Source organism: Delphinapterus leucas, chromosome 10 (genome assembly GCF_059928025.1).
Source record: "Delphinapterus leucas isolate spDelLeu-1000000601 "Yukka" chromosome 10, BTC_Dleu_Yukka2, whole genome shotgun sequence".
Taxonomy (NCBI): domain Eukaryota; kingdom Metazoa; phylum Chordata; class Mammalia; order Artiodactyla; family Monodontidae; genus Delphinapterus; species Delphinapterus leucas.
The window spans coordinates 71,912,054-72,056,232 of NC_143138.1; positions in this window are offsets into that span (position 1 = coordinate 71,912,054).

Here is a 144,179-nt window from a genome sequence, read left to right on the forward strand (position 1 = left end):
AAAACTCCCACATAGTTCTTGGAGCAGTTTGAACATATTAGACCTTACCTCCTGGGATATTACATGTTTTTTCAATCCAAAAACAAAAAAACAAATTCAAAATCCATGCATCCCTGAAAGCTTTCCTGAATTAAGAATGAGTAGCTAAGAAAAACGAGAAGCTGAAGTTCAGACTCTGTGATGGAGGCTGATCATCAGCATTCTCCAACCATCCCTTCAAATACTGTCCTACTTAGGACACCAGCGATTAGAAAAGAAAAGCTGGGTTTTGAATGGCACTGCTTAGGGTTTGGGCCAATTACATCAGTGCAGAGTAAGGTGATAAAAATGACCATCTTGTCTCTGTACACGTGAACATCAAGAGATACATACACAGTGTTCAAACTCCTTTGCAGGAATGCTATGGTTCTCAAATGTATTTCTATCATTGGAAGTGTTTCTTCTAGTAACAGCGTACTTGAAAGTTAAGAAGGGAAGGAAAAATTACTCTGCCAGAGGTAGGATAGAGGTAAGGAGTAGGGGGGCCTAGGAACAGGTGATCAGCACCTCACCTACTACACAATCTCTCTCAGGTGGCCCTCAGGGAAGCCACAAGTTTGCCTTGAAGCACAGGTCAGAAACAGCAATTTACAGAGTAGGAGGAGAGACAGGGAGGCAGATAGAGAAGTCAGGAAATTTTTAAATGTGCGATACCTTGGAGAAGAGTAAATGCACCCACAGAAGCTCACTAGAAGGAATGACCATAGTGAGTTTTGCTACTAATAAACTTGACATTTCCAAGAATAAAATCTGTAAGTGACTTAACAGTCCTCTTACCACCTGCAAGAGTAAATTCACACTGCATAAATCCTGCTAAACTCAGTACAGATCTCAATTGTCTCTAATTTAAGAAGGCAGAGCTCCTGGGGGTACAGACTGCAAAGCCCTCTGGCAATACTGCCTCAGGGGAAGGTGTCATTGACACCCACTTCCCAAACTCCCACCCACTAGGCAACTCAGGCATTCCAAGGCTATGCCAGAGACTGACCTACTCCATGTTTGGGAAAAGAAGGTTTTTTTGGAGTGAACTATTTCTGAAAGGAAACACCATTAAAAATATATCCAAGACACAGTTTTTCTTTTAAAAAGCAGTTACGGGATCGGGGGGTGGATAGAGGTTAGTTGGAGAGCACAGTGATAGGGTCAGTTTTCAATGTTTGCCTTAAATTGACCAGTTTCATAAAGCAAGTCATGTCACTTTTCAAAATTCAGCCATCATTAAGAAATTTGGACTAAATTTAAAAATTCCAACAGGTGTCAAGATCAACAATGGCTACCATATTAAGAATGAATGCCTGACGTTTCTCCAAAGAAGACATACAGATGGCTAACAGGCACGTGAGAAGATGCTCAACATCACTAATTATTAGAGAAATGCAAATCAAAACTACAATGAGGTACCATCTCACACCAGTCAGAATGGTCATCATTAAAAAGTCTACAGGGGCTTCCCTGGTGGCGCAGTGGTTGAGAGTCCCCCTGCCGATGCAGGGGACACGGGTTCGTGCCCCGGTCCGGGAGGATTCCACATGCCGTGGAGCGGCTAGGCCCGTGAGCCATGGCCGCTGAGCCTGCGCATCCGGAGCCTGTGCTCCGCAACGGGAGAGGCCACAACAGTGAGAGGCCCGCGTACCGCAAAAAAAAAAAAAAAAGTCTACAAGTAACAAATGCTGGAGAGGGTGTGGAGAAAAGGGAACCCTCCTACACTGATGGTGGGAATGCAAATTGGTGCAGCCACTATGGACAACAATACGGAGGTTCCTCAAAAAAATAAAAATAGAGTTGCCATATGATCCTACAATCCCACTCCTGGGCATATATCTGGAGAAAACCATAATTCCAAAACATACATGCACCCCAATGTTCACTACAGCACTGTTTACAATAGCCAAGATATGGAAGCTACCAAAATGTCCATTGACAGATGAATGGATAAAGAAGATGTGGTTGGTGTGTGTGTGTGTGTGTGTGTGTGTGTGTGTGTGTGTGTAATGGAATAGTACTCAGCCATAAACAAGAATGAAATTATGCCTTTTGTGGCAACATGGGTGGACCTAGAGATTATCATACTAAGTGAAGTCAGAAAGAGAAAGACAAATACCATATGATATCACTTAGAAGTGGAATCTAAAATATGACACAAATGAACTTATCTATGAAACAGAAACAGACTCATAAACATGGAGAACAGACTTGTGGTTGCCAAGGGGGAGGGAGGGTGGAGAGGAATGGATTTGGAGTTTGGGATTAGCAGATGCAAACTATTATATAGAGAATGGATAAACAACAAGGCCCTTCTGTACAGCACAGGGAACAATATTCAGTATCCTGTAATAAAGTCTAATGGAAAAGAATACAAAAAAAAAGTATATATATGTATAGCTGAGTAACTTTGATATATGGCAGAAATTAACATAACATTGTAAATTATACCTCAAATAAAATAAATTTTAAAAACGGAATAAATAAGCAGAATTTTGCTATTTTCACTAAAATAATCCATCAAATTAAAATTAGAAAGTATTCTCTAACTTGCTGTTGAGAGAGCATCAGGCCCTCAAAAATATTTGAATGAATGAATGCTTGCACCTATGTCACTGTCATCTCTCTATGTTAATATCTAATAGATACTATAATATTGTTTGAACTTAGAAACCATATCAAATACTTTCAAAAATCCTACACCTTCTATGAAACTCAGAATAAATACTACTTTCACCAGGTTTGAGATCTCTTTCATTTATTTAAACCTTTATGATTTTTAGTTCTCCTGCCTTTAATACCATACTTTCTCCCACTTATCATACTGTGTTTGAGGGCTTAGTACCTCTCTTTTTCTTTCTTCCCAAAGGAAAGAGAACTGTTCTCTAGAATTACATAGCCTGGAGCATAGGACAGGAGATGCATATGTTTCTCTATGGGCATGTGTACATTTGCATATAAACTAGAAGATCAAAACTTCCCTTTTAAAATCTCGGCAGAAACAAGGTGTCATTTTTTACCCATCTGCTCTCAAAATCTTTAAAGACTGATAACATCCATTGTTGGAGAGAATGCAGGAATCCAGCTCTCTCACATGTGGTCAGGAATGTCATGGACAAAAGCATTTTTGGAAACCAATTTGTAAGTATCCACCACAGTGTACATACCTTTTGCCTAAGCAAACCCACTTCTAGGAAAGTAGCCTACAAAAATGCTTGCACATGTGCACAAATATATGTGTACAACAATTTTCATAGTAGCACCGTAAAAGTAAAAATGTGAAAAATGCCTAGTCATCCATCAGAAGGAAACTGGCTGAAGAAATCAAGTACATTCCTACTACAGAATCCTAAGTTAGCTAAGGACATTAAGGCAAAACTGAAGTATGGACATGGAAAACCTTCAAGACGTACTGTTAAACAAAAAAGAAAGCAGGCAGCAGAATAATACATATAGTCTGACCTTTTTTATGTTAAAATATAAAAGCCCACTGGGATGTGTATGTGCACACAAATGGAAATGTCAAGTATATATACTCCTGGAAACTCCACACCAGTCTATAAACAATGGTTATCGCTGAGAAAGGTAATTGGATTGGAGAAGGGGGAGCTTTCACAGTTTACTGTATGTATTCATATGTGTTTAAGTGATGTATAAATACAGACAAGGAAAGGCACAGATACTAAGTGCATAAGCCAATGATTTTTGACTAATCAAAATATAGAGCCTAGCCATCACCCAGCCTCATGTCCCTTCCCCCTGCCCTAAAGTAATCTCTGTTCTAACTTTTATCTACATGTATTTGTTTTGTCTATTCTTGAACTTCAAAGAATCATGCAGTACATGCTCTTTTGTATCTGACTTCTTTGACTCAAGGTAAGGTTTTGGTATCACTCATATTGTTGTATGTAAGCTCTACCTTACTGCTGAATAGTATCCCATTGCTACGAATATAGCACAGTTTGATTAGCTATTCACTTGTTAAGTGGATATTTGGGCTGTTTCCAATTTTTACTGCTAAGAATAAGCTTGCAATGAACATTCTTGTACCAGTTTTTCTTTTCCCCTGTGGACATGTTTTCATTTCTCTTGGATAAATAACTAGATGTAGGTTTAACTCAGAGTGTAAAATGGTACAACCACTGTGGAAGATAATTTCTGAGTTATATGAATCTTCCAGGAGCAGCTGCAGTGCAGGGGCTAGTAGCATAAACTCTGGAGCCAGACTGCCTGGGTTTCCATCAGAAGTCCACTACTTTATAGCTGTGTGACCACAGGCAAATTTCTTAACCTCTCTGTACCTCACATATAAAATGGAAATAATTGTGTGTAACTCACAGAGCTACTGTGAAGAGTTGATAAATTAGTACAGGTAAAATGCTTAGAGCAGACTACAGTATGTTCCCTCCCTCTCACACTTAGCTTACAATATGAATGTAATCATGTCTTGTGCAATATTGTGAACACATACTTAGTGTCTTGCTCCCCACACCAGAATAGCAGGTATTCCAAATACCTCAGGCAATGGATTTTGGAATGCATTACTAAACCCTTTTTGTCATACATTTAGTTTCTACTTGTGATCTCCTTAATAATAAGATAAGTTACATTCTTGGAAGGTTATCCTAAAGAAAGTGTTGCAGGAAGGTCATGACAAGCATGGGTAAGTGAGCTGGGATCCTGAAGTGACTGCACAAGTAGACGGGCCACACACGCACAATGGAAGCTGACAATGAGTACTGCATGCAGAATTTCCCATAATAAAAGCTTTTACTTTTAACCACTGAGATGATCCCACTTTTTTTTAAAGCTTGTAAATACCATTCAGTACTTCAGCATAGCTATACATTTTAGAAAGCTATCATAAATAGTCTAAAGCTATTTTTACAGCATGCACAAATGTGCTGAATATCATGAGCATGATATTCCTTCCTGAAAGAGAAAGTATCTGGGCAGCTTGGCTACTTGAATCTAGCTCTCCCCCCGCCCCGCAAAAGAGCAACAAGTAGGGTCAAGGTCTTAGGACTTAGTTCCAGAACGAGCCAGATCTCTTGGACGTTGTATTTTGCAGCATCCCCTCAAGAGCAGCCTACCAGTTTGGCCACTAGCTTTGACGACTGCCTAGGTCCTTGCCAAAACCCTTCAGCAGGATGCCCACTACCTCCGCATGCTTTCCTTCTTGACTTCCCTCCTCAGTAGATTCCCCCTCCCCTCCCTACTTATAGTCCTTTCTCCCTTCATTCCCTGGAGGTAAGTACCCTCCCATCTCCCTCGTTTCTGTTCCCACCTCCTCTGTGGTGTTTGGGGCTGCACAAGGATCCAGAGACAAGGCCACCTTCAGTTAAATCACATGATGTCAACACACCTTAAAGTGACATCATTTATCATTTACCAGGGCGGTTGGATATACCCAGAACCTGATAATATAGCTAAAGAAAGAAGGTGTTAAAGGGCAGGGAGCATTCAGATTTGAAAACTTGAGAAGTGGATCTTCCCAGAGACAAAGAGAGTCCTAGCTTTTCACCGTAGAGTATTGGGTCCCACCAGCAAAACTCTCCTTGGAGGAGATGATTCAATAAGGCTATTCTTCATTCAGTCTGATGAGAATCATTTGAGACAAATCAGGTCAAGAAACAAGACAGTACGATGCCCAAGACCAAGGACTTTGCTGCCAGACTGGCTGCATTCTCATCACAGAGGCATCCCTTACTAAGCGTGTGACCCTGGGCAAGTTATCTCACTGGGGGGTGGGGGTATTCAATGATTTCATAAGCCTAGCGCTCTTACAACAGTCCCTCGCACACAGTAACTTATAAATGTCAGCCTGATCCCCCTGACCCAAATAACCCTCTTCTAAAGTGTATATCTACTCCCCTCATTGCTGATTTCCCCACATGAGCCAGGAAAACCTAGAGAACAGATTACACAGCAGAAGATGGTCACAATCAGGAAGAGAAGGGTTTGTTTTCTAATAGATATTTCACTTTGGGGGAGGTTTCAAAGGGCTGACTGCTTTCAACTGTTCTCCCTTACCCTAGCCCTGAAGAATCTCCTCCGCCCAAATATCAATGGAGCACTACCCTAAGTATGAACGGAACCCAATGACTGATAGCCGAAGCTAAAGAGAGTAGATGATGGGGGTCTGTTAGAGAAGACCCCAGGGATAGAGTGCAGAGAGAGCCAACCCTCTCTGATGCCCCCTTGCCCTCTTCTAGATGCACCTGGTAGGACTGGTATCCACAGGAAATTCAAATGGAAAAGGCAAGGCCTATTCTTCATCTGTCTCAGAACTCAATGTTCAGTCCATGGGCATTTAATAAGGCACTCTTTTGTCAAGTAGACCATACACAGCTGTAAGGATCACATGATTACCTAAGAAGCTTGGCTCCAATTTACTATTTACCAAGTAAATTTTACTATTTTACCAAGTAAATTCTCCCAAATGGGTCTGGTGACCCAGAGGGCACAGCCTGTTCATGTAGGCCTGAGAACAAGAATTCTTCTACAGCGAAGAATTCAATCTCATAAAATGAATATCAGTTTATTGTCAATGAAATGGTACCCAGTCAAAGGAGAAAGAAATAAAATGAAACTGGACTGACAAATATAACAGGGCAGTATTACCCAGTAAAAACACAATAACAAACCTAGAGTTGTCATTCCTATAAAGTCATTCTTCAAAGTAAATTGAAAATCTAAAAGGTTGAGTCCAAAAGAAATGAGCTATGTTTCTCTTTCCTAATTTAATTTATATTCAATAGACAGTTTTTAAAAATCTACACAGTTCACAGCAGGCTGATGGCTTGTTCTCATTTATGCTGCTGAGAAAAGCTTTCTAAAGTCTAAAAACAAGGATCACGGCAGTGTGGGAAGACACAGAGTTAGCGTCTCCCCACACCTAGGGCGCCTGCCGGCTGCTGGTGGGGGACTCTGACGCCCAAGGAGATGGGAGGAACCCCAAAGTGAACCGGTAGGACATAGGGGTACTGAGGGGGGAGAAGTGGAGGCCAGACAGGATTGGCGCCTCTGAGGCCTGGGAGATCAGGATAGGCAGGTGGGAGGAGCCACCCGGGAGGAGCCATCCAGGAGGAGCTGTAGAGGAGCAGAGGGCGTTTGCCCCGCCCACTCAGGCCCGGGGAGACTGCTGAGCTCCCAGGCTGGTCCCTAGCCCTCCAAAGACCCCTCCTGACTGTGTGGGTCCCTGGGGGCATAGGAAGGAGGCCCTGGAGACCAGAAGAAGCAGGTGGGAGGGGACCTCCCAGCCCGGAGGAGCAGGAGAGGAGAGGAGGGCGTTTGCCCTGCTCACTCTAGCCCAGGAAGCCCAGGAGCCCCTGCTGGGCTCCCAGGTGAGGTCCCCTACCCTCTGACACCACGGGTGGGGGGCATGCCTGGGTCCCTTCTGTTCCTTGAGCCTAAGCCCCACCCCCACAGACCCCAGGGCCTTTTCCAGCCCTGTGGGTACTAAGCATAGGCCCCACCCACCACCCAAACCTCACCCTTGCTTAGGCCCCACCCTTCACAGCCAAGGCCTTCACCCCCCTTTCTTTTTCCTTTTCCCTCCTCCTCTTTTTCACTATTGTGGTCCTGATGTACCTTCCAGTTTTTTATTCATCTATATTTTTATTTTTATATTCTTTCTAAGATATCTGTTAGTTTCCTAGTCTAATTTTATTTTTCACTTTGTTCTTTTTCTCTCCTTCTCTTTTTTTTTCTCTTTGCCACCCCACACGGCTTGTGGGATCTTGGTTCATGAGCCGGGGGTCGGGCTGAAGCTCCTGTGGTGGGAGTTCCAAGTCAGAACCACTGGACTAACAGAGAACCTCAGACCCCAGGGAATAATCACCGGAGTGAGGTCTCACGGAGTTCCTCATATCAGCACCAAGACCCAGCTCTACCCAACAGCCTACAAACCCCAGTGTTGGAAGCCTCAGGCCAAACAACCAGTAAGACAAGAACACAATACCATGCATTAAAAAAAAAAAAAATGAGACAGCAAAAAAATATGTCACAGATGAAGGAGCAAGGTAAAAACCTACAAGACCAAATAAATGAAGAGGAAATAGGCAGTCTACCTGAAAAAGAATTCAGAGTAATGATAGTAAAGATGATCCAGAATCTCAGAAATAGTATGGAGGCACGGATTGAGAAAATACAAGAAATGATTATCAAAGATCTAGAAGAACTAAAGAACAAACAAACAGAGATGAACAACACAATAACTGAAATGAAAAATACATTAGAAGGAATCAATAACAGAATAACTGAGGCAGAAGAACAAATAAGTGAGCTGGAAGACAAAATGGTGGAAATAACTGCCGAGGAGCAGAATAAAGAAAACAGAATGAAAAGACTTGAAGACAATCTCAGAGACCTGTGGGACAACACTAAATGCACCAACATTCAAATTATACGGGTCCCAGAAGAAGAAGGGAAAAAGAAAGGGTCTGAGAAAATATGTGAAGAGATTATAGTTGAAAACTTCCCTAACACGGGGAAGGAAATAGTCTCCCAAGTCCAGGAAGCACAGAGAGTCCCATACAGGATAAACCCAAGGGAAAACACACCAAGACACATACTAATCAAACCACAAAAATTAATTCAAAGAAAAAATATTAAAAGCAGCAAGGGAAAAACAAAAAATACACATAAAGGAATCCCCATAAGGTCATCAGCTGATTTTTCAGCGGAAACTCGGCAGGCCAGAAGGGAGTGGCAAGATATACTTAAAGTGATGAAAGAGAAAAACCTACAACCAAGATTACTCTACCCAGCAAGAATCTCTTTCAGATTTGACGGAGGAGTCAAAAGCTTTTCAGACAGGCAAAAGCTAAGAGTATTCAGCACCATCAAACCAGCTTTATAACAAATGCTAAAGAAAATTCTCTAGGTGGGAAATACAAGAGAAGAAAAAGACCCACAAAAACAAACCCAAAATAATTAAGATAATAGTAATAGGGGCTTCCCTGGTGGCACAGTGGTTGAGAGTCTGCCTGCCGATACAGGGGACACAGGTTCGTGCCCCGGTCTGGGAAGATCCCACATGGCGCGGAGCGGCTGGGCCCATGAGCCATGGCCACTGAGCCTGCGTGTCCGGAGCCTGTGCTCTGCAACGGGAGAGGCCACAACAGTGAGAGGTCCGCGTACCGCAAAAAAAAAAAGAAAAAATAGCAGAGGGAGAAACACTCCCAAATGCATTGTACGAAGCCACCATCACCCTGATACCAAAACCAGAAAAAGAAAATTATAGACCAATATCACTGATGAACATAGATGCAAAAATCCTCAACAAAATACTAGCAAACAGGATCCAACAGATAAAAGGATCATACACCATGATCAAGTGGGATTTATCCCAGGGATGCAAGGATTCTTCAATATATGCAAATCAATCAATATAATACACCACTTTAACAAATTAAGGAATAAAAACCATATGATCATCTCAATAGATGCAGAAAGGTCTTCTGACAAAATTCAACACCCAATTATGATAAAAACTCTCCAGAAAATGGTCATAGTGGGAACCCACCTCAACATAATAAAGGCCATATATGACAAACCCACAGCAAGCATCATACTCAATGGTGAAAAACTGAAAGCATTTCCACTAAGATCAGGAACAAAACAAGGATGTCCACTCTTGCCACTCTTATTCAACATAGTTTTGGAAGTCCTAGCCACAGCAATCAGAGAAGAAAAAGAAATAAAAGGAATACAAATTGGAAAAGAAGAAGTAAAACTGTCACTGTTGATGACATGATACTATACACAGAAAATACTAAAGATGTCACCAGAAAGCTACTAGAACTAATCAGTGAATTTGGTAAGGTTGCAAGATACAAAATTAATGCACAGAAATCTCAGGAATTCCTATACACTAACAACGAAAAATCAGAAAGAGAAATTAATGAAATATTCCCATTTACCACTGCAACAGAAAGAATAAAATACCTAGGAATAAACCTGCCTAAGGAGATGAAAGACTTGTACTCAGAAAGCTATAAAACACTGATGAAAGAAATCAAAGATGACATAAACAGATGGAGACATATACCATGTTCTTGGATTGGAAGTATCAACACTGTGAAAATGACTATACTACCCAAAGCAATCTACACATTCAATGCAATCCCTATCTAACTACCAATGGCATTCTTCACAGAATTAGAACAAAAAATTGTACAATTCATATGGAAACAAAAAAGACCCCGAATAGCCAAAGCAATCTTGAGAAAGAAAAACAGAGCTGGAGCAATCAGACTCCCCAACTTCAAACTATACCACAAAGCTACAGTAATCAAGACAATATGGTACTGGCACAAAAACAGAAATATAAATCAATGGTACAGGATAGAATGCCCAGAGATAAACCCATGCACCTATGGGTACCTAATTTACAACAAAGGAGGCAAGAACATACAATGGAGAAAAGACAGCCTCTTCAATAAGTGGTGCTGGGAAAACTAGACAGCTACATGTAAAAGAATGAAATTAGAACACTACCTAACACCATACACATAAATAAACTCCAAATGGATTACAGACCTAGATGTAAGGCCAGACACTATCAAACTCTTAGAGGAAAGCATACGCAGAACAGTCTATGACATAAATCACAGCAAGATCCTTTTTGACCCACCTCCTAGAGAAATGTAAATAAAAACCAAAAAAAAATGGGACCTAATGAAACTTAAAAGCTTTTGAACAGCAAAGGAAACCATAAACAAGATGAAAAGACAAACCTCAGAATGGGAGAAAATATTTGCAAATGAAGCAACTGACAAAGGGTTAACCTCCAAAATATACAAGCAGCTCATGCAGATCAAAAAAACAAAGAACCCAATCCAAAAATGGGCAGAAGACCTAAATACACATTTCTCCAAAGAAGATATACACATTGCCAACAAACACATGAAAGGATGCTCAACATCACTAATCATTAGAGAAATGCAAATCAAAACTACAATGAGGTATCACCTCACACCAGTCAGAATGGCCATTATCAAAAAATCTAGAAACAATAAATGCTGGAGAGGGTGTGGGGAAAAGGGAGCCCTCCTGCACTGCTGGTGGGAATGTAAATTGATACAGCCACTATGGAGAACAGTATGGACATTCCTTAAAAAGCTAAAAATAGAACTACCATATGACCCAGCAATCCCACTACTGGGCATAGACCCTGATAAGCCATAATTCAAAAAGAGACATGTACCACAATGTTCATTGTAGCACTGTTTACAATAGCCAGGACATGGAACCAACCTAAACGTCCATCGACAGATGAATGGATAAAGAAGATGTGGCACATATATACAATGGAATATTACTCAGCCATAAAAAGAAACTAAACTGAGTTCTTTGTAGTGAGGTGGATGGACCTAGAGTCTGTCACACAGAGTGCAGTAAGTGAGAAAGAGAAAAAAGGAATACCATATGCTAACGCATATATATGGAATCTAAAACAATTTTTTAAATGGTACTGATGAACCTAGTTGCAGGGCAGGAGTAAAGAGGTAGAGATAGAAAATGGACTTGAGGACATGGGGTGGGAGGGGGAAGATGGGGTGAAGTGAGAGTAGCATCGACATACATACACTACCGAATGTAAAATAGTTGGCTGGTGGGAAGCAGCCGCATAGCATGGGGAGACTGGCTCGGTGCTTAGCCATAACCGAGAGGGGTGGCATAGGGAGGACTGGAGGGAAACTCAAGAGGGAGGGGATATGGGGACATGTGTATGCATATGGCTGGTTCACTTTGCTGTGCCACAGAAACTAACAGAGTATTGTGAAGCAATTATACTCCAATAAAAATCTATTAAAAAATAAAAAAACAAATAAAAGTGAAAACGAGGATCAGCAAACTTTTTCTGTAAAAGGCTATCCAGTAAATATCTTAGGCTTTGGGGACTATATAACCTTTGTAAACAATACTCAACTTTGCCTCAATTTTGTCATTGTAGCATGAAAGCGGCCACAGATTAACATGTACACAAATGGGTGTTGCTGTACTCGAATAAAACTTGATTTATAAGAACAGATGGCAGGGCTGGATTTGGTCCATGAGCCAGAGTTTGCTGAACCCAGCACAGCAGCAAATAATCACAGCAGCAAATGCTCACATCACATGATGTGTTCTAAGCACCTTACATATATTAGCTCACTTCATCCTCACAACCCTATCAAGTGGGTCCTTTGATTATTCTTCGTACAGGTGAAAGTTACAGAGTAACTGAGCAGCAGAGGCAGAATTCTTAGTCATTCTGGCTCCAGAGGCCACCCGCAGCCCTTTAATTACTGTGCTGTGCCAACCGGCTGTGGAGGGTGTTGCAGAGTTCCTACACACCACCGTCCCACCACCTCTTCTCCCAAGCAGACCCAGAAAGCTCTAGTGAGTAGCAACAGACATTCTCAGGATACAATCCCTGTTCTGCAGTCCATCTACTTTAAGGCACACCACACCAAACTTCACTGCATGCCCTGGGCAGCAACTTGGTTGACTTGTAGAGGGAGAGATACATATGAGATAATTACCCAAGAATATTAGCTTTCCGCCAGGGGAGATTTGGAGTGCAAGGTGGGAGTTTAACAGCTTCAAACTTCATGGTGGCAGCAACATTTACTGAAATGAAGACCCAGCTATGAGGCAGAACACAAAACCCACAAGGACGCCGCCATGCAATTTCCCTATTAATTTCCGGTCTCTGGACTTGTTAACCTCAATGTGACCACTTTTTGAACAAATTATTAGGTTTTATGGATGAGTCTACCTCCACAAGTAGAAATGTTTAGTGCATTTCATATCCTGGGACTTCACTGCCTCATAATGAGCTTGGTTCTTCTTCCTGTATAAACATTTAATCGGAGACTAAGAGTTTGGAGACGATAAAGTAAGTGAAGATGAAAGTAGAAGCTCAACAAAAATGGAAAGTAAGAGAAAAAACAAAGAGGCAAGGACAGTTGCACGATAGTAACAGATCTTAGGACAGAACTTCTGGGACCATGGGGGCAAACCCAAGACAGAGCCCAGACCTAAGATTAAAACTCCTGCCCTGTTCCCCCCTCAAATTTTCTCCTTGCATATCATTCACTTCTTTTCAAATTAAAAATATGCAATCTGAACATTTTAAAAACAAAACATTTGTATAACTGCCACAATTCCATGGAGTACTGTATTCTTATAAAAGTCTCTGATTCCGCCGTTGGACATAGGCACATTACGGCCAGTTTGGTGGGGTGCCAGCTGTATTTACAGTTTGGGGTACTATAAAAAACATATGGAAACTGTGAAAATTGAACACCGGGGGGCTAATGTTGGCGGAAACCAACATTCCACAGTCTGGCCAGAGGTTGGAGGTGATTTGCCCAGACAATATACAGCGAAAGCAACCTGTGAGCACAGAGGCACTTCATGCATGCAAGATCTGTTTTTATTGCATTCAACCCGGAATAGGGCTGTAGCAGCCCAGACATAAAATAAAGCAAAGGCGTAAGAAGATAAAAATCTTACATACTGATTTTCCAAACTAGAGTACAGAAATAATGTGTCAGGATTTATATTATTTCCTGTCAGAAAGCCATGTTAAAATATTGCTGAACAATAAAAGCACCCTCTGTTTCTCGATGTCATATGTCAGGCACTGTGCTAAGAACTGTAAAAATATAATCTCAGTTAAACAAAACAACATCCCTATATCAAAAGTATTTTTATCCCTCTTTTATAGATGAAGAAAATGAGGCTTAGCGAGGTTAAGTAATTGGCCCAACATAATACAGTTAACAAGCAGGGGATCTGTAACTTGAACTATCATTTCTATGATGCCTAAGCTTAAGGTCTTATCTATTATGCTATATAAAAATCATAAAATATTACTCTACATTACTAGGAAGTGTTTGCCACAAAAGTACATGGGGCATTCTGGCCAGACCAAGATATTCCTTGTTTTTTTGAGAGCTACGATCTTTTTTTTCTAAGAGGGAGCAAAGCACTAGCCTCAATAAGTAAGTTATACTCTCTTTAGGATCTGGACCATCTGAGGCATGGCTTATCAGACCTTCCCAAAGATAGACTAACACCAAATCAGTTGATGCCTAACAAAGTACCACAGAGTTAGCAGCCTAAAACAACACATTTATTATCTTACAGCTTCTGTAAGTCAGAAGTCCAGGCACAGCTTGGCTGGTCCCTCTGCTCCTGGTCTTGCCAGGCTAAAATCAAGATGTTAGCCAGACTGCGTTTCTCATCTGTAGGCTTAAAGGGAGAAGAATGTGGTTCCAGGCTCATTCAGGTTGTTGGAAAAATTCCTTTCTTTGCAGCTGTATGAATGAGATTCCTAACTCTTTACTGGCTTTGGCTGTAGGCTGTCCTCAGGTCCTAGAGGCTGCTCGTAGTTCCCTGCCATATGGCCCTCACCACAGGCAGTTCACATGGCTGTTTGATTCTTGGAGGCCAGCAGGAGAATCTGTCTCTCCAATCTGCCAAGGGAGAGTCTTATCATGGGGGTGCTACCCCATCACTTCTGCCATATAACATACCCTAGCGTAGGGAGTGGCATCTATCAGTTTACCATATCCTATTAGCTAGATGTAGGTCACAGGTCCTGCCCACACTCAAGTGGAGGGGATTATTCAAGAGTGTGAAAACCAGGGGGCAGAGATCATGGGGACCATGTTAGAATTCTGTCTACCATATGTCCTATCCAATAGAATTTTTCACAATTATGGAACTGTTCTACTTCTATGCTGTCCAATATAGTAGCCACTTGCCACGTGTGGCTACTGAATATCTAAAACGCAGCTAGTAGAACTGCGCAACTATAGAACTGACTTTTCAAGATTATCTAATCTTAGTTAATTTAAATGTAAATAGTCACATGAGGCTTGTGGCTACCATGTTGGACAGCACAGATCTGCATTAACCAATGTCCCAATTATATGCTAATTATTTTTTAAAACTTTATTTTATTTTGTTTGTGCTAATCTTTCAAAAGATTTCCCAGTTTTTTACTGCCAATTTCAAACATTTCTTGGGGACTATTTACTTCAGTATGTACCCAACAGACTTCATTTTTCCATTTTCCAAACCATTTTCACCAATGTAACCTAAGGCATCTGGAAGGCCTAACTTATGGCCAATGAGGGGTTATGGAAATTTATGCATCTTTATACTTTCCCAAGTATTTATCCCCATGACAACACACTGCAAAAATAAACGCCTGTTCTTTCCACTCTTCTTCTCGTAACTCAAACCTCTTGTAACTCTTAGTCTAATGTCTTTACTCTAATGAGTAAAACAGAATCAGTGGTGGGTGGTGGATGAAGTGAAAATCAATGAAGGATAACCAAGTGGCAGAATTATCAACAAAGAGGGCGTAAGCCACTTTCCCCCAGTTGTATGAGAAGACAGAACGAACCACTTCCCCACACAATTGCCTCAACACAATTAACCACTTCCAAAATCCAACACTGTAATGCCACCTATTTCAGTTTCACTTGATGATGTTTTTCTTAACTCAGTGATTTACAAACAGTGTTATGTCAGCACTAACCCTGCAGGATGTTAATAATTGTTACCAGAACAAAAACAGAAAACAAGAAAATAAGGGTTAGGATTAAATAAGTCTTGAGAGCACAAAAATAAATGTGAACTAGTTTCTTATGCTGCAGGACTTTTCAGAGCCTTTACTATTATAAAGTGCACTGTGAATCTCCAGAAAGGGATATGGTAGGATGTTTATTAGACTTATTTGATCCAAACCCTTTTCCCCCCAGGATCTTCCCACTGAATTATTGCTCTGAGGTACAAAGTCTGAGGAATAATAGTGTTAATCAGGGTTTCCCAAACTTCAGTCATTAGCGTATCATCTCAATGATTTTTGCTATACCATGCACTACCTGCGTTACTTACTTAATATTTCTCTTTAAATATTTTTACCTTACATACCTTTTAGCCTTAGATTCTTTCTAAGCAAGAATTAGTGTAACCATATGTTTGGTTTGATAAGCCATGCCTCATGCAAGTTATGATGTTCTAGTACAAAGAGGCATAGCTAATAAAATATACAAATATTCACCTGTACTACCTAAAAGCATCCTAATTTTTAAACACATAACTAAAAACAATAAAGGTTCCTGGGTACCACTAAAGCCACAGCTAAAAATGATAGATACAGCGTTTAAGAACAAGCGGAACAAGAACCATGTCTCTGTCTTCCCTGTATGGCTGATGAGATTATTGCTCAGAGCAGTTAAGTGACTTGCACACACTCACTCATGTCTAAGATCCTCAGCATCAATGGGAATTGTCAGATGAGCTATGAGGTAAAAGCAGTTATGTCTGGTTGCCACTAAGCTGGTCCCCAGGTTTCATCAATTACAGCTTCTTGAAATGTGTCCTTCTTCAGTACTAAGGTAAGACACCCTCTGCTGTAGTTTAGCATCTTCATATTCCCAGGGACGTGCAGATGGTTGACCTTCACTTTCACCTTAAGAAATTGCAGCCCTGACCAACCTGGGGATTCTGCTTGAAAGCAGAATAATGCCTCTCCTTTGCTCTTCAAAAGCAGCACCAAAAGGCCATCCAGGTGGAATCTGGAGGGCCCTGGGTCAGCTCTAGTAGCTTCAGCTAGCAACAAAGCCAAAGTGACAGTGGGACAGAGTGAGCTTAAGAGCCATGCCTTGGCACCTGATTGCATGGGTTCAAATCTCAGATCAACCATTTCTTCACTGAAGGACCTGGGACCTGTGAATTATTTTTCTTGTATCACTTTCCTTATCTGCAGAATAGTATATGAACAGTAAAACAGTACTTACTCAAAGGAGAACTAAGATAGAGATAAGGCATGGAGAATGCCTGGCACATAGTAAGGGATCTATAAATGCCACCTTATAGTAATTTTAATGATAAGGAAAAGAATAATAACAGTAAGAGTGGCTTAGGTTCTCCATACATCCAGGCTGGCTTACTGTAGGGGACAGACACCTTTACTCAGTGACACCTGTTAAAGGATACTGTGTGCTGGACAAAGCTATTGGAAAGAAGGCCCCCATCCCCCTCAACCCCATGCCCCAGGACTCACAAAGCACCAAGAAGATGGCACCTATCTGAAGTCCTGGGTTATCTCAGCTTCACAGTTAAAAGTTCAGACCTTAGGAGGCAGTGTGACGGGACTACTGAAGGCTTCAGGAGGTGGCATTTGGGCCACACATCTGCCTCTGCCCCATTAGTCATGTGCGTCAAGTCTGGGGTCTGATCTAAATTGCTTTAAAAGTAATAAAGATATAAAGATGTGGCATTTCTTGACCCCCTGCGTTTATGGAGCAGGACTTAGCTCTGCTATATAAGTTAGAACAACTCCCAGCCACTTCACAATCACAGAATACATTTGGGCAGCTTTTATTCCATCTGTCCTTCTTTGTGAATCAATGCACTCCTGTTCTCTCAATTGCCCCTGTGAAAAGGTCTTCTACTTGATAACAATTACTCAAACCAAAACAATCAGAGAATACCAAGATCCAGCCTAGACTTCTGTCATTTCAGGAAGATTCTGAAAGAGAGTGACCTCTCAGACCTCCTCCAGAACCTATCTGCAGATTCCTGACCACAGGATCATCAACCTTCCTTCTCATGCTTCCCTTTTTCTGACCCAGTCTATTTCCTCAAGGGACACATCTTCCATACTAGAGTTGTGATAGGATCTTTACTAGGAGGGATACAGGAAAATCCTGAGCATCCAGTTTTTCATCTCCTTTCTAGTTTCCATCTGGATGGCAATGCTTCTGGAGCTCCCAGAGGCAGGGTGGCCCAACTTTTAGGAATGTTCTCCCATCTAAAAAAACCCACAGAGCAGCCACAAACACTCAGGGTCATAAGCATGCATGCTACAGAAGGTAGCATTTCATCAGCATATCTCTGGACTAGACAATGTGCACGTTTAATCCTCAAGACCACTTTGCGATGTAGGTACTGTTATCCCTATAATAGACCAGAAATATGAGGATGAGCAGGTAACCAACGTGCTTAGAGGACTCTTCCATTTAGAAGGAGGCAGAGCTAAGTTCCATCCCAATCTGTTATACTCCAAAACTCATGTTATTTTCCTAGCCTATCATTGCTATTCTTGCAATTACCTCACTTGCTAATTTCATATCACAGCTAACAAGGATAATCCTTCTACTAAAAACAAACAAAAACACCACTCCCCAGCTGTAAGACTGTTTTCCCAAAGCCATGTCACCACCACTCCCCATCAGCAGTTCCAAGCATCTTCTCTTCTCACCACAAAAAACTCAGCAAATATGTGTTTCCCACATCAGAAGATACACACGTACATATATACACACACATATATACCTACATATATATGTACACACATACTTAGTTCATACACATACTACTTATATTTATTTCACATAAACATACACACCAATATACATACATATTTATTTATTTCACACACACAGTCCTGCGAAGTGCCTGTGAAGGCATCTCTCCTTTAGGCAAAGGCTCTGCTATATAAAAAGACACTACAAGAGACTAAAAACCATCTAAGACTGTGAAGACAGATGAACAGACTAGAGGAAGCCTGCTCTAACATTCCTCATATAGCATCCAAGGAAACCATTTACCCAGTGAATGGCTAAGGTTTGGGGAATAACTGAAGTTTTATAGTTTTATAAAATTCCTACAGGATAGTGACGAATGACTCTATTTAATATAGCTATAGTGTAATTTAGAAAGGATAACTAAAGTTACACTGTATAAACTGATCTTTCTACACAAGTAGGTAATATCCTATTAATTTTTTTTACTTTTATGAGAAAAACACCTTCAATATTAATTAGATGAATGTAAAAATACTTAAGATTCAAGATAAAGCATTAAAAAAAATAAATTCACCTGCAAAAAGTAGGTGTTTTGCTCTGCTAAGTGGTCTCAAGCTTGGATTTTACACCCCATGCAGTGATTCTTATTACTAAGTCCATTCGCTGGTATAAATCCTAAATTCTTTCTTGTTGCACCTTATAAAATCAGAATTCTTCTTTATCCAAAGAGATCAGAAGCAAAAAAGATTTACCTCTTTCCTAATGGAAGAAACTGAAAGCCCTTATAAATTCAACATATCCAAAGTTCACTCCATGAGGAAAGCAACATCCTATTAGAAAATAATATGTTAAATTCTTACTAAATTTTTGTACCATAGTGAATTCAAGTCCTATGTTGTTTGCATTTTTAATTAATTGATTTTCTTTCCATTTGATCTTTCTTTTCTTTTTTTTTTTTAATACTACGTTTTAATTTGGATCTTCTAGAAAGCCAGGCTATTTGTTTCCGTCCTGAATGTGGAAGTGAAATAATTCCTGGCTGTTGGCACTTAATTTGTATATTGTTGTTTGGTAGAAATTGATTAAAGTTCTGGCAACACCTGAACACACGCTGGTTAAAAAAAAAATCACAAGTTTCTCACTGACTGAACTGTTGGGAATGGAATATTTTATGATACAGATTTACAAATCTCTACGAACTGGAAGCACTTCCTGGGCAATTAATCAAGGGGAACTTTTATGTAAAAACACATCTCGACTGAGCTATTTACAAAAGATCCCACAAGCTGCAGTGACTAATTATAAGTCTCAGACCTGGGCAGTTTGCTGAAATGCTTTTCTTCAGGTCATTAAAAATACCAATGACAACATACAAATTCAGCAAGAAGAATAAACTAACTACGGGAAGTTACAATTACAGAAAGGAATTATTCAAAGTATGTGACCTTTGCACAAAAATGATGTACATTTATTTGATACAACAGACGCTCCTCTATTTTGCCCCTTTGATAGGTCTGCTGTAATTCCCACTAACATTAATGAGAGATATGTGCTAAAAATGAATCGCTGCTAACTCCAGCCATCTGTGCATTCCTGGTACAAATAAAACTGAATGTCATCACTACCCTATTGGATTTCTCGGTAATGCTCTTTGCTGATAAGAACTTTGAAAAAATACCAATGGCTTTTTTTCCTTTTTCTTACTCATACAAAGCATGCCCATTCCCCTTGCTACATAAAGGAGTCCATTCTACTCTGAATCCAGGCAGCCACTGAGAGGTGGGGTGAGATAAATCCCTGCTTATCAAGATAACTATTTCCCCCCTCGGTATAAATGGAGACAAAGTATACCCAGACTCTAATGATTAAAATGGCCAAATTCTTAGCAGGTTAACTCATTACTTTTCATCCTTCTCTTGCCAGCCCTGAAAGCTAAGTAGCTGTCTTAACAGCCTGCAGCAGTCACTTCCAAACAACCCTCTTGCCCTACAGCTATGCTAAAATGGAGTTAATTCATTTTTCCTTTATGAATTACTGGCTGTCAAGAATTTTAGAAAGGTCCCAGGCTTTAATGGAGACCTTTGAAAAGAGAGGCCATGTACTGGAGGACCCAAGGAGGGATGCTGGGGAGCCAGAAAAGCAGGAAGATTGGAAAGCCACTGGTCAGGAATTGGAAAAATAAATACATATATATGGTGGAAGAGAGGCTCATGTGACTATCTCTAATCACAGCCAAGTGTTTCCTCAGTAAGAACTGGGGACATACAGCACCCCAGGGCCATGCAGTTATAACTTCACTTCTCTGAGCAGCCAGCCACCCAGCCGATCCTCAGCAAGCCAAACGTTTTCAAGGGCCCCTTCATACACCTTCTTGGAGTGGGTGGAGGGTGTGTTAAGCCTTGCTTCTGAAAATCCAAGTGTCTGATGGATCAGGTGGATCACTTCTTCCTCTCAAGCTGCACAGAAGGCTGTGGTGCTTGGGATCCTCTCTTAGATTTGATCATTAGATCTAGTTTTATATGACATGTGATGACAGAACTGCTAAGAATATTTATTAGCTTGGCTAACAACTAAAGAAGAAATGGTAATCACAGCTCTCTGGAGAGGCTTTTTAAATTTCATTTTATGGCACTATAAAATGAGGCCATACCCTGAGCATTTAAAATGGGCAAATTATTTCGTTGGAAGGAGCTCAAATTTTGAAGTTTAGTCATATCAATAGACAAAAGCTAAGTGAATATTCAAGATAAAGTCCATTTCAAATGTAGCTACTGAGACTTCACCAAAAGAGAGTAAGCATTTATTTGATATGAGTGGTCACATGTGTGTTTGTAGGAGTATGAATATCTGGGGTCTAGATTACACTTTGAATAAGTTCTTAATATTTGGTAAAGCATTCCTAATCCTACCTCATGGAACCCTTGAAAAAGCAGTGCCAATGTAAAACTGTCAACTGGTAATTTATTTGTAAGCAACATATTTAATTATAATAGTACAAATTCACTTACTTTCCCTGAGAGCCTAATTTTTAAAGCTATTACTTTATTATTTAAATTATCATTTTATTATTTAAAATATCAATTAATTACTTGAAAATGTCAACTATTGTGTATTGGACAATTTTTTAAATAGAACACAGCAAATATAAATGTAAAATTACCAGTACACAAAAGAATATAAGAAATCATATATCTAATAAGGGTCTAGTATCCAGAATATGTAAATAACTCTTACAACTCAACAATACAAAGATGAATAGAATTAAAAATGCGCAGGATCTTAATAGACATTTCTCCAAAGAAGATACACAAATGGCCAATAAGTACATGAAAAGATATTCAATATCTCTAGTCATTAGGGAAACGCAAATCAAAACCATAATGAGATACCACTTCATAATACTAGGATGGCTATGATCAAAAAGGCAGACAATAACAAGTGTTGGTGAGAATGTGAAGAAATTAGAACAATTATATGTTGCTGGTGGGAATGTAAAAATAGCACAGCCAGTGTGAAAAATAACTTGGCAGTTCCTCAAGAAGTTAAGCACAGAGTTACTCTATGACACAGCAATTCCACTCCTAGGTATATACTCAAAAGAAATGAAAACATATATTCAAACAACTTGCACATGGATGTTCATAGCAGCATTATTCATAACAGCTAAAAACTACAAACAGCCCAAAAGTCGATCAGCTGATGAACAAACAAAATGTGGTATACCTACAATGGAATATTATTTAGCAATAAAAAGGAATGAAGTACTGAAACATATTACAACATGAATGAACTCCAAACACATTATGCTAAGTGCAAGTAGCCAGTCACAAAAGACCACATATTATATGATCCCATTTATATGAAATGTTTCAAATATGCAAATCCATAGAGAGAGAAAGTAGATTAGGGGCTGAGGGAAGGGAGGAAATAACTGGGGAAATGAGTGTGACTGCTAATGAATATGGGTTTCTTCCTGGGGTGACAAAAATTTAATTCTGGAATAAGATAAGAGTGATCATTGAGCAACCTTGTGAATACACAAACAACCACTGAATTTATACACTTTAAAAGAGTAAATTTTGGGCTTCCCTGGTGGCGCAGTGGTTGGGGGTCCGCCTGCCGGTGCGGGCGACGCGGGTTCGTGCCCCGGTCTGGGAGGGTCCCGCATGCCGCGGAGTGGCTGGGCCCGTGGGCCATGGCCGCTGGGCCTGTGCGTCCACGGCCTGTGCTCCACAACGGGAGAGGCCACAGCGGTGAGAGGCCCGCGTACCAAAAAAACAAACAAAAAAAAAGAGTAAATTTTATGGTATATGAATTATATTTTAATTTAAAAATTATACATGCTAGTAATTAAAAAATTAAATAGTACAAAAGAATTTATAAAAAGAAAAGTTATATTCCCTCTCCACCTGCCCCAATGACCACTCCCACTATTAGGGGGGTTTTGCCAATCTTCCCAGAAATTTGTTATGCATAACGCACAAATAGACACATATCCCCCTTTGAAAATACAACAGACAATGTTATATATTTTACAATAGATCTTGGACATCTTTCCATGTAAGGAACATATAGACTGGGGTGTGGATAAAAAGACTGGAGTGAGATGGTGGAGCTGAAAGAGGGAATGCCAGGCAACAACCTGCAATCCCACCCTCTGGAAGAGCAAGAATCTGTCAGTTTCTCAAATTTTCAAATGTTCACTGAACAACGCTGCCAGGATATCCCACACAGAATCTCAATATATTCAAAACTAAATTCTCAACTGTCCCATCTCCAGAGTCCAAAATCACCCTACTTCTTTTGCAGTTTCTTCTCCATCAAAGTCATCCAAGATTGGGAGTAAAGGAGGAGTAAGTCCCCCGTCTTCCTAACACTTCACATGCAATGGATCACCACAATCAGCCATTTTCATTTAATTTAAAAGTCTATCAAAGCAGTTACCTCCTCTCTATTCTTACTGCTGTCATCTTAGCTCATGCCTTTGATTTCTTTATCCAGACACTGAAATAGCTCCTATCTGGCTTCTCTGCTGCCAATCTATCTATCTGTCCTCCCACCCATCCTTCCAACCATTTATCCATCTATTCATCCAACAAATATTTATGGAGCAATAACTATGTGCCAGGAAAAGAAGACACAAAGATGAAAAGGAAATTCTTTACCATTAGACAGTTCAAAGTCTAGTAGAAGGGAGAAACATGTAGCTGGAAAATAACAAACTGCTTTTGCAACATTAAATAAGTGCTGTCAGAACACAAGGTGGAACTACTGATTTTTAAGAGAAATCAGAGGGTGACATGTGAATTGGGACTTCAAAGATGAGTAGGAGTTTTGCACAAAATGAGGAAGAAACGGGGGGGCATTTAAGCAATGGGAAGAGTATGCGCAAATGTAGAGGGATGGGAAAGGTCTAGCAAGTGTAGGGAATAAGAAAAAATTCAGTAATGCAAGCAGGTGGAAAATGAGGAGGTGGAGGGGCTGTGTGTGTATGTTGGGCTTTAAGATAAGACTTGAAAGCAATCCAGGGCTAGAGTGTGGAGGACTTTATAAGCCAGGCATAGAGTTTGCTATTTTGCCCAGTGTGTGAGGAGGCAGCAAGGGCTGTTAGGCAGGGGGTGTGGCCTCACTGATTTTCTCTGGAGTAGAGGGTGGGGGCAGACTGTGACTGTGGAGGCTACTGTATAGTCCAAGTGACCCACGAGGATAACAGCGCCGAGAAGGAAGAGAGGAAATGAGAGAAATGAAATGGGATGGATTAGACACAATGAGGGATGAGGCACGATGAGGCATGAGGCAAGGTTTCTATCTTAACACAGCCGAACGTTGTACCAGTTCCAAGAGTAAATGCTAAGTAGATGGAGTAGTGGGAGGATGGGTGAAGGAAAGGGTGATGAGTCCAATTGTGGTTATATTGGAAACACAAGGTAAGCATCCTTCTAAAACACAATCCTGTTCCCCATTGCCTTCACAATGAAAACATTTTAATTGTTTTTATTATGTCACGCAAGGGAGCATCCATGTGTGCTTGTATCCACATGTCCTTTGTTCTTGAGGAACAAGAACTCTGGGTTCAAATCCAGAGTGACCTTGAGAAGGTTACCAATAAACTCACTAAGCCACAGTTTACTCATTTGCCTATTGTAAATTATTACTATCCTTCTTACAGCATCGTTGTGGAGATTAAAATAAATATTTCACATCAGTGTTTTGTACAGAACCTGGCCCCACGGAAAGTACTGAATGAATGGCAGCAAAGTTTTCAAAAAAGGGCAGTTAGAATTATCTTTCTTCCAAATTACATTAAAAATATAGGGTCTTTTAAAGGTCTAGTGTGCTTTTAAAACTTAGTTGATCGTATGATAACAATCTGCCAATAACACTTAAAATTTAGAGAAGTTGAAGAAAGCTATGTTATTCACTCTATCCAAAACTTCTTAATTTTAGAGCACTGGACAAAAGTAAAAAGGCTACGAGAGATGAGAAGGTAAACCAAATAAACTGACAAACAAGCAGAGAAGAAATTCCCCTCACCCCAGCAGCTGTAAGAACTGAGAAGCCAACACAGATCCTATCAGATGAAGTCATTAAAGCTTAAAAGTTTAAGGCTTAAAAGTTAAAAAAAAAAAAAAATCTGAGCTCTGTAGGAGGAAGACCTTGCATTTTGATGGCATGATATCTACCCTGACCTAACATTATGATGAGGAAGAAATGATTCCACAGTATGTTTACTGCCTGGACAAGGGCACTAGTACATGAGTTTGAATTCTCAGCTTCTGTTAAGTGCTGCCAACCTTCCCACTTGTCTGAGACAAGATCAAGGGAGATGCAAATACTGTGCTGCAGAGAAGACCGTCTCTCTACCAGGGAGTTGTTCTGTTTTCCAAAAGGAACATCTTCATATATCACAGAAAAGGCCTTCATTTCTTTTCAGCTTTTATGCTGCTGGGATTCTCTGATTATACTGTGTGGGGCCATGAAAAACCCTCCCAAGAATGATTCCTGGAAGAAGCAGAAAACCCCTCTTGGAAATATATCTTTTCTCTTGGCTGCTTCCCCAGAATTCCCCACCAGGAACTGCCTTAAGCAGGCAGGAGGATGGATGGCCTGAGGTCTTCCCCATCTCTGCTGTCCACATTTCTTGAAACCTGTCCAGAGCTGATGACTGTCTCCAACATACAAAGCTGCTGTTGCCTCTGTGGAGGCGAAGTCACCAGGCCCCCTCAAACTCACTTCAAAAAGGAATTCCACATTCCTGCTCAAGAGAGGGTGAAGACTCAGACCAGCAGCTCAAAAAAGGCTGCTAGAACTGCCAACACAAACAGCTTCTCAACTTCCATTGTAAGACGTTTTCATCAGTGTTTGGAATCCTTTGTATTATAGAAATAGCTTTCCATCCCAAAAGAAGCACATTAAAGAGAGGTCCCTATGGTATCAGGAGTTCTTGGGCCAAACCAATTTATCCTAGCACAAAAAGTCTCACTGCAGAACAGGACACAGTGATTGTGTCCAGTGATTTCTGGGTTCTGGAATCACAACAGCTGAGTTTAAATCCTGGCTCCACCAATAGCTGTGTGACAGCAGGCAAGTTACTTAACTTTTCTGAGCCTTACTGTCTTCATTTCACAAATGAGACCAATAATTTCACAAATGGCACCTACTGTCTTGGAGTTGGTATAAAGAAAATGTGAGATAAACCTTGAAGGATGCACAGCACCATGCCTAGCACCAAATAAGGAGCCAATTACATCTTTTCTTATTTCTGTTGCTGTAACAGCAACAGTTACAACTACAGACTGCTTGAGCAAAATATCTGCCACCACACCTTGATTTCCTTCCTGCTATCATAGTAGCTAGGTTTTATCTGCTGGTTTTTCCTGTCCTGCTGGCTCTTGTTAAACTATGCAGGCTGCTGATTTTTGTGTTTTGTCTGTTTCCTTGTTTTATTAATTATCCTGTTGCCTCCTCCTAACCTCTAGCGCCCACCTTATTTCAGTGCTGTTGTTCCTTCTAGCTTGGTCTACTGCCTACCCTTCCAGAACAGAGATGTTACAGAATTAATCATTCTTTAAGATACTCCTGACCATGCTCTTCCCAGGCTCAAAAAATTCAAAATCTTTAGCTAAGTACTCAAGGTTTTCCCTGTCCAAGCAAACCCTTATTGTTCACTCTTCCCCCTACTCCAGAGCCTAAGCTATAGAACCCCATTCTCTCTTCTGAGCATGGCTTGTACCTTCCCACCTCTGCTATCTTTGATCATGCTCCCCACCTAGTTCTACATCTGATAAAATATTTTCCATTTTTCTGTTCCAGTACAAATATCATCATGTTCATAGAAATTTCCCCGACCCCTCCCTCTTGTGAATGCCCATGACATTCGTATAGAATTTGCCACACTCTTCCATGGGTAATGCCTCAACTATCCAGTTCCAGATTTTTCATTCCACTCTGCCTACTGGACAGGCCTACCTAGCTATCCTAAAGCATCTAAAACACAGCCTGGACAAAACCTTTCTGTTCTTAGCTCCTGACATATTTTCCACACCTGTTCCTACATCCTGCAACTGTTAGGCAGGAGTCTCAATCATGTAGGTAAGTCTCACTGAACCCAGGGAACGCTGAGAAGTTAGGCTTCCTATGAAGAAAAAAAAAAAAATGATATCCCGGCTGGGTCTCACAAAGCAGGATAAGGGAAAGCCATCTGATGTCCAAGGTGACTCTTGACACAGGGTTGTTTTGTTGTCCTGTATAGCAAGGGCTGGCTAATCTTCCACCACCCTGTTGACTCGGTTCCCCTCTATGTGAGCCTCCATGGCTCACATTCCACTCTGCACGTCTTTTCCATAGCTTCTGGTTAGTCATAATTTCTACCTCCTCATAACTTCAGATCTTTACGACTCGTGTTATTAATTCATTTCATAAATATTTATTAAGTGTCTACTATTTTACAGACACTGGATGAATTAAAGACAGGTCCTTTCCAGATGGAAGTTCCACCCTAGCCTAAAAGACAAACGTTGAACAAGAATTAAGGCTGTGCTTCATATTCTAGTGGGAAGTTACATGAATTTGTAAGAGACAAACCTAACCTGGGCTGGGCTAGCTCCAGTTAAAGGCAAATGGAGGAAGTGATATTTAAACTTCACTTGACCTAGAAAAAAATTAAGTTATATCCATTCTTCATATCTTGGAGTAAGATAAATTCCAGATGGTCTAAAGACTAAATATAGAAAATCAAACCATAAAAATACCAAAAGAAATCACAGGACAATTGTTCTTATACTCTTTTGTGTGGAAGAGGTTTTCAACTATGACACAAATTTCAGAAGACATTGAAGAAAAGACTGAATACATTTGACTACATAGAAATATTTTTAACATTTCTGTGTAACAAAAACCACTATTAGCAAAAAAAAGACAAACTAGCAGGGGGGAGCAATTAAAACTCAAATCAAAGACAAATGGGTCATTTTTGTAATATATAAAGTGCTTCTACAAATAAGTAAGAAAAAGACCAACAAAAGAATACGACAAATTATAAACATACTTAAAGATGCACAACTTCACAAGGCACTTAAATGCCATGGTTCACCTTCCATACTGACAAAGATCAAAAAGCTTGCAAACCACACTGCACTGACAGAGTTAATGTGAGCAAAGGCACTCTTACATACTGCTGCTAGGACTGTAATGGTTTAGTCTCTGTAGAAGGCAACTAGCAAAATCTAGCAAAACTAGAAATGTATTGTCCTAGTAATTCCACATCTAGAAAGTTATCCTACAGATATATTCATATATATACATACATGTATGAAATTAAGTCTATTCACTTATTAATTATAGCAGTCTGTATGAGAGGAAAAGATTTGAAACAATCTGTAAGTCCTTTAGGAGGTACAATGGAACAGTACATAGAGGTAAAAAAAGAATAGAAAACTTTTATGTATGAATATGGGAAGATCTGTAAAGATATTTTGATTAAAATAAAGAAAATTGAGGTGCAGAACAGTGTGTATTACATTACGACACATGCATAAATACACTACAAATCCTATCAATTTGCTTCCATCTCTCTAGATGCTCCTTCCGCGAATAGTTTGTTACACCACAGTACCTGGAACAGAGCAGATATACAATTAATATTTGATGAAAGTGAATAAATCAATGAATAAAGAAAATAAATGGATGAAGGAACACACCTGGCTACTTGGCCTGTCCTCTAAACTCCATATCAGGTACTTTTATACATGGATACAAAAAGGTTGTGGCCGAATCCTGGCTACCTAGTTCCCTAGTTCCAGAAAAACCTAAAATACATCCTTATATAAGACAAACATATTAAATAAATTAATTTGTATGTATGTATATAGAGAGATAAATTACTTTTCAATAAGCATGACATGAATTTTCTAGTTCACGTGTTCATATCTCTCAGGAATAAAGCATTCAGCATTCAGAAGGACGATATTGTTTTCAACCTTTCCCTCAAAATCCCTCAGTGGCTTAGGGGAAAAAAGAAGTCTACAGTCTTTATTCCGGCAACTGAGTTACCTATGACTAGGAAAGCAAAGGAAGCCTTGACAGGATCATCTCCCACTTCTCTCTTGCACGAATCCCCTGCTACTCTCACCAGGAAAACCTTCAACACAACCATAAGCATGAAAACCACAACCATCACCACTTAATGAACATCTACTATGTGCCAGATTGTGCTCCACACTCAACCTGTATCTTGACCATAAGCTCATGAGAGGTGAGCTATAACATGATTGTCTCCATTTTACAGACACAGGGATAGGCTTAAAGACATGTGGACTTGTGTCCGGCATGCCACAGAAATGCTGATGTTGTTTCTTAGGATGGAGTTTATTTAATTTTCTACGTGTAATATTCTGACAACAAATAGCAGTTTGAAAAACCTGGATTATAAGTGAAATGCTAACAAAAGTAATAACAGGTCTTGGATAGATGACACACACAAAATCCAAGAATAGTGCTTTTTTATCTGTTCAGGAATCCCTAAAAAGCCCCTGCATGTTGCATGTTTAGGTAGCAGAAGAGCACCCACACTCACCAAAGTGATAGGACACCTATGTGCCAATTGCCCAGTGAGTGTTTCTCACCAAGGCCCACTCATCGCAGGTTATCAGAAGATTCTTCAGCTATTCGTTATTATAACCAACTCATTCTCTCCACGGTAATTATCTGTGAGCAACATATCATGCTGTCCTTGGAACCATCAAACTGACATATGATTAAATAGCAGAGGGTTCTGAAGTTAAATTTAAAACCACTCTCTTACACTTCAACTCACACATCACATTGAGATCTGTCCAGCCATGGGAATATTCCAGTTAACCAATACCAAAGACCAGGGAGAGACTATTCCCTTACTTCACGTTCCCATCTGAGAAAGGTGGTGATGACATTCTCAAAACTTTCTAAAGAGATTTTCCTAGGACGTGAAGTAAAATTTGGCAAAGCAGTTCTCTGTAGGAAGTTCTGCCCCCGCCCCACATTAAAATGTCTCAAGAGTTGCTTATATTCACCATTATATCATCACAGTTATGTGTGGGGTCTTACCAGAAACAGTACAGTTCTTCAACACACCGTGAGAATCACACACTTTCAGTTTTCCTTGAAAAAGTTACTGTAAATCTTAAGTTATTGTACACTCAGCTGTATATACCAATAATGTTAATACTTATATTAACAATGTTACCAATTAGAAAAAAAAAACTGGAAGAAAAGATCAATGGGCAAGCTGGAGTTAATATATAAGTCTCACTCTCCTTGGAATGAAAAAGGAGCAAAAAGAGGTTCTTCAAGGGGAAATCTGTTTCCATTTCCCGACCTACTCTATAGTTTCTAGAATTAAAGTTTTTCTACAAAAATGGTTCTACACAACCCACTTTATGTTTGCAGGAGCTGTGATTTAGGAAAAACAATTTTTTTTCCATCTCTACTAAATAGTTGCACCCAAAGCAAAATCAGCCAATTTCTGCCTTACTATTCTACTCTAGTTTTCATACTTATTTAGTTTACTATTATAAATAATTTTCATGTATTTAGTATTCATTAAACTTACAGTAAAATAAAAGAGTGGCAAATACTGAAATCATCAGAATTCCCTAAAAAGAAAATTTCCAAAGCCTTTATGAGATACACCAACAACAAAGTAGTTTCTTCAGAGAAACACACACAGTATCCACTCATTTTTAAACAGGTACTCCCAAAACGTAGGCTTCACAAAAATGTGACATTATGCAGTGTGAAAAGTCCAAGCACCTTTACCCAATATGGAAGAAAGTCCCAGTCACTAGTTGGATAGGTTTCCCTACAACTCAAGCTGGTATTGTGGGTAATGAAGTGACAGAATTCACATTTCATAAGAAAAGCCATATAAAGGAAACAAGGTATTATTTTTCTAGAAAATGATTTATAATAATACTGAGAAACTTTTTTTTTTTAATTCCTTCCCCTTCTCAACATTTACAGAAAAGGCTAACATATCTTGAGAGATTTACTAGTTGCTGATATTCATCCATATGGTAGCACCAAGCAAAAGCCAGGAGCAGGGGAGGAAAAGAGAAAAGGAAAGATTTTGAAAAAAATACAAATGTATCGTTACCTCTACCAATGTGACATCTCTTATTCAGAGGCCTGGACTTAATAGGCTTACCTGGCACTCTCTCTTGATTTTCCTGTTGTTTTATTGTTGTCATTGTTTTAACAGATTTGCAAGTTGAGAATGGTTTTACTCATTTCAAGGAACCTCAGAAACACACTGCACTACAAAAATATTTCAACTACAATGCAAATTGTATTCCTTCAATCTTTTTCACTATTCTGGAAGGTACGGATAGAGTGCCAGAGCAGCAACTTAAGCAGAAGCTAAAAAGTAAAAATAATACAGAGCTTAAAGCCTTAGTTCTACAAATTGGAACTGGCTCAGCAAAACATTAGCCATGGCAAGTCCCACCAAGGCCAGGTTGGAAAGGTGCAAGAACCAACCCCTGGCTACATCTCAAAGGTTCAAAACCATTTCTAAATACAGAACCCACTTTATATTTGCAGGAGCTGTAAATCAGAGAAAACAACTTTTTTCCATCCCCAATAAAATATTTGCACCCAAAGCAAAATCTATTGATTTCTGGCTTTCTACCAGTTCTGCTTGGGCATAAAATTTTCTGACACTTCACCAGAAATGTCAGCATTAGTATAAGGCAGTTTTAAAGAGGGAAATGATTTTCTGACCTGTGGATAACCCCTTCAAAGGCAACAGGAAAACGAATTTTTAAAAACACCTGAAACCCAGTTTTTCCAGTTATTAGTACAAATGGCACAAACTATTTTTCATAAGTGGCCAAATCCTTCCTTATAGGAAGTACTGGTCTTTGAATTCAATGAGGGGAGGGGTCATTCTATATCCTCAACACCCAGCACAGACCCTTGCATGGAGAAGGAGTTTAATGAATAGTCAAGAAAGGAGGGGAAGGGGAGGGAGAGAGGGAGGGAGAGGGAAGACGAAAGGAAGATGGAGGGAGGGAAGAGGGAACAAAGGAAGGAGGAAGAGAAGGAGAAAATGAGGTAAGTTCAGAAAGAGATCTTTTCCCTTTTATTTGTCTTAATTGTTCTTGAACTTTCAAGCATCCAGCTTGATAGAAAACCAATCATATCTTTTCTTAGAGCTTCCTGTCTGAAGCTAGATATGATATCCAGGGCAGTCAACTCAACCTCCAGAAGGAGCCCACCAGCAAATAGCAAATCTCTGTGGGGACCAAGTAAAAGGTAGAAGGGGGGAGACGAAGCTAACAGAAGTTCCTTTCTTCAACAGTCATGCATTCAACAACCTTCAGGAGTATGACTGCCACCTCCAGTGTGTGACACAACACCGCATGCAGCTAGAGACCCATGCAGCGCTAGAGGAGGCTGCTGTCTACCGGGAGACACAGTGCGTTGATTAACTGCCCTAATTCAAGGTAGGATATGACACAAGCCAAGGAAAAGGGTTAGAAAAAGCTCTGAGGACATCAAGACAGGGAGAAAGGGCTTCTGTCTAAGGCACTCAGGGAAGAGAAGATAGCTGAGGTGGCCCTGCCAGAGCAGGATTTGTGCACAAGGAACCAGCTCAGGGTAAAGGAGGTGGGGTGGAGGGGGAAGGAGGGCACAAATCTCAGGGTGAAGGAAGAGGCTGGCTGCACAGCAGACAGCAGTCCCCCAAAATGCTTCATGGAATATAATCTACAAGTATTATATGTGGGAAATCATAGATTAAACACAATTGCACACTAAGTTGCACACTAAGTTTCCCTCCTAAAGGCCTCTCAGAGTTTTTATTATGCAACTGGAGCAGAAGTAGCAAAAAAGGTTTTTTAAAGTATATCGGAAAGAACTGGCTTTTGGGGGAGAAACCCCAATACCTTCACTTACTAGCTATATTAACTGGAGCAAAATATGTAACTTTTATGAACTCCAGTTTCCTCTTCCCTAACATGGAAGAAATGACAGTCCTGACCTCATACAGCTGTTATGAGAAGTAAATACTACCAAAAAAAAAAAAAAAGATTAAATCAGTGCTGCCATTTAGTTAATGTTCAACGTTATCACTGCCGCTGCTACTTCTCTTATTCCGATTATTACTAGGATCAATGTGCATCATGAATATAAAAATGAAGAATGTAATACATAGCATTTCTTAAACACTTTGGTCAGTTTTTCACCAGCTATTTTTTAGAAATGCCAGGCCAGCCTGTAGTGCCCAGCCTAGCACACAGGAGGTGCTTATTCTGTCTTTGTGGAGGGAATGGAGCCAAGAACTGACCCTAGCAAAGAGCAAAACACTGCAGGATGCTCTGGGCAAGGTGTTTTTCATTATTTCTTTGGGCAACAGGCCTCTGAGGTCTGGGAGCAGTGACTTCATCTTTTGCTAGAAGAATGAGGGACTGAGAGTGCAGTGTTCAGCTTTGGGGAAACATCACAAAGAGTTGATTTTGGTAGAAGTGTTTGAAGTGACACTGTAACAATGAGCTCACGCCTGCTGCCAGGCGCAAACCATCAGCTCGAGCCTGCTTGCCAGGGAGATGCACACAGCCCCTCACCAACAGCCCCTCACCAGACATGTGCAGGGAGGATCCCAAAACACCCACTCTGAAGACAGCTACTTCCTCTCCAAGAGGGTATACTGAAGCACAAACAAGAAACCCAGAATCCAAAGCGAATCGGAGGCACAAACAAGAAACCCAGAATGCAAAGCGAATCGGAGGCTGGGAGAGCCCAGGAGAGGCCTGCGCCTTCTGGTTTTACTTGGTTGATTCTCTGGCAGGATTTTGGACTGAATCCCAAAGGATACTATTCCTTTTTTTGGTCAACTGCTGCATACATTTATCTAGATAACCTCATCTCTCATAAGTCACATACTAACCTCACAAATAGTTCCTAGAAATGAGCAAATTTCACATAAACCCTCCCCGAGTGCAATGCAGGGATCTTGCTATACCTCTCCAGCTTCCCACTGGTTTGTGTGTAGAGACAAAAGTGGAGTTTTCTGGAGTGAGACCCTAAACAGGTTTAGCATATGACATTTGCATTTTATCAAACCCAATACTTAACATCTGTCTACCTGAATTTAAAGCAGGAGAGTCTACATAGAGTTTGAAAAAGAAATGAGGTCACTTTAAAAAGTAGTTGGAGGAGAGAATTTCTCATGGAGACCACAGCACATAGAAAAGACCCAAGAGTTAGTGAAATTTTCCAATTTCAGATTGGGAGATAAAGAGGTGCATGGCAGACTACAGACTTTTACGGTAAGAATGATCAGACATTAAAAAATATATATATGATAAAAGTATACACATATTATATATGTATGTATGCATACACAAATATATGTAACTCAGTTGTGAGCTATGTAAAGAAAGCACAATGGCCAAAGATCGTGTATTCAATTCAATTGTTACATTTCATTTTATTTTAGCTGGTAAACCTGCAAGTGGCTGGACAAAAAGCATAGTTAACTCTGAAAACTTGTCAAAGCTCAGAAAGCTTCAAGGACTCCATAGACTTGTTTCTAGAAGAGCAGGGCTGCCCAATTCTTCCTACACTGAAAATATAACTAGAGACAGTTTGCAATGATTGTACATTTTCTCCACCGTGTTCATCTGAGGCAAGAGGTTAAATGATATTGAAATGGTCTGAATCTTCTTTTGACCACTATAGTTCTCCCCATTAGACTTGGCCTGAACATTTTATCAAACGCAATCAGCACACCCTTGTCCAGAGAACCCCTTATTACCCACAAACTCTCCAAACCCTAACCCTACAGCCCATCTTCTGACAGTCTAAGTTCACATTCATTCACTACACAATAGGAAAAAACCAAATACTGAACAACACAGTTCCTGGCACATAAAAGACACAGTAGAATAACTGTGGACGGCATCTGAAGGCTGGGAGCCTGAGGTGTGAGAATGAACGGGGTCCCTGGTCTCAAGGGCTTAAATATCAACAGGTACAGATTAGGGGTAGCAAAGGGAAGGCAAAAGGAGAAAGAAAACAAAAAAAGACAGGCAAGGAGAAAAGCTTAGAGCTTCTTAAATGAGCGAATCCAAAACTTGGAGGAAGGGTTTGGATGCCATGTGGCCAAGGCTGTCCTCCCCACCCTCATTATGATGTCTGTTCCTGCACATAAGGGCACCAGAAAGTGAATTAACAGTCATTAGGTTTTTGGTGAGAGCAGTTCTGTAGGGCCGTAATTTTAATCTCTGTTTAGATCTCTGTTTGGGGAACGATTGAGAATGGGCTTCCTTCAGTGTGATGAAGTTCAAGGCAGTTCCTGTGGGACACCCTGTGTGGTATGTGGGAACAGCAGAGAAGTGGTTTCAATTTGAAGGACTATGAGCCCCACCACCGGGTTGGGAGCAGGCAGTGGGTGGTTGGAGGGGGCAAAATTGATGTGTGGGAAGGATGCCTTGTTTTAAAATTATTCACTGCTGGCTTAGATGATAGCAGTGGACAGAATAAAGGGGTGCACACCCTGAATAAAGAGAAGAAAATAATATAGCCTGCCTCTGAAAAGAGCAACTATATTGGCTACCAATTTAATTTGAATCTTTTTTGAAGTCTGGGTAAGCCCAGATCACACAATGAGCATCTTGTAGTAAACTCACTGACTGAATTATAAAGAAATCACTAGATATTATTATGTTGTTATTGGAAAGAGAAGTCTAGCTTGACTTAAAGGAGAACCAATTATTGACTTGGGCCCCCTGCCTTAGAGGAATCAAACCTGGGATGCATTTTCAAACAAAATGTCCATTTCACTTCTTAATACTGGGGTGCACACAGTCAACGATGAATCTAGTTTTACATTTTGTTCCATATGCTACGCCCTAGGTAATTAAAGTATGTCTTATGGCTAATAAAAATGAAGTTAAAAAGGTTAAAACCAAAACAATGACAGGAAATAACATGTGTGTACAATATGTTACTAACACACTGATAATTTTCAAAAGTGACTTTAAAAAATGTATTATAAATCTTTCAAAACACAGTGATTTATTAAGCGAAAAGTCTAAACGATTTGCACTATTAAATTTAGCTTTTAAGTTGCTGTGTCACGAGCAAATCTTTTGTTCTCCTAGGTTAAATTTAGCATCCTGCAATTTTGTTTTTTCCACTGCTCCATGTTTTATCATCATGCAGCTAATTTTCTGAGCTGCTCAGGAGAAATGCACTCAGGAGTTTTCACAATGATTTCTCTTACTGATTTTATAATCCAGGAAGAGAATGTATCAAATAATCCAACAATGATTTATTTTCATCTTCTTCTGTTCCTTTTCCCACCTATACAGGCTTCTCATAAAATAAACCTTCCCTAGGCATGGGATGAAACGGAAAAAAAAATGTGGTAGCCAGAGAAAAACCATTTCAGAAATGTATTTGTTACACAAGTGCAAGCAATAAATTGAGCTTAGGAGGGAAGGGAGGTTAGAAGAAAAACTGAAAGTACTGACCTGAGAGTCAAGCTGATTGGAGCAAGGGTGAAAGCAGCAATTTGGAGGATAAGCAGAAAGGAAAAGGGATAGCAAAAGAGAATAAAAGGAAGTAAATGCATTAGTTTTAAACATACAGCCAACAGATGTTATATTAGCAGGTTTTATAACCAAATGAAGGACAATAAAGCAACTTCTGTCTGATATTACCCCCCAAAAGCCTGGGCATACACTCTAAGCTGTTATATTAATCATTACATATAAGAAACCAGTATCTGCTCTCATGCACATAATTACAAGCACTGATGTGAAACAGAGGTGTGTTCCAGCAACACAATGGCACAATTTGCTCTTTTCTGGAGGAATATTTATAGAGAAAGCTCCTATCTGTGTGCATGTAAAATTTTATTCTTTAATAAACTGAAATGAAAATTACTAAGATATTAGAACTGGTGGTAAGCACTTATGTCAGAAAGATTTTATTAGAACCAGTAAGTTGGAAGATTATATCCTATGAGATATTTTTTCTTCATTCCTAAAAACCAAAAGGATCTGAGCAATTTAGCTTTCTGTTCAAAGATTTCCATTTTACATGCTCACAGAGCACTGTACCTAGCAATGATCAAAGACTATGAGGACAGCTTCAGGTGAGGTGCCATCTGCCTATCAGCCCCCCAGGAAAAGACAGATTAACTTCCAAAGCTGAGAGTAATTTTTTTTGGTTGTGAAAATGAGGATCAAACTTCATCACTGAAAATATCCAAACACTTGATAACTAATTTGTAGAAAAATATGTAGCATGTCTTTCTAATTTGTCAAAAGAATAAAGTCTCTAATGTGAAGCAAAGATTAAAAGTCATATCCTCTTCAGGCTACCACAGAAATCATAGTGGACATTCATTTTGTTAACCTATAAAATGCCCTTTGCAAAAAACCAGGTGGATTAACACATACTGTATCAGCCATCTGCTCAGTGGGACCCCACCATCCCATACTATTAAGAAGTAGTTTTAAGCATTTCACAAAGAAAGAAAAAGCACAACAAATCCTCAGAAGAAAGCTTAAACAAAAACATTTCAGATGAAAACAGCATTGACTATAATGATACAAATCAAGTAGAAAATTCAGGATTAAACACTTGGTGAAAGCACTGATCCAATAATCCCTCGTGTCTGAAATTCCCCTGCAGAGTATTTCGTGATAACGAATGCACAACTGCTCAAAAATAAGAGTTAAGTCAGGCCATGGCCTTTGTGGGGACTCTAGTGATGCTGCTGCTGTTTGAAATCTGTCTGGAGCAGAGGTAAGCCAAACTGAGGTCCATGGTCAAACTTTAGGGAATCCTAAACTGAAACAGCAAGCAAACATTTAAGGTTTAGTTGCCTTTTCCAAGGGTCCCTAGCTTCTCTTGCCAACTCAAAGGCATCTATGATATCCATGAACTTCCCCAAAAAGCTTCTAGGGATGGTATAAAACCATCTGTCACTTGTTTTAAAGAAATTCCTTCAAATGCATTTACAAACATAAATGGGAATTACTTAGCAACAAGAGTTTATATCAAAACAAACAGAACTGGTACCAAGTTTCCTCCATGTACCATCAGATTTCTAGATCATATTATAATTTTTTAAAAACGAAAGCTTAAGTTTACATTTTCTGAAAGGAATTCTGAAAAGCAGCAAAGAAATTATGTCAGCACGTTATTGAGCAAATTCAGAGGGAAAAATAATAGTCTATTTCTCAACCTTAGATAAGGTGCTTTTAGGCATCTAAAATGATTTCTCATTGTCCAATTGTCTGGTAGCATTAGTCCCGATCCAGATATTTAAATGCTACCTTGTTTTCCTTTCTTTCTTTTTTTTTTTTAACATCTTTATTGGAGTATAATTGCTTTATAGTGGTGTGTTAGTTTCTGCTGTATAACAAAGTGAATCACCTATATGTACACAAAAATCCCATATCTCCTCTCTCTTGCGTCTCCCTCCCACCCTCCTTATCCCACCGCTCTAGGTGGTCACAAAGCACTGAGCTGATCTCCCTGTGCTATGTGGCTGCTTCCCACTTGCTATCTATTTTACATTTGGTAGTGTATATATGTCCATGCCACTCTCTCAGTTCGTCCCAGCTTCCCTTTCCCACTCCCCATGTCATCGAGTCCATTTTCTACTTCTGCGTTTTTATTCCTGTCCAGCCCCTACGTTCTTCAGAACCATTTTTTTGTTTTTTGATTTTTTTAGATTCCATATATATGTGCTAGCATACAGTATTTGTTTTTCTCCTCCTGACTTACTTCACTCTGTATGACAGTCTCTAGGTCCATCCACCTCACTACAAATAACTCAGTTTTGTGCCTTTTTATGGCTAATATTCCATTGTATATATGTGCCATATCTTCTTTATCCATTCGTCTGTTGATGGACACTTAGGTCGCTTCCATGTCCTGGCTATTGTAAATAGAGCTGCAATGAACATTGTGGTACATGACTCTTTTTGAATTATGGTTTTCTCAGGGTATATGCCCAGTAGTGGGACGGCTGCATCATATGGTAGTTCTATTTTTCGTTTTTTAAGGAACCTCCACACTGTTCTCCATTGTGGCTGTATCAATTTACATTCCTCCCAACAGTGCAGGAGGGTTTCCTTTTCTCCACACCCTCTGTAGCATTTGTTGTTTGTAGATTTTCTTATGATGCCCATTCTAACTTGTGTGAGGGGATACCTCATTGTAGTTCTGATTTGCATTTCTCTAATAATTAGTGATGTTGAGCATCCTTTCATGTGTTTGTTGGCAGTCTGTATATCTTCTTTGGAGAAATGTCTATTTCAGTCTTCTGCCCATTTTTGGATTGGGTTGTTTGTTTGTTTTTTAACATTGAATTGCATGAGCTGTTTATATATTTTGGAGATTAATCCTTTGTCTATTGATTCGTTTGCAAATATTTTCTCCCATTCTGAGGGTTGCCTTTTCGTCTTGTTTGTAGCTTCCTTTGTTTTGCAAAAGCTTTTAAGTTTCATTAGGTCCCATTTGTTTATTTTTGTTTTTACTTCCATTTTTCTAGGAGGTGGGTCAAAAAGGATTTTGCTGTGATTTATGTCATAGAGTGTTCTGCCTATGTTTCACTCTAAGAGTTTTATAGTGTCTGTTCTTACATTTAGGTCTTTAATCCATTTTGAGTTTATTTTTGTGCATGGTGTTAGGGAGTGTTCTCATTTCATTCTTTTACATGTAGCTGTCCAGTTTTCCCAGCACCACGTATTGAAGAGGCTGTCTTTTCTCCATTGTATATTCTAGCCTCCTTTATCAAAAATAAGGTGACCATAGCTGCATGGGTTTATCTCTGGGCTTCCTATCCTTTCCCATTTTGTGCCAGTACCACACTGTCTTGATTACTTTGTAGTATAGTCTGAAGTCGGGGAGCCTGATTCCTCCAGCTCCATTTTTCTTTCTCAAGATTGCTTTGGGTATTCAGGGTCTTTTGTGTTTCCATACACCATGTGAAATTTTTTGTTCTATTTCTGTGGAAAATGCCACTGGTAGTTTGATAGGGATTGCATTGAATCTGTAGATTGCTTTGGATAGTACAGTCATTTTCACAATGTTGATTCTTCCAATCCAAGAACATGGTATATCTGTCCATCTGTTTGTATCATCTTTAATTTATTTCATCAGTGTCTTATAGTTTTCTGCATACAGGTCTTTCGCCTCCTTAGGTAGGTTTATTCCTAGGTATTTTATTCCTTTTGTTGCAGTGGTAAATGGGAGTGTTTCCTTAATTTCTTTCAGGTTTTTCATCATTAGTGTATAGGAATGCAAGAGATTTCTGTGCATTAATTTTATATCCTGCTACTTTACCAAATTCATTGGTTAGCTCTAGTAGTTTTCTGGTAGCATCTTTAGGATTCTCTATGTATAGTATCATTTCATCTGCAAACAGTGACAGCTTTGCTTCTTCTTTTCCAATTGGGATTCCTTTTATTTCTTTTTCTTCTCTGATTGCTGTGGCTAAAACTTCCAAAACTATGTTGAATAATAGTGGTGAGAGTGAGCAACCTTGTCTTGTTCCTGATCTTAGAGGAAATGGTTTCAGTTTTTCACCATGGAGAACGATGTTGGCTTTGGGTTTGTCATATATGGCCTTCATTATGTTGAGGTAAGTTCCTTCTACGCCTACTTTCTGGAGAGTTTTTATCATAAATGGGTGTTGAATTTTGTCGAAAGCTTTTTCTGCATCTATTGAGATGATCATATGGTTTTTCTCCTTCAGTTTGTTAATGTGGTGTATCACACTGATTGATTTACATATATTGAAGAATCCTTGCATTCCTGGGATAAACCCCACTTGATCATGGTGTATGATCCTTTTAATGTGTTGTTGGATTCTGTTTGCTAGTATTTTGTTGAGGATTTTTGCATCTATGTTCATCAGTGATATTGGCCTGTAGTTTCCTTTCTTTGTGACATCTTTGTCTGGTTTTGGTATCAGGGTGATGGTGGCCTCGTAGAATCAGTTTGGGAGGGTTCCTCCCTCTGCTATATTTTGGAAGCGATTGAGAAGGATAGGTGTTAGCTCTTCTCTAAATGTTTGACAGAATTCGCCTGTGAAGCCATCTGGTCCTGGGCTTTTGTTTGTTGGAAGATTTTTAATCACAGTCCCAATTTCAGTGCTTGTAACTTGTCTGTTGATATTTTCTATTTATTCCTGGTTCAGTCTCGGAAGGTTGTGCTTTTCTAAGAATTTGTCCATTTCTTCCAGGTTATCCATTTTATTGGCATAGAGCTGCTTGTAGTAATCTCTCATGATCTTTTGTATTTCTGCAGTGTCAGTTGTTACTTCTCCTTTTTCATTTCTAATTCTATTTATTTGAGTCTTCTCCCTTTTTTCTTGATGAGTCTAGCTAATACTTTATCAGTTTTGTTTATCTTCTCAAAGAACAAGCTTTTAGTTTTTTATCTTTGCTATTGTTGCCTTCATTTCTTTTTCATTTATTCCTGATCTGATCTTTACAATTTCTTTCCTTCTGCTAACTTTGGGGGTTTTTTGTTCTTCTTTCTCTAACTGCTTTGGGTGGTTAGGTTGTTTATGTGAGATGTTTCTTGAGGTAGGATTGTATTGCTATAAACTTAGCACTGCTTTTGCTGTATCCCATAGGTTTGGGGCCATCATGTTTTCATTGTCATTTGTTTCTAGGTATTTTTTGATTTCCTCTTTGATTTCTTCAGTGATCTCTTGGTTATTTAGTAGCATACTGTTTAGCCTCCATGTGTTGGTATATTTTACAGTTTTTTTCCTGTAATTGATGTCTAGTCTCAGAGCGTTGTGGTCGGAAAAGATACTTGATACGATTTCAATTTTCTTAAACTTACCAAGGCTTGATTTGTGACCCAAGATATGATCTATCCAGGAGAATGTTCCATGAGCCCTTGAGAAGAAAGTGTATTCTGTTGTTTTTGGAGGGAATGTCCTATAAATATCAATTAAGTCCATCTTGTTTAACATATCATTTAAAGCTTGTGTTTCCTTATTTATTTTCATTTTGGATGATCTGTCCATTGGTGAAAGTGCAGTGTTAAAGTAACCTACTATGATTGTGTTACTGTCGATTTCCCCTTTTATGGCTGTTAGCATTTGCATTAAGTTTTGAGGTGCTCCCATGTTGGATGCATAAATATTTACACTTGTTATATCTTCTTCTTGGATTGATCCCTTGATCATTATGTAGTGTCCTTCTTTGTCTCTTGTAATAGTCTTTATTTTAAAGTCTATTTTGTCTGATATGAGATTTGCTACTCCAGCTTTCTTTTGATTTCCATTCGCATGGAATATCTTTTTCCATCCCCTCACTTTCCGTCTCTATGTGTCCCTAGGTCTAAAGTGGGTCTCTTGTAGACAGCATATATACGGGTCTTGTTTTTGTATCTGTTCAGCCAGTCTATATCTTTTGGTTGGAGCATTTAATCCATTTACATTTAAGGTAGTTATCGATATGTGAGAGTTCCTATTACCATTTTCTTAATTGTTTTGGGTTTGTTATTGTAGATCCTTTCCTTCTCTTGTGTTTCCTGCCTAGAGCAGTGCCTTTAGGATTTCTTCTAAAGCTGGTTTGGTGGTGCTGTATTCTCTTAGCTTTTGTTTGTCTGTAAAGGTTTTAATTTCTCCATCGAATCTGAATGAGATCCTTGCTGGGTAGAGTATCTTGGTTGTAGGTTTTTCTCTTTCATCACTTTAAATATGTCCTGCCACTCCCTTCTGGCTTGCAGAGTTTCTGCTGAAATACCAGCTGTTAACCTTATGGGGATTCCCTTGTATGTTATTTGTTGCTTTTCCCTTGCTGCTTTTAATATTTTTTTTTGTATTTAATTTTTGTTAGTTTGATTAATGTGTGTCTTGGTGTGTTTTTCCTTGGATTTATCCTGTTTGGGACTCTATGCGCTTCCTGAACTTGATTGACTATTTCCTTTCCCATATTAGGGAAGTTTTCAACTATAATCTCTTCAAGTATTTTCTCAGTCCCTCTCTTTTTCTCTTCTTCATCTGGGACCCCTATAATTCGAATGTTGGTGCATTTAATGTGTCCCAGAAGTCTTTGAGGCTGTCCTCAATTCTTTTCATTCTTTTTTCTTTATTGTGCTCTGCAGTAGTTATTTCCACTATTCTATCTTCCAGGTCACTTATGTGTTCTTCTGCCTCAGTTATTCTGCTACCGATTCCTTCTAGAGAATTTTTCATTTCATTTATTGTGTTGTTCATCATTGTTTGTTTGCTCTTTAGTTCTTCTAGGTCCTTGTTAAACATTTCTTGTATTTTCTCCATTCTATTTCCAAGATTTTGGATCATCTTTACTATCATTACTCTGAATTCTTTTTCAGGTAGACTGCCTATTTCCTCTTCATTTGTTTGGTCTGTTGGGTTTTTACCTTGCGCCTGCATCTGCTGTGTATTTCTCTGTCTTCTCATTTTGCTTAACTTACTGTGTTTGGGGTCTCCTTTCTACAGGCTGCAGGTTCATATTTCCCGTTGTTTTTGGTGTCTGGCCCCAGTGGGTAAGGTTGGTTCAGTGGGTTGCATAGGCTTCCTGGTGGAGGGGACTGGTGCCTGTGCTCTGGTGGGTGAGGCTGGATCTTGTCTTTCTGGTGGGCAGGGCCGCATCCGGTGGTGTGTTTTGGGGTGTCTGTGAACTTATTATGATTTTAGGCAGCCTCTCCGCTAATGGGTGGGGTTGTGTTCCTGTCTTGCTAGTTGTTTGGCATAGGGTGTCGAGCACTGCAGCTTGCGGGTCATTGAGTGGAGCTGGGTGTTAGCGTTGAGATGGAGATCTCTGAGGAGCTTTTGCCGTTTGATATTACCTGGCACCGGGAGGTCTCTGGTGGACCAATGTCCTGAACTCAGCTCTCCTACCTTAGAGGCTCAGGCCTGACACCCAGCTGGAGCACCAAGACTCTGTCAGCCACACGGTGAGTGCCAACTGTGTGCCCAGGTCTTTTTGGACACATTTCACAAAGGTTCTTCAGGCGCTCCTCATTTCCTCTGGTTCTGCTTGCAATCTCCAGTATTAGACATGAGCCCAAATGGTGAACACACCTCCTTCAGACCCCAGTTTAGTGCTGTAGAGAACACTTCATTTCGATTCATTCAGTCTTGTCTGTAGGTACTTTGGTAGAACTGGAGAGATTCTGACACATACATTTGCTTTTTTATCCAAAGTATTTCATTCAAAGCCAAAGATGTGAACTGTCACAGCATCCACCTGATGGAGTTTGACACCTCGCTCCCCACCACATAGGGTCAGGGCTGCCTCTCAGCCTTGAGCTCCAGCACTGCCCGGATTATCCCAGGGCACACTGCTACCCTGTTTTCTATTCTGATTTATGTTTTAGGAGTAAACCCCCCTGAGGGACCCACTCTCTTCTTCACAGTGGGGAGGGATCTGATTGAGGGCTCAATTTGGGCATTCCCTGACCTCCAGACAAACGGTGACAAAGCCCCTAATATATTTAAGATAATTTACATGAAAGGTCATCTGACTGATTCCTTCCCATGGGTGAGATGCCAGAAATCCAGTCGCAGCAAGCCTTGTTTGACAGACTCTGTTAACCTCTCTCCTTCCCCTAAGGCACTAAAGGATTAAGCCTGAAACTCTAAATAAAACTCAGAGACCTTGATGAGCACTGACATAGAAGGACTACATATTTCATTGCCTCTAATGTTGCCTCTAGCTACTTGATTGTGCACATACAAGATATCTAGCATTGGTGATCTCATAATGACTTCAGCCTGATTTGGACCAGCTCTCAGGGGCTTGCTGAAGGTCCCCTGACCACATTGTGTCAAATTCCCCCAGAGCAGCCTGCAGTCCAAGGCAGAAGCTCCCTGCTGAGCCATCAGCATCAAGCACAAGGGTTTATAGGCAGAACTGCACATAGGGACCACACTGGAGCAACATGCACTTTGAAAAGCAGAATCTTTAATGGCTGATGAAAAACATCATTCACGAAGAATTTAAGAGGTAAATGCATCCATGTAAGTGCCAGGCATGTGCTATTTAGAATGTATATATTGTGGAGAAAATAAAAAATGGGAATATTAACGGAATAGAAAGCAAATACAAACTGCCCTCTGAGAGAGAAGTAGGCATGTGTCACTGTCGTTTGAGTTATCCCTAACCCCATACCTTTTCTCGCACGTGACGGAAGTTCTGAAATATCTTAGAACATTAGCTGCTTTTAAAAAAAGGTCTACTGACTCTGGTAGGTCACATTACAGACCAGAGACCACAAATTTATTACGAGTTCAATTTTTTGGTTTTCAAAATCACAAACTTAATTGCAAACACTCCTCCATGATTCCAAAATGGAGCTATATGTCACATTGCTAAGAAATCTTTAGTTCCCAACATTATGAGGTATGAATTTTGTAGTTTAAGCCAGCAAATGGAGATACTGCCCAATTTGAAAAGGGTTGCCTGACAACTTGAGGAAGATGCTTTGGTCAGAATACACATGTAGCCCAGCAGATAATGCTTCAGAAAGACAGGCCAAGGCTGAGCTCTCCTGTTCCCAAGAAACTTCCCCTCTTGATCTCCACTCCCACCCCTTTCTGGATCTGGGCTGGGACTGGGGCTCAGACATTTCCCAGACTATGCTCTGCTGTTGGACGCAAGACACAGGCCAGCAGAGAACTGGGACAGAGTCAAGTCCCACCACACGTTTTATGAATTACAGTGCCTGGGAGGCATCAGCTTTAAGGGGAGGCAAAGGCAGAGATAAAGAAAATGTGCAGAAAGTACATAAAGATAAATGCCTGTAAAATCACTGTTGTTTTAATGCATTCCATATTGCGGAAATAAAAACGTGAATATTCTTGATGATTTAATGGCAATAGCGTTCAGCTAAGACCTGTTTGTCCAACTAGACAATTATGCTATTTTATGCAAATATTTATAGTAGCTGATCCTGACTTTCTATTACTGTTCTGAAGGGCTGGTTTAGTGCAGAAAAATGCCTTCTAAATGAGCTTTCTCTCATGAAAGCCAATAAAGATGAGGCAGATCTCCTGTGGCCCAGCAGCGATGCCTCTCTGCCAGCTACGAGACTGTTGAGTGCTACTGGACTAGCTTCTTCTTTCTGGCCCATTGTTGGATGGGATTGCTCTCAGTCACTCATCTGTCAGACCTGGGTTCAAATCCTAACTTTAATTCTTATAAACTCTGCAATCTTGAGGAAGTTACTTAATCTGTATAAGTCATAGTTTTCTCACCTATAAAATGATGATAATGAGACTTTCTGTGTTGTGGGTAGAATTAAAATGGTATACAGTACTTGCAGGTCAAGTGCTTAGCAGAGTACCTGTTATACTGTGAGCATAAAATATATATAATCTATTTTGAATCATAATTACTATTAGTAATATTATCTAGGGCATCCTCGCTATGGCTCCCTTCTTCTCAGCGAAGTGGACTAGGAGTCAAGAAACCTACACTACAGTTTTGTCTCTTTCTGACCACAGGACTAATCTTCAGAAGGTCGTTCAACCCTTCAGGGTCTCAATTTTCTCAGCAATAAGAAAAATATGGGACTTCCCTGGTGGCGCAGTGGTTGAGAGTCTGCCTGCTGATGCAGGGGACGTGGGTTCGTGCCCTGGTCCGGGAAGATCCCATATGCCGCAGAGCGGCTGGGCCCGTGAGTCATGGCCGGTGAGCCTGCGCATCCGGAGCCTGTGCTCCGCAACGGGAGAGGGCACAACATTGAGAGGCCCACGTACCGCAAAAAAAAAAAAAAAAAAAGAAAAAGAAAAAGAAGAAAGAAAAATATGATAACTTCACTGTGATTTCACACTATCTTTTTAAGAAAAATTTTGGTCCTAAAATATCATTCCAAAATAACCATGTAGATACATCTAAAATTAACAGTATTTTTAAAAACCAGTAGGCTGGCAGAATATTTCCACACTTTAAAATTAAAATGAAGCCCTTAAGGATTTTAACTTGCCTATCAGAAAAAAAAAAAAAAACTTGACATAATTTCCAAAATGGGTCACACTGAACAAAAACCAGATTACCATCAAACTAATACAAAGACTTTTTAAGTGGTTTTCTTTTCAGGTAGTCAAAGCTTCAGTCTCTTACACACTTTGCTGGCACAAATGCTAGATCATGGATATCACTCAAGGAAGTTGCCCATTATTTTCTCAAACACTGAAGAAGTACATAAGCCCTCAAAAGATAAGCCAACTGACTTCCGAGTATCCCACAGAAACACAACATCATCCCTACAGGCCATATTCCTCATGCATAACTTGTTTCCTCCGTGAAATATGAATGTGCATTCCAAATTTACTGCAACCTGAGATGGGCAACTAAGCAATCAATGTTCATTCACTGTTGACAATTCACAACATGAATGCAAAGTTTACCTCTCAAGTTCTGCAATTTTCTTGTCCTTGTCATTCTTTTCATTCTCCACCTCCTTGAGGATCTCCAGCAACCGGTCGACTTCTGCTTGGGCCTTGCCACACTCATCACGGTAATAAGATGCCTCTTTATCAAGCTGTTTTATTCGGTCTGCAAATTCTGGGTTCATCCTGGAGTCATCTTCAATATTATGAGCCTTCAACATTATATTTTTAAAGAATGTAGTTAAGATAACAATTTAGAGCAACAATAGATAGTGCAGTCACCAATGGCCCAGAAATTAACTTTGGAGAAAAAAATAACAACTATCAAGAATTATGGGTATACTGTCAGTTAAAAGGCAAAATAGAAAAAATCACAAATTTCAGCTACCTTAGAACTATCTTGATTTTTAAGGCTAGTTTCTTCTATTGTTAATATTTTATTTCATTAAATGATGCTGCTTTTTGCTTTTTTTTCCCCACAAGAAATGGGGGCTTGGTGGAGGTAGAAACAGTGATGTGTTTATTTCTGGTGTTTTGGTAAACAGAACTAAGACAATTCAACTCCTCACAGTTAAGTAAATGACTCATACCAACAGCTTCCTTTTCCAATACAGAGAAACTGAGAAAAAACAATGTTAAATTATTTCCCCAGGAACCATCAAGGGTATATGTAAAGCTAGGTAACATATAAGAGACTGGCTGACTGATCATTGAACACTTCATCCCACTGAGAAATTTCAGCAGAAGATGTAGAATGAAACAAAGCCTTGAAAAAGCAGAAGGGCTTTCCAGCTAACAGTCATACCCATAAATTCTTGTTCTTTTGATTAAATAAACCTGAACCGGGAGGAGGATGAGCTAATTCATGAGCAAGCACACAGACGAGAATCTTCAAACACATGCATGGGGGGTGGGGGGCAGCTTTACACAGGAGAACAGACACAGGCAACAACACAGCAACAACACTGCAGAATAATTTGCAGCCAAAGTATTTGTGGTTTTTTGTGTGTGACAGTGCGTTATGGCTTTTTTTTTCCCAAAATAAACTTTTGGCTGAAATATTCCCAGACAGATGGAAATAACACTGCACTGCAATGTTTTGCCTACCCCTTGTTTCCCATTATTCCTAATTGACTTCTTCAAAGAGCAGGCAGGGAAAAAACAAGTAGTTTAACAACAGTGCACATTCAACATAGAAAGTTCAGAGAGGTCATATATGTATATATCTCCAAAATCCATGTGTGAACTAATAAAATGTTAACAATTTATTAGGACTTAAATTATCCTGCTGTCTTCTATGTAGAGCAGATGTCCGTTGTGTTTTTATACACTTTTTAAAAAAAATTTCAGGGAAAAAACAAGGCAAGCAAGCTGCAACTACTGTGGGGTCAAATGAATCATGCATGGTTAGAAAAATTAACACTAATACTACTGTTAGAAGATTGACAGTCTTTGCAATAATTTAGTAGAAAAAATTCAAAAATAAGTAGAAATAAAAATAAATTTCTTATTTATGACAAACTAATTATTTTTAGGATATTTTTGCATGTAACATATTATTTAAGCATGAGGATAGATGGGGAATAATTTGCTTTCACATTCTTTAATCTAAGATTTCCTTATTCAAGAAATAAACTCAACTACGCAAAAGAACTTGGAAAAAATGTATCAATTCAACACAGTATCAGGCAGCCTGTCATCACATTTCTCAGAAAATATTTAGTTTTATTTATTTAGTGCGTACACTGAGTTTCATTATAATAGAATAGAATAGAATTAGTGAGCTTTTTCAGTATAATTAAAATAATCTGAAAGTGAATCTTGAGCTAATATTCCTTTAGGAGTTTATTCATCTAATAATTTTATTTTAAATTGAAGTAATGAATATTAATTTGTTAATCTCCCATCAAAAAATGTAGAGCAGGTATTCTATTTTAAAACAAAATACTCCATATAACTACTTCTATTTGTGATAATAATAATCAACTCATTTCTCTTATAACAGAAAAGCATTTAAAATATACAGCTTTTCGATTACTATGAGAAAGAAAACAAAAATTTCATTTTAATTCTCTTCTACTTTTATACTATATTACCATTATTTTATGGCAGCTAAAAACCTGTCCATGGCAGTTTTCTCAAACTAACCAACCAGTGACATTGAGATGTTTAAGAAAAAGAATTAAAGAACTAAGTAATGACCAGCTAGAAAGGCTCAAAATAAATGAATGTTTTGTAGCTTATTTCTGATGAGTGAAAATTCCTTTTTTGACTCAGATTTGAAGATTCACAAAGAGCTAGCCGTTAGCTGCTGTGGTTTATTTTGGTTGTTTTTATTCTTAAGATTATTATTATCACAATTTTTAATAAATGGGTACAGGATTACTAAATGTAAGATCTAGATTCTAAATATGGCCTTGTGTCTTACGACTATGGGCAAATGAATAAGCCTAAGGACAGTGAAAACTATAAAATGACAAACATGGGGAAGGTATTACTCATTTGTGTTTTTATTGTGATTATTATTTTATAATATGCATCCCATAAGTGGGGCTTGTCATACAGCTAAATTGATATGCTTATTTAATTTTCATTGACAAGCTACTACATACACCTTAGAGAAGCCTCCCTGCTAGGTTTTCAGAGAAAGCAGTCTGCTGGTGATAGGTATGTAAACACATTCCTTATTTTAGCTACTTGAAGAGAAGAAGATGAACCAAGGCAAGTTTTCGGCACAGGGTGAAATTCAATGGGTTGGCAATCTTTTAAACCTACCAAGTGAATACGGTTAAAGGACTCATGGGATGTTTAGAGGTACAGAAAGCCTAGGAAAAAACAATCCTGAATCTAGACCATGTTGACCACTGTGTGTGATGCTACGGTTAGATCATGTTATTAAAATAAAGACCATAGCCAAGTTTACAGCTGGCCTGGTGTCTGTTAGATAATTTGTAGGTGCTAATGATTCTTCCTTTTAAAAGGAACAGACAACCTGAAGAACACCTTTGAGTTAAATATACCTATTTATCTCTATATCAATGTCTACTGATTTCTGGGCAAAAGAGTTTATGTCAAATCACCTTCAATATTGGTGTCAGAATTCTTGGAAAGGTTATTAAATAAAGGTGTAGATACATATCATTAAAAAATTTTTCAAGTCAATAGAAAGCTGCAAGAAAGAGTCATATAGAGATGGAAGAGTAACAGCTGCGTTTGGATAATCACTAGGGTCCATGGGAGGACCCAAGGGAAGAGAGAGTTTCACATGACTGTAGCCTGGTGAGTCCCTGATCCAACCTAAGCAGTGGAAGCAAAAGTCTTCCACAGAATTTAGCCAGCTCTACTCAGCATGAATCACAACTTTTCAGAGGATCGGCTGAAACTGTTAACTAGTGTAGCGTGAGTGTGTTATACTGTGATCTATAGACATGGGGGAGATACTATACCAAAGAAAAACAGGAGGAAATTGAGCTTACAAAGCCAATGCTTCCTTCAAAATTGTAAGGCCAGAGCCTCCTCTAAAACTAGAGAGAAGGAAGCACTTTCTTTGCATTTAGGCAATACTCTTGCCTTTTCAAATTAAAACATGGGTTCTTTAATCTGGACTGGGAGTTCCTGATAGGGATCAAAAGTAGACAACAGATTTGGGCCTAATGTACTTTAGGCACTGCAAAAACATAAAAATACATTTGAATAAATCATTACCTGACAAATTCCTACCATGGCGTTGTGACCTATTCAAGGTTTAGACTGAAAATATACAATAAGTACTTCCCCTTATGAATCTGTTGATTTTAAATTAGTACCCCCAAAAGGTCAGGAAGCAATTGCCCATTCCATTCATCTAAGACACATCAACTTCATTCACTACTCAGGAATCTAGCTCTTGAAAAATGCAGATTGGTGTGGATTTTCTTTTAATTATTTCAGAACTTATGTATCATAAATATAGTTAAGCACATTGTCACTTTCAAAGACGTACACCAGTCATTAAAACCAAAGGAATACCGATGAGCATTTTTTTCCTAATGTAGAGATTTAATTTTTCTGATTAAACAGGTCAGTTTAAAAACAAATCCAGGTATCTGGTTCTGCTTCAAAATATTTCTGGTAACTTTTAGAGCAAATTTCAAGCATCTTACAGAAACACAGAAAATTGAGAAAAGAACATTTCAAAAATGTCTGTATTACATATTAGATCAGTAAATTTTGAGGGTCCCCCAATTATGTTTCTTGCATTTCCATATGTAAGGAAATTTCCCAGCAAATGGGAACAATCAAAACAAAGTTTGGAGCCTCACAGATGTGGGCAAGCTTGCCATTTTGATGTGAACTGGTTCTGAAAGCCTGAATCAAGCACAGAAGAGAAATCTGGTCATGACTTAGGACAAGGAGTACACAACAATACCTAGTGGTTATTTTAATGAAACAATTTAGAACTATTTCAGGAAATAAGGCAAAATTACAGATTAATACTATATCTAAATCAAAGTTAAGAGCAAACGTGATTAAAACCATACCAGGATTGATAGTATCAATATGACAAATCACAAGTTTATTTACACTCCTTGTGTGAAAGTTAGCCATTGATTATTTTTAATAAAATGTTAGTTCATCATTCCAAGTGCCTAGAAAGGAAAGTATTAACTTTGGTCCAGAAACCTGATGTGAAACTAGGCAGGGAATATTCAATTATAATGTTAAATAACATTCTCTCTTTGAAATGGGCCTTAACAATTTTAATAAAAAATCATTTCTCTCAAAATAAACAAATGATTAGTCATGACCATAAAGTGCAAGCAGAACGCTAACTAATGAATCTGAGGACTTTTCTTTCATGCTGCTTATGGTTTTAGCAATAATTTATTAAATTTATGCACTGTAAAAATATGATTCTCCATTGCAGCACTTTGGGGGTTTAGTGTCTGTTAACAACACTTTAACGGTCCTTTCACATCTTAACAGCAGAACAGGGTATATAAACTACTCTAAACATTATTTCAATCTGCTACAGTAAGTTCCAATCTTCACGTAATTCTGAGTTATAAACAAAATATTACTTTTTAAAATAGAGTTTTTAGAGTGATTTTAGAACTCTAACATGTTATAAAATTTAAATTTTATTTTAAATCCAATTAATTAATACCAAATATAATAGGTGAGTCTAAAAAATATGTCTGGAAACTAAAAACGATGTACCTTTCAGTCTTACATTAATTAATGCTCAAGGAAATTATTCTTTCACAATTCCAGCTAACTACATCCAGAATATTCACAATTTGCATATTATAACAACCATTCCAAAAAGAAATTTCTTGTCATAGATGAGACAGATAGGATATGTGTAATAAACATAAGAAAAATTATTTTGAACATTTGTTTAAGTTCCACATATACAAAATAAAAGGAACCAACTGTATGCTTAACACTTCTTAAGACCCTTCACACAAAAATATAATTATTAATGTAATACCTTTTAACTATGGAATTTCCTAAAATTAGCAATGTAGAGAACTGAGTAATTATCTGGATGGTCTGATACAAAACATGTGACTTCCAATCTTAAGTGTTATTTCAAATATAACTTGAATTCTTTAAGTACTGAAAGCCTAGATTCAGTGTGAGGTATGCTTTTTTGTGTGTATATGTGTGTTTGTACATGCTACATGTATGCTACAACTACCTCTTAAATAGTTGTAATTTTCCACTGTGTCAAGGGAGCTAGTTAGTCTATGAGTGAATCAAATAATTTTCAGACACTGGCTAAAAAAAAATCGTAAAAAGAAACCACTGTACCTAGATAAGGACTGTGAAAGTATTTATAATTCAGCCTATCATGTCCCTGGGATTGCACTCTTATAATGACATATAAATCAGGAAGAGTCCACTGAACATGAACAAATTTTTTTTTCCCTTTGGACTGGAAAAATGCTTCGTCTTTTTCTTGTAAAACCTTACATAAAATAAGAGTCCCACAAAAGGTGAATTTGTAGAAGAGATGGGATTTCAAAAGATAGTGACCAGGCAGGGTGGACTCATATGTGTGGGAACAACAGAGGGGTCTCAAGTGTGCCTTAGCCAGTAGCAAAGTTGCCCCCAGTACCTCCAAATCAAACATTTGCCCTGCAGCAACGATGGTATTAAATGAAGCACTAAATTTAGGACCCAGAAAGTCTAAAGATTTATGAAAAATTTATAAGAGGCTTCTGGATACGATCTCTGGGCACAATAACCATTAGGGCTACAGCAAAGAAGGTATTGGAGACTGATGAAAAAATGATATTACTTGTCTAGAAGTAAGAACTAAAGGAAGAAAAGAACTCGCCTGAAGATAACCTGCACAGTGTTTATAATGACAAGACAAAACTCCTTCAGGAGTAGAGACTGGTAGTTAAGCTGAAGAAAGGTTATTACTATAAGAAGTAATAAGGATACACAGACAACATTTTAGACTCCTAAGACATGGCATTAGAGTATCACTTAGTAAAATAGAGTGACTAATGTAAAAGGTTTTTCAAAGTGGAAGGTTTATTTCTACTCTAGGGTAAAAATACTCCCAGCAGGACTTCAAAGCTTAATTTTTATTTATTCTGATTTAGTTTAGACAGATGTACATAGGACTGACTGTAAAATTATCTTATTTAACAAAAACAAGTTATAATTCACCAAATTTTGTAGGGTGGCCATATTCAAAATAAATAAACAAGAATAAAATAAATTTCCTAGGTACCAATAACTGGTTAGAAAATAAAAGGAGAAATATAGCATTCACAACAGTAACTAAAAACTATATACATAGAAATGCTCAGGGCTATCCTTAAAAAGAAAGATCACAGGCTTATAATAGGAAAATGTCAAAACTTTACTGTAAAAGATAACTGAAATAGATAAAAGTTGTATCAAGTTCACGAAATGGGAAAAAAATATTGGAAAGATAGCAATCATTCTAAAATTATTTTATAGGTTGAATATAATTCAAATTAAACAACTGTGCTTTTTAATTGACAAGGTGATCCTAAAGTTTACTTGGAATGATAGAAAATTAAAGGCTAAGAACATTAAAACAAACTGAGACTTTTAAAAAGCAGAGAAAAGTAGGGTGGAATTTGTTGCACTAGATGTTTAAAAATATTATAAAGCCACAATAAATAAAATTCCGACTCAACAAGCAATGGAAATTGATAAAACTAAACAGAAGCTCAGAAATTAAAATATTCATCCATATAAGAATTTAGTATAAAACAGTAGCAAGATCAGTGGATACAGAAAGAATTACTTGATAAATGGTGTTGGGATAACTAGTTGATCATTTAGAAAAATATAGTTAGAACCCCACCACTCAACATGAATCAAAGTAATCTAAAGATAGATAAGGTGGATAAATTGATATAAAAAGTAACATTAAAAAAATTTAATATAGGTGAGTGTCTATGCTTGAAATCAGAGGATGACTTTTAAGCATGAAGGCAATGAGGAAATCCTAAAGGGAAACACAGGTCAGGAATGTAAAAATAGTTCTCTATAGAAAAAAATTAAATAAAACTTTGCCACAAATCTGACGAAGTTTCCATATAAAGCACAGAATAACCCATACAGAATAATCCAATGAACAAAACAGAAAACTCAAAAACAAGTGCTTACATGACTTAAAGAAACAATTTATAGAAGAAAATTACAAACAGCTAATAAATGAATTGAAAGCCTCAACCACACTAGTAATTAATGAAAGGAAAGTTAAAATGAGAAAAAATATGCCACCTGTGCATTTGTCAAAGTTATGTAAAATGAAAGTTCTTGGTGTTGGTCTGGATGTGACAGAAAAAATGCCTTTATTCAGTGCTGGAAGAACCATGCCTTAGTAGAACTTCTCTAAAATGCAACATAGTGGGAACTACCGGGAGCTTTTAAAAGTTACTGGCCCAGGATTTTATTCTATTAAAAAAATAGAAATGTAGGAAAATTAATATGGAAAGATGTTCTTCAGTGTATTATTTATACTGCCAAAAATAAAGGGGTAAGAAATGATTAACGTTTGGGGAATGAGAACATAGAGTGGAATATCATACAACCATTAAAAAGGTGTTTTAGAAGAACAGTTAATTATATGAGAAAATTCTGATGATATGTCATAAAAATAGGATATAAAACTCAACAAACACTGACACAATTTCATGAAAAGAAATAGATATTAGATAAGAAAAAAGAAAAAGAAAAAAGAAGAAAGAATAGAGGGAAGGAGAGAAGGAAGGAAAAGGGAGGGAAGGGGGAGAAAGGAAAGAAAGAAGGAAAAGGGTAGAAAAGGAAACAGGAGATGAAAGAACACTAACAATCAATCAAAAGATATCTGGGTGTGGAACAACCTAGATGTTCCTAGTTATCATCTCTGTTCACTAAGGTGTCTTGTTACTTTTATTTTCTCCTATATCCATCTATACTTTGGCAAACTTTCTGCTGAGACCATACCTTATTTCTATAACCAGAAAAAGTCATTTTTTAAACACTCTAAAGTATAGAAAATTCATCATGCTGCTTCTCTATCAATCTAAAAAAGAATTGAGGGCTTCCCTGGTGGCACAGTGGTTAAGAATCCACCTGCCAATGCAGGGGACACGGGTTCGAGCCTGGTCTGGGAAGATTCCACATGCCGTGGAACAACTAAGCCCGCACGCCACAACTACGGAGCCTGCACTCTAGAGCCCATGAGCCACAACTATGAACCTGCGTGCCACAACTACTGAAGCCCGCACGCCTAGAGCCTGTGCTCCGCAACAAGAGAAGCCACCACAATGAGAAGCCTGCGCACCTCAACGAAAAGTAGCCCCCACTCACCCCAACTAGAGACGCCCACGAGCAGCAACAAAGACCCAACACAGCCAAAAGTAAATGAATAAATTTTTTAAAAATTCAAAAATAAATAAATAAAAAAGAATTGAACCCTGAGAATATCTGCAGACAGGGGAGTTAAAATAATGAGCTATACACTATGGAAAACAGTATGGAGGTTCCTCAGAAAACTAAAAAGAGAGTTGCCATATGATCCAGCAATCCCACTCCTGGGCAAATATCTGGGCAAAACTATAATTCAAAAAGATACATGCACCCCTATGTTCACAGCACCACTATTCACAATAGCCAACACATGGAAACAACCTAAATGTCCATCAAGAGATGAATGGATAAAGAAAATGTGGTACATATATACAATGGAACACTACTAAGCCATAAAAAAGAATGAAATAATGCCATTTGCAGCAACATGGATGCAACTAGAGGTTACCATACTAAGTGAAGTAAGTCAGAAAGAGAAATACAAACACCATGTGATAACACTTATATGGGGAATCTAAGATATGACACAAATGAACTTATTTACGAAACAGAAACAGACTCACAGATATAGAGAATAGGCTTGTGCTTGCCAAGGGACAGAGGGGTGGGGAAGGATGGATTGGGAGTTGGGAATTAGCAGATGCAAACTATTATATATAGAATGGATAAACAACAAGGTCCTACTGTATAGCAGAGGGAACTATATTCAATATCTTGTAATAAACCATAAAGGAAAAGAAAATGGCAAAGAATATATACATGTATAACTGAATCACTTCAGTGTACAGCAGAAATTAACACATTGTAAATCAACTATACTTCAATAAAATAATAATGAGCTATATTAATTGGCTATATTAATAATTGGCTATATTCCCAGGATGCCAAAACAATGGGTTAGCTTAATTAACTCAGGGAGAAAAATCAGTCAACGACTTTTGAATTAGTCACCTAAAGGACTGAAAAGTTTGCTTTTGCATCCTAGAGACCCATCACTGGGTTAAAATGAAGGCAAAATCCAATACCTGCCATGTTATCAATATTTCTGGAAATGGTCTAAAAGTTAACAGAACTATTTCTTTGGCCCTACCTATCCTAACAGGGATGGTGAACTCCTATCGTGGTCCTGATAAATCATAGCTGCTGCAGAAACAAAGCCCTCCCCATTTGCCCTGCACACCTAAAATATGACATACTTAGGTTTTTTTTCCTGTCCTTAAGTAGTAAGTGTGAGACAATTTCAGTGGGATTACTTTACACCTCTTTAAAATGATCTACAGAAAACACTTATTTTTCTCGCGGTCAATTTTCAAGCTTGAAGATATCCCAATCTTAATTTGCCTTTCTTCATATCTCCACTGTCCTAAGCCTGCTTATTAACCATTCAAATGTTAAGGAAAAGGAAATTTGGATTATTTTTGTTGCTCTGCTAAAAATCACACATGGGGAAAGAGGTTAATAAAGATGCTCCAACGAGGCTTGAGGAATTCTGTTTGCAAAAGTAAAATTTGTTTTAAAGAATGAAGGGTGGAGACTGAATCTAATGAAATACACCCAAGCATCTTGTGTATCATGCTGTATGTATCCTGGAGCAGCGGCTTAACAAAAAGTTGTAGGCTGAATTGTTTCCTTTATCCCTGCTATTCCTTTTTCCCATGATGGGAATTTATAAATAAGAGATAATTAGAATGCATGATAGCACAGATCACATCTGCCACATAACAAATCCCAGTCACCTTATGTATTATTTCTCCCATTAAGTCACCTAAGTTGGAAAAACAAAAAAGCCCTTCTTCTTTAATAAGTTAAAGAAACAAACTGCTTCATATAAACACACACTTGTCATGAGGATAAAAAAATTAGTGGTGGCATCTGGGCTGTTTTACACATACTTTTACTAGTTACCTGTTTTTTTGTACCATTAAGCTACAATCAGAATTGTTACTACCTGTTATTAGGAGACTATATTTTAGTTTGTTCTCAAATGATATGTTTTTAACTCTTACAAAACCCACAGTAATGTTAGGCATTTACTAGTCTCAAAGAGCATAGCCCTACTTTAAAATAAAAACCTATTTTAACTTCTATCCCTTGAATATAACATACATTGAGTTGTTTGCTATTTTACAAATGCTATCCCTTTTGGCATAGATAACTCTATGTTTGAAGGATCTGGGAAAGAATTCTATGAGCCTAGATCTGCAGATGACCTCTGTTTTTCTATCGCCTTAGGGTTGAAGTTCAGACAGAGGTAATATCAGAGCTGGCAATAGTTCCCTGAGTTCTTAATTTTTTAATTTCACTTTCAAAAGAAATGGCAGTGGCCTCTGCACAGGTCATTTCTTTTGACAGAACGGAAATGGGAAGAGACGTATATTTTCGAAACACCCCCAATATGGCACACTGTGACGTGATCAATGGATCCTCATGCTTTGATATGTTACAGCGGGAACTTTCAGAAATGACTTACTGGGTTGTACATCTGATTGAACAACTGCTCAGCTTGCTACATTGCAAAGGTGGGGAGGCATTGAAGCACAGACAGGGAAAGAAGGAAAGATCCAGAAACACAGCATTAGCTCAACAAATCTAGTGCATTTGCACAGACAAACTCATGGTTAAAAGGAAGAAATTTCAGTTTCTAAACATTCCACAGTGAAAGTGAGAGGCTCTAGGGAAACAGAAATGTTGACTTTGGCTCCTAAAAAAGAATAGCTGGAATAAGAAATTGAAGGTTTGTGTTACTTTCCCTTTCTCAAGTTAAATAACCCATGAAATAAAGAAAGCTGTCCACTTTTGATGATACATGGAGTGCTGGCCTCCAGCAATGAATCAGAGGAAGTGCTTTTGGCCAAGCCTGCAATTTGTTACCTGAACTTCAAAGATGGTAATAATAAAAGATTAATTAAATCTTATCATTGAATTTATAGCTCTTCTTTTATATTAACACCAGCCTGAATTTTCTATTCAGTCTAACTTTAGAAAAATATAGACCAGCAAACAGCAGGTTAGCAATAGCAAAATATCAGTAAGCAAGACATTACAGGATTAACAGCAAATGGGAAAAGAAAAAATTTAAGTCAGTAGGAAGATTAAAGGGAACCAAAATACAGTATTATCCATTGTCTACTACCAATTTCCACTGGTAGTTCATAACAACAAAAAATACCATTTTTTGTGTCTATCCTACTATGTTCCAAGTCCTTTAGAATCTGTAATGCTCTTCTATTTTGTGTAGAAGATTTAAATGTTTGCAGATTTAAATGTACTAAATATTTTAAATAGCATCCTCAAGTTATATTTATTAAATACTTGCATCATTAATTTGGGGCTCAATGTCAAGGTGTAGAAGGTGAAATATTGTAGGATCTTTTCATTTGCTTTAAGCCAAGACATGTCTTTGAAGAACATGAATTTTTTCTTCAACTTTGATAAAGTAAATGATAGTTTTACTGTGGTTTTAAAAAACACCCTCCTCAAAATGATATTAATTGGAAAATTACCAAATAAGACAAATCAAAACATCTTGAATTGCTGTTGCTTCTCAAATGATTTCTAGTCATTTAAAGTAAATTTACTTCTACATATTGAACACTGAATACTCTTTTGAAAGACAAAATGATCCACATGTCACTAGGCTCTTCTCAACCCCTAGGTGTCTAATTAAGATTAATGAATGCACTAAGTTATAAAGCACACTCATAGCCAGTACTTAATATTTGGTTAATATCATTTTATCAGCCTCACTAATATCAGTAAAGATTTCCTTACAAGTGAATCTTGGATTGTTTGTTTTTAAGAGGTGGGATGGAATGTGTAAGGAATAGCTCCTTTTCTGCCTATAGTAACCATTTTTGACACAAAGTATTTGGAACTGTCTTAAACTGACATAGTATAGTAAAGGGTTCAAAGCAACTATGTGTATGAATGTTCTCCACAAACTTTTCTGTTAAAAACTCACCAATTTCAAGCATTGTTTATAAGACAAAAGCAAATTTAAATCGCCATTTGGATTCCATTGTCACTAGCAAACAAGGTTTCTGTTCAGCTAAACACATCTACAATGCTGTATGGATTTTATGATAAAAATACCTGGACGCTCACAAATCTTAAGCAAAATTCCATGGGGAACTCATGGTTTATTTATGATATAATAAAACTATTATGTTTTCAGCTTTCATTTAGTAGCCCTTTATATTTTATTCACAAGTCACATACCCTTTTATTTAAAAGGAGGCCCAGACACTCCTTAAGCTTTTATAGCTGCTTATTTTTCCATGAGTAAATGATGTGTTTTATGTATATTCACATACGGTTGGCTTATATTTTCAAATATTTCATGCAGATCTCAATTCTTTTTAAGGTGATGGGTACTTGAGGTTTTTACAGAACTATTTATTAGCAGAAATTAAAGAGTACTAGAAAAAGTATTTTGAACTTTCGAATTTAGTTGATGTAGAGGGCCAAAAATAACAAAATAACATCTGCAGGTTAGGTATAAAAATATTTAAATTATAATTACCTTATTTAATCTCACTGTACTATGCATTTAGGAGACAGTATAAGTAAAGATTATTTATATACTTAGAAATAAATTATCTTTTCATAAATTAAATAGGTCCTTTACAGCAAGGCAACCATATTTGTTACTTTAATCCTGGTGATGTAGCAGAATGTTAAAATGTCATCAGGAATAATGCTAAAATATTTATAGGATTTGATCTATGAATTTCAGAACATGGTGTCTATCTGAGAGTCTAAGGAAATCACATGTTCTAATTGACTTTTGGGGGTTAACCATACCTATGTTGAAAGAAACTAAATTCAATTGCATAGACATTCATTTATTAAACTAGTTAAGTCATATACATGGAAACTACAAGCATCAATACATGAACCTCTTTCTTTTAATTTTTGGAGGATTTCAAATTCCATAGATGACTTACACTAAAAGGGAGGGTGTCAAGTATGTATCTGCAGAAATAATATATGGGATGCCCTCAACTCCGTAATGGCTCCTCAGAGTTGATGAAGGGCATCTTTCATGCCCAGGTCTATTTGGGGCCCTCCTTCAGGACTTAGCACATTGCAAGTGAGGTAAGATAACTCAAAGACCACCACAGGAAGCCAAAGAAGTTCTCTCACAGAGTTACCTGAGAGTCTGCCTTATGATCACAAAACTGTTCATTAAATAAAAAGTACCTTTCTTAGGTTCATTTCTTGATATGCATATACATGTATAACATATTGCAGAAAACATTCATATATGCGTCAAGAATATGTATCATACACCCAATGCATAAACAGCCAAGTCAATCTCCACGTAAACACCCTCAAAGAGGCAGTTTAAATTCTTCTATTTATTGCTCAAGATTTCTGTTTAACTAGATGTTGCTTGAAAAAAGTGAGATGTTGAGTGGATTAGGAAATAGACTTTGTAATATAGAGATTTTCTGGCTGTTTTTTTGTGAAGAGATTTGACCTGTATATTTATCTTTTTCTGTATTAGTAAGGAGACTTTATTAGTGTGAAATCTCACGACAATTCCCTAAAATTCTGTGGTAAAGTGTACACAGTATAATCACATTTCAGTTATATATTGCATCATACGTACAAAATAGTATATTAAATTTTAAAATATCCAGAATTTCTCCACAGATATGATGCTTTCACATCCCTATCATCCATATCATATATTTTCATAGCTCTAGCGAATAAATCCCCATTCCAATATGCTATGAATTATACAGTCAAATTTTATTATATGCTTCGTTTGATTGTTTAGATTCTTATCATCTCTTTTGAATAAGTTTATAAGTTGTCAAAGGGAAACAAAATGCTTAAACTCATAATGTTATGAGTTTTACGTGAACAATGAATGCAGACGTACCAAACAACACAGGGAAAAAGTCAAAGGAACAATGCATGACTGGAAATGTACTCCACAAAAATGTCCAGTTCAGAGAAAACATGTTAATGCTGCAATGCAAAGATCCTGCTTTCTTTTCTGAAGCCTTCTACATACAAACTTGCTTAGACATTCAGGCCATTTCTGGTCAAGTATAAACAGTCAGTCCGTACATCTTCCAAGGACTCGACTATTTTGGTGAACTTCTAGAAATTTAACATTGTCGGGTAAAGTTTTGCAAAGTTCCAATTAAAAAAACTGACCTACTTCTGAAAGTAGTAAAAGTTTATTAATGTATAATGGGACCCCTGGATTCTTTGGTTTATGCAAACACTTCCATTTATCTTTTTTTGATAGTTGAGATTTGCCCAGAGAGTAATGGCTGGTTTTTGGTTTTTAAAATATTTTTCACTTCTACTACAATTTTCATCTATTTGTCAAGGTTTTGTTTTGTTTTGTTTTGTGTTTCCCCAGACAGGAAACCTAAGATAACTTTTCAGGTTCACAGACAGACTTGATGCAGACTTCTTAGGAATAAAGATTGCTCAATTAATCCTTTTATCACCAGATGACAAAAGATAAGGGGTTTTTATTTTTTGAAAAATGTCTCTTCCTTTCCTATTTTATAAATTCAGAAAATGAGCATGTTTTTTCTTAGACTTCACTTACCTTTTTTAACTGTGCTTCCAATTTGTTACATTCTTCTTTCTTTTGTTCAATGGCTATTTCTAGAGATTTTAATTTGGAGTCCCTTTTCAGCCCCGCTGAGGCTAATGAAGATGCATGTTCCTTGAGGTCAATTAAACTAGACTGAAAGGAAAAGAACACTAGTTAAGTAGAACACTATAATTTCTACTAGTAATGTCTTCAATTTGAATACATTGATTCTATACATAGTAATAAAGTGTGCATTAGACAGAGAGGGAAAATATAGTCTTACTAAGGTAACAATAGTCGGTCCTGGCCAGGAAATTAAAGTTGGCCAGTTTACAGAACCAAGCAGGATCTAATTGCAGTAAAAATCAAATGTGACCAAATGGTGCAGTCAGTAAATGCATGTTTCATGTCTCAAAGTTATGCTAATGAACTAAGTCCCAAGGTGGTCTTTACATGTCATGGCAAAACAGACACCCTGAACCTTCCATTTATGTTTATTGCTGTCAGGTGGCACAGACTCTAAGAAAAATATGAAAGAAAATACAAACTTTAATTCTTTTCTCCCCGAAAAGGGCAGATCAAGTATAGAAGAAGAATCCTGTTGTTTTTATCAAATTCCATTTCTTTAATGAAAAATGGCCAATGGGGCTTCCCTGGTGGCCCAGTGGTTGAGAGTCCGCCTGCCGATGCAGGGGACACGGGTTCGTGCCCCGGACCGGGAAGATCCCACATGCCGCGGAGCGGCTAGGCCTGTGAGCCATGGCCAATGAGCCTGCGCGTCCAGAGCCTGTGGTCCGCGATGGGAGAAGCCACAACAGTGAGAGGCCCGTGTACCGCAAAGAAAAAAAAAAAAAAAAAAAATGGCCAATGGTTTCTCAAACATCTTCTACAGAATCAAAGATAAAATTACTTAAAAATTCAGAGTAGACTTTACGGCCTAGTGCTCTGTAAATTCAGATTCAGCAATATAATGAATCTCCCCAACTCTGACATGGGGTTACCCAAGTTGTTCCATTCATTCATCACGCCCAGAAACCAAGAGCTTCCCTGTATAGTATGAATCCCAGAAGGTAAAGAAATAAACACTAGCATATACCACAGAACACAAGGTTGCTAGCTAGGAGAGCAACGTCCACCAGCAAACACAAAATGGTTAGCAACGTCTATCTACGTGACTAAATTGTTCAGGTTCCACCCAAAATCAGACAGGGTGTATTTCCTTTATATCCCTTTGCAGTGCCTAGGAAAACACTAAGCACACAGCAGTTTCTCAGTAAATGATGTGGTCTAATACTTTATTGCTTCATGGGCACTGGAACAACCTTATTGATGAAGATACTGCCACAATCACCCAGCAAACCACCCAGGTCCTAACAACCCTCTGAGGGACAGGTTAGCCATTCTCATTTTTCAGGTAAGGAAACTGAGGCTCACATGAGGCCCTGTCTTCTCCAAGGTTCTCAAGCTATTAATGGGAGACATAGGTCTGAACCCAGGTCTCCGACTCCAATTTCAATGGTCTTTATCATGTAACTACCACAGAAATAATAAAGAAACTTATAATCCAGGCACTCTGTCATGCTGAAGATTATTACCACTCCAACTAAATTATAAGCTCCATGCTAACAACAATTATACATTGTTTTCCTTTATAAATTTAAAATTGCCAGGGGTGATAGCTTTATGTGTCAACTTGGCTAGGCCATAGTCTCCAGTTATTCAATCAAATACTAACCTTAAGTGTTGCTGTGGAGGTATTTTGTAGATGTGACTAACATCTGCAATCAGTTGACTTTAAGTAAAGGATATTATTCTTCATAATCTGGGTGGACCTGATCCTATCAGTTGAAAGGTCTTAGGAGCAGACTAAGGTTTCCCTCAGGAAGAAGAAATTCCTCCTGTGGACTGCAGCATCAGCTCCTGCCTGAGAGTTTCCAGCCCGCCCTTCCCGATGGCCTTCCCTGTGAATTTTGGACTTGCTTAGCCAGCCTCCATAACTATGTAAGCCAATTTCTTGTAATAAATTTCTTAATATGGTTAAATTCCTTGGTACAGTTCTGTTTTTCTGGTGGAACCTTGACTGACACATCTAGCCCAGTGGCAGGCACATTATTACACAGGAACAATAAATGTTTGCAGAAATGCCTATCTGAAGTTCATAAAATGTAAGCATTGTTTACAAAATTATTTTCATTTAAAGCTTATGCTCCACCATGTCATCAAGATCTCTTTTCAATTAGAAGCATATCTATCAATCTATCTATATCTATCTATATATATATATTTTTTAAGGTGCAAACCCATGAATAACACTTGCGATCTGTGAAGAATGCTGCAAACGAGATAGAAGCTTCTGTGCCTTCTGTTACATACTAACTACAGTAATTACAGATCCCCCAGGATTTACATTCTTTATTTTCATATCAAAGAAATAATCTCTTCTCTAAAAACTAGTGAGCTTAAGTTTTAGAGAATACAAATTTTGTTTCTAAGTTTCCTCAAAATTCCTATTACTCATCAATTGTTCCCTTCTTGGACTCCTAATTTAGACAGTGCTTTAATTTGTATAGAATTATCAAAATCCAAGGGCTGAGGTGATACTTTGGAGCTGGGACATATACAACTATGCTGTGATACAACCCAACAGAGCAAAAGGATTGACGTATCATAAAGGAGATAGACATTTTCCACAGACAAAAATAAGTGTGAGGGGACCAAGTGTGGACAATGGCACATATCTCAGAGCTTTGGAGACTGAATAAAAGAATGGGCATTGCTGCTTCTCAAACTTCTCCACCGAAGTATCCCTAAGTAAACTAAAGGGGTTATAGCCATCCCTCAGAATAGGGATACTCTCCATAACCACCAAAAAAATATTTCTTTAAAGCATATTGTTTTATATTAAAAAAATGCAGGTAAGATTTGTTTTTTGTATCCATGTTTGCGCTAGCATTAAAATACTCTTTCAAATTATTTACCATAATGTAAAAATGATGTCCCAGAAGAGCAGCCACAACCTATACCTATATGTCCAGCATGGTACCATATCTCCTAACCTGGGGGTATTGAGTGATCCATTTGAGAAGCACAGATGAATGTACAGCACCCAACACAAGGATTAGTACATAACAGGCCCTCAGTAAAGTGGAGCTATTGTTATTATCATCAATGCTGTTGTTGTTACTGTTATCTCAAACAAGGGATCATGAGACATTGAAAAAAAATACAGAATCCTCCAAGCCGTATGAATATGGTAAGACATCAAGAAAACTTTCAAGGAGCTAAATGGTATGTGGTCAGTAGAGTACAGAAGATATGCACAGAGCATCACCAGATGTAGGGAATTACAGTAAATGCTGTTCTTTGAATTCAGATAGCTTTACAAAGCAAAGGTAACTAGGTGCACCAAGCCTTCACACTGTCCCTCAAACTAAGTCTCTAGTCTCTCAAGGCTACATGGATATGGGTTTATGAGTACTATCAGTGTGGTTGTTTTCCCAGACTCACCTCTTTTTCAGTCAGTTCAGCTTGTAAAGCGTTGACCTTCTCTTTCAGGTCTTTATTCTCTTTTCGGAATGATTCTATCTCTTCAAGTCTTTCCCGATCATCTCTCTCCCGTTGTTCTTTCAAACGCTCAATTATTCTTTCCTGTGAGGCAATTGCCCAAAAAAAGAGTTGAGAACCGATCAGTGTGCATGCCAAGGCATGCTACAAAAGGAAATAAGAAGAAATACACATAAGAAATGTTCTAGAGGAATCAACAAACACAAGATATTCAAAACTGGGTTTGTGAAGAGAAGCTGTGTGTAACAGTATTTGGAAAAGACAGTCAATAAAGCTTTCAGCTTGTTAATCAAAGTCAATATCATAGGGTTGCAAGGGATCTCAATGTTCAAGTTCATGGTGGTACCAGGAAAATTCCAAGAGCAATTCCAGAAGAGGGAGGTTCAGGCACCAAGACCTAAAGTCTTGTATGGGTAAGGGGAAGAGGTAGAACTAACCTCTTGGATCAACCCTCTTTGCTTGGCTTTCCCATTTGATGTCAAAGAACTTTCCTTGATTTCTGAAGACTCTTCTCGCTAGAAAGGGGATCAAAGTGGGGCAGGACCTAGACCCCTCCGGGACTTAGAGCTGGACTCACAGTGAAAGCTTGAGACAAAAGAAAGAATAAGCTCCTTATATAAGTGATTTTTCAATGTGTCTGGAGCTGTTTATTTACTTCCATATTTTTTCAGTGGTTTCTTGGCAATCAGTAGAGACTCAAAAACATTGCTAGAATTTGAGCAAAGTTCAAACAGCAGCTTCTTTTACTGAAAAGCTGCTACATGCTAGGCACTGTGACACACCCTTCTCATCTAGTCCTTATCACATCTGTGAGATCTGAACCAGTACCACTGGTAACAGAGTAGTGCAGAGGAAACCCATTCTCAGAGAGGCCGACTGACTCGTCCAAAGTGATCCAGCTCATAAACAGAAGGCCCACCCTGCCATCCAGGGCTGTCTGAGTCTTAGCCACGCCCAAAAGAACACACTGCCACAAACATACACCTGGAGCCATTCAAGGAGATCTGAGGGTCTGTCTGCCCTTGACTTTTACATTGAAATAAAAACATTACTGTAGTAGACATGTCTTCCAAAAGTGTGAAATCTTACTGATATCAAAATAAGAACCTTTTGTTTTTTTCCTAAGGATTTTTTTTTAAATTTATTTATTTTTGGTTGCGTTGGGTCCTCGTCGCTGTGCGCGGGCCCTCTCCAATTGCGACGAGCAGGGGCCCCTCCTCATTGTGATGCTCAGGCTTCTCATTGCAGTGGCTTCTCTTGTTGTGGAGCACGGGCTCTAGGCGCGGGGGCTTCAGTAGTTGTGGCGCACGGGCTTAGTTGCTCCGCGGCATGTGGAATCTTCCCCAAGGGGCTCGAACCCACGTCCCCTGCACTGGCAGGTGGATTGTTAACCACTGCGCCACCAGGAAAGTCCCAGGACCTTCTTTTTTTAAGGAAAATTCTGCTTGGGTAAAATTTAAGTTAGATTTCTGAAACTTGTTTCAAATTACCTAACACATATTTGAATTTCCTTTTGGATGGTCATGTTAAAAAATGTTGGTGCAACGATTCTTAAGAATATTGTCTTTTATATTCTTACAAGTATATAGTACAAGACGATGCCTGATATATAAGACAACTGTAAAATGGTGTTTAATGTAGAGGGAAGTTAGTTTGAACACTTAGCCTGTGATTTAAGTTCCCTCAGGGGAGCAACTGTTCTACCCCAATGACAATAATTTATGTCTAATGCTTTCAAGGGCAAAAAAAGTACCATTGTTGTTTTGTAATTACTCAAAAACACTTTAAAATGAAGTATATTATTACTATAACAGTGGGGGTAGAAATAGAACAAATGAGTCTATTACATTCCCTATTTTGTTTCTTCTTGATTTCAGTTACTGTCCTATTTTACTCTCTCTGTGCCACTGTAGAGTAGATGATTATGTGATTGACAGAAGAAGGAAATGGCCTCAGTGCACAGTAAGTCTCTCAAGGACTTTTAACAATTTCAGCAACTGAACCCACACCTTTTGCCTGCACTTATTGCAAAAGCCTCACAACTGGTCACCCCGTGAGCAGGCCATCTCCATCCCATCACTTCCACCCCGTGGCTGTTGGAGTGATATTTTTAAAGCCCCAAACTGATCATGTCACATCACTATTTAGAAACCTTCCCAGGAATCACTCTGGCCAGAACATAAACATGCATTTATTCTCACTAGGCACCCTTTGCTTGGTTTTATTGCATGTCCACTCTCTCAGCCTAGCTTTCCAAAAGGCAACAGTCAAATCTTATGAATCTCTTAACCCAGGGCTGGGCAAACTGTCTGGCATACAACAGGCAATTAAAAAGGCTGATGGAAGGAACAAAATTCAAATTAGGGATCATCCTGTCTTCAAAGGAAGGGAAATTAAGTATGCATGTTAACATCCAGAAGGTGTCAGAGTCACTTGGAAATTAGGTTGATTTGCTCTAAGCACTTGTACTATTGACTGGGCATCGATGACAAAGAAAATCAGCAAGCAGTATAATGTTTTTAAGTGTTATTGATGATTCAATACTACAAAATTTTTCTCCGTCAATCACAAAACTAATTTAACTGTCAGCCGCGCAGGGCCAGATGTCAAAAACATGTGTTAAAAGGTCCTAATATGGCATGATCTGCTTGATTAACAACCAACTTGCAGAAATTCCAACAATGTGTTCTTGTTTTAGTCTTATTTGCATTGGCAAGTGTTCCTTGTGCACCCATCTGGCTCTGCACAGGTCTAATCTATTTGTGCTTTATCACTGGGTGGGAACTGCACTGCAGTGGTCTCCAGCTCTGCTATCTGGCTTTCTCAACTGCTTATCTGCTACGTGGCCACAGCAAGGCTTGGCGAGACCAGCTTTATAAATACTGCGGGTTCCTTGAGCTTCTCTGTGTCATTCCTAGAGCTAAGTCATACTCAATCTTAACTCACCAAGCAGCATTATTTATTTATTTATTTTTACACACTCTGGATATTTGAATAAGTTCCCGGACATTAAAAGGAATAACACACTCCCTGGGATGTAATAATCCAAGTGAAATGGTGAACAGTGCCTAATGGGTTCTATTCATCAGCCAAAGGACAGCAAATAATTAAATGCTCTTATAAGTACACGATTTTTAATTAATCATTTTCTTTTTTGTCCCATGTCTTGTTGCAGAGGATCTGTCCACTTACATGTGGATAAAAATGGAACTGGTGAGGGGAAGGCTATTAAAAGAGATTGCATTGTCAAACACACAAAGAACAGAACGTTTAAATTTTAGTCCCATTCCATCACCCATGAGCTGAGTGGCCTTGGGGAGGCAATAAAGTCCCAGCTAACGGCTAACTCAGACAGAGCAGAAGTGGCTTCCCAGAGTGCTGGGGTGAGAAGTTAACTGGTGCCACGGGTGATTAATGATGTCCACCCAGGGCCCAGAGATGAGGAACAGTGCTGCACATGTCCCAGATTTTCATTTCTGGGCATGTCATTTTGAGCCCACTGAGCCCACTTCCCATGTTTAAAACGAAGGAGCATGGATTTACTGTTCCTCAAAGTGTGGTCTTCCAAACACTTGCATCAGAATCACTGGGCATGCTTGTTAAAAATCAAAGATTCCCCACAGCAGAGCCCACAGCAGAGCACTGAATCAGAATCACTAGGAAATGGGATCCAGGAAACCGTATTTTAAGACACTCTCTAGATGATAAGATTATTTTTAGATACATACAGAAGTCTGATACCCACTGGAATAAATACTTAAAATAAATCTACTATTCTTTGTCCCATGATAGAAAACTTTGCCAGTTCCTATCCAATGTTTTTGTCTGTGTTTTTCAAGTACACTAATGCTCTGATTTTTGGCACCTTTTGAAAATTCTCTCTGTTTGCTTTTATTCTTCATCAGGTGAAAGGCTAAAAATCAGATGCAAACAGGGTTTAGAAACTAACAGCTCATGGGCCACAGCTGGTCCAAAGAGCTATTTTGTTTGGCTTGAGCATCATATTATAAAATCTGAACTTGAATATTTTGAGGTAAGTCAAAGACTGCTCCATCACCAGCAGTCCCTACTACTTAACACCAAACCCACTTCCCTCATTTCTGCTCCCTGCATGGCCCTTCATGGCATCCAAGTTCTCAACTGCCCATCTATGGTCCAGTACAGACTTCACATGCCTGAGATTGTGGATCAGCAAACTAAATAATTATTGTCAAGGTAATTCCAAAAGATAATGGAATTTAGAGGTCAGCTAGTTTAAATGCACATTTTGAAGATAAGTTACTGAGATTCCCTGAGAGGAGAAGAGGCTTGCCCCACGTGATGCAGTTATCAAGTAATGGGGACAGTTTGATGGGGCCAGACTCCCACAGATCTCAGCTTTCCTTCCTGAACATCTCCTGAGTCTCAAAGGAAGTACTTAAGTAAAGGGAGTAGTTTCAGGTATGAGAATTGTTTTGGGATTTAAACTAGAATAAATCAAATCTTAGCAGGGGGGAAAAGGATAAAATGCTGCCAAGAATACGTGATATGGCGCTTCCCTGGTGGCGCAGTGGTTGAGAGTCCACCTGCCGATGCAGGGGACACGTGTTCGTGCCCCGGTCTGGGAGGATCCCACATGCCGCGGAGCAGCTGGGCCCATGAGCCATGGCTGCTGGGCCTGCGCATCCGGAGTCTGTGCTCCGCAGCGGGAGAGGCCACAGCAGTGAGAGGCCTGCATACCACAAAAAAAAAAAAAAAAAAAAAGAATACATGATATGGAAAAGTATATGGTATAAGTTTATTTCTGTACATTTGGAGAAAGAAATCAAGGGTACAAGTGGACTGACATCGTATCACTCAAAAACTGCAAAAGGGATACATGATTATTAATAGTTTTTGAAACAACATTCCTTTATTCAAATTTTACAAACAAAATTACTACAAGAAAGTTTTGAGGGACTTCCCTGATGGCGCAGTGGATAAGAATCCACCTGCCAATGCAGGGGACACAGGTTTGAGCCCTGGTTCAAGAAGATCCCACATGCTGTGGAGCAACTAAGCCCATGCTCCACAACTATTGAACCTGTGCTCTAGAGCCCGCAAGTCACAACTACAGAGCCCGCATGCCACAACTACTGAGCCCGCACACCACAACTACTGAAGCCCGCATGCCTAGAGCCCATGCTCTGCAACAAGAGAAGCCACCACAGGGAGAAGCCCGCGCACTGCAACAAAGAGTAGCGCCTGCTCGCCACAACTAGAAAAAGCCCATGCGCAACAATGAAGACCCAACACAGCCAAAAAAAACCCAAACATTTGATACTAAATTCTTGAAAATTGTAAAAAGAATATTTTTCCTGAAAAACCATCTTATTTATTCTTATGTTTCCACATAAAACCTTGTCTCTTATAATTTAATGTTAAAGTTATAATCTTGTAATTTTAATAGGAAAATTAAGACTATCTAGGCATAGAATTATGGCTCCTTTTTTTACCTTCTATATTTTTAGCATAGAGAAGTGGTTCTTAGACTAGCGTATGTATCACAATGACCTAGGGAGCTTGCCAAAGTGCAGACTTCTAGGCACTACTCAAGGTTCTGATTCAGTAGATATACATGGGGCCTAATAATTATATTTTCAACAGACTCCTCCTGGTGATTCTGAAGTAGAGGTCAGAGAAGCCTTCTTTAAGATTCACTGACTTGTGGAAGCAGTGGGCTATTTAATCTAATTCTCCCATCCTACAAATGGGAAACTTGAGGCCCTGGGAGAGGGAGTTATTTGTCGAGGTCACCCAGTTAGTGGCAGAGCTAAGACGGAGCACACTACACACACTCTGCACAGTACGGGTCCTACAGAAGTGCCGAGAGAAGGAACGAACTAACTTAACTAGGATGAAATGCGCTAGAAATCAATCGGTAAACATCAGGATGACCTATTTGCCTAATAGATTTTGTTCATTCTTTTAATCAAAGTAATCCTTTTAAATGTCAGTCTGAACAAAACCCTCCAAATGGCTTCCTATCCCCTTTGGAGTGAAAGTCAAAATTTTTCATCCTTTCTCACAGGGGCTTCAAGGGATACTCTTCCCCCCCTTCCCCTCCCACTCTGCACTTGCTCTCCCCTCTAGTACATTCTCCCTCCAGAAGTGCTCATGGCTCATCCCTCACTTTCCCTTCTCAGTAAGACCCTCTACCTGGCCATTTCACCCCAGCACTCCTTGTACCGTCTTCTTGCTTTCTTCTATGAAAATGATTACCCTCTGAAGTCCCATGTGTTTTACTTACTTAATTATTGCCTGTGTCTCCTCAGTCCCATTAGAATCTAACCTCCACGAGAGCTAGGATTTTCACCCGGTCTCTTCTCTACTGGAGCCCCAGTCCCCACAGCAGTGCCTGTCATATGGTGGCGATTCACTCAATCAACACCCACTGAGCACTCCCCCATGCAGGTACTGTGCTAGGCACTGGGGGAAGGTAAGCTAACACACACAAATAACACATATATACGGGTATGTTGCTCAGGCTTGGAGTCCAGCAGAGAAGACCAATTAATCACATTAAAACAGATAAATGAACAATTAAGATTGTGACAAGAGCTCTGGGAAATTCACAGTGTTCATGAGAACATAAGAGAGGATTTTACCTAGGAGGCTTCCCTGAGAAAATGACTGATAATAACAGCTATAACTTATTATACCTGTTATTCTCAATACTTTCCATATATTAGTGCATCTTCTTCTCAACATATTCCACTAAAGTAGGTACTATTCCTCTTTTACAAATGATAAAACTGAGAAAGCGAGGGGTTAAGTAACTTGCCCAAAGTAGTAAGTGTCAGACCTAGGATTTGAACCCAAGCAGTCTGACTCCCATGTCCACATTCTTGACTACTGTGCAATACAGCTTCTCAGGAAGCTGAGCTCTCTGAAGAAGAGAAATTAAGTCTGCAGAGAGTAAAGAACATTCTAGGCTCAGTAATAGCATGTGCAAAGTGTCTGAGGCAGGAGGGAACAATGGTGCACTTAAAAACCTAGAAGGCCGGGGCTTCCCTGGTGACACAGTGGTTGAGAATCCGCCTGCCAATGCAAGGGGCATGGGTTCAAGCCCTAGTCCGGGAAGATCCCACATGCTGTGGAGCAACTAAGCCCGTGCGCCACAGCTACTGAGCCTGCGCTCTAGAGCCTGCAAGCCACAACTACTGAGCCCACATGCCCCAACTACTGAAGCCCACACACCTAGAACCCATGCTCTGCAACAAGAAAAGCCACCGCAATGAGAAGCCTGAGCACCACAGCAGAGATTAGCCCCAGCTCGCCGCAACTAGAGAAAGCCCGCGTGCAGCAACGAAGACCCAATACAGCCAAAAATAAAAATAAATAAATTAAAAAAGAAATCTAGAAGGCCAGTATGCCTAGAGCACAAAGAATGAGGGAAGAGAGATGGGGGATGAGGCTGGAAAAGGAGGAAGGAAGGAAAGATGGGAGGGAGGAAGGGAGGGAGAGGGGGGAGGGAAGAAGAGGGGAGAGGAGGGGAGGGGAGGGGAGGGGAGAGGAGGGGAGGGGAGGGGAGGGGAGGGGAGGGGAGGGGAGGGGAGGGGAGGGGAGGGGAGGGGAGGGGAGGGGAGGGGAGGGGAGGGGAGGGGAGGGAAGTAAGGCAGGCAGAGAAGTGGCTGGTCAGGTAAGAGCCAAAGCAGATGAAGGGTCGGACCCTATGGGTGAGGTTAAAGATTTCAGTCTTTATCATCCTAAAAACAATGACAAGGTAGTGAAGGTTTTTAATCAGGGCCAAGGGTGATGTGACCAGGTATGCATTTCAAAAAGACACCCTTGGCTTCAGCATGCCAAGTCTACTGCGAAGGGCGAGCACGGGAGTGGGAGGCCCAGCTGGGACTAGGCTTAGTGCGGGTGCATGAAGAAAAACAAGCTCACTGAAATGCATTTGGATCGTTTCCTCCCAACCATGTTTCCCTAAATCCTGACACCCCCGCTAATTTTTAGTCCAAGCTTACCTTCTCTGACAAAGCCTCCTCAAGCGTCGCCAGTGCAGTATCCGTATTACTGGAATCAGTCTGCAAGGACTTCACTCTGTCTTTCAGATTGGTCAGTTGCTTGTCTTTATCCTTAAGTTGTTCTTGCAAGTTTTCAATCTGAAAGTAAAGATCACCATATTTAATGCACATTTTATTACATATTCAGTGCCAAGGTCCCTGAAGTGGACCTATCTAAAAAGAAAAATTAAAAAAGATCCAAGATTATGGAAATTGTCAGTATTATGAAGTTACACTTTGACTCAGAATCAAGGCCATTTTGAAGAGACCTTCTTTCTTCCATGTAATTCAACTTCGTGTTTAAATGGCAATACAGACGAGCAGAATATCTCCCTCCATGCAAATGCAAGCCCTTCAGACATGTAAGCACTATTATTTCTATCTATTTCTACCTCTTTCACCAGCCCTTTAAGTCTCAAGTCCATAAACCTAATCTTGGTGCAGTGAATCAGAGAAACACATATTCAGGATTACTTTATTCAATGAACAGACACGTACTGGGTGCTCATTCTGCACTGAGCACCGTATCAGTATAAGGCAGAACCTATGTAGTCATTCACTCACTCCTTTATTCAGTATTAAACTTTGTGATATGCCAAATGTTGTCAAGTGGCTGTTTCAAGTAACCACATGAAAAGCCAAGTAGGTTATCACCAGTAGACTGTTAATGGGAAGAACCTGTGATATAAATCAAATGTAACAAGTACTAAACACGCCATCTGGCAAATAAGTCATGTGCTGGCAACCCACCAGCCACTTTTATCTACTATCTTCAGCCTGAAATAAACACACCAAATAGCCGATTATAACGCCTGCCCAGGAGCAACAGCAAGGACCTTCTCTTGGGCATTGCGTACATTATCATTCATGTTTTTATTCTCTGCTTTCAAACCATGTATTTCTTATCTAAGGATTAAAAAAAAGTCCCACTGTACAAACAATTTATTCATATTAAGGGTTTTAAATTGACAAGGAAAAAAAGCAGTACAACTCTAAGATAAGTCCATTCAAAATATTTGTATTCTGCACCCAGGCTTTCTCAGGAAATCATTCCAAATGCATGTTTCACAATGTGTGACTCAAACAAATTTGGAGATTACTTGATTCACGTAGCATGAATCTGGAATGGCAATACAAATAACGACAGGAGCAGAAGCAATAATGAGAAGGAGGAGGGTTGACAGTGGAGGTGGCAGCAGTAGCAGCATCAAAATAGCTCTGAATGTAAAGACGCTGACCCTTAATCTGAGGACAGAGGACGTGGCTAATTTTTCCAATGATTAAAATAGATGTGGCCTAATGCAGATGGACATTTCCTCCTTCCATTCTTCCCACCATCCTTTGCGCCTTCCTTCCTTCTTTTATTTTTCCCTTTCTCCGCCCCCTTCCTTCTTCTCCTTCCTTTTTTTTTTTGCCAATGTATTTCTTAATAAGACATGTTTTCTGCCTTGAGACAGACATCCTGGTTTGGGGAAATAATTAATCTTCTCCTTCATCAAAATGCATCGTACTCCTATTCAGCTGCCCCTGTAAGAATTCAGTGTCCGTCCACGCAAGACACAGGCACTCAAAAGGTGTAACATCTGCACTCAGAACAAAGGCTCCTCCGTTCCGGACAAGTGTTCATGGGGCTACACAATACAATAAGCAAATATATGAGTGAGCAAACATATGGATGGTTACACATTAGAATGCAGTCATCATACAGAAGACGCCAGCAGCTGAGAGGACTGACTCTTGAGAGAGTGTGTGTTATTATTTTGAGTACACTCACACCCACATTTGTGTACACACGTGTGCAAATCCACGGTGGCTCCAAGCAAACTGATTAAGTTCCCTGTGTTCACCCTGGGAGACAGTGCCCTGGACAGAAGAAAGGGGACTTTCTCTCAGGGCATCAGCCCTGGTGTAGTGGCATCACTGAGTTCAAGGGACTTCGGGCGCTGCAAATAGAGGCTAAAGAAGACTGCTGTGAGACTCCCTGGGGCCTCCTCAGTTACTGGGGAGATTAAGGATGTTGAGGGTCAGTGGTCCAAGGAATACTTAGGTAGGCGATAAGAGCTGGAGAAATGTGGGCTGGTGAGACACAGGAGTGGCACAGCTATTATCTCACATCTAAGAACTCAGCAGAAGAGCCAATTATACCACAGACAAGATTGAAAAACAGAGCTGGAACTGGAGACATTTATAGAGGTAGGGATACACCACTTTAAAAACGTTGCACAAAGATCACCAAGAATGATTCTTAATAAAGACAAGGTACAGACCAGGGTGGGGAATATATAGCCTCTTGTGTAAATAAAAAATAAGCCTATAAATAGATACATATACACAGCTATTAATATAAAATTTTTTTCTGGAGAAAAAATTCACAAGAAATTTTAATAGTGTTTAACTTTGGGGGAAAGGGTCTAGGGTACAAAACTGTGGAAGAGGCCTTCTGTTTCTCCTTTTTGAACATTTCTGTAGTTCTCTGCTTGAATTTTCTAACGATGTGGGTTTTATTCATTTTTAATGCCAACCAAGATTATCTGGTTGGTAAAATTATGGGTAATTTTTAGTTTATATTTGTATATAAAAATTTAAACCATTATGCAAGTATTTAAAATCATGTTTGCATACAATTGATAACTAAGTAGAAATCGGAGAATGAGAAGGAAAAAGAGTAGAATGTAAAATCATATGATATTTCTTTGTAAAAAGAGAAAATTCTACCATAGAACAACAACAAAAATACATATATATGGAATTCACTAAAGTATTATTTGGCAGTGGTATGAATGATGATTTTACTTTTCTTCTTTATACTTTACTGCATCTGCCAGCTTGTTCTCCTTGAACATAACAGACAGAATAAAAGATATTTAAGACCAACTACAAAATATAAGAATGGTTCTTTAAATGTGTTTTGAACAGTAAGTTTGTGCTTTTTAAAAGGACTCATTGTAAGAGGAAATATTCCTTTCTTACTCCAAGGAGGACTCAATTCTTAAAATTTTAAATTTAGGAGACTGGGGCAAATGTAAAATTCTGTATCTTTTTAAAAATTATTTTGCAGCTTTCTAATGTTTGTAAATTATTAACAACATTTACAAGAAAAAAAGTAGAAACTTTTCTTCAAAGGGTGAGGTTGTACTAGGTTGAAATAGCAGGCAATGAAAAATAAGCAAATTGAAAACCAGGGTTTAGGACTGGGGATGGAAAATGAGGATTTTGTGAGAAATTCCACATGCTGCAAAAAACTGAATCCACCTAAGCAACATAGTCAACTCACTGGTCACTGGGACTTGATAAAATAAGAGATGGGCCTGAGCAGAAGAGGGCTAGAGATGGACCTGAGCACAGGGTTGTCCTTGCCTTTGAACTAAGCTGCCTTTTCATCACAGCTAAGGAGACTCAGAAGGAGCCAGTTTTGCTGAAGTGGTACCTGCACCTCTCAGAGCAGACCACTGGAGAGGGGGCAGGGGCAGGGAGAGCTCAGGCCCTGGAGGTCACCAGGCTGCCCTAATCCTAATGGCTTCAGACTGATTTCTGAAGCTCCAGGCCTGCCAAGCCTGAGAAGGGGCAATGCCCAGAGGGAGTTGTTTAGTGAGTTTTCACACAAATGCAGCCCTCAGTGGGAGAGTTGTCACTGACTAAACAGCAGCAGCCTCCTTTACTCCACATTTGCTCACCTCCCATCTGGTCTCCAAAACTGCAGCACAAGTATCCTTCCTATAATGCAGATCTGACTGAATGACTTCCTTTCTTAGAACTCCTCAACTGCTCCCCCACTGCCTCCAGATAAAGCCCAAACTCCCTGACATCATACATGAGACCCTTCACAGGAAGGCTCACCTGGTCCTCCACTATCCCCAGCCTTGCCAAACCACTCCTGCTATCTCCCAGGACCAGGCTTTCTCATAGCCTCTCCATCTTTGCCTATTCGTTTCTTCTGCTTGGGAGATTCTTCTCATCCCAATTTTTTACCCTAGTCCTACTCACATATTTAGATATCAACATATTCCTCACCTCCTCCGGGAAGCCTTCTCTGTCCACAACACCCACTCTGGCCCAGGCTAACTCTCCTACTTTTCACACACTTTTAAAATCACCTCTTTACTTGTCTCTTTACAATGTGGCTGTGAGTTCCGTCAAGACAAGAATTCTGTCATACTCACTGTTGTATTTCTGGCCATAGCACCCAACTGTGTTGGCAATATCACATATTCACTTATTAAATGAATGAAAGAACAATGGAAGGAACCCTAAAGAGAGTGTCTTGTATGAAAGGAAGAGACCAGAGCATGTGATAGCTGAGTCCCTTCAGTTCTTAGATCCTACAAAGAAGAAAAAGCATGGAGAAGCTCCATATTTAGCCAGAGTACCTAAAACATGCTGAAGCATCTTTATGCTTTCAAATATTACCCAAAGGTATCTTTTTGTCTGTTTTCTTTATAGAGTTCTGAAATTTAGTTACTTAAAAAAAAAATTTTTCTTTTCTCCATATCACATTTCTCTGTAGTTTCTGTTATCCAAATCTAGGGTATCAGTCAAACTTTTCAGCTGAATCAACATAAACAACGCAGTCTGGTTTAAGCAGAAGAGGAGGAGGATTCACAAACCACCAGCAACACTGGAGAACCAGGGTTGGGGAAAATAACCCAGAACAATGCCCACAGTTTTGATGCGACTGGTCTAGTGCAGACACTGTTGCCCCAGCTGCAGAATACCAGAAACTGAGATTTACAGCACAAACCCAGCTGCCATGGACCACTGAACACCACCACTAGCCCTGTAGCTGTGCAGCGCCATGGCCTCGACCTTACAGTCTCTGCAGCAGAGCGCACATCACATTCTCAAAATTCCAGCAACTCTGGGGCAGCTACATCTAATGAGCAGAGCCAGGGTCGGGTACACAGCACAGCTGCAAAGGAGGCTGAGAAACCAAGTGTTGACATTTTCACCTTCCATCAGGAAAGGTCCTTCATAAGATCAGAAGAGAGTTCAAAATATGGGTAGCCAAAAAAAAAAAAGAAAGAAAAAGAACCCATATCTACACACCTAGGGAGAGCATGGTTGTTAGCTCCCAAACCTGGAAACTGAACCATCCTGAAACAATTTCTCCCAACTGTCTCTCTCTCTCAAGTTCCTAACGCCTATAAAGCTAAGATTTGACTTAGACACTTGTCCAAATGTGGTCCATGCAACTCTTTGTTGCCAGTCTATAAGATAACTACAAAAATCGAGAGTGCCTATGTATCACACCAAGAACAAGACTGATGGACTTGTCACCGTGAGCAGTGTATAGACAAATTGAGATATTTCTGAACACATGAGTCACATGTGGCCAGAACTTCACAATGATCATGCACAGCAGGACCACATATTGTTCCATGACAAATTAGATATTTTATAAAAGAAACAGGTAGTTTGGGAAACATGAATTTACAGGCCTGCAAATCTCTCATAATGCTTCAGAAATACCTTTTCTTTTTTTTATTGTGGTAAAACACATAAAGAATTTGCCATCTAACCCATTTTTAAGTGTATACTTCAGTAGCAGTGTAGTATTTAACACCTTCATAATGTCGTACAACCAACACCATCAACCACCTCTAAAACTCCATCTTATAAAACTGAAAATACCCATTAAATGATAACTTTCCATTCCCCCTACCCCCAGCCTCTGGCAACCACCATTCTACTTTCTGCATCTACAATTCTGAGTACTCTGAGTACCTGATATAAGTAGAATCATACAGTGGTTTTTGTGTAATTGGCTTATTTCACGTAGAATAATGTCCTCAAGGTTCATCCAGAGCATACATCAGGATTTCCTTCCTTTTGTAATACTGAATAACATTCCACTGTATGTATATATCACATTTTGCTTATCCATTCATCTGCTGATGGATACATAGGTTGATTACACATTTTAGCTATTGTGAAAAATGCTGCTATGAACATGAGTGTACAAATACCTCTTTGAGACCCCGTTTTCAATTCTTTTGGTTATATGCCCAGAATCAGAGTTGCTGGATCATATGGTTGTTCTACTTTTAATTTTTTGAGGAACCACCATACTGTTTTCCACAGTATGAGAATGTACCACTTTACATTCTCACCTACAGTATATAAGGGTTTCAATTTTCCCACATCCTGCCCACCATTTACTATTTTCTGGTTTGTTTTTGATTGTCGCCATCCTAACAGGTGTGAGAGAGTATCTAATTGTAGTTTTGATTTGTATATATAATTGTAGTTTTGATTTGTATTTCCCCAGTGATTAATGATGTTGTGTGATCTTTTAATTGGCCATCTGTATTTCTTTAAAATGTCTCTCCAAGTCCTTTGCTAATTTTTAAATCAAGTTGTTTGATTTTTGTTGTTGAGTTTCAGACTTTCTCTCTATATTCTGCATATTATTTCCTTATCAGATACATAATTTACAAGTATTTTCTCCCATTCTATGGGTTGCCTTTTCACTCCGCTGATATTGTCTTTGGATGCACAATTTTTAAATTTTTTCATGAAATCCAATTTGCTTATTTTTTTCTTTCATTGCCTGTGCCTTTGGTGTTATAATCAAGACATCACTGCCAATCCAATGTTGTGATGCTTTTGGTCCATATTTCCTTCTAAGAGTTTTAGGTCTTACATGTAGGTCTTTGATCCATTTTGAGTTAATTTTTTGTATATGGTGTCAGGTAAAAGTCCAACTTCATTCTTTTGCATATGGATATCCAGTTTTTTCCCAGTACCATTTGTTGAAAAGACTCCTTTCCCCACTGAATGATCCTGGCACCCCTGTCAAAAATCATTGGACCATATACGTGAGGGTTCACTTCTGGACTCTCCATTCATGGTTTGTGTTTATGCCAGTACTACACTGTTTTGCATATAATAACTTTGCAGTAAGTTTTGAAATCAGAAAGTGTGATTTCTTCCAGCTTCATTCTTCATTTTCAAGACTGTTTTGGCTATTCAGGGTCCTTTGAGATTCCATATGAATTTTTTTCTTTTTTTTTTTAACATCTTTATTGGAGTATAACTTCTTTACAAATGGTGTGTTAGTTTCTGCTTTATAACAAAGTGAATCAGCTATACATATACATATATCCCCATATCTCCTCCTTCTTGCATCTCCCGCCCACCCCCCCATCCCACCCCTCTAGGTGGTCACAAAGCACCAAGCTGATCTCCCTGTGCTATGTGGCTGCTTCCCACTAGCTATCTATTTTACATTTGGGAGTGTATATATGTCCATGCCACTCTCTCACTTCATCCCAGCTTACCCTTCCCCCTCCCAGTGTCCTCAAGTCCATTCTCTATGTCTGCGTCTTTATTCCTGTCCTGCCCTTAGGTTCTTCAGAACCTTTTTTGTTTTTTAGATTCCATATATATGTGCTAGCATACAGTATTCGTTTCTCTCTTTCTGACCTACTTCACTCTGTATGACAATCTCTAGGTCCATCCACCTCACTACAAATAACTAAATTTCATTTCTTTTCATGGCTGAGTAATATTCCATTGTATATATGTGCCACATCTTCTTTATCCATTCATCTGTCGAAGGACACTTAGGTTGCTTCCATGTCCTGGCTATTGTAAATAGAGCTGCAATTAATATTGTGGTACATGACTCTTTTTGAATTATGGTTTGCTCAGGGTATATGCCCAGTAGTGGGATTGCTGGGTCGTATGGTAGTTCTATTTGTAGTTTTTTAAGGAACCTCCATACTGTTCTCCACAGTGGCTGTATCAATTTATATTCCTACCAACAGTACAAGAGGGTTCCCTTTTCTCCACACCCTCTCCAGCATTTATTGTTTGTAGATTTTTGGATGATGGCCATTCTGACCAGTGTGAGGTGATACCTCATTGTTTTGATTTGCATTTCTCTAATGATTAGTGATGTTGAGCATCCCTTCATGTGTTTATTGGCAATCTGTATATCTTCTTTGGAGAAATGTCTATTTAGGTCTTCTGCCCATTTTTGGATTGGGTTTTTTTTGGATATTGAGCTCCATGAGCTACGTATAAATTTTGTAGATTAATCCTTTGTCAGTTGCTTCATTTGCAAATATCTTCTCCCATTCTGAGGGCTATCTTTTCATCTTGTTTATGGTTTCCTTTGCTGTGTAAAAGCTTCTAAGTTTCATTAGGTCCCATTTGTTTATTTTTGTTTTTATTTCCATTTCTCTAGGAGGTGGGTCAAAAAGGATCTTGCTGTGGTTTATGTCATATAATGTTCTGCCTATGTTTTCCTCTAAGAGTTTTATAGTGTCTGGCCTTACATTTAAGTCTTTAATCCATTTGAAGTTTATTTTTGTGTATGGTGTTAGGGAGTGTTCTAATTTCATTCTTTTACATGTAGCTGTCCAGTTTTCCCAGCACCACTTACTGAAGAGGCTGTCTTTTCTCCATTGTATATTCTTGCCTCCTTTATCAAAGATAAGGTGACCATATACTATAGAAATTATCCCTGAAAGTATGGTCTTTTGGCATTGGCTTTTTTTCACGCAGTATGATTCTTTGGAGATCCAGCCAAGTTGTAATGTTTACCAATAATCTATTCTTTTTATTGCTAACTAGTATTCCATGGTATGGATACATCAGCTTGGTTAACCATTCACCTATCTAAGGATGTTGGATTTTTTTCCAGTTTTTAGCTACTACAAATAGGCAACTATAAACATTCATGCACTAGTTTTTTCCATCAACATAAGTTTTCTTTTCACTGGGATAAATGCTGCCCGAGTACAAATGCTGGGTCTTATGAGAGTTGTAATTTAGCTGTACAAGAAACTGCCAAACTGTTTTCCAGAGTGGCGGCACCACTTATGCTTGCTTTCACAGAACAGAAAGGCCAATTTATTACCCTTTCTTTCTATAGTTCATGCCTTTAATATCAATTCTATGAACTTGCTACCTAGCCCTACATTCTGAAGATTTTATCCTATAGTTTTTCTCACAAATTTATAGTTTTATGTTTCACATTTAAGTCCACGATCTACTTTGAGTTAATTTTGCATAATGTGTGAGATTTAGGTTAATGTTCATTTTTATTGTCTATGGATGTTCAGTTGATCCGGCAAATTTGTTTAAAAAAAGGCTATCCTTCCTTCGCTGAAATGTTTTTGCATCTTTGCAAAATATCAGTTAAGCGTATTTGTGTGGGTGTATTTCTGGGTTCTCTGTTCTGTTCCACTGATTTATGTCTCTGTCTCTCCAATAATACAACACTCTCTTGATTACTGTACTTACATTGTAAGAGTTAATGCCAGTAAAGTGGTATCTCCTACCTTATTCTTTTTTTCAAAGAATGCTTTAGTTAATCTAGGGCTTGTGTCTTTCCGAAAATTTTTTTATAATAAGCTTGTCTACTTCAATAAAAACCCTTGATGGAAATTTGATAGAAATTTCATTAAACCTACAGCTCAGTTTTGGGAGAATTGACACCTTTACTATGTTGAGTCTTTCAAACCATGAATACAGTGCATATCTCCTTTGTTTAGGTCTTCTTTGATTTTTTTCATTAACATTTTGTTAATTTCAGCATGCAGAACCTGTACATGTTTTGGTAAGTTCATATCTAAGTATTTCAGTTTCTTTGGAGTTATTATAAATGGTATTATGTTTCTAATTTTAGCTTCCACATATTCATTGTTAGCTTATACAAATGTAGTTAATATCTGTGTGTTCAGTTAAGTCTCAGGATACAGGACAACACACATGAGAGACAGTGGTCTGTAGTTTTGTCCTGGAGGGTTTTTCTTTGCTTTCGCTTTTTTTTTTTAATATTATTTTTCTGTTTTTGGGTGTCAAGGTAATACTGGCCTTATAAGTTAGTTGGAAAATATTCCCACATCCCTTTTTCAGCAAGAGATTAAGTAATATTAGTGTTAATTCTTTAACTATTTGGTAAAAATCTCCAGTGAAACTATCTGGGTCTGGAAATTTCTTTTTCAAGAGCTTTTAAGTTACAAATTCAACTTATTTAATTGTTATAAGATTATTCATGTTATCCATTTCATCTTGGTTGAGTCTGCTAGTTTGCAGTTTTTGAGGAATTGGACCATTTCCTCTAAGCTATCAAATTTATGAGTATGAAGTTGTAATATTCCTCTCTCAACTTTTTAATGACTACAGAATCTATAATGGTGTCTTGTTTCATTTCTGATATTGTTGATTGGTACCTTCTCTGTTTTATCTTTTTATCAATTTTATTGATTTTTTTCCAAAGAAGCAGCTTTTAATTTTATTGATTTTCTCTATTCTTTCTGTGTTTTCAATTTTATTTATTTCTGCTCTGTATTTATTATTTCCTTACTTATACTTGTTTTTGGTTTATTTTGTTCTTCTTTTACTGGTTTATTGAGGTAGGAACTTGGAATATTCATTTGCTACCCTTCCTCTTTTCTGATATAAGTATTTAACGCTATAAATTTCCCTCTCAGCACTGCTTTAGCTGCATTCCACAAATTCTGATATGTTGTAGTTTCATTTCCATTCAGTTATATGTATATTTTTTCTTTGAGACTTCACTTTTGAAGCATGGATTATTATCTATTTAGCATCTGTGAACCATAAATTATTTGTAGATTCTCTTCTCTATTACTGAATTCTAGTTTGATTCCAGTATTGTCATAGAGCATACTCTATGAATTAAATTCTTTTAACTATGTTGAGATTTGTTTTACCACTCTGCATATGGTCTATCTTGGTGAATATTACATGCATACTTGAAAGTAATGTATAATCTGCAGTTGTTGGGTGGAGTGTACTATATATGTCAAATAGCTCTTGTTAGTTGATAGCTGTTCAGTTCTTCTATATCTTTGCTAATTCCTGTATTTAATTCTATCAATTGTTGATAGTGGGGTGCTGAAGTCCCCAACTATTATTGTGAATTTGTCTACTTCTCCTTTCACTTCTATCTGGTTTTAGTTCATATATTTTGAAGCTCTTTTAGCTGGTGCATACACATTTAGATTTGCTGCCTTCTTGGTGGATTACGTCTTTTATTATTATATGTCACCTATTGTCCCTGGTGATTTTCTTTGCTGTTAAATCTACTTTTTCTGATATTTATATAGCCATTCCTCCTTCTAAAAATTTTGTCTTAACATGATATCTTTTTCAATTCTTTTACTTTCAACTTACCTATGACATTGTGTTTGAAGTGAATTTCTTATAGACAGTATATAGTTGTGTCACACTTTTGTTGCTGTTATTGCTGTTGTTAATTGCTGTTGTTAATTGTTATTGCTGATCTGGCAATCTCTGTATTTTAACTGGTATATTTTGACCATTTATATAAAGTAATTATTGATATGTTAGGGCTTACTTCTGCTATTTTATCATTTGTTTTCTGTTTATTTCCTTGGTTCCTCATTCCTCTGTTTCTCTTTCCTGGCTTTCCTGAGAGCTACCTGAAGTATTTTTAGGATTTCATCTTCAATTATTTATACAATTTTTGAGTATAGAGTTTTGCATATTTTCTTAGAAATTGCCATATGTGGTGCAATTTACATATGCAACACGTCACAACCTACTGATATAAATGTTTTACCATTTCAAATGGAGTACTGAAATTGTACTTCCTTTAAGGTCCTTTTACCTTACCCATTTTTAATATATAGTTATCTCATTATTTCCTTTGTATACATTGAGCACAACAGATACTGTTATGATTTTTGCTTCAACCGTCAAATATGATTCTAAAAACTTAAAAGAGAAAGACAGTCTATTATATCCAGTTCTATTTCCTTCCATTCCACTGTTCTTCCTTCTTTTCTGAAGTGCTAGTCCTTCTGTTATCATTTCCTTTCTTTTTAGAGAGCTTTCTTTAGTCTTTCTTTAAGGATACATGTGCTAGTCTGTTGGTGGGAATGTAAGTTGGTGCAGCCACTGTGGGAAACAGTATAGAGGTTCCTCAGAAAACTAAAAATGGAATTACTCTATGATCCAGCAATCCCACTCCTGGGACTATATCCAGACAAAACTATAATTCAGAAAGATATATGTACCCCTATGTTCACAGCAGCACTATTCACAATAGCCTAAATGTCCACTGACAGATGAATGGATAAAGAAGATATAGTATATATATATACAATGGAATACTACTCAGCCATAAAAGAGAACCAAATATTGCCATTTGCAGCAACATGGATGCAACTAGAGATTATCATACTAAGTAAGTCAGAAAGAGAAAGACAAATACATATGATATCACTTATATGTGGAATCTAAAATATGACACAAATGAACCTATCTATGAAACAGAAAAAGAACCATGGACATAGAGAAAAGACTGGTGGTTGCCAAGGGGGAGGGGGTTGGAGAAGAAATGGAGTGAGAGGTTGGGGTTAGTAGATGTAAGCTTTTGTATACAGAATGGATAAACAACAAGGTCCTACTGTACAGCACCGAGAACTATATTCAATATCCTATGATGAACCATAATGGAAAAGAATATGTTAGCACTGCTGGTGGGAATGTGAATTGGTTCAGCCACTATGGAGAACAGTATGGAGGTTCCTTAAAAAACTACAAATAGAATTACCATATGACCCAGCAATCCCACTACTGGGCATATACCCTGAGAAAACCAAAATTCAAAAAGAGTCATGTACCAAAATGTTCATTGCAGCTCTATTTACAATAGCCCGGAGATGGAAACAACCTAAGCGCCCATCATCGGATGAATGGATAAAGAAGATGTGGCACATATATACAATGGAATATTACTCAGCCATAAAAAGAAACGAAATTGAGCTATTTGTAATGAGGTGGATAGACCTAGAGTCTGTCATACAGAGTGAAGTAAGTCAGAAAGAAAAAGACAAATACCGTATGCTAACGCATATATATGGAATTTAAGGGGAAAAAAAATGTCATGAAGAACCTAGGGGTAAGACAGGAATAAAGACGCAGACCTACTGGAGAACGGACTTGAGGATATGGGGAGGGGGAAGGGTGAGCTTTGACAGGGTGAGAGAGAGTCATGGACATATACACACTAACAAACGTAGTAAGGTAGATAGCTAGGGGGAAGCAGCCGCAAGGCACAGGGATATTAGCTCGGTGCTTTGTGACAGCCTGGAGGGGTGGGATAGGGAGAGTGGGAGGGAGGGAGACGCAAGAGGGAAGACATATGGGAACATATGTATATGTATAACTGATTCACTTTGTTATAAAGCAGAAACTAACACACAATTGTAAAGCAATTATACCCCAATAAAGATGTTTAAAAAAAAAAAAAAAAAAAAAAGAGTATGTTAGAAAAGAATGTATATATATGTATAATTGAATCACTTTGCTGTACAGCAGTAATAAACACATTATAAATCAACTTACTTCAATTTAAAAAAAAAAAAAGGATATATGTGCTAGTGACAAATACTCTTGGTTTCCCATTATCTGAAAATGTCTTTAGTTCCCTATTCACTCCTGAAGGATAGTTTCACCAGATAGAGAACCTGTGGCTGAAAGATTTTTCTTTCTGCACTTGAAAAATGTGTCAAATCTCTCTGGATTCCATAGTTTCAGACGAGAAATCTACCATCATTTTATTTGGTATTTATTTCCCTATAAATATTGAGAGGTTTCTCTCTGATTGCTTTAAGATTTTTTTTATCTTTAGTTTTTAGAGGTTTAATTATGAAGTGTCTTGGTATAGATTTCTTTGGGTTTGGGTTTATCCTATTTTGGGTTCACTCATCTTTTTGAATCTGTAGGTTTATACCTTCTGCCAAATTTGGGAAATTTCAGCTATTGCTACTTTGAATACTTTTTCAGCTCCATATTCTTTCTCCTCTTTTTCTAGTACTCCAGCAATATGTTAGATATTTGTTATTGCACAGGTCCCTGAGCTGTGTTAATTTATTTTCCAGTCTACAGTGTCTCTGTTATTCAGACTAAGTTCTATTGATCTGTCCTCAATTTTACTTGATTCTATCATCTGTTGTCTCCACTCTACTACTGAATCCTTCCAGTGAGGTTTTCAAGAAGTAGGAAACCTCACTGGAAGGATTCAGTACTTGTTCAATCAGTTTTATGATAATTGTTTTAAAATTTTTATCAGATAATTCCAATATTTGATTCATCTTGGTGTTGGCATTAGTTCTTTCCTCACTCAAACTGTGATTTTTTTTTCTGGTTCTTGGTATGATGAGAGATTTTCAATTGTATCCTGGACATTTTGAATATACCTTAAAAGGTTTGTTTTGTTTTGTTTTCCTATTTATATCTTCGATTTTAGCAGGCAGTCACCCTATTTCAGTTTAGTATGTGGGATCTGGTTGGCTTCCTTGACTTGCTGACATCACTGCTAGGGGCAGAGTAGCTTGTTGCTAGGGGTTTTGGGTCTGGGGATGGGTTAGGCTGCCCTAGCTCTACTGATAAAGCTGCTGTGGGCAACTTGAGCCCACCACTGCTGGCAGGTGTGAGACGGAGGATGGATCAGCTCATTGGAGCTCTGCTAGCAATGCTGCTGTGGGCAGACTGGGCCACTGCTAAGTCCCAGCTGGGCTTCCCCTTTCCCAAAGGGAAAGCAGGCATTCCCTTCTTCTCTTCCTCCCACCCTCATTCTTCTGTCTCTCTGTATCTCTCACTGTGCCTGCCTCTCTCTCTTTTCCTTCTTCCCTTCCTTCTTTTCATCTATTTCTGTTGGCAGTTCAGAATTGCAGGGCTCTCCAGCTCCAGTCAGGGATGTATAAGGAAGAACAAGATAACCCAGGGAACTCAATGAGGCATCCTTCAATTCCCGAGGCCCACAGCCAGTCCTCCTTCTTCTTTTCCCCCTTTCAGGGTCCTTTTATGATGGTCTGTTGAATTATTTCCAGACAATCTAAATTAACTTGTATTTAGAGAGAAGGAGCAGGAACAAGTGAGTTTATGCCATCTTATCCCAGAACTGGAAGCCACTAAATGTTTTTTGAGAAATGGATTGTTTAACTTGCTCTTCAAAATCCCATCACTGATTTAAAATGAAAAGAAGCAAAGTAACTTGTTTAAGGTAATCCAAACAACTAGTGGTGAAAGGAGGGTTCACACTCAGACTGTCTGACTCTAGAGACTCCTGCCCTGCCTCAGGTTCCCCAGGGTTATTCAGGAGCATTTCAGAGCAGAGACTCTCAGCCCCCTTCCTATATCAGCACACCTAGGGACCAATTCCCACCAGATGATAGATGGAAAGGATGGAAAGGAACAAGAGTCTAACTGGAGGGTTGAGTAGTTTCCAAATCAGACTCCATTTGAGTTTCACTCCCAAGTGGCATGAAGTTACATGGTAAATAAGTTCAAAGAAACTCAAACAAATTCACTGCGTTGGTAAATATTCCCTCAGTGAAAATGCTTAACACAAAGTGAAGAAAAGGACTTGCATGATACCACTAAGATCTACGTTTCCTATCATGGGGCTGGCACATAGTAGGCCCTCGGTAAATATTCCTTGACTGTAACCAAAATAAACCAGTCCTTTAAAATTCTAGATGAGCCTTGGCTCAAATTACCTCCCACAACAGTGTTCCTGAGAACAAATAACCACATCATGACACCCTGTGGAATACTTGAGACACTGCACTCAGCAAGTTCTACCAACACCCAAATTCAAATGGACAGGGGGAAAGCAGAAGAGAACACAGCTCTGCAAAGCACATAATCAGTATCTAAAGGTCTAGAATGTTCTTTTATCATCAGCAATGAGCTTATCCCAATGGATAAGCTCTCTAAAATAAAAGTGCCCGCTTCCCATGCTTGGTGCTTATCTGAATTCCAGAGCATTTATATGATTTCCTTTCTTTTAAAACTAATTTTAAAATGTGATCCAAACCCTAACCAAGACAGCATGTTCCCAAATAGTATGGAATTTTGTATAATTTTCCTTTAGACATAAAATGAATAGGCAGCAAATTTAAAACATCCCTAAATTGTTCTAAGATGGAACATCCCGAAACTGTCCAATGAGAAAATGACAGGCAAGGTCCGAAAGAGCTCCTAGAAATTCTCATGATGTAAAAATATTAATAAATAATTGTTGTAACCTATACTTTCATGGTTTGCTAACCATGGCTAAACTTATTGGGAGGATGGCAGGGTGGTTAAGAGGTCTGGAGCCTCCTAAACAGAAAAGTTTCCTAACGTCCTGCAAACTGATTTCTGCTGAACGTCATGATAAAAAGATTCTACTTTTGTTTTCCGCATAAAAAAACTGAAAACCCATCAAAGTTAGAATGTAAAATATTGCATTTTTTTTTTCATATTTTGTACTCCCCAAAAGAAAAGAAAAAGAAAAATGTATACAGGGGAATTACTATACACAGCAAAAGTACATTTGCACACGCACTGAACAGGAAATAGTTTTAAAATTTATGTAACACTGATTTTACCTGAAAGTCATAGCTTTACACATTATATAGCTTTTGTATCAAGTTTCAACGATGCATATACCTTTAATTTTTATGGACTTCTTTATTCTAATAGTATCTGACATCACAAAAAATAATTTGCTTATTGGAACACACAAAACTCACATGGAAGAAGGAGGGATTAAAAAAGAAATAATGGGACAAATAGAAAAATCTTGTAAAATCTTTAAAATCTCATAATCTTATATATGATTCTGAGAAAGATATCACTGTAACTGATCTTGTGCAGATTTTCATTTATGTATTTTCTTTTAATATTTACACATTCATTTTTCACTTTCTATTCTAAACTTGAAATTTAGTTAACAGGATACTTACTACCTGCCTTTCATGCTTGTTTTGTTGCTATTTAATTCCTAGGCTGCAATTCAACTGCAACTAGCTTTAACTTTTAAGTGCCCCATCTAATCTTTGACTATTTAAATAATGAATATTTTAGTAATTAAAAATTGCCATTAAGATCACTCAAAAAAATCATTAAACTCTTCAGGATAAAAGTCTTTTCTCCTCCACACACTGTCAATAAACAAAGTGCTAATCTTGTCACTTTTTTGGCCACTGTCTCAGGAATGCTTCTTAAGTACTCAAAGGATTAAATTAAATCTCACCTGCAGACAGGCTTTACAATTTAGCCGAAAACCTGGTTCTCAAAGGAAAATTACTTTCATTATCTTAAGTTAAAACCAAAGATTCTGTCCTCTGGAATTTGCAGGAAAACAGCAGCATCAAAGAAAACAATTCACTTCAAGAGAGTTTGTTCTTCAAGACCCTGTCTAAAAGAATTATTTAAGAGAGAATTCATTTCGGGAAATATTTTCTCAAGGTCATTCTAAGACAGCCATAAAACTGTGTCATTTAAATTACTTCAAGTTGATGTCTTTTCACAATTCTGACTGTCTTCTTGGGGTTTTAAGAGGCTTTTTATTTTTAAAAAATCATTTTATTTATAGTCCTTGTTTTGAACTCTAAATTTGGCTTAGGGTCTTTTGCTTTTCTAAGAGGTTATATAATTTTATGAGCTAAACATTTGAAACCCATGGAGGGGATAAGAATAAAATTTATATCTTTTGAGTTCAAAAATGAAATAATAGAAGAAACTGAATTTGAAATTAAAACATGTACGCATTTGGGGGCGAAATGACAACACTCTAGTACCCAAGAAACTATTTTCCAACTTAAAGTAGTCTATCTATGTTCTTTAATTTAAGAAATACTTAATAGGATAAAATACTCACATTGCAGAAAATTTCCACCTAAGAAGAGATAGCATTTCAAAACTTTCCCCCACCATGTTGTTAAGAGCCACTGTGGGGAGGATTAGGACATGGTTCATTTTTGGACTCCTGAATCTACCTCCTAAATAAACAAATCCTGGCTCTTTCTCCCCAAATCAAATACAAACCCAAAGGAAGGACAGGGAGATGAACTACCAGACTGAAAAATAGAAACATTATGTCAAAGCACCCTACATCATTATTTGCAGACAATTTATTTTGTTACTGGTTAGTATCCTTCATGTTAAATGTTCTGTCCCCTACAGCAAATGTTCCATTTCAAAAACATAGTAACATGTGCTGGAAACAGAAACCACCAAAGAAATATGTCTGGTGGCTATAGAATGTATTTGTGGTAGATTAGAAAAATGCACATTATTACTGAAGCTCACTATGTATGAATTTCACTATCAATATAATATGTAAAATAACCCAACAGTATATCAAAATTCTTTGTCACTTGGAATAAAAGTTTTATGAGATAGAAATTAAAGTATATTTCACCATCACCAGGCTATCTGTAAAAGAGAGTTCTGTTATATACAAGTATTAAAGACAAAATTTGCAAATTCACTCTTTATTTTCATCTTAGAAACAACAGGAAGTATAAAAAGTAACAGTTCCTCAAATAGATACATGAGCTGACCTGTAAAAAGATCACTCTGTATCTTAGTGGGGTTTTTTTTCCTTTGGTTTTTCCATTTGACTCTTTAAACAATGTGTTTTATCTATACTTGGCGAGACTTGCCCCAGCCTAAACCTTCTAGAGCCCAGTCATAAATGGCTCTGGCAGGACCTCAAAGAGAGATCCTACCTGTGCCCCAGCTTCCCTTCACTTAAGATGAATTTCTTCAGGGACACATAATCTTACATGTCATTCTTACTAAAGCCACGGTGTTGCGTCTGAGCCTCACAAATGTTATACAGTAATTCTGAGCATCTTTAACATTTATCTCAAATATTTTGGAAACTAAGCATGAAAGAATCTCTGGAAATGAAGAGTTTTCATGAGGTTAAGGCCAAAACCCTCCCTGAGAATTTTTTATGACATAATGAATTATGTTCTTCATTGGAACAAAGGAGCGGGTAGACAAAAAGCCCATAAGCATGTAATTCAGCAACCTCTGAGACACTAGCATCCAAATGATTTAAACAACTAAATACTGTCAGGGGTCCCAACGGAATAATCTATTCCTATCACTCACTGTGTTGTGATGAGTCACACATCTGCAAAAACTATAATCAATTATTAAAATATAAAAATTATCCATGGGGCTTCCCTGGTGGCACAGTGGTTGAGAGTCCGCCTGCCAATGCAGGGGACACAGGTTCGTGCTCCAGTCCGGGAAGATCCCACATGCCGTGGAGAGGCTGGGCCCGTGAGCCATGGCCGCTGAGCCTGCGTGTCTGGAGCCTGTGCTCCGCAACAGTAGAGGCCACAACAGTGAGAGGCCTGCGTACCGCAAAAAAAAAAAAAAAAATCCAAAACAAGTGTGGCTTCCAAATTGACCACATACAAGAATCGTCTAGGTACCTGCTAATGCAGATTCTTGGGTCCCAGGATCGGAGGTGCTGACTCATTGGGTCCATGGAGAGATCTGGTAATCGGCATATTTAAAAAAGTGCCACAGGTGATTTTGATCTAACGGTTGATGGACCAAAGTTTTAGAAACACTGAAAGGGAAACCTTTTTATATCAAACTGAGTCCAAAATGAATAGTAACTACCCGTTTCTCCCTCAGTCATCATCTCCTTCAAGAAAAATGGACAATATTCTCCCTTTTTCAGAGGTCTGAGAATTCAAAAAGCATTTCCAGAATCTGGATCCAGGTAGAGGCCGGGGGAGAAGGTTCCTTTTCCCTTGTACCTTCCTTATCATGAATCGATATACCTAAGTGGTTTTTGCATTTGATAGGAGCATCTTCTATGAGAAAGCAAGGTCCTGTGAAGATCCAGTCTCCCTAAAAGACTCTGAACACGTGAAATCACCAGTTACATGGCAAACCTTATCCACAACCTATCTTCACTTAGTACCCACTGGAGGCCAAAGGCATAACTAAGGAACTGAAGATATAACAAGCACTCATAAAAATAACAGGACCTGGCAAATTCTAGCAGACAGAGCTTCAGCGTAAGTGAAACAGATTCTGTATATTCTCTGCCTCTCAAGTTCCTGGTAAAAGAATTTCACGGAATCTTAAATGTATTGGGAGAAAAGAAGCACAAAAAGATTATGAACAGCAAACCTGCAGGCCTGTGATTTAAACCCTGGGGTTGGATAGACGAGCTGAAATGGGTAAGCAGCCCTTTCATTTTCTTCCCTTCAAAGTTTAACATCATTCCTTCCAGCAGGAACCATCTGTGCTTGAGAGGTCTGATTACAGCAGATGCAGAATTTACAGAATAAAATAATGACCCAGGCTCCAGATTTATTCAGCTAATGGAAAGGGGTCTGTCTTCTGCAAAGTGTCAAAAATTCAATCTCGTCTGCTAGTCTGACACTAAAGAAAACGTAAACCCCTTCTTTTCCCAATTACATTCAGGGTTCCTTAAACTTTCCTAGGAGGCTAGTCTTGTTCTGAAATTGGATATTTAAAGAAGTAGTCTGCTTTTGTTTATACACTTTTGTTTCCTATTAAGATCTAGAATGCATTTTGTTCTTTTATTGTACAAGGCATCTTCCCCACGTAATTTCTGAACCTCATGGATTGATGTTTCTAGATGGCCATCAACAACTTCTAACCTTTATTAACAAACTCTTCTGGTGCCCTAATACCACGGGGTGCTGTCCTTAATCAGAGAAAACAGTAAGGTTTAGTGATTCAAATCCAGATGTATTCAAAGGTGCAACACTACAGATCACTGCAAAATTCTCCACAAAAGTATAGTAAAATGTAAGGGGATGCCGCAAAGCAGCAGGGATCGTTCCAAAGGAAAATGGATCAGAGCTCACGAGCCAGATATTTTACCAATAATTAGTTAATGTGTAGTGTGAACCAACTGCGAAACCAAATGTAGCAATCAAAGCACACGGTATATGTAAATAATCCCTTAGAATAAAATTAAGGGGGAGGGAAATGGGAGCTATTTGAAGCATTTCACTCTGGGAAAGGTACATTGAGTTACTGACAGGTCCATTCTAAGGTGGCTTTTACATACTTACAAGTGCTTTTTTAAAAGAAAAAGATAGCTGTAACTTAAAAAAAAAAGAAATTTGCCCTCATACTTAAATTTCCACAGGCTCTCTCCCCTAAGGCTTCCTCTTTTCCATGATTCAGTAATTGCTGGCAAGAGGGGCCACTTGCACCTCAAAATAAGGGGCAAGTGGCTAATTATTTCTGTACAGGCCCATCTGCAAACTCAATCAGTTGCAGATGTAGAACTGTACCCACAAAAAAAGCAACAGCTTCTATACCATAGAGGCCTAAATGCAGTGGAACTCCAACAGAGGCAACACAATGACCCAGCAGTAGATAGACATGAGGTACAGCTCTATTTAGTCCCCAAAAATGTGCTACCTTGGTGATTTTCTTTAAAACAATAAGAACCACCAAAAAAACTAGAATTATATTCAGATAAGCAAGTTAAATTTGCTCACGATACTTATCTTGGTCTAAATATTAAGCCTTAATCTCCTTCAGTGTTTGGCCTAACTCTACCTCAGTCTTTTTTTTTAATTCAAGAAGGAAGGGAACAAGAAGGAAACCATATGTTCAGAGGGAGGCCTCCCACACCAGGTGCTATGTTTGTTGACTGAATCCTCATGATGACCCTATGATTTGGTGACAATAATCCCTATTCTACAGACAAGGAAACCATTACACACCTACTAGATGGAAAAGTAATACTTGAACTCAAGTCTGTCAGATTCTAAACACTGCTTTTCTTTCTTTTTTTTCTTTAACCATAGTCAGCTAGCCACCACTTTAATTTTTAATATTTAATGTGAATCGGACACAGCATGCTTAAGAACAGCTCTTCTCTAAACATTTATTCCAGACTGGCCTGACTACATACTATTAGCACTTTCCTTTGCCCCCACCCCACCCCCCAGATACAGTCTCGGTAAAGGTCAGTGATAAGACAATGTGCAGTAAACTGTTCATTAATAAGAAATCAATGCATCTTATTTACCGATATGTCTGATTTTATATATTTTTAAAAATTTATTCAGTATTGAGCTAATATTTGTTTGCCAGGTACCTTTGCAGACCTGGTGAAGAAGCCAGACAAGCTCCCTGGCCCCATGGAGCTTATGCACATTAGGGGACAAAATGAATAAACATGTCAACAAATGCTCATAAAACATAGTAACTTCAGATAGTGATAAGCATGAAGTCCTATGGGGAAAAAATAAATAAATCAGACCAGGGAATAGAGAATGATGGGAGTTGGAACAGAGTTATGTCAGACAGGGTGCTTAGGAAGACTTCTTAGAGAAGATAACATCTCAGCAGAGACATAAATGCTGTGAAGAACCAGCTGGGGAGAACAGCAGTGCAGGCTCTGAGGTGAAAAGGAGACAGGGGAGTTCAGGAACAGCAAGCAGCCTTCACAAACACTGGCCAACAGAAAGCATCATATCACCTGGTAACAAAGCTTTTACTCTCCAAAGAGATGTGACTGAAATCTCTGCAAAAACTGAGGCAGTCATCTATTCTTTTGTTATGAGTGTCTACTACATGAGGGCTATCTAGTTAGATGATTTATAGAGATACGTAAACTACTGTGGGACTCCTAGCCTGGGGGTCAATTCACCAACAGCCTATCAGAGAAGACACCAGAGAGAGAGAAGAGAAGCAAAAACCTGATGCCTGGAGACCCAAACAGAACCTTCCCCCCAAATCCAGACAGTGCCAAGGGGAACTCAGTATTAGACCGGGCAATCCTCTGAGCTCAAGCTGGTCAAGCGGTATTCAGTCTCGCACACACTGGGTGGGATGCTGGAACATGTTCTTGAACTTCAGAGAACCTGGGATTCTATTTCTAGGGGCACTACAAGGTTTCAATCAAGGCTGAAAGGGGAAGAAACGTATCTGCAGCAACAAGATATTTTGTGATACAGAAATCTGGAGCGGCTTCCTACACTCAGGAGTCACATCACATATGACACCATATGCAGGCCTGTGAGAAGCTGGAATTCTCCCAATTAGCTGAGCAACATAAAGCAACTCATGTGGACATCCCAAGCTTCAGCATTCTTATTTCCCTAACTGGAATGATAATGTTTCCCCAGCTATCCTCATTTATGCAACAAATACTAGGTGAGCACTGGACACCCATGAGGTATTGGAACACAGTAGTGAACAAACAGCTCCTATCTTCACGGTTCACATCTAAGGGGAGAAGACCCTGAAATAAACAGGGAATTACAATATAGTGTGTTGTTACAAGTAAACTATAGAGCCACTGTGGCACCGAGAGAGTATCTACCTCATTCTGTGGGGTCGACGAAGATGTCCTGTAGAAAGTAACAACTAAGCTGATACTCAAGGGACAAGTAAAAATTAGCAAGCTGGGAAATGAGATGAGAGGAGAGGAGAATGTTCCAGACTGAGGGAGGAAACCTTGCAAGGAGCAGAGGAAAGAGAGAGCAATGATTTGTTCTGGGACCTGAACGTAGTTCCAAATGGCAGGAGAAAAGAGTGAAAAGAAGGGTGGTGGGACAGAGGAGGCCCATATTTTATAGGGTGCTGTGAGAATTCTAGGGAACTTTATCCCAAGGGCAATGGGAGTATTTAAAGTTGGGAGCACGGGGACAGCATGACTCGACTTGTGTTTGATAAAGATAATGCTGGCTGCTGTGGGTCAATGTATGGGAGGGGCTGAGCGCAAGCAGGATGGGCAAGAAGCTCCCACAGCCATGCAGGCAAGATACTGTGAAGGGGTATCCAACGTGACAGTGACTGGACAACTTCAACAGGTCAATGGACAAACAACTGCAGTTCATCCATGCAATGGAACGCTACTGATATTCCGCAGACTGATACCCACCAAAGCATGGATGAACTTCAAATGCATTATCCAAGCGAAAGAAGCCAGGCCCAAAAAGGCTACATAGGTATGGGTCCATTTATATGATATTCTGCAAAAGGCAAACATAGAAGGACAAAACAACAGATCAGTGGTTGACAGCAGCTGAGGCTAACTGCAAAGGGGCAAAAAAGAATTTTGCAGGATGATAAAACTGTTACATATCTTGATTGTAGTGATGGTCACATGACTATATGCATTTTTTAAAGAATTAAAAAAAATTTAAGACTGTTTTTTAAAGCAATTTTAGGTTCACACAAAATTGAGAGGAAGACGTAGAGATTTCCCATATACTCTCTGCCCCCACACGTGCAGAGCTTCCCTCATTATCAATATCACTCATCACAGTGGTACATCTGTTACAACTGATGAACCTACAATGATACATCATAATCACCCAAAGTCCATACTTTATATTATGGTTCACTCTTGGAGTTATATATTCTATGGGTTTGGACAAATATATAATGACAAGTATCTACCATTATAGTATCATACAGAGTATTTTCACTGTCCTAAAAATTCTCTGTGCTCCCGTCAGAATGGCCGCCATCAAAAAATCTAGAAACAATAAATGCTGGAGAGGGTGTGGAGAAAAGGGAACACTCTTGCACTGTTGGTAGGAATGTAAATTGATACAGCCACTATGGAGAACAGTATGGAGGTTCCTTCAAAAACTACAAATAGAACTACCATACGACCCAGCAATCCCACTACTGGGCATATACCCTGAGAACACCGTAATTCAAAAAGAGTCATGTACCAAGATGTTCACTGCAGCTCTATTTACAATAGCCAGGACATGGAAGCAACCTAAGTGTCCATCAACGGATGAATGGATAAAGATGTGGCACATATATACACTGGAATATTACTCAGCCATAAAAAGAAACGAAATTGAGTTATTTGTAGTGAGGTGGATGGACCCAGAGTCTGTCATACAGAGTGAAGTAAGTCAGAAAGAGAAAGACAAATACCGTATGCTAACACATATATATGGAATTTAAGAAAAAAAAATGTCATGAAGAACCTAGGGGTAAGACAGAAATAAAGACACAGACCTACTAGAGAATGGACTTGAGGATACAGGGAGGGGGCAGGGTAAGCTGGGACAAAGTGAGAGAGTGTCATGGACATATATACACTACCAAACATAAGGTAGATAGCTAGTGGGAAGCAGCTGCATAGCACAGGGCGATCAGCTCCGTGCTTTGTGACCACCTGGAGGGGTGGGATAGGGAGGGTGGGAGGGAGGGAGACGCAAGAGGGAAGAGATATGGGCACGTATGTATATGTATAACTGATTCCCTTTATTATAAAGCAGAAACTAACACACCATTGTAAAGCAATATACTCCAATAAAGACGTTAAAAAAAAAGATAAAAAAAAAAATTCTCTGTGCTCCACATATTCATCCCTCTCTCCACCCAGAACCCTTGGCAACCACTGTCTTTTTACTGTCTCCAAAGTGCTGCTGTATGCATTTTTTTAAATGCATAGTTATACACCAAAGAGGGTATACTTTACTGTATAAAAATTATATATCATATATTTTAAGTCACTGGACCCCTAAAAAGTGCTTATAGGTCTAAAGGTTGTACCACTAAGACTCAAGGGAGAGGCAGAGCCCATGGCCTCCAGGAGCTGTTTCTGTACAACTTCCTCACTCTGAAACACCCCATATTTGGGTGTGGGATCTGCAGGGGACTAAGGTAGAAGCCGGCTGGTGGATTGTTGAGACTCCCTTGTCTCTGCTTCACTTGCAAAAAGGGGTGGGAAAGTGTTGGGGTCAAGGGTGAAATACATGCATGCCTACAAGACACCCCCCCACACACAGGCACACACACCCTCGCAAACTGGCCCTGCCTAACTCCCAGCCTGCTCTCAACCCTTCCTCTTTTTTTTTTTTTACATCTTTATTGGAGTATAATTGCTTTACAATGGTGTGTTAGTTTCTGCTTTATAACAAAGGGAATCAGTTATACATATACATACGTGCCCATATCTCTTCCCTCTTGCGTCTCCCTCCCTCCCACCCTCCCTATCCCACCCCTCCAGGTGGTCACAAAGCACCGAGCTGATCTCCCTGTGCTATGCAGCTGCTTCCCACTAGCCATCTACCTTACGTTTGGTAGTGTATATATGTCCATGCCTCTCTCGGTTTGTCACAGCTTACCCTTCCTCTTTACTAAAGTCATACTGTATCCTCAAACTGCTAAGCTCCCCCAGCTCCGCCCTCTCTGGCTTAGCAAATACCTTATCTTCTTTCCCTCTTCCCCTGGTCTCCCTGAGACCTTCCTGCCCCTGACAGACGAGTGCCCTCCCTCCCTCCCCACCCCAACTCCTGCTCTCTTATGCTCTCAGCACCTGCAGTTCTTCATGAAACCGTCTGCAACTACATCAGGTCATTAACTCCATATTCATAATTGTAGCTTGACTTTTGTTTATTGACTACCATTTTCCACTGAAGCTCCATGGGGCAGGGAATCCATCTCTCCCTCTCTCATCTCCTGCTGTATTCCCAGCCCCTAGCACATAGTAGGCCCTCAATACATATGTGTTCAGTGAATTTCAATAAGCTGCTCGTTAGAAATACTAGATCTGCTGAAGATGCTCTGGAACATCTTCCTGACTCTTCCAAATTAATAGTTAGGGAAAGCAGGTGAGAAACATTTGTAAGACTTTTACAGAGAAGAAAACTCCTTCCCCACTCATTTCCCTGATGCACGCAGCTGAAATACTCAAGATAAGACACATGCAGGACCTATTTACCGTTCAGAATGAGTTGCTTCCCTAGGCTGTAGGTTTAATGGGAACCTTGCTCTGCTTGTTCCAGAATGAATGCAACTCCTAACTTGTAGATTCAATAAGAGGCACAGAAATAATTTTCCATGGCCCTCTTGGAACTCGGATAAGTGCCAGAATGAAAACATTTACCAATAGATTAAGGTGGTTTCAACATTTCCATTATAAACCCCTATTTTCAGGGACTTATATGATAAGCCAGCTGCAAAACTTAATTCTGAACTGAAACTTGCCCAATAATGATAGGCTGTCTTCACAGATATTTCTAAAGAAAAAGAGAAAGAAAGGGAGAGAGAAAAAGTCTAACCCTTGGCCACCAGCAAGTTACTGAACTGCCAAAAAGAGAAAAACTGAAAAGCAGTTTTCAGTGTTTCTTTAAATCATCCTTGTAAGAGAGAAAATACACCTTTGTTTTCAACATTAATCTTCAGAACAGGTGATCAGAGATGAGACCATTGCATAAATATGGGAAATGTTTTCATGGGAAAGTTGACTCAGAAAAAAATAGGGTGTTGATTCCATCACCATGGTACACTGGGCAGCCACTTTTAAAAATCCCACAAATTTAATCTGATAACATTTGTTTTTCAGTGTCCCAAGATGTAGGAAACAGCAACTCCTGCTTTTCTTTAGATACAATAAATTGAGCATAAACTATGCTCTCTTAGGTCCCTTATGGCCTTGGAGAGAAAAAGACTTTGAGAAATGTGGGCAGTTCACGCACTGTCCATTTTGCTTAAACAGAAGTATAAATAAGTCACACAATTATAGCAATGTGTCCTTTACGCAGACTTTAAAATTCCAGCATGTCTCCAACCAAGGTCAGAGGCAGCACCATCATGGATATCCTATGGGTAGTTTAACAATTATCACAGACTTGTTTGCTCTGTGCAAAGCTACAGATCGCTTTCAGGAAGAAAATGAAAAGGAACTTGAAATGATGTGACCCATGTGGATTCTGTTCTGGATTCTGTTCTCAATCCACTTTAGGCTTTAGAGACATTAAACAGAGAGCCGGTATTATGGAAAAAGGCAGTAAAGTGCAGGGTAGGCAACTCTGGCCCAGAGACCAGTTTCCAGTCCACCACCTGTTTTTTGTGGGGTTTTTTGCGGTACGCGGGCCTCTCACTGTTGTGGCCTCTCCCGTTGCGGAGCACAGGCTCCCGACCCGCAGGCTCAGCGGCCATGACTCACGGGCCCAGCCGCTCCGCGGCATGTGGGATCTTCCCGGACCGGGGCACGAACCCGTGTCCCCTGCATCAGCAGGCGGACTCTCAACCACTGCGCCACCAGGGAAGCCCACCACCTTTTTTTGTAGACAAAACTTACTGAAACCCAGCCATGTCCATTTGTGTCTATACCTGCTTTAGTGCTTTGTTTCAAATGGCAGAGTTGTGTAGTTGCAATAGAGACCATCTAGTCCTTTAAGAAAATACTTGATAACCCCCAGTGCAGTGGACATGAGGAGATTAGATCTCTGTGTGACCTTAGGCAGGTTAGCTAATCCCTTTGAGCCTTGGGTGCATCAACTGTAAAATGAGATAATAAGAATATCTATCCCATAGGATAAATATGGTGGCTACAGGAGTTAACACAACTGTAGAAAGCTGGGAGGAAATGGGATTTTTTTAGAGCTGGCACCTGAATTTCATATGGGGGATAAAATTGCCTTTCCTTTGGGAAATATGAAATATTACACAGTCCTTTTTTTGTAGAAAAGATGAGGAGCTAAAGGTGTAGTCTACAGGGAAACAGAGGAGCACAGAGACCTGAACTCCACTATACTCAGGTGGGCTATGGCCAAGATGAGAAGAAACGTAGTTAGGTGGGCCAGGGAGAGAAGTGGGCAAGAGACAGGGCTGAGCAACTGCCTCTTGGCAAGCTGCTGAAGTGAGCAGACAAAGGTGACCAATGAGAAACTCCACATGATGAGGCAGCACTAGATTTCTGAAGAATCAGGGAAGCCTGAGGCTCTGTTTACTCAAGTCTGCCCGATTGTGACCTGCTCTCTCACCTCTAAGTTTCAGGAAAGGCTGCTCAGCCCCCACATGCCTTATGTGAGTGGTAAGAGTGGAAATTAAGGGTGGTTGTATTCCATGACCAGGTAAACAGAACAACCAGACCCCAAGGAAGGAGATATAGGTGAGCTCAACAGTACAAGGGTAGAAATTCACAACTGAAGGGCATCCTGAGAACAGGAGACACTGAGGAACGGTGGGGAATCTGGGGAAGGGGTGGGCTTCTTACTGGATGTGGGACAGGACAAGAAAGCTGTATTTACTCATCTCAAAGGACAGGCTGACCTCATCTGGCACCTGACTTACACACATCAGGAACTTAGCATAGGAGCTGACACAAAAGATCACTTGCCGGTCTTTCAAATATTCTTGCCATTATGATTATTGTTGTTGTTTACTGGGAGTCAGAAAACTTGATTCCCATTGCTTTTCTATCTCATAATCTCAATCAAGCCATTTAACTACTTCTAGACCTCGGCTTCCTCATCTATAAAAATAGCTGTCCTGATGACCCCACAGGATTGTGGAGGGGATTGAATGGGACAACATGTACCCTATGAAAATTGTAAAGCCCTATCCCAATATAATGTGGCAACATTAAGAAGTAGTTGACTCTTCGGGTAAAACATTAACAAGTCTAACCCCCTTAAAACTGAAACTTCAAAGATCTAGAAGCAGTTTACATTTTCTCCCCATTTAATTCCAGGAAATAAAACTGGTAACCTCCTCAAAGTTGCAGTAGGAGATACGAAGAGACAGGCAAGCCAACTGTAGTTCATGGTACCTTCTTCCCATAGCCTGAGATCATTTATTCAAAAGTGTGCCTTTAAACCATCTGTGAACGCTACCTTCAAGTTCTTACTAAGTTAAACTTTGCAACAGCTATCAATTGTATGGCAGTCATTATATCCATCTGTCTTATAGAAGTAAGTCATATTATTTTAGGAAAACAGGTGAGGATAATATAAAGTCATCCTTTAAATAAAGTTTTATACGGTACCTGTGCCCCGACCTGGGGCTACAGAGCTATTTCTTTAGGGGATAGTGCTTCAGATGGCACTTAAAGAGAAATAGCAGGACTATGCCCAAGCATGGCCCAAAGTGATGAACCTGCTTTGAACTGAAATAGGAAAGCAAACATTGCTGAACAGGGAAAAAGGGGTTCAAGGGTTTCAAAATAAAAATTCGAGAGAAACTCCAGTTCAAACCACTAGAGCCAATTTTATTTTGAGATAACATACGAATGAATTCTAGACATGGAACATGGTGGGTGAACAATAATACTGAGTAAATGACTGAATAAGTGCCATTTGCATATATAATATGATCCTCAGTATATATAAAAATGGGCTATTGTGTATTAAGTGTTTATTATGCCCCATGTACTCTGTTGGGTATTTTGAACACCCATCATCTCATTTCACTCTCAACACAATCCTATGGGGGAAAACGTGTTCTTATTTTAACAATGAGAAAATTGAGGCTTAAAGGAGTAAAATAACTTGACTAAGTCCACCCAGCTAGATCACTGGCTCAAGACACTGTCTATCAATAATAACACGGGCCAGATCTTTTAGAATAATGGTTAAAATCAAGTGGTTTTGCCAATACCCAACCAAGCAAGATGGAAAAATCAATACAGTAACATAAGCAAATGCCTGTTTTCAAGTGCTTCAATTTTTATTCATTCATTCAAAACTGCCCTCATGCTCAATATAGGCACTTTTCTATTAAAAAGCAATTACGATCTGACATGGGCCAAATGTTGGTCTTCAGAGGTTCACAGCACTCATGGCAGTGCAATGTAATTCAATATTCCAACACAGGGGCTACCAAAGACAATGCTAGTGTTGGGTTGCAGCACTCGTTACCTCGGGCGAGACACGTACCCTCCGTGTATAAACTATCAAAGCCCCACTACACTTAAACTGAAAGGCCAAACATGGCAACCTGGGTCCCTTTAATAAACACCTGCTTAACGGTTTGTCTCTCCGCAGCAGCCAGCGAAGGGAATGTGATACGGCCTCCCTGCTATAAAGCCGGGACAGGCCAAGCCAACAACCTGAGCTTATGCATTCTAGATGAGATGGCAGTGTTCCCTGATGGGAAGGGCAGACATAAGGAGAAAAGACAGGCATCAGTCACTGTCAAGTTTCAGAGATTTTCTCTCCCAGCAGAACAGCAAATGAGGCAAGTTATTCTCCTCCCTTCCAAGGAGAGATATCACTTTTTTCAGACAATAAAATTCATGGAAAGTGAAATGGTTTGATTATCTTTAGCACCAGTAAATTTTATTGTAACCCGTGGCCAAATATATTTATGTCTGATTCTGATATGCAGCCTTAGTTTCTATTATTCAGAGAAAATTTGAAGACATTAAAAGACATTAGTCATCAAGTCTGCCCCAAAGAGCTCAAGCAGTACTTTTCTACTAGAACATCCTGTATAATAGGCGAGACGGACAGGCTGCCGAGGTAACAGATGCTGGCTTCCAAATCTGCCACTATCTGGAGGCCCATTAGCCCCATCACTAGCACAACCCAGCTGCAGAGACTCTTCTTATTTTTGTTGAATTCATTCTGTCTCTACCTCTTGGCCCACCTTGCTCTGAGCATTTTCTACCTGCACTTGTCCCTCTGGTTTGAGGGTTGTCCGCTTGTGGTTGCTACTATCTGCCCACATTTCAACAACAATAACAACAGGGGCAGATCGAGATTTTGTGGGGCCTGAATTGAGTGGGAGTGGGGAAAGCTCATTTAAGAAATACAGGAATATCTTAGTTTTGCAAATTAAAAAAACATAACATGAGAATACACTCCCAGGGCTTTGGAAGACACCTGCAAAAGGGAGGGGACACAAACTTGAGCATTAACTAGGTTCCCAGTAAATTCATCTCTGTTAACTAACAACTAATGCTTAATGAGCAATGTCCAGAAAACCCTCAGATCATCCTGCCTTGCCAGGCAACATCTTAACTACTTGCCATGTGACAATCTTTCCTTCACCTGGAGACAAATACTTTTAAAAGCCTGTCCTTAGATGACACAAGGTTAGTCTGTTCCATTCCTAAGATATAACTTACATTGATTCCCATAAGGGGAGGGAAGGAAGACATGAAACGTCATTGGGTCTCTATAGTTTTCTCAAAGTCATAAGGATTTTTGCATGCTTGCTACAACTTGGTGATGTTTCTCCTGAAAAACAGGAGAAACCTACTTCTCAATGCCCCAAATAAGAAAGGAAGAGTTACAACTCAGTGGCCTGTCAACCATCTAAGATATAAGAGAAAGATACAAATGAACAATACTGACCGGGTCTTCTAGCACTGCCCAGACTTATAAGAAACTCACACAAAAGGGCATCAACCTTCAAGAGCTGAGAAATCACTGTTGGTAATAATTGGTCATTACTTACTATCATCCAATTACAAAACAGAAAGGACCATGTGGAAAGTACTCTCTGGTGTTGGTCTCACAGAGCTCTCAATCCTGCACTCACTGTCTTAGGAAAAGAATTAATCAATATACTAAGAGTTTGGCAAGAATAAACGTGTTTACCCTGATCATTCGGTTAGAAATGCTCTTTAAAAAAGGATTCATTAGGAGCCAGGCACTCTGCCAGGCCCTTTTCATGCATTCTCTCTTGAATCCTTAAAACTTCTCTATGACGTGGGTACTATGATCATGTTTATCACAAAGATTAGGGAAACTGAGGCTGAAAGCAGCTAAAGAACTGGTCTAAGCCACAGAGTCAAAATAACAGAAGCCAAAATTTAATCCCAGGTGTTTTCTGCTTCCCACTGTTCCAATGAAATGTTTTTTATTTCTCGTCTGTTCCTCCTTCCTCCAACACAAACACATCTCATAAACAATGGCTATTAAATCTTAACTTTAAAAAAATTTCTAATTTCTTATATTTTAAGTTCAATTCTGGTAAAACACACACAACATAAAATTTACCATCTTAACCATTATTAAGTGTACATTTCAATGGCATTAAGCACATTTGCCTTATTGTGTGAACATCACCACTATCCATCCACAGAACTCTTTTCATCTTGCAAAAACTAAAACTCTATACCTATTAAACAATAACTCTCACCTTAACACTTTTTGGTTGTTTTTTTTTTTCTTTTAATTTGTCAGCATCAGGACCCAAAGTGCCTCAGCACATCTTGGCCTTACTTCAGAAATGCTGGATTCTTCTCAACTGCAAAGCCTATGGCAAGACCTCAGCTGACTGGGTAAGCTTCTGACTTACCTATGTGATTCTTCAGCCTCTCTACGATATGCCTAAAATACAGCACCAAAGTAACTTCCCACAACCTTGCCTTCTTCTGTTAAATTGGAATAAGATCAGTACGTACCTGTCATGAGGGTGTCATGAAGATTAAATGACATACTCATTCAGTATAATCCACAAATATTAATTCAGCTCCTATTACCTGGCAAAGGCTGATATGTGCACTTGGGCTACATGAGTACACAAAACACACAAAAATCCCTGCCACTGTGGAACTTAGATCCAGCAAAGCAACATAATTAGTAAGTAAATGATAGAGTGTATTGAAAGGTGAAATATTATGGGGAAAAAAAGAACAAACAGAGCAAGATAAGGAGGATAAAGACTGCTGGAGTGGGGGGCAAGCAGGATGCACTACTTGCATAAGGTGTTCAGGGAGGGTTTGAGAAGGTGACAGTAGAGGAAAGACTTGGAGGTGGTGAGGAAGTTACCCTTATAACATGTAAAGTCTCTTAACACCCAGCACAGAGGAACTCAGTAAATATTAGCTGCTATTATGAAATAAAATAATAATCACAATGATGATAACAATCATAAATATCTTCTTGATCTTCCCCTAGGAGGTCTGATAAAGCTACAGAAGTGAATAAAATTAAAAATTTATTACTTTTCTTTGCATTATGTTCACACTAAATTTTTCTCTAAATAACTGATTTCTAGTTAGCGGGTATACTCATAGAGATGTAATCAATATGATTTTCAGACAAGCTCTTGTAAAACAAATCATCAATTCAGATTACAAATTTCTGTATTAAAATATCCTAGACTTTATAATCCTTCAGTTATAATTCCCAATATCCAAACATACTCTGAAGTAGTGAATATCTGGAAACCCATCCTGAACCTACACCTCTCCTTCACATTTAAAGAGACACATACCCTGACAAGGAAGGTATACAGACTCGTGACCGGTGTCCGTAATAGCTGCGACCCATGGGCTTACTTCAAGGACTGGCTCTTGCAAAAGTTGTGAAGCTGAAAAAATTTGACCTTCAGATTTATGACTTTGCTAATGCTGACCCTACCATGCTCCAGGTACCTAGTATCCAGTATCTCCCCCACCAACTCTGCCATCACCCCTAATTACCTCTCTGGACTGGCAAAGACCCTCTGTCCTTTGACCTGATGTGATGGTAAATTTTATATGTCAATTTAGTTGAGCCACAATGCCCAGATAGTTGGTCAAACATTATTCAGAATGTTGCTGTGAGGGTGTTTATGCATGAGATTTACACTTAAATCAGTGGTCTTTGGGTAAAGCAGATTGCCCTCCATAAAGTGGGTTGGACATCATGCAATCAACTGAAGGCCTGAATTGAACAAATGACTGATCTCCCCCAAGTAAGAGAGAATTCTCCAGCAGACTGCCTTTGAACTTCATCTTTTAAATCAGTTCTTTCTGGTTCAACAGAATACTGCCTTAGACTCAAACTGCAACTTTATCCTGAGTCTCCAGCCTGCCATCTCCTTCATCGGATTTTGGACTCATAAGCCTCCATAATCACATGAGGTAATCCCTTAAAATAAATCTTTCTCTAAATTTATAAATAGAAAGGTGTGTGTGTGTGTGTGTGTGTGTGTGTGTGTGTGTGTGTGTGTGTGTGTGTTTACCCATTCAACTGGATCTGTTTCTCTGGAGAATCCTAAGTAATGCACTTGGCCTTTACTTCACCACCGCAGACACTTTGGCCTGGGGCCTTCCTACTCTTCTCTGGCCACATGCCAGTAAATGGATCATGGAAAGGCAGAAAGTTACAAAACTTCTTGGGCTAAGGAGGTTAGTGACTTTGGACAATTTCCTTTAGCTCTCTAGGCCTCAAATTCCCCATCTGAAAAATGAGATGCCTTCCAGCTTAGAGATTCTCATTTTAATTCCCATATTTGCCCAGAAGTCCTTTCTGAACAACTTAGGAGAGCTGGACTTATTCTCTGTATTTAAGTCTTTTATCCCAAATCATACCCCACTGTGCTGCATCACAATTCTTTCTTTAGTCTTGTAGGTAAAAACTGTGCTTCAATAAAAACTATTGTTTAGATCATACTCTTTCAGGTTATCTGATTTCTAGTCTTTCATTGTCTTTGAGCTATTTTGCAACTTGGTAAATTGTAGACAACTCATAGCAAAGAAAATAATTTTCGCCTATAATCATACAAATTCTGACCTGTCCAGTAGAGGCTACATTGACTTCTCTCTCTACTTGGGGAAAAACAGTTTTGCATCCATTTGCATATTCATTTCAATATTTCTGATCTATAAATATTTCTGACCTCGAGATTCTCTATCCAGTTCTAATATCTGCCTGGTTCTGTCATCGATTAATGAGTTAAGTAAAATCTTGAACACATATTCACTTTATATCTATATCAGAGTCATGATATTACCAATTTTTGAAAATTGTCTTTGAATGGGTCCTGTCTCCTCTGCTACCAAGAACATCTTAAGTGTATTTAGGATGTTTGCTGAATGAATAAACAAACGAATGAATGAACTAACAAAGAAACATACTTCTTCCCCATGAGCACATCGTGATACTATATGCATAAAGAGTGGTTAAGAGTAAAAATCAGACTACCTCATTTCGTAACCTATTACTATACATACCTTCTTCATTACCTACAGTAATTCTCTATAACTCACTTTCCCCATCCACAAAATTAAGAGAGAAAAACCCCCTCAGGTATTGCCACTAGGATTAAAAGAAATAATCCATGAAAAAAGGCTCAACACTATGTATGGCAGCCTTGTAAGTATTCAATAAATTGTACCTGTTATCATCATTTTAAAACAGGTTGACCATCTGGACAATTGTACACATTCTATCTCTCTACTAGCAGCCCCCAGAGTGCCCCATACCCAACAGGTACTTCATAAAGGCTAATGACAGTGGTGGACCACAACAGTACCAAAACCTCCTGGCCTGCCAAGCTTAATAAAGTGTGTTATCCATTCTTCCAGACCACTGCTGGAGATGCTACAGCCTGACCTTCTATTGATCCCAACATCGTCCCAGTGGACATTGTTCCACTGTAATTTATTACAACAGCCAAATTGAATCCACATGACAGTGCTCTGAGCCAATTCTCATTGAGGTTCTCCCCATCCCCTGCCATCACCCCCACAGCCCCCAAAGATTTGTGGAGACACTGAATTAGATGATTTACTCAATTCCAGATATTAAAGCTATTGAATTCCTTTCTTTAATCTTGCACGTCCACCTAGAAAACGATAAAGATGGCCTGGCATGATTTGTTCTGTACTCTCGTAAATTTATTATTAATGTGGAGTCAGTAACCTTCTCTTGCCTGCTCAGTTCTTCCCAGCCATGGTCTTTATCTTGAGGAATTCAAGTTGCTTGTTGCTACTGACATCTCCCATATTCCTCAAGCCTTTATTCTCAGTTAGAAAGAGCCAAGTCCAGAAAGATAGTTCTCTGGCTGCAGGCATTATTGCACATAAATAACAACAGGACTGAGCAGATTCTACATGCAAGGTTGCCAAAAGATGTCTGAACAAATTAGCACCTCCCATGTACTGTAAGGCAATTTCAATAGCTGAAATCAATGTTTTTAATTTTTCCTTCAATTCAACACAAGGATGGTGTATCAGGCCCTTTCTCTGTCACAGCTCATTGCTTTTGTAAGCATTTTGGACAATATTTTCTACGTTTTTCTTCTCTCCGTGGACTAGACTAATCTGTGCTGACACTCCAATTGGGAGACTTATCTAACCGAACTAGTTTGTCAACTACCATAACACTTAGCACACTCTCTGCAACCTTCCATATCCTTGTTGGTAGAGACGCTACAGGAGGAGAGAAGGGACTTTACAGGATAAATTATTCAAAGAAAAAAACATTTAGCTTAAAATTCTAAGTGAAGGTCTTGTGGGGCACTGATGTTAAAAAATATATAAACCACACAGAAATGTACAACAAATGTTTGAACTTTAAACAAAACTAAAATACCAAACTAAAGACACAATTACAGTCCCTTTAAAAACTGTTTCCAAGAGTTCAGATTTGAACATGACAAACAATGTATATTTCCTTATGCCAACTGCCATGTTTACCAAAGATTTCAGTTGAAGTTATTGTAAGAACAATATATAAATCACCTTGGATGCCTAACTATGTTCTGTATCTATGACATTCAACCATCTGCTATAAAAATATCAAAAAGGTGGTTTAAAATAAGGTAGAGGAAAATGAGCTGATATGCACATGGGTAAAAACTTGCATTACTGTGACCAACTTAAATTAGCAAATAAATGCTTCATGTTATTTATAGAAGTTTTTTATATTATAAACCATAACTCTGAATTTTCCTTTAGATTATTTATTTTGTTCATTGCATTATGTAATAAAAATGGATATTTGATATAGATGCAAGAGATAACATTATTTTTTTAATTTTTAAATTTAATTTTATTTATTTTTTTATACAGCAGGTTCTTATTAGTCATCAGTTTTATACACATCAGTGTATACATGTCAATCCCAATCGCCCAATTCAGCACACCGCCATACCCGAGCCCCCCCCCCCCCCCCCACCGCTTTCCCCCCTTGGTATCCATACGTTTGTTCTCTACACCTGTGTCTCAACTTCTGCCCTGTAAACTGGTTCATCTGTACCATTTTTCTACGTTCCACATACATGCTTTAATATACGATATTTCTTTTCCTCTTTCTGACTTACTTCACTCTGTATGAGTCTCTAGATCCATCCACGTCTCTACAAATGACTCAATTTTGTTCCATTTTATGGTTGAGTAATATTCCATTGTATATATGTACCACAACTTCTTTATCCATTCGTCTGTCAATGGGCATTGAGGTTGCTTCCATGACCTGGCTATTGTAAACAGTGCTGCAATGGACACTGGGGTACATTAGTCTTTTTGAATTATGGTTTTCTCTGCATATATGCCCAGTTGTGGGATTGCCGGATCATACAGTAATTCTATTTTTAGTTTTTTTAAAGAACCTCCATACTGTTCTCCATAGTGGCTGTATCAATTTACATTCCCACCAACAGTGCAAGAGGGTTCCCGTTTCTCCACACCCTCTCCAGCATTTGTTGTTTGTAGATTTTCTGATGATGCCCATTCTAACTGGTGTGAGGTGATACCTCATTGTAGTTTTGATTTGCATTGCTCTAATAATTAGTGATGTTGAACAGCTTTTCATGTGCTTCTTGGCCGTCTGTATGTCTTCTTTGGAGAAATATCTATTTAGGTCTTCTGCCCATTTTTTGATTGGGTTGTTTGTTTCTTTAATACTGAGCTGCAAGAGCTGTTTATATATTTTGGAGATTAATCTTTGCCCATTGATTCGTTTGCAAATATTTTCTCCCATTCTGAGGGTTGTCTTTTCGTCTTCTTTATGGTTTCCTCTGCTGTGCAAAAGCTTTTAAGTTTCATTAGGTCCCATTTGTTTATTTTTGTTTTTATTTCCATTACTCTAGGAGGTGGATCAAAAAAGATCTTGCTGTGATTTATGTCAAAGAGTGTTCTTCCTATGTTTTCCTCTAAGAGTTTGATAGTGTCCGGTCTTACATTTAGGTCTCAAACCCATTTTGAGTTTATTTTTGTGTATGGTGTTAGGGAGGGTTCTAATTTCATTCTTTTACATGTAGCTATCCAGTTTTCCCAGCACCACTTATTGAAGAGACTGTCTTTTCTCCATCGTATATCCTTGCCTCCTTTGTCATAGATTAGTTGACCATAGGTGCGTGGGTTTATCTCTGGGCTTTCTATCTTGTTCCATCCATCTATGTTTCTGTTCTTGTGCCAGGACCATATTGTCTTGATTACTGTAGCTTTGTAGTATAGTCTAAAGTCAGGGAGTCTGATTCCTCCAGCTCCGTTTTTTTCCCTCCAGACTGCTTTGGCTATTTGGGGTTTTTTGTGTCTCCATACAAATTTTAAGATTTTTTGTTCTAGTTCTGTAAAAAATGCCATTGGTAATTTGATAAGGATTGCATTGAATCTGTAGATTGTTTTGGGTAGTATAGTCATTTTCACAATATTGATTCTTCCAATCCAAGAACATGGTATATCTCTCCAGCTGTTGGTATCATCTTTAATTTCGCAAGGATCTCATTCAGATTCGATGGAGAAATCAGAAGCTTTACAGACAAGCAAAAGCTAAGAGAATTCAGCACCACCAAACCAGCTCTACAACAAATGCTAAAGGAACTTCTCTAAGTGGCACCCGATGAGCACACTACTACAGAGTGGAGTCTCTGTTTCCCCCAGTCCTGTCGAAGTCCTGCAATCAAATCTCACTAGCCTTCAAAGTCTGATTCTCTAGGAATTCTTCCTCCCGTTGCCGGACACCCAGGTTGGGAAGCCTGACGTGGGGCTCAGAACCTTCACTCCAGTGGGTGGACTTCTGTGGTGTAAGTGTTCTCCAGTCTGTGAGTCACCCACCCAGCAGTTATGGGATTTGATTTTACTGTGATTGCGCCCCTCCTACCGTCTCAGTGTGGCTTCTCCTTTGTCTTTGGATGTGGGGTATATTTTTTGGTGAGTGGGACCCAGGGTTTGGGTTTGTTTTTGTAGATCGTTTTGGTGAGTTACAGTGTCTTCCTGTCAATGACTGTCCAGCAGCTAGTTGTGATTCTGGTGTTCTCACAAGAGGGAGTGAGAGCACGTCCTTCTACTCCACCATCTTGGTTCCTCCCCTCAAGAGATACCATTTTTAAAAACCTAATTCAATTTTTAATAAAAATCTATTTTTATTTCTTAAGGACAGAGATATAATATGGTACTTATATGTTATCTAGTTATTTTTAGATAAAGTAGTACTATGCCTTTAGAAATAAAACATAAACAGGATAAATAATAGACAATAAAAGGACTCATTCTAATTTAGGCTTCAAAGTGAACTACACAGCTCTGCACACTTCAGGATCTGGTGTGAGCTTTCTGTGGGGATCTGGTGCTCATCAAACCAAGCTTACATGTTTAAAAGACTTAGCCAATACTTGCAGGACATCTGGTCCTGTCCAAAATGTCCATAAGATATTTGGTCCATGCCAAAACATCCTTGATATTTGGTCGTATTTGGTCCTGTCGAAAATATCCATAAAGACATTTGGTCCATGCCAAAACGTCCTTGATACTTGGTCCTATCCAAAATATCCATAAAGACATTTGGACCATGCCAAAAGGTCCTTAAAATTTGGTCCTACCCAAAATGTCCATGAGCATATTGGGTCCATGCCAAATGCTTTTGGACAGGACCAAATATCAAGGACCTTTTGGCATGCACTAAATGTCTACTGGACATTTTGGACAGACCAAATGTCTGCTAACCTGCCAATTACTATATTACACACCCCTGGGGTGAAAGCAACAACTGTGATATCTGCTGGCCATTCTCCAAGCCAGTGCTTACTATGAATGATAGAAAGTTGAGGTAGATTACACAAACTCACCCCTTGCCATTTGCAACAACATGGATGGACTTGGAGGGTATTGTGCTAAGTGAAGTAAGTCAGAAAAAGACAAATGCTGTATGATATCCTTTATATGTGGAATCTAAAAAATAAGACAAGCTAGTAAATATAACAAAAAAGAAACAGACTCACAGATATAAAGCACAAAACTAGTGGTTACCAGTGGGAAGAGGGAAGGGGGAGGGGCAATCCGAAGGTAGGGGATTAAGAGTTACAAACTATTATGTATAAAATAAACTAAAAAGATATATTGTACAACACAGGGAATATAGCCAATTTTTAATAATAGCTATAAATGGAGTATAACATTTAAAAATTGTGAATCACAATACTGTACACCTATACCTTAAGTAATACTATGCATCAACTATACTTCATTTAAAAAAATAATAATGATAGAAGGTCCTTTCTTCTCAACCTAAACACAAAAAAGTGCTGGTTTGTTCTTTCTAAAAGCAATTTAAGGTCATCATTTCAACGCAATACATCACAGCAGATGAACACACGCACGCATGCACACCCCCTCCCCACCCCCACCATCTCACTGCCCTTCAGGGGCCTTTCCACTAGTTCATCACTAAAATGGTTTCCCCTACATGACCTCCATATAATTTTGCTAGTTTAGCATCAAAGCTCTGAATTCTGGTCTTAAGTCTGACTTGAGCTCACCTGAGGTTATGTATCTGATTTCTGGCTCTCAGAACCCTCACCTCCTCAACAGGCTGAATCAGACCAGGCTGCTTCTCAAGTCTTCTTCAGTGCTATCATTCTATACTGTCACAACTCTGGCTTCAGGGCAACCTCAGGGACAAAAAAAACACCTGTGTGGCTATGATACAGATGTTTCATAAATAAGAGGCATTATCTTTAGAAGTATTATCTTTAGAATGAACTATTGATAAAGGCTACAGCATGGATGAATTTCAAATGTGTTATGCCACGTGAAAGAAGCCAGATGCAAAAGGCTATATGCTGTATACTTTTATTTCTATGACATTCTGGAAAAGGCAAAACTATCAGCATGGGGAGCAAACTGGTGGCTGCCAGGGATTGGGGGCTGAGAAGAAGGGCTGACTACAGAGAGGGCAGCACAAGGGAGGTTTTGAGGTGACACAGGTGCCCTGTATCATGACTGTGAAGGTAGTTATACAGCTCTATGCTTTTGTCAAAGCCCACAGAACTGTAACACCAAGAGTGAATTTTACTGTATGTAATTGAAAAATCAATTTTAAGTAATCCTTACAAAGTAATTCCGTTTTCTTTCCAACCTCTTTGAAAGAGTTGATGGGTCCAACATTTAAATTCTGATTTTTTAATATAAAATAATAATTACCTGTGCACCAGTAGTAATGGGCACCTTGTGCATTCAACAATATTCCTTTGAACACCTACTACTATGTTGAGAAGAACTGAGATGGAAAGTCAGCTCATCCTCATTCTAAAGATGGGGAAAATGAGGCAGAGAAATTGTAAGTAACTTGCCTAAGGTTAAAATGTCCTTAAGGTGAGATTCAAAGCCAGGCTTGACACAGTCCAGGCTATTAACAAACTAATTTTGCTGGTGCGTACATATACGTATATGTGTGTAAAAAATTTTTAAAAACAAAAGTAGTCATATGTTGGTGAGGGTGTGAGAAAACAGGCATTCTCATTTTCTGTACGTACATATTGTAGACAGTTTATTTCACTTAGCAAAATAATGTGAATATCTTTCCATGTCATTCCTGTTGGCTGAATTTCTATGTAGAAATATACCATCATTTATTTATTCACTCCTCCACTTTATAATATTTTCACTCTTCAGGTAAAAAATTTTTTTAAATTAAAGAACCATGCTATGAACAAGGCTGTGACTAAATCTATGCCTACGTCCTTAATTTTTTCTTAGAATGAATCCCTAGGTGAAGAATCAGTAATGAAGCAGCTTTGGTCTACTACCCCCATATTTGTCTTTCCCCCAGCTACCTGACACGTTATACCTGCCTCTATTTCTTTTCAAAGACCCTCCCCTGCAAGCTCTAATGATAAGTGTTGGTAACACAGAACTGCAGCAAAGAATATTTGCCTCTACTCCTACCTTCCCATCTGGCGACCCTTGTCGATGCCTCCAGCTGTTCACAAGTTCACAAACATTCATAATTTGGAGAAAGCCTCAGTGTATGTATGTGCTACCCTTTATAGCCTTTTATAAGTCAAAGTGCCACATGCAACCTAAAGAATTTAACTTCATATTTCACTACTAAAGAAATATTCCCACCCCAAGTCAATTAGTGCTATTCATTCGAGCATCCTATTTGCTTAGCTTTGCTTCATTCAGACTTTACTCACAAAAAAAGCTGCAGAATGCAACAGAAACTTGGGAAGAACTCATCCTTGGAAGCAAGTGACTTACTTTCCATTGCACCAACAGGAATGTCTGAGGCAAATAGTAAATACAGCCCCCCAAAGAAGTACACCTGGTTCAGCTCTATCAAATATTTGGAGTATATTTTTGAAAAATCTCAAACTTGCCATGAAGGTCGTTATATGTTAGAGTTGCCTTTAGGCTATAATAACTTGTGATCTACCCCAGAGCTCAGCAAACTATAGCCCATGGGCCAAATCTGATCCACTGCCTGTTTTGTAAATAAAGCTTTATTGGAACACAACCATTCCTATTTGTTTACTCATCCTGAATCTCACCAGAACTTTGGAGAGATTCGTTTATTCGTGCCATTACATTTCAACTTTCCAACTAACACTTATTAAGCACCTACAAGGTGCCAAGCACTGTGCTTGTTGCTAGGGATAAGAAGATGAGTAAGACCCAGTGGCTTCCTCGGCTGAGCTCAGGATTTAATGGGGAAACAAACACATAATATCATACTTTAAGAAATCTCAGTTATGCAACCTGAAGTAATACAACCTGAGAAGTGTAATAAAGGTTCATTCCTAAGCATACATTTTGAAATCATGCAAATCCCCCTCAAATTATAAAAATTCATCCAACTTCCACGGTTTCCAAACTGAGCAGTCAAAGGCACAGGAAACTGCTTTCATCACAGCTACAAGCAATACCACTTTAGTGAGCCAACACCCCTTGTAAGTATCCTGTGAACTCCACTACTCTCCACTTGCCTCTGGATTTCTGTGACAGGTTTATTACTACTGAACAGTTATATTAATATGCACTTGTATCAGTTTTCTATTGCTGTGCAACAAAATACCACTAATCCAGTGGCTTAAAATGACATCCATCTATCAGCTCACAATTCTGTAGGTCAGATTTCCAGCACAGTGTGGCTGGGGTCTCTATTCAGGGTATTCTGAGGATGAAATCGGGGTGTTGGCCAGAATGAATATTTGTCTGGAGGCTCTAGAGGGAAGAAAAACACTTCCAATCTTATTCTTGTTATTGGCAAAATTCAGTTTCCTGTGGTCTTAGGACTGAGGTACTTGCTTCCTGGCTGTTGTCACTGGGAGTCACTTTCAGCTCCAGGGGTTGTCGCATTCCATGCCATGTGGTCCCCTCCATCTTCAAATCAACAGTGGAGAACTTCTCATGCAGTGAATCCCTCTCCTATTTTGAATCAGTGACTTCCCTGACTCTGACCTTAGAATCCATGTTTAAAGGGCTCATATGATTAGGTCAAGCTTACCCAGATAATCTCTCTTTCTTAAAGTCATCTATGCCATATAACATAATCTATGTTAAATCCATCATATTCACAGTCCTGGGCATTATTCAAAGAATATATACCAGAGAGATGGGAAACCTTGGGGGCCATCTTAGAATTCTACCTACCATAGCACTTTTGTTAAAATTATAAATTACTTTTATAAACTAATTATATTATCCAAGGGCCGAGTACATGTTGGTGCTATTTTTTTCTTTTTTTAGATAAATTGATCAGATTTTCTTTAAATTAATTAATTTATTTATTTTTGGCTGCCTTGGGTCTTCATTGCTGTGTGCGGACTTTCTCTAGTTGCAGCGAGCAGGGGCTACTCTTCGTTGCGGTGCGTGGGCTTCTCATCGCAGTGGCTTCTCTTGTTGCGGAGCACAAGCTCTAGGCACACAGGCTTCAGTAGTTGTGGCATGTGGACTCAGTAGTTGTGGCGTGCAGGCTTAGTAGCTGTGGCTTGAGGGCTCTAGAGTGCAGGCTCAGTAGTTGTGGCGTACAGGCTTAGTTGATCCACGGCATGTGGGATATTCCCAGACAAGGGCTCAAACCTGTGTCCCCTGCATTGGCAAGTGATTCTTAACCACTGCGCCACCAGGGAAGTCCCCATGTCGGTGCTACTGCTGGTTCTCAGAAACCAGCAATCATAAAAGTATGTAAGTGTGATATAATGCTATGCTGAAGACCCCAAACTGCCATATACCCTGTGCCATTAGTTTAGAATTCAACTTCTGGGAAAACAGTCTGTTTAAAGCAGTTATATCTTTTAGTTTGCAAAAGGTATAGTATAGGGCTTCCCTGGTGGCGCAGTGGTTGAGAGTCTGCCTGCTGATGCAGGGAACACGGGTTCGTGCCCCGGTCCGGGAAGATCCCACATGCCGCGGAGCGGCTGGGCCCGTGAGCCATGGCCTCTGAGCCTGCGTGTCCAGAGCCTGTGTTCTGCAACGGGAGAGGCCACAACAATGAGAGGTCCACGTACCACAAAAAAACAAAACAAAACAAAACAAAAAGGTATAGTATAATCAAGTAAGGAAAAAGGGGAAAAAATGGCAACAAGACTGCAATATCAGAACAATATTAAGGTGCCCCTTTCCCACAATAACTGTGGAGTTATGTGCCCCAAGAATGCATCACTTCTAATTTACATTTAGCCTTATGGGAAACTTAAGACACATATTATAAAAGTTTTGAATTATGGACTTCTCTGTACAATATAACATGATAAATGCTAATATAGATATGTGTAAACTCTTCACAGCAAGGTAGAATCCATTGTCAAACACAGGATAAGTAAAAAAGACAGACAGAAAATTTTCCTTCCCACATACCTAAGGTTGATTTAAATTAAATGGCTTGGGGAGTATGTGGGAGGAAAAATGGAACCAGCTCCGGACTGAAATCTGTAAAAGCTCAAACACCTCTAATTCCATACCACAAAACAACAACAGCTGGCAGCTGAGACTGACAGATGTGTCAAGAAGCCTGTACCCATTAGGGTAGCAGCCACAGTCAGGGCACTCTGGGCATTTTTATTTTAAATCTTCAGGGGTTTTGCAGGTAATTACAAACAAACTTTTAAAAAATCCATCATGCTGAAATTGAGTACAGAATATAAGGTCTTAACCCAGAAGCAAATATTTATTTAAAAGAGAATTTGCCTCCCCTGGCTCAGGATCAGTTCTCTCATTGAATAAGCAGCAGTTCTCAGTACCATCTGGCTCTGAACTGCATTTTGAAATAACACAGATAATCACTATTGCCACTAGCAAGTCATAAGGGATTGGAAGAGAACATTCATAATATGGAAGTCAAAATGACTCTCAAAGTTAATTATAAAATATATTTGATTTCTAGAAGACACAAAGAATAGAAAAACTTCTCTGAAATTTGTTTCCTAAATGAGGTAGGGGAGTGTGGTCCATCTATATTAAATTACTTCTAATTCCACCAAATGCACTGTGCTGCCCCTTCCAGCCAAACCTTTGCAAATACTATTCTTGCCACTTTGACTGGACAACACTTCCTACTCCCTCAGATCCCAGTTTAGTCATCAACTTTTCCAGAAGTCCTCCTTGACCATCCTATTCCCCACAATAGGTGAGGTGGCCCTCCTACATGAACCATGTACCTGGCTGGCATAGCACATATCACACTTTGCCCTGCAATTGCCCGCTCAGTGGTCTTTTCCATGAGTGTGAGCTCTCAAAGGACAGAAACTATACCTTCTCCAACAGCCTCTGTATCCCCGAGTGCCTGCAGAGCATCCAGACCATTACAGATGCTGAATATGTATTGCTGGATGACTGAATGGTAGGAAGGAAGGGAAGGCAAACTGGCCAGAATAGGGCAGTGATGTCCCAGGCCTCAGCTATCACAGGGGAATGGAGAGAAGAAAAAGGAAAAGTGTAATCAGAGCCCAGGTTCTGTCACTAATTAGTTCTTTGACCCTAAACAAGCCACTTCATCTCTGGAACCTCTGTGTCCTGAGTGGAAAAATAAAAAGGTTGGACTAGGAGGGTTCATCAAGTCTCTTCCAGATTTATGCTCTCTCATATCTTTGTCTTCCGGACTGCCCATGCTTTATCAGCATACCCATTTTAACATGTCTTTTAAAGTCAAATAATATTCAGTTGGGTTCAATAGAGTGAGGGGGTAGAAAGATGCAGCTAATTGAGTACAGTGCCTATAGATGCTGACTGAATGCATGAATAACTGAGCAGGCTTCCTAAATCCCTTTAATTGCTCCATCAGAAGGTAAATTTTTTAGCTTTGGTTCTTTTGATAATTAAATGTCATTTCATCAATGTCATCTCTAAGAGAAAAGGCAACCTCAAATCCCTTAGGAAAAAAGCAATTACACAATGGAGGAGGCTGGTGAATTCATTGCTTATCAAAGAAGCTAAGGTTTACCAAGGAAGCCACAATCTCTACTCAAGAGACACAAAGTGACCTTCGAAATATCACTTCATTGGGGCAAAATGATCAATAGGATCAACTGGTTAAAATCAAGCTGTTTCTTCCCTAGGCCATTGCTAACATTGGGCAAATAATTCCCGATAAGAGTAGCATCCATGCATGCTTGATTGTTTGTCCTGTGAAATTTAATGTGCCACCTAGGACCCGTGACACCAACCACATGCCATAATAGAGACACAATGTATTAAATGATGCCAGAGTAAAGATGCTTTTGCTTAGACCCAATGACATACTGCTACCCTACAAACATAGAATACATACAGAGAATTTATTATACTATAATAAGTTAGCTTTTTCCTATATTTTCTACTGAAGAAGGCAGTTTCAAAAGAAAACGGGCAAACCACAAACGCTAACCTAGACAATACTATTTTTAGTTGCAAATATTTAAGCAACGTAGGTTAACCTACGATCAGTCAACATGAGCAAATGATGTTACCTTATCCCAAATGACTAGACAAAATATATGAAAAATGCATTAAATGTGAATATGGAAATCGTATTTTCAGCCCAAATGGCTGCTAAAATAAAGTTCATTTTTTGTCAGAAAAAAAAATAGTCTTAAAGGTATTTTCCAGATGACTGAAATGCTGGCATTTAGCTAAAGAAATTTAAACTAGGTCATAACTGATAGGTGACTCATCTCTATTCTAAATCAGATGTTTTATTTCTACCATATATTCCCTATACTGAAGTTTGACCACCACCCCTCTCCAAATTAGTTGATTTGATCAGTATGGTCAGATCAGTTTAAATAATTCTAAAAATTTTAATACTTCAAGAGTGCTATATACTCTTTATAGATTAATATATGTGAAAATTATAAAAGAGAAAGTAATATTAACAGTTCAATCATACACACACCCACCCACCCACCCAAGATGTTTACCTCTGTAAACTGCCTATAATCATGCCAGAAAAAAGGTGTAGCTAAAAATGTTACAGAGAAATGTCTGTTATACTATGTAAAAATCACTTTAAGGAATACTATCTCAAGGCAGGAAGCAGAGAGATCCAAGATGAGAAGGGTGGTCCATACACAGGAAGAAAAGGACCCCAAAAGACCAGGGTTAGGTCTGGATAGTAATTTGCTTTGGCAGAGGCCAAGGGGCTGTCTCTTGTGCATTGCAGGATGTTTAGCAGCACCCCTGGACTCTACCCACCAGACCCTTGCAGCAATCCTCCAGCTGTGGCAACGAAAACTACCTCCAGACATTGCCAACTGTTCCTCGGGAGGTTGGGGCTTGTAAGTGTACCCCAGTTGAGAACCACTGCCTTAGATTCACAGCCACCTCGGTTGTGGCTCCATCCCCTGAGTGCCAGCCCAGTTCCTGGCTTCAGATGTAGAGTGAGCTTGACTACACGAAGGTCTAAACTTAGGTGAACAGCTCCCTGCAAAGTGGAATGGCTTCCCAGACCACTTCCTCTCGGACTAAGGGAGGAGTCTACCGAATCCTGAGTTCATCTGCGACTAGTCCAGGAAAGATGCTCAGACGTCTCAAATCATCTTTTGAGGTCTCAGTCCTTAAAGCCAACAACCAAAACAAAATGAAACTACTAAGAGAGCAAAAATGGTGCAATCCTTTGAAAAGGAAGCTGCAAAACAATCCAATGGCTTAGAATGGTACGGGAAGAAACTCATGGAGGAAAATATAAACATAAACTGAAGGTCACCACAATCTTTCTTTTTTCTAAATACAGACTAACATAAACTTTTAAAAATCCAGATCTGATGTCATACTTTTTAATTTAACTGTTTTCCTATTTTTCATCACATTATTTAGTAGCTGCATCTCTGCCAGCTTGGTATTAAAACCAGGCATCCTTGTGTATCGACCTCAGGTAAATTGCTCAAACTACAGTTCAGCTAATCCCTAAAAGCTAATGACCCCACTTGTCTCATGAGGGAAGCAGGACCATAAATAGAAAAACACCAGAATAGTGTGGTGGTTAAGAATAGCTCTATCACCTCCCTGCCATGTGACTCTGGGCAAGTCACTCTCTAAACCACAGTCTCCCATTTTAAAAATAGCGATTATGATTGTACGTACATGCCGTTAAGTTTGTTATAAGGACTCGACCTAAGAATGCAAAGCCCTTAGCACAGTGTCTGGTATATAGTAAGTATTCAATCAATAGTAGATTACCTTTTTGTTATGAAAATTATCATTTGCATGGTCATAATTGGAAATTACCATGGATAATCAGCAATTTCATTGTATCACTCTCATAAAATGCCATGACTCTAACAATCCAGTAAGTTAGAAGCGAGAACTGGAGGAAGAAGCATTCTCTTTGGGGAACAAAACAGTATTTTCTATAAATGCCACATTTTCTTTTTATTAAAAGGGAAAATTAAAGAAGAGTGGCTAAGCTCCCTTACTCAAGGCTTCATCCATTTTTATCTTCCCAGGGTAATGGAACAGAGGCTGGAGGTGTTAGATGCAGGTGGAGCAATAATCATTTCCTTATCTGTGCTTTATTACTCATGGGATGGTTCCATCTTGCAGCCTACACAGAACACACTGTTCTGGGAACAACAAGTGGGTCTGACATTTCACTGGGGCAAATGACTCTTCTCACAGCAAACAATATTCTTGGGCCAGGAATGGATCTCAAAGTGATTTCTCTTCTCCCAAGTTCTCATTCATTCAGAATTTACTGACATAATTTATTCATCAAATGCATATTGACTGAGGACCATCACCTGCCAAGAATTTTGCAAGAAGCTGGGGGTATCTTGATGATGACGTCTGGGGTGCTCAAGAAGCTTAGCCCTGGAGGGAAGCCAACATTCATTAACGGGGTGCATAACTTCAAAGTGAGCCAAGAAATGGTTATCTACGAGTGTAAAACCTCTCCCAGCCTGCAGTGTCAGCAAAGAACTGAGTGGAAAGCTCAGATGTAAGGCTTGGAACCACATTTCCCAGATTCCTTTTAGGTAGGGTCTGGTTAGATCCTACTAATGAGAGGCATTTGTGTGAACTTTGGAGCTCTGTCCCAGGACTCTGAATCTTGACCAACAGCACGATGTAAGGGTGTGGGGCGGGGGTGCGGGGTAGGGGTGAGGGCAGCCATCAGCAGAGAAGACACTTGACCAGACACTCCGGGTTACAAGGTCAGGGCACTGTCTGCTTTCTCTTGGTCTCCTAGAGCTGTCCTGGTTCTTGATCATCCCTAATCTGGTTCTACCAGCCAGATACTGGAGCTCTGGATATTCCTGCAGTAAATTTCCTTTTGCTTAAGGTAGCCAGAATTAGCTTCTGCTCTTTGCATCCATCAAGTGGTTTGTTTCTGGTAACATGCCACTTTATACAAGTCTACCTTCCCAACCAGACTGTCAGCTTCTTGAGGACTGGAGAATGTCTTATTTCTCTTTAAACCTCCAGGGCCTACAGTAGTGACTGACTGACATGTAGGAAACACTAGTAAATGCAAAATGAAAATGATTTTTCACATGTTTAAAAAATTAGGAGGTTTGCCAATAATAAATATAAAAGTCCAACTGGATATTTAACACTGAGAAAGAGCTCAATTGAGTCAGAAAGTCCTCCATACCTTACGTCAATTTTACACTCATGTGGAAATCTCTATGTTCCCTAGCCATCTTCTCAAATTTAACTTTTTAATATAAACTTCACGAAGCAATCCAGTATGCTAATAACCACATTCCTGTAGCATTCTTTCCTCTATTGTCATTCAGAATTTTCACCATCATACTTCCAAATGGGTAGAATAAAACTGCTAAAGGGGCAGGTCCATATATACCATTCCCAGGAGCCAGCTACACTCCCCTCTCCCTGCCCTTTCCAACCCACGGGGCAATCTATGAAGCTCAGTAGACAGCTAGTGAAATTGGCGTAAAGAGAAATCACCATCTGTTTTTCTACCCCTAATAAATAAAATACCTCTGCTCTATAAATTCACATTGCTTGTGGGACTGAGACCTAGAATGAAAATGGAGACAGAATTTTTCTCCAATTTAATGGCTTTAAAAAAATTTTCTTGGGTAGTAAGTTTTGCTGCAAGAATCTATGAGCTACATAACAGTCTGAATTTGATCTGGTTCAAATAATGCTACCATGTTCTAAAATCCTAGGCATTATACACTTTCCAAATGTACAATGTCATCAAGGTTTTATGACATTTACTACAAAAACTCAATAGTCAGGTAGCACCTCATCAGTGGAAGCTTGAATTCAGGTATGGGAACAGAATGCTATGGCTGTAGCATGAAAACTGGGATGCTTCTCTGACTTCAGTATCATAGCCACACAGGGATGATCCACTAAACAATCTTCATACATGCACCTTTTTGACACCTACTAAAAGAATTCCATTTCTTGGAACTATGGAGTAGAGCCAGAAACATGGTGATAGGACCAAATCCATTCTCGATGACTTCTGTTTTGCTACACAAGTTCGATCAGAGATACTATGCCACCTGGGGTTCTCTGTTTATTCAATTTCACTTCCTTCCTCAAGTAACAAAATGCTTAGAGCGTTATGCCCGTGCCTGCTGCCCAGACATGTGACCTGTGCACATGGCTTATGGAGTACACAAGACTTCTGAGACCCAAGGCTCTGAAGGCAAAACTGACAGATATGAGGTGCAAGCCTAGCTTGGCCAGGTTCAACATGGCTATGGAAGGAGCATACCCAGTTCTACTGGCATCAAAACACAGTGCTGGTTGCCAAAGAGTCTACAAGAAAGAAATATTAAGTAATACTGCACTTCTGACATTGACATGAGTTTATTGTTCTTCCATGCCAACACACCCTAGTCCAAAGCTTATGCTGTCGCAGTCCAGGACTGCCCTAAATCAGCCAATTATGCTGAATGTGGTCAAAACTCTAAGGAGTCCCCAGTCCCAAAGACAGTGTTTCATTAGCCCGTCAGCTTCTGTATTATTTACACATTCTGAAGTAGTAGTTTCTGAATTGTGTGCATCACTTCTTTAGGAATTATTTCTCTTTCACACTGCAGGTATAATAGCACTCCTGCCCGATCACTATGTTGCCAGTGGTTTTATATCCTCCACCAAATGTATCGGTAAACACTCAGTGAAAAAAAAAACAAAACTTGAAGCTAAACAACCTCTCCAAATATACATGAAATATTCCCAAATCCATTATCAGCATGGCTTAAATAAGTGGGATCATGATCCTGTTGCCCAAAGGAGCCATAATACACAACTGGCTTTGTTCTAGAATTCCCAAACTGATTCCCAAACCTTTGAATCTGGCTGTGGCGGAAAGTTTAAAATTTTGCAAAATACTCACATCAGCAAAAGTGGCCAACTGTCACTTCTGCATTGAAAGGACTTCCCAGGGACTTGCCTGGTGGTGCAGTGGATAAGACTCTGTGCTCCCAATGCAGGGGGCCCGGGTTTAATCCCTGGTCAGGGAACTAGATCCCACATGCATACCACAACTAAGAGTTTGCATGCCACAACTAAGGAGCCCATGTGTCGCAATTAAGGAGCCCTGAAGCCACAACTAAGGAGCCTGCCTGCTGCAACTAAGACCTGGTGCAACCAAATAAATAAATAAATATTTTTTTTTAAAAAAGAAAAAAGATAAAAAGAAAGTGCCTTCCCAAAATCTTTACTGAGAAAATTGTTGCCATTTATTCCTCAAGAATGAAGGAGCTTAGACTGGATAAACAAAAAGGTCCTACTGTATAGCACAATCTCCTGTGATAAACCATAATGGAAAAGAATATTTAGAAAAAAGAATGTCTCTATGTATATAACTGAGTCACTTTGCTGTACAGCAGAGATTGGCACAACACTATAAATCAACTGTACTTCAATTAAAAAAAAAAAAAAAGAACGAGAGAGCTTAGTCTCAACTCCTGGTTGTGCAATTGTGATGTTCTTACTTGATTTGCTCTCGCACTTGGTGTCATCATAAACTTGAGGGCCAAAGAAAAAGGAGGCCTATTCTCTTAATTTGCAATAATCATTTTATTCTATACTCCCAAAGACATAAACTTGTATCTAGGTTGTATGACCTTGCGTAAGTCTACCATAAGCCTCAGCATCGCTGGAGTTAATAACTGTGCTTGCCTCACAGGGTAATATGGTCAAAAGTAAGTAAATAGTGAACGTAATAACCGTAGCAGAGTACCTAGCATACAGTGTTCAACATAAGTTAAGTTCAATAAATGCCAGCTTTTGATATCGTTTGCTGGTGGGGATTCTAAATGAAAAGTCTTCTTCTGAATCCTTAGTATATGCTCCACGAACTGCCACTTAGTCCCACCTGCCCTAGACAGTCCTTTGATTCAAAGCGTCCTCAGTCGTCTCTTCCCAGCCCTCTTCTAATCACCTGTATCAATTAGCTGGAGCTGTAACGGTGACCAGGGCCTTGTCTGTAAAATCTTAACAGAAATGAATTAATAATATGATCTATCAGACCACCAATATCCTGTGAGGATGGAAGCCGCTGAGGATGGGGACACGGCTTCATGGGCATGCAACTTGTGTAGGGTCACAGGGCCCCATATTCAGAAGAGCCCCATGCTTGGTTTAATGCTTTCCTTTACCATCCTGAAATTCTCAATAAAAGTCTGAGCAAGGGGTCCCACATTTTCACTTTGCACTGGGCCCCACAAATTAGGTACCTGGTTGTGACTGGAGAGGTTTGGTCAGAGTGTGATAAGAATTATATTATGTTTTAAAAGAATTACTCCAGCTTGTGTTAAGAACAGCCTGTAGTAAAGGTAAGAGTTGAAGCAGGAAAAACAGATAGGATGCTGTCAATATAAACAAGGTGAGAGGTGATGGTGGCAAATGACACCAAGAGGAGGGCCGGTTAGATTCCATTTGCCTGCAGCTGCAGCATTGGTGCCCGGCAACATGCCTGTCTATGGCAGTGTCCTGGCCAGCCAGCTCGTGCTTCCCCCCACTGGTTCCTGCCCAGCTTCCATGCTGCCTGCTTGTTAATCTGAGACCCCTGTGTTTCCCAACAGCTTCTTTTTATTAAAGGAGCAGGTGTTGGTTTCTCTTTTTGCCTACACTTTTCCTTACAGAAGGCAAGGGACCCTATGGTCCCACCAAAATTATACACAGTAGCAAATAAGAATTCTTAAAAAAAAAAATCTGGGTGCTGTCCCCAAATCTCATTCCCCTACAATGGAGAAAATGAACTGCTGGAAGAAGGAAAGAAAAAAGAGCCCTAACCAGGTCAAGCATCTTCTAGGTTAAGTCACTGTATTAGAACTTATTATACATTCTCTCACTGATTCCAATTAAGTAATGGGTGTAAACATTACCACTCCCGCACTAAAATCTGTATGGGTTTGACAGGATAAGAGCTACTAAAGTTTATGTAAATACAAAATGCAACTAAAATACCTTTAAGACCCACAAAACACACTGCTCAATTCTCAGTAAGGAAAAAGGAAAAATTAACTATAAATTTTAGTTTTATATCTAAATTTGTACAATTATCTCTATGTTTAAGACGGTAAATGAAAAAATAATCATCACTATTTAGTTTCCAGGTAATCAAATAGAAAATTCAACAGGTCATGCTAAAAATGACACAGTACAACCACCAGTAAGTTAAATACCAGTAAATTTAAAGTTTATACTCCATAATCTACAATTCTTCAACAATAATATCTTCTTTTCCACGTGCTCAGAAGTTTCTCTCAAATGACAAAACATGGATGTTATCAATTCTCAACCTGAAGGGCTTATGTCAGCTACTCACCTTTTTCTGAAGAACATTGATTTTCCTTTCCTTCACTTCTAACATATCCTTCATGTCTCGAATCTCTCCAGCCAGTGTCCCCTTCTCTTCTGTGAGGTCCTGCAGCTGTTTTGTTTTTTTATTGAGAAAAGATTCTTTCTCTTCTAGTCGTAATCTCAGTGCATCTACCTGAAATCAGGAAAAAGAAAAAGGGTTGTAGTTTTACAGAGAGGTCATCAGTAACCATCTGTCCTGCCCTGCGAGGAGCGTGGGGCAGCAGTATACCTTCTGAGCAGTGTGATCAAACACTGCTCAGGGGCACCTCCAGGTGTTTTAAAGCCTACATCTACCTTAAAGTTCTGTTGCACGTGTACCCGAGCAGTGATACATTTTTTAAAATATAAGGTTTATATGAAATAAGACATTATGAAATAGTAGTATGTCTCACGTTGTAAAACCAAAGGTTGGGGGAAAAAAGCACACTAATTCTCTGTGTCTTTGAGAGCCCAGGGAGGGTACAACACATCTCATGCAGCATCCTCCAGGGATGCTCATGTTCTCCTCAGAGAATACAATGAGCCATGCCATGGATATCTGGGAGAACAAGACTGACACGTTGAGAAACACTCCTAAATTAGAAAAAGACGTGTTGCCAAGAGGAAGTAAATGCTGCTAGAAGAAAATGCTGTGGAAATGACACTCGTTCTCCAGCTTTATGAAAGACTGCTTTCCAAATACTAAAGAAAAAAAGAAAAAAAAGACACAGCATACAAAAAAATTCCTATTTCTACCTTAGCTCAAAACTTAGATTATTACAATTTCTGCTTTTCAAGTGTCGGTAATAAAATAAGGAAACATAACCTTTATTTTTTCAATGTTAACATTCCAAAGACCATGTGCAAAAAAAGTTTACATGGGTGATGTGGGGCATGGGGGTGATGGAAGACTTTAATCCTCACCTTCCATACCAAGAACTGGACAGACAGAAGCTACATCAACATTCAGGAAGTAATGATGCAAGCATTTTATTCAGAGATATCAAAATACCCAGGTATAAAGAGTTTAAACAGGTGGTCTTGAGGAAAAAGAATGGGACAGGGGTGAGCTGGGGGCTGCTGCATCTGATACCAATTCTTGTTGAACAGTTTGCTCATTACACTACCAGCAGGTAAAATTTGGATGAAAGGGGAAAAAAACAAAAGTTGTTTACAAAGGACGCAAGAATGCTGTAATACGCCAAAATAAATAGATATGTAAATACTATGAGGACCCAAAGTCAAAGGCAACTGGGAACAACGGAAAGAGGACACTTAGGTTTTAGGCCAGGTTCTGCTTCCATCTTCTACCTGTGAGGATCAGGACAAATAACTCTCACTTCCCCACACCCAGGCTTCCAGACTCAGTTTCTTCATTCATAAAACAAAGTGGTAAGAACAGACTGTCTCTAAGTGCCTGACATTTTATGATTTTAAAGACAGAAATCAGTCATAGGCAGAATACATCAGGGAAGGATGATGATATTAGAGATAAAGTTATCAGAGTAGAATCTCCTTTTCCTACCCCTTTCCAAGAAAGGGGTGCCAAAGTTGTGTTTTTAAAGGTCAAAGGTGATGGGGAAGTTGGTGAGGAGGTTTTCTAGTTTCTGTCCCAGAGAGGAGGATGAAGCTGGGAGGTCCCAGCAAGGGAAGAAGCGATGACGAGTGCTTGAAGCCCAGTTTGGCCGAATGACCCAGACTGCATTATGAGAGAGGATGGACATTCTGTGCTTGCAGACGGTGTGAACTGCAGATTCTTCAGACATCTGATAGCTGTGTGTCTTCTTACATAATGGCCATAGAGGTCTGGGGCGGGTGGGTGAAGGGGATACTCATGTCCTGGGGATCTCCCCTTTTCTAAGTGAAAATTCACGCCAATTGCACTAAAGCTTAAACATCTCAGATTCTCAAGTGGCTTATCTTTGTTTAAAGTTATCTTCGTCTACCAACCTGGAGTAACATCAATACTTCTCTTTGAGCTTTCCTCTTATCTGGTGAAAAAAATATGATTTTTAGTTTATACATAAAGGATGGCATTTAGTGGGTTCCCTGGAAATTGGTGGAACATGCTGAACACTGTAGATCACAGCAGTGGTTAGAAGGGGTTACATATTCAATTGTAGAGATTTGCACACAGGCTGACCAGGATTCAGTGTATATCTGAGAAAAAACCGTGGTCCCATTAGCCCCATGTTCTACCTATCAAAGATGAATGGTCTGTATCTGGATCGAAGGAAACACCCAATATCCAAAACCATGATATAAATAAATTACAATATGGGAGGTAGTGAGCAGTGCTAGAGAGAGTTTAGAAAAAGAGACTCTCTATTGATGAATAATAAGCTTAACATTTGCAGTGCCCTCTGGCTATGTGTGATCTATCAGTGCCCTGCCCCATCTTACTGAGCCCAGAAGAGATAAACAGCAACCTTAGCCATAAGACTATTTCTCCAGGAATAAAATGGAGAGCAAAGAGAGTCGTGATCAACACACTACTCACAACACCCAAACTCTACATGGCAGGAGGGAGTCTGTGCCAGCTAAGGTCTTCTTTTGGGGAGTTTATTTTCCATGTGCCTGACAGCATGTACTTAGCTTCAAAGGAATTTGAATTGTGCCCTTCAGTCACCTTCACTCTATCTTTACAGCTTTGCACAGTCTCCTAGAATCAAGAAATGAAGCTTAAGGGTCTTTTTTTTTAGACAAAACTTTGACCTGAACTGCATCCAATTCTCAACCAACATTAGCCCAGTTTGTAGTAAGCAAGCATGACATCATTTCTAAAGTCAAATTTTAACTTCCAGATGGTGCAAAACCACAAGCAGGCACACAGACCTTCTGATGCACAGAAGTTTAAATACAAGGAAGATCAGGCCAGAAAGAACATAATTAAAAATTAGAATATGTAGCTCCAAACTGAGCAACAATGAGTAGGATTAAAGTTCCCCTCGCTAATACTCGAACCTCACTCGACAGTGTACATCATTTTTAAAAGAATGAGAAAATCCCTGAAGTTTAGATTATATTCCAACATCAGGTAGAGACATAAAAGTTAAAATGTTTGGGAATATGAAATACCTTTCTCTGCCTTGTCACTCAACACCAAATAATTTTAAGGGCCCTTGACTCTCTCTCAAACTTTGGCAGTCGACTCAATAATAAAACTTGGCAAAGCAAAGAGCACCATCATTTCCCAGAAAAAAAAAAAGAAAATTAGAACTGTATGATACAGTCAGTGCACAAAGACCCATAGGTTGAATTTTCAATTTTTACATATGACTTAACCACATGGGAACTAGTTACCTAATGTTAAAACTAAGACAATCTTTTCATTTTAGAAGAATTACTCATTACCTTCCGATCCAGTTGTGTATTTGTGTGTATATGTGGGTGCATGTGTGTGCATATTTAAAAGCATTTAACATATGAAAATTTAACCTTTTACCTGGCAGTATGAAACATGAAGCATTTGTTATCACTTCTGTTCCAGGTAATAACTTGAAAGAAAAGACCATGACAATGAAATGGGCAAAAATTGCCAAAATCAGAGTTAAACATTATTAATCTTCATTGTCATCACCCAGGAATTATAACCAGTTCCAATGGTGAGGTATGTTTCTAGAAGTTCTATATATAAGCCTCCTGACCTTTCTCCCATAAGGTCACATAGGCCTTCAGAAACGGGTACAATATTGTGACAAAACACAAAGTGCTACTTGATGTGCCATGAATAATTTTTAAAAATCAAATGGTTCACTTCAATCTTAAAATGACTACAGCAACATTTGAGAAAAAAAAAAAAACACTTGAGAGAGAAAAAGGGGCCACTTGAAAATTTTCACAGATTGAATACTACTTACTTGACAACACTTCAGGCATTGAATAAACATGCTATCACAAAGAAAAACTTTAAAAGAAAATGAAACTGGAACATACACAAAAGCTCCCAATATAGTTTTATTTCACATTCAAAGTGTCGTTTGTTTGTTTTTCCTAATAGTAGACTTGGGTTAAGGGTATATTTGAATTTTATTCAACTTGCAATCATTCAAATGAGGAGACAGTTTCAAAGTTGGAAGTATGCATAAAGTACATAGCTTCCAAAGACACAAACACTAAAAATAACCTAAAACCTAAAAGTTGCTGTGGTAGTAACCACTACTTCTCACTCACATCCAATTCTCCTTTCCTTCCTGAACACAGGAACAATTTCCCTTCCCAGCCCCCTCGTGGGAAGATGAGGCCACGTGTTTTATTCATGAAATGTAAGCAGAAGCGACATACATCATTTCCTGTCTATGCCATCCCCACCCTCCTCCCCTTCCTCAGAGATCTTAAAGGCTACATTTTCCAGATGGTGGAGCTAGATGATGGCAGAACCTCCATAAATCTGGATCCTCAAAAGAAGCAGGATCACCCCTAACCTCCTGCCCCCCAATCCCTAACATGGGTTGGACATAACAGTATGATGTGTTAAACCACTCATCAATAATTACAATAATTTCCCCTGGTTTTACTAAAAAGTGTGCGCCTTAAAGCTAGAAAGGTCTGTCTTAGAGATTACCATAAACCTAAACGAAATTACCATAAACCTAAACCATTGTACTTCCCTCTACTCCTTCCATGTGTGTTAAGACCTCAAAATCTACTTTCCCCTATCCTTTCACTCCAATTCCAAGGAAGGGGGGAAATGTCAGAGGGCCAAGGCCAGAGCTGAAAGGAAGAAGTAGCAGAAGCCTAGGGAGTGAACACAGAGGTTAAAGATCAAGACCTTGGGGAGAAAAGAAAGAGAGATCGAAGAGGAAGAGTCTCCTTAAGCACATTGGTTTGAACTTCAGTTTGTATCAATATCAACAAGTGGCTCAAGTAGACAACTCTGTTTTGCAAAGTCTCTGCATTGCAAATATATGTGTTCAAGCAACTCATGGCAATGGCCATGGACTTACCCACGGGCATTCCAAATGTCCGGAACAAAACTAAGGTGTTATGAGCAAAATGTGGCTAATAAGAGTGCCTCTTTCACCAAGTTATGTTAAAGATTAAATTAAATAACACATATAATGCACTTAGCACAGTGCCTGGCACCTAGAAGCACCCAATACATTTTTGCTATTATTATTATATTTTATTATTCTGCTTTCCACAGCCTCTAACCCAGTGATTTATATACTGTAGGAACGCAACAAAGGTTGCTAATCAACAACCCTCAGGAAAAGTGAAGAACCAGCAAGTAAGGTTTTGTGCTCTAGCATGTACCAGCGTGTTATATTGTCTGTCATTTACTTTAAAATATTTCAGCATACACAGTATGATATGTGTGTCTATGTGGAGGGGTTGCCTGGGTGGGTGGGTCGATGGGTATATTTCCCAAATGCAAAAAAATTCTCCAGGGGTAGTTAATTAGCCTATGAAAGATTTCAGTTAAAAGCTGAGATGCCAGAGTCAACTACCAAAAGTGCCTCAATATTCTTTATATTTGATGAGTACCTGAAATTCGGTCAATTAACGTAATTGATGTGAGGAGTGATTTTTCCTTGGTGAAATGGGCGGTGTTCGAGATGTGTGGATTGGCTAGAAATGTTGAAAAGACATTCCCACCCTTCCAGAAACAAGACTGAAGACAGTGTGTCCAACGAAAATATGATGCAAGCCACATATGTAATTTTTCATTTTTTAGTAGCCAAGTTTAAAAAGTAAAAAGAAACAGGTAAAATTAATTTTAATGAAATATTTAACTTAACCCTATATCAAAACCCTAATTTTGATAACACTATATCAAAAATATTACTCTTTAACATGTAATCAATATTAAAAAATTAATAATATATTTTACATTTTTTGTATTGTCTTCAAAATTCAGCATTTATGGGGCTTCCCTGGTGGCGCAGTGGTTGAGAATCTGCCTGCCAACGCAGGGGACAAGGGTTTGAGCCCTGGTCTGGGAAGTTCCCACATACCGCGGAGCAACTAGGCCCGTGAGCCACAACTACTGAGCCTGCGTGTCTGGAGCCTGTGCTCCACACCAAGAGAGGCCGCGATAGTGAGAGGCCCGCGCACCACGATGAAGAGTCACCCCCACTTGCCACAACTAGAGAAAGCCCTCGCACAAAAACAAAGACCCAACACGGCCATAAATAAACAAAAAATAAATTTTTTTTAAAAATTCAGCATTTATTTTACACTTTTAGCATATCTCAATTAGAACTAGCCACATTTCAGGTGCTCAATAGCCCCATATGGCTCATGGCTACCATATTGGACCATGCAGGTCTATGATTCCAATAAGCCCCAAAGTTTCAACCCTTACATTTTGATCTCCCCACATATAGACACTTCAGGGAGGATTTTGGACCAACAGCAAACATGGCTGGCTGAGCCTTGCCACAGGAAATAGTGTCACACTGACCTCTCATGAACCTTTTATGATCTCAAAAGGACAGAGAGCTGGAATTTCAAGGAGAACTCAGAGAGGTTGTATGACTGATACAACTGGAGGCAGGGTCATGGGCAGGAGTCCTATAGCCTTCCCTTCTTTCACCATCAGAGGCTACTGATCTCTACCAAAGAGAACCACCTAATTGGCTTGGTGATTTAGTTAGCATGATCCTTCTGGAGTCTTGCTGAAAAGAAAAATTCAGAATAATCATTGCTTTTTAAAAGCTCTTTCATACAAATCTCTAATTATAGCAAAAGTTGCCTTTCAGAAAAAAATGACCTTCAGGAACTGCACCATTAAAAATTAACTTATAGATGAGGGTGTGTCTATCTCTTACCCTATACTTAGGTTATGTCTTTCTACTCTTCGACTTCTGCAGCTATTTTGATTTCAGACTTCTCTTCCCTGTAGGTGCTCTTTTTATCTCCAGTAACTAGAATTAATTATTCATTCATTCAACAAATACGAAGACTTGATTTTGTGCCAGGCACTGTCCTAGTTTAGAGATACAGCCTTTTAACAAGACTGTCAGGTCATGACTTATTGAACCATATATTTGTGAAGTTGGAGGTGAGGTAGAGCAAATAAGTATTACGTAAATATTATCAGTAAACATGATTTTTAGGGTAAGAGGAAAGTAATACAAATATAAAATCTAAGAACATATGTAAAAGCCTTGTAAAAAAAAACTGGATGAAAAAAGGCTAATTTGTGGCTATCTGTGTTTATTGGTGAAAATGTATATTGTGTGTTTGGGTACATACAAAATAATAAAATTCATGATTTAGCAAATGTCTATCAGCATTTGACCATTAGACTTGGACTGACACTTTGATATTCATTAAAATGGTTTATTTAACTGATGGCTACTCTTTGCTATCCCATCTTAGAACACTAAATGGTCTTTATTGATTTGTTTTTGCTTTGTTTCATTTTGGCTGTGCCACACGGCTTGTGGGTTCTTTGTTCCCTGACCAGGAATTGAACTCGTGCCCTCGGCAGTGAAAGCTTGGAGTCCTAACCACTGGACCACCAGGGAATTCCCTTTATTGATCTTTAAATAAGTTGTGCTTTATACATGCTCCTCTGCTTTCAAGATAACTTTGGATTTTAATAAATTTAAGTCGTTAAAAAAGAGCCTTGTAATACTAGTAAGGATGAACACATGGTATGTATTCTTTTTTAAAACATTATTTTCTAGCTTTGTCCATTAAAAAAGCTTAGAAAAAAGTGACCATCTCAGTAACAATGATCGCCCACCCCAAATACTGTCTCTTAAAACCATTTCTAACTAAAACTAAAACCATTTCTAACTAAAAAAATCAGTTTCACTGTAGAAATGATTGATTTTAGGTCTGTGGCAAGAAACTGTGCACAGTAAGTATAGAATACCTTGTTGAACCAGAAAGCAAGGAATTGTGAAAAAACAATAGTCTTTTTGTTGGTCAAGGATGGGACAATTTGATGCTACTGTATGAACAGACATTGTGGGCGTGGGGGGTGGGTATGGAGGCCAGGGACAGGCAGTCAACCGGAGGAGAGACACTGGCTGCCACAACTAGGATGGAGGTGGTGGAGAAGGAGAACGTGGCTGTGATTGAGATATATTTTGAGAAACAATCAGGAGGCAGCTGGGAGAACTGTGGGTTTGTAATTATGGGCAGTGGGGAAGGAAGGAAGGAATCAAAGGTTACTCCTGGGTTACTGGCTGGAATAGACAGTGGAATTATTGCCTGTTATGGGAAAGACTAGGGAGAATCAGACTTGAGGTCAGAAATCAAGAGTTCAGAATTAGGTACATGTAGCTTGAGATGCTAGGAAACATTAAAAAGGTAAATGGCTATATGAATTGGAAGCTCCTGAGACAACATAACCTAGACTAGAGTCTAACCTACTTGTGGGCGAGCAGCCCTGTTAATTTTATCAACATTCCTCCAGAAGACTAATGAGGACATCTTCTGCATATTTACAGATTTACTTCCACATAGATGCATTTACTCCCACTGAGATCAAGTCAACAAAAACTTGTGAGGAGAGGACATCTACACAACTGAAAACTGAGAGAAATCCCTTTAAAACGGTCCCTGGTTTTCAGTCTTAGTTAAAAGGTCTCCCTACCCCTCGCAGTAAGAGATATGATCTTATCAATTACACCCTTAAGCTCTTCAAGACGACCAGTTAATGTCAATCATGTATTTACCCTCCTGTTGATCAATGGAGTGATAATGACTGGGGGAAAAAAGACTAGATAATCCCAATTCCGTGTGCTAGCTTTCATCTAGCAACCCAAAACTTAAACATTTGACCAAGGAAAAAAAATCTATATTTTAAGATATTTAAATAGCACAAAGAGTAACAATAATGGCTGTATTATACATTGCTTCATAATTTACAATATACATTTCTCTTAAATTATAAGTCCGTTCTTTCATACAATTTCAATTCGAAAAATAAAATTCAGGTATATTCAGTATTGCATAAACACATGCTATGCTTATAAAAGTTAAGTTACAATCACCAACTTGTTAACGCAGTTAAAATGTTCAGGTTGTAAAGATGCATTTTGTCTTACCTGCCCGTCAAAAAATTATACCCAACTCCCACATGCCACCTACTTGAAGAAAACAATACTGGGTTAAGAATGCTTTGTATCACCTACATGGAAGGATTCATATCATATGTGGGTTAATAATCCAGCCAACTTTATAAAGCCTGTTTTCATACTTAAGTTTTTGGCTACTTCTTACACTAAAATTAGGTGGTTTTAAGTGACTAGTCCAAAGTTCAAAATTTAATGTTCAGTTCAGTTCCAGCAAATTTCTGAAAACACATGGGAATTGTAACTCATGTGTTAATACTTAAAGTTTTTGTTAATAAAACTTCCAACACTAACCTTACCTCATTGAACTTACCTCACTGGTTTTTATGCTCACTATAAAACTATAGCTGTCATAATATTTTTGAATTACTACAAAAGGAAGTAAGCCATTCCAAAGTCAATGTTATTTTGCAACATGATGATAGTTACAAATTCAAAATACTTAAAACCAATTTGCAAAGCTATCAATCTTAGTACCTCCTAACATTTGAAAAGCCCGTCTTCAAAACATTTACTATTACCAAAAAAACAAGTTTAAGAAAACACCATGTATCATTCATACTGCACTTTCCCTTCAAGTAAGCACATTAAATTTAAACACAAAAAATTTTAAACATTGGTCCTACTTAGATATGCCGTCAACTTTCTAAACTATCACTGAACCCAAAGAACTTAAATCACTGATAATTTGGTACCAAGATTAAGTAATAATTTTGTGATCTCAAGGTCAGTTATTTTCAATAAATCCAAATAAGTAACCTCCATCCAGGTATGTGTGACATGTTTGTAACTGACTAACAAATTAGAAACCACAGTCCTTTTATTTAAAAGAGAATTAAACCTGTATTTTAAAGTCATGTCTCTCAAATCAGGGTCCATACTCCTGGAGGATGGGGACCTATGTTCAAGGATCCACGAGTTTGCTATAAGACATATTTTATGTTATATTTTCTTTTTAATGATTATCTCAAAAGTTAAAGCGGACTTATTCTGGATCATATAAATAACTCCTTATAATCAAGGTTTGTTAAACGATCTCAATACCTGCCTTTGTATTTGCACTTAAGATTCTTTGGGAATGAAATGGAGAAAGCATAGAAGAAATATATCTTATTTCTCTGATATGTTCCCTCCTCCAAATCTTGGCCACGGGATATAATGGTGAACATGCAAACAAGGGGCTTATCAGCACTACAGAAACAGCAATCAGTGAGGAAACTAGATTAATACACAGCACACCACCATGCAGACTTCTGAGCTAGCATGTGAGCCACCGCGGTCGGCACCATATTCATATCAGGTATAAATTTACATCCAGCAAACACAATTCTTCTCCATATAAAGTTAATATAATTCATTTAAATTTTATAGGCCTTGACATTGTATTTTCATTTAGTGTGTAATTTTGATTTGGTTTCATAGTTCTGTAAGAGCTATAAGCATACCTAGTCTTATCTTTGTACCTAATTAAGTAACGTAAGTAATAATTATTACATAAAACAATACTGGGTGTCTATAATGTTCTTTTTTTCTTTTAAAAGGAATTTCTTCCCAAGTGTGAGACATACTGCTCTAAAGTAAACAGTATTTGTTCTTTGAAAGCCTCCTGGGTGTTGTGCAAAAATTAATTGGGGGGGTGGAGGTTCGTTCTATGATCAAGTCAACTTGGGAAACACAGCTAGCTCTCCCGATTTATGGTAGACATTATCATACTAAAGGTTCTGAAGTCCCATAGCCGAGACCTTACTTACTTTTCCCAAACGTATCCAACCACAGAACCCGTATTTTTCTAAGAACACAACAATACCCTTCAGAAAATTTTATGAAACATTGTTCTCGAGTATCTTTTCACAATCAAATTTTTAAGGCATGGCACAGATATGAAATGTTTGAGTCTGGTGAAATGGGGACACACCACTGGATTAGATTCAGAAGGCCTTGGCTCAGAGTCAAGAGATACATGTGAGACATCCTCTGGGGCTAGCAGTTTGTTAGGTGATGAACCAGGGTGCCTCATACATTCCTCAGGGCCACCTAGGAGGTAGGTACTGTTTACAAGTTAAAACACTGAAGCTCAGAGGGCATTCAGGGCTAATGTGGTAGACTGTGTTAAAGCCTTATCTTCTAGTTCAAGATCCACTCCAGTCTACATCCCAAGTTCATTTCTGGCTCTGCCAAAACCTGAGGGTGAGACCTTCAAGAAAGTCACTTGCTTCTTAGGGACTCATCTACCTCCTCTATAAACCAACAAAACTTTGCTCAATGACCAAGGTCATCACCTACTCGAAACTTTCATGATGTCAGGAGGTGAGTAATCCAGACACTAAACCATATTTTAAAGCTTTGAAGTTAAAACAGTTTGGTATTGATACAGGAAGAAAAAGACAGAGGAAATCCGAAATAGATCACATACTTAGAGAAATTTAGTATATGATAATACTGGCACTAGATTAGTAAAAAACAATAGATTATTCCATTAATAATGGCTAAACTCTGACTACCCATTCAGAAAAATAATAATAAAGGTAAATCCTTACCTAATTCCTCATGACAAAAACAAATTCCTAATGAAAAGTCCTAGAAGAAAATATTGGGGCCCTTCTTTTTACTTTTGAAGCATGGAAGTCCTTCTAAGCAAGAGAAAAAGCTTAGATACCATAAAGGAAATGATAGACAAATAAGATTAAATACAAATGAAAATATTTTCATGAAAAAAGACAAAAGGTAAATTGCAGGAAATTTCTGCGGAAGCCAAAAGTAAAATGCTATGTGTGTCCCAGTGTGTATAATATGTTTCCAATTGGAAATAAGAGAAGGAGAATTTGCTTGTGTGTGCATAGAATTTTTCTGGAAAGATGCATAAGCAAATAAATAAGAGTTTATTAAATGCCTACTATATGCTCAGTCACATAAGTGATAAAAACAAGGATTAATTTAACACATTAGTAAGTTCCACCTGTAAGCTAACTAAGGCAAAATACATTGTTGGAAGGCAGGAAAGAGTAATAGCTACAAGTAGGGGCTCTTGAGCTAGACTCCTCAAGTTCAAATCTTAACCTTCCACTTACTCACCATGACCTAGAAAAAGATACAATCTCTCAAAACTTTAGTTTCCCCACCCATAAAATGAGGATAATAGTAGTACCAATGCCCCAAGGATTAATCGAAACATGACTTGCAAGGTGCTTTATTAAAATGTACTAAGAAATAAAGTAGAAACAAACAATGAACAGTGGCTACTGCTTAGTACTGAATAGTAACATAAATTATGATTACCATGATACATAATATATTCCATCATCTATATATGATTGGCAAATTCAGTCATTAGAGTACAATATGTTATATTCTAGCAGCTACCATTGAAAGCTAATTGTACTGACAACAATGATGGTAACATTAGCTAACACCCATGGGGCAGTTTCATGTGCCCATCTGCACTTTGAGACAGGGAGTTAATGCTCTCCATTTTCAAGGCCCAGAGCCACAAAGATTACAGGTGGCAAAGACAAGACTGGAGCACATGTCTACCAGACTCCAAAGGGCCTACTCTGGATCAAGCTCAAAAGGAGGAAAGCTGGAAATATTTGAATAGTATAAATGACAACCACAGGAGTGAAGAGGAATATGGCATGAAGCAAAGAAATGTAAACTGCTTAAATTATGATATGTATTTTATCCTGTCTGATATACTGGTATTGGTAGGTATTGTTTATAGGTGAAAACATAGATGCTCTGAGGGATCTCCAGGCTAACATGGTAGTACTATGATTTATATATTTATCGTATATAATGTATATGTATATATTATGTCTATCTTTATATATCATATGTTAAATTCTATATGATAATATAATATATATTTATATGAATTTATTTATAAATTTATATAAATATTTATATAAATCTTATATATATACAATTAAATCATGTTTGCTGTCTCATATCACATAAATACATAATATATGTAATATATAACACATGGCAGGATACAATAGCTCTAGTCTCCATCCATGTCTAAAATGCGCTGAACAAAATGTCATCAGTGAGAAAATCCTGCAAAATGCCACCTATAGGTATACACCATTCCATCTACATATTCTTATGATGTTTCAACATGAGCCAAATATTTACTACAGAAATAGTTTTCATAGGTTTGCTTTTCAAAATAGTGAAAACACTTCTTCTATCCTAAGATATTCAGACAGGTCTTTTACTCACAGAGATAGCTGAAGGAAAGGAAGGTTGACTACTGAAGTTCCACTGTAACACACCCCACTAGGGTGTGTGCTGAATTTAGGAACACATTCACTTTTAAGCCAAGTTGAGGCTTCACATCATTGACTTTTAGGTAGAGCATAAATGATTGTGAAATGGGTGGTACCACCAAACCCTGTGCAAATTTACCTTGGCCAGAGTAAGCAATTGTTTCTCTGTTGGGACTTCTTATAGACTCTTCCAACTTGGAAGCATTTTGTTACTAAGGAACACGGAGCTGGAAATAATCTGAGTTCCAGGAGTGAAGACGATCGCTATAAAAACCAATTAAACCAGAAGCAAAACCCGCCATGATGTTTTAAAAATTAAAACCATGCTACATACATTCTTTGGTCATTTTTTTTTTCCCTAAAGGGAAACAAACAACCATCTCTTTCTGGGTTCACCATCATTGCTCCTGAAAACAATCTACCGTGATCAAAGCACTATTATGGCAGGGAACATTTTGGTATGGAAAATTTTTGTGCGTATGTGTGTGAATTTACGATGTGTGCAATGGGTCAATAATATTCTACTGTATTCTTCTTCCAGCAGTGGTTTCTTTGTTTAGAGTTCTACAATTTTATGACAGAAATCACAAGTGAGCTGCTCAAAGAGTAACAGTTGGTGACTGGGAGTTCCCACCGTTTTCAACATCTGTAAAATGAGGAAATTGAACTTACTGTTCCAGTTCCAACTCTGACATTCTGTGATTTTATGATTCTATCTTGTTAGTTCATATTCTACAACACTGGAATGCATCAAACCACCCACCTACTAAGGGACTATTATTTCTGAGCAGCCTGATATCCTATAAGCAAACCTGGTCACTGGGCATTTACCCATTTAAACAGTATTTTCATTGCAACACAAGGAGGGGGGAAAGACAGCACTTTGCATCACTTTTAGTCTTGCAAACAGAAGTGTCTTGGATAGAAAATAACTAAAAATCATAGCCCTACCTTTCACAATTACCAGTTACACAGAGAGGAGAGAAATGTGCTGACAGCATCCTATCTAGCTGAAACACAAGAAATGCCCAGAAATGAGAGCAGTAATCTAAAAGGAAGTACTGTCTGAGCCAGAGGGGGGAAAATATGTCTAGAAACTACAACCTTCTGATGATGGGGAAACCAAATGCACCAAGTGAGCTTGCCACTTCACTGCATTTCAGATACAACCTAATTTATACAAAAGACAAGAAGAGCAAGGATGTTGTCAGGACAAACATACTGCCAGATTCATATATATCCATGTAGAAAGCAGAATTTGAGTCTTTTAGAAGCTGTCACCATTAACCACAATAGTCCCAATTTCTTCTATAGACTTAGAAGTGGAGCATACAGGAGGGCAATTCTTCCCTCCTAAGTTTCTTCTCACCAGGCACTTTGGATCCTGCGGCAAAGCACATGAAGGACCAGAAACATGCACAAACACCTATCCCCAAAGCAGTCCCTAAGAGGAATACATGTTTTGCTGGACAAAATAATATGTTTGTGCCCCACGTTCATTAAGTTTGAATTCCTTAGCCTCTTAGGGAACCCTTTCAATGAGACTGTCTGTTCATGCCTCTACAGTACCTGCTCTGTTTATCACCTCAGGGATTCTCTTGCCTCACACGCCCACTCCAGCTGATTGGAAGTAGCTTTATAGAGCCCTTTGTTAAGAAGGATCCTGAGGCTACATCCAGAATTGGTGAGAAGATTGGCAAGATAAAGAGGTGATGTCTGCTCTGCACAACAACTGTATTGCAATTTTGGATCCCTGCATCTAGAACACCCAACCCTGAACCTTCACCCTCATGTGCACAGCTGGCTCCCTGTCCTTGAATTAGGCTTAAGTATCCTCCAATCTTGAAAACCCTTCATAGTATCTACAGTAGGTTGACTGGTGGCTCCCAAAAAGATACGTCCATGTTCTAGAACCTGTGAATGTGACCTTATTTGAAAAAAGGGTCTTTCCACATGTAATTATGGATCTTGAGA